The sequence below is a fragment of the Zootermopsis nevadensis genome, unplaced genomic scaffold, assembly GCF_977971745.1.
Source record: "Zootermopsis nevadensis isolate Lab colony 2312 unplaced genomic scaffold, Znev_1.0 Znev_ptg000005l, whole genome shotgun sequence".
NCBI lineage: Eukaryota > Metazoa > Arthropoda > Insecta > Blattodea > Termopsidae > Zootermopsis > Zootermopsis nevadensis.
Window position 1 is genome coordinate 5,050,495 of NW_028259137.1, and position 144,179 is coordinate 5,194,673.

The following is a 144,179-nucleotide window of genomic DNA, read 5'->3' on the forward strand; positions in this document are numbered from 1 at the left end:
AATTAGAGGACTGATTATTCATCTACTTATTATTTAGACACACAGCTAAATAGCTGGCGACATTCACCCAAAATTACGTTGGGTTCTGCAATTCGTAGACCTTAATCGGGATTAAAGCGCCGATAATTTTATGCGTTGTAATATAAAGCAGAATAGAAGAGTTATTTTTAAGTTGCCACATCAACATGAGTGCCCGTCATTTTACTTCATATCTCGTCCGAAACACTGGTGAATGGGTAAATGGGGGAGGGGAGGGGAAGCTAGCGAGGGGTGGTCACCCAGCGGACGGCACCGGACTGTATTTTCAGTACAGACTCATCTTTATTATGGCCCCAACTGCTTCTCGTCCAGTTTCCCCGAGCGAGGGGGGAGAGAGAGAGAGAGAGAGAGAGAGAGAGAGAATCGAAAAATCGTGATTGCATGACCACTGAAAAAGCAAGTTAGCACCCGCTCCTACCACACTGTGATCTCACCGTCGAAACACCCCCATCCCTCATAACCTTTCAACCCCTCTGATTTACCCTCTGATCCGTCACACAAAACTAGGGCTCGGCGCCAGGACACGATAACGGAACATCAATCCGTTGAGGCGAGCAGGTCAGCTGCACCGCGCGCCAGCCGGTGCGTTTCCCATAGGCCACGAACTGTGTGATCGGCGTAGATCGGCGAGCGCTCTGTGGGATATTCAGACATCGTTTAACACGACCTTAAATGCAGTCAGCACAACTCACTTCACAGGGCAGACGCTGACAGTCGCTGCGTTGCCGTTTATGGAACGTCCACTGGCGTCTGTCCTAAGCTACATTAATTGCAGGCTACTTAATCCCACCATTTTGCTTTCACAAGTGTCTTAACACCATACTCCCCTCAGCACCCCCGTTTCAAATACTGTCAATCTGAGAATGGCAGTCTTCTGCCTTGTTGTGCCAGGTAGTCTTATAGAAGTTAAAAGATGCTTGCTTTCTTTATCGTCAGGGTTATAAGAAATCGCCCTGATGATGGAGGCAGCGAGTACCTCCTAAACGCCTGCCCATTTATACCATGCTATATGGCGCGTTAACCCAGGAGACAGTTTTCATAACTACCGCAGTGAAAACCTCAAATCTCATCCTCAATCTGTGTTTTTCCCTAAATGTAAGAGGCCATGTTCTGAAAGCCCATACGAAACAAGAGATAAAATCAGAGTTGTGAAATTTTTGGGATAGCGAACGGGAATACAGAAATACAAGTCACGTCAGTGGGCTTAATCGAGCGTGAGACGGAATTCCCATTTGCAACCTGAAGTGTGATCGAAGCCTTGAATATGGCGGCGTCGCGAAACTTCTTGTTCCACAACTTTTAGGTCACTGCGATTTTGAATTACTATTTCCCGTCACGCCATCTGTCCTTTGAGATGAAAACAACTGACAACAGATTTATGAGATATTCGTAGATCCTTCCCAGTGCTAAGTCATGTTTGACAAAGCAGGATTTGAGGTTTTCACGGCAGCGAGTATGAAGATGGCTGTCTTCTGGGTTGTAGTATGGCAGAAGTTTACAAACGTTTCGGCGGTGTTTGCTGCCTCCATCATCAGGGCGACGACTCATCGCCCTGATCTTTTTTTCCCCCCGCTTTAAAACTGCGAGCTAACTATTAGTCCTTTGGTTTTATGATAAAATTCCACTAACCCAGGCGGAAATTTAGACAAAACCTTCCCTCCCTGTGAGGAATGAAGCCTACACGCATTCTCCCTGTAATGGTCCGGAAGTTACAATGTAACTGCACGAGAGAGGCCATAAAACACATCACAGTTTTAAAATTGTGTGCCCTGTGCCTCCAGATAAAATGTTATCTGTTACTTTTGCAGTACATCATTCTCCGATAATGATTCGTTTACACACACAACAAAACAATCCAGTCCATTTTTGCCACAAGAGGCACTTAATCGGCAGCTACCAGGATGATGATAATTCAAAGGCCAATAACAGCCAAGCACTAGGAACAATACAGAACACTAATAAAAGTAAACATTACAATACAAAAACAAACAAACAATGAACTAAAGATACAAATGTACAACATTAATAATCATAATAATTCAATTCATTAATTTATTGCAAAATAATTAACAAGTAAAGTAAAGTCTATCCCACTACACGCCAAGTAGGCGCTTGGGGGGAGAGGCGGTATAGCTCCTACTCATTCTTGATCTCTGCACTAGATGGGGTGAGTGGTCAGCGTCACGCCCCGGCCGCGCTGTACCCCCGGGAAAGGACCCCGGTACCCTTTGTAGAGGAGGCTGGGTGGGCCCCAGAGCCGGTCTGGACTAATTAACAAGTAAATTAGCTAAATAATATGCCTAAGTAATATAATAATAAATTCTCTCTCATCATGTATTTTAACACTGCATATTGTCACAATGTGATGCGTCCAGTTGAATTTTATATACGCAGGTGTGTGGAAATAATATAGTGTTCATCTGGTGTTGGGTTAATCATAACGAGTTGCAAAGAGCGAAATAGTGGTCACAGGCTGTCACGTGACGATGCATGAAACTGCCCGAGTGCATTTGTAATGAGCTGTTTTAATATTATTATTTCGTCTTTCATAAAAATTACATTCGTGGCGCAAAATTCATTCCTCTCTTTGTACGTCATTTTCTCCTTTATTCCGTCTCCACACGCTTTATTATTATTCCCTTCTCAACACTACCTTCGTAAACTCTCCCTGTTTCGTAAAGCATGAAGGGACCATTCTCAGAACCTAATTGAAGCAATTCGATCTATTTTCTTCCTTGGAGCACAGACTTGCAGAACCTCGCCTTTCTCTGCTACATTAAAATTGGAAAGATGTTTAGGGATATTTCCTTCACCATTCCAAACTTTTAAGTCAAGTTAACTCAACATAAACCCCAAAATTAACCCCCCCATTTTTTTAAAAATACAGTCAAAGAGGTTAAAAACCACAGCAATACAGAAAAAGTAATGTTAATAATGTTTTAGTGAACTTCGTTTTCCTCAGGCATGTCGAACAAAATTCAACGCCGATTCGTTCGTTATTAAGGAAAATTAAAACACGTCAAAGATGAAATTTTTTTTATGAGTGAAAAACATCTCAAGTCTACTTCGATGAAGCTGGAACTTACTAAGTAAGCTAGTAACCTCGTCATGAGCTGTGATTAATTTCGTTGAGACATCAGAAACGTATGCCAATTTTATAGTCAGTGCGTGGTCCGGTTTTTTTATCTCCCGGTACGGACTGAATTCTTAAATATTATTTAGAAGATGTTCGGCTCCAAAGAGCGAAGGAGAAGGATGTGAACCCTGTGTCGTCACTTAGCCCTTTCGATGCCACGGACAGCGAAACTACACGACTACAAGGCCCGCCCTATAATCTGATTATCGGATTAAAGTCTTTGCGTTGCAGGATTAAAAGGTAATCCGGGCTTGACCTAACTTCAGTTACTTTTATCGTCATAAATGAATATGAATCGATGCGCGATTCTTCTGAAACCAGAATCTGTTGTTGAAAGAAGGGTCTACACCAAGCGGATTTTGCGTCCTGTAGCTACAGAGGCAATGCCAATGTCTGTCACCTGATATTTAATAACAGATCACGGCAAATCAGAAACCATATAAGTAGCATTACGAGCAGGAAAAATACGTCTTTTTTCAACACAGAAGTTCGGAGGTAAAACTTCTGAATACAAAGACGGATAAAACAACAGCGGTTAATTGTATTTGTTAGCATATCTACATTAAATCAATTATTTTTTTAATATTGTAACAGTTCTCAGTTACGATGCATCCACCTCAGACAACGTGTTCACAGAACTTGTCGAAAGTCTGGGTCCGCATATAAAGGAGACGGACCTGGTGTGCCTAGAACTCCGATAATGATCAACTTGAAAATCAAGAGAGAAAGTTTTAATAATGAGAACGACAAAGCAAATATTAACGAGCTTAAGGGATGAACGTTACTCAAATTGTTGCCGAGAACAGAAGTCGCATCGTTATCTACGTCTTATAACTTACGTGACGTGGAGAATCTGCATCGCTGTATTGCTAATGCATAACAGATGGGTTTTTTAACAAGTGTTTTAAGAGACAGCAAACGAAGGCTTCAGATACCTGAGCCGCAGATGTACCGAGGAAATCACAGGTTAAGTGACGTTGAAATTATGAGGCACCGAACATTAGGTCCATTATCGAATACAGAGTTGTGAAGGATTTGGAAGGAAACTGTCGTGACCTAATTTAATTTACTATCTCGGAAGCTGATTGTAGGAGCCGAGTAACACGACGATAAGCCTCGTCCAGACAGCCGGTCTGCGGGCCAAGAACTGAACCTGAGACTTCTACAAACGAAACAGCTCTGATATTCAAAGTATCGCCCTGCGGTAAGCGCTTATGGACTCCGACATCTGTTGACTAAATTTTGTGCTTAATATTTTAAGGATGTTTCAGAATTTGGCGTCAAATTCATGTCACAAACACAAGGATTTTTCTTGCGTGAAGATGGAAGAAACACACAACGTAATCATTTTGGTTTCCATTTTTAAACTTAGTAAATGAAGAGCCTTTGGCCTATTATTTTTTTTAAAAAAATTATGAAAGATATTATCGTTTCATAAACTGCTGAAAAATAAACCTGAATTTAAAAAGTCAAATCGTTGGTGCTTTGAACATCGCCTCAGGAACACGTCTTTTAAAGCATAATAAAGGTTACAGACGATGCCCGTCATCCACAGTGCTTTGCTCTTTCCTGTAACTTGTAAACTCTCCTCCTACTGTCACGACACTCAATTGTCATTTTTTCGTAAATTTCCCCACGTGTCTCGCCCTCTGACCGCAAAAATAATATCACACATCGTTCTCCGACTTCGATCTATTTAACCAATCGAGCAGCAATGTCAGAAAAACTCATTACTCAAAATAAAATGCAAATTAAGTAGATGAAAGGAGAGAAGGATCATATGGTATATATATTTACTACAGCATCAGTTCTGCCAAAATTTATGTTAATATAAGTTGAATTTCCCTCTCTTTTCAAAAATTTCTCTTGTAAATTACAGCGTAGTAATCCTACACTCATATAAAATGAATCTGTTGTCTTTACGTTCAAGGGAAATTGAATTTTTATACTCGAGTGTTAAAATATGCCAAGGTCTCCACGTTCCGAATATTGAATGCAAAGAAAATATTGACAAATCCATTCAGCCTATCTAAAAATGCGGAAAGCCTTAATTTTGCACTGTTGACGAAGGCAGAAAATAATTTAGCGGGACACGACACACAATGAAATAATTTTTGAACGCGTTAAAACAAACCTCAGAACCACATACGCGAATTCATGTAACATCTGAGAAAATAAAATGTTAATTTAGGTACACGTTAAAACGTGAGGCACTGCCTTAAGGGTTAGGAGAGAAATAATCGTGGTAATACAAAATTCAATAAATATTAGCGCTTCAATGAGACTATAGGAGACCCCAAAACAAACCTTGAATACGCTTTGTATGAGTCAGACTCTTGGATGTAAACAAAGTAACAAAGGAGGAAAACGTTCCTCAGAGCTACAAATGGCGTACCACAAACGTAACGAAAATATTAAAGAATCAGGAATAGCACAGGTTCGTACTTCGTGGCTCTAAATTCCTTGACGGACCGCGTCCGCCTCACGTGTTGCAGGTTGCTTAAGCTACCTAGACATTTGGTAGGAGTGGTCAGCTCGTCGCAAGGCGTCTACGTATACAGAATGTTCTAATAATCTGACCGGAGGTCACTGTTATGAGCCTACGATGACCTCGATTCACATTATTGTAACTGTTTTTGTACAATGACCTCATTTCTCACGGTTTCGTAACAGTGACCCCAACGATGACCTTACGCCCTTAGTTCCTATGGACAGACAGACACAGACAGGAGCTTATCGCTCTCGCTAGAGCGTAAAGAACATCTAATAACAGATTTGTTTAACTTTCAAAAATTTGGTACAGGGGTGTCCAAATACTATCTTAAGCACGAATTTTCTATACGTGAAAGGCGGGTTGCTTCTTGATCGCTTAACTTCTCAATAAGGCAGTTCGCCATTTTAGTAATATTACTTGATAGTTCAATGAAGAAGATATGAAATACGGCACTACAAAAAGAATAATTAAACATTTTCGTTATATTCGCATTAAGAGATTAAGTATTCGTTCTAAAGTATATTCAAGCGAGTAACTTAATTTTCGGAGCTTGCAATCGGTTACAAGATGGAAGTAACAATGTTCCTTAAGCCCATCCTGCACGTAAAAAAATGTTTTTAATTTACGCACACAGCAGGAATTTAAACTAAAATGGTTCGTATTCTGTTATTGTCAACACAAACGTACATTAAACTAACATAATCCCAAATTAAAATCGATACTATTTCAGTTACTATTCGCTCGCTATCAGACATTTCCGTAAATAAGGCCTTTGGAAAATTTGTAGTTTATGCTGTGTGCAAATTGGTTTAGGGCAGATTCGAAATTTCTCTTTGCGACCATCTGTTCTTATATTTACCCAGTGACTGCTTATTTTCCGCCGTTGACCGTAATGTTAAAGTTTATAGAACCTGGTAAGCCTACGTCTCTTTGTTTACTTCTTAAAAATCAAATTTGAAGCTTTAAACATTGCCCAAGTTTCGCCCCTGTATGAGAATTAACATTTACAGAAGTTCAAAAGTATCCTCTGATTTCTTTGCATGTTTTTATGGTTATGTTTATTTTCCCACGTTATCTCGTGGTACCGGTGGCATTTATTACTTACAGTACAGTCAGCTTCATAAGAAATGCCACATTCCAAAAAGAACGTGTTATGTAATCGCAGTTAAAATAATTATTTCTCACGTGATTATATCTCCTTCTCTTTAAACGTAGCTCCTAGGGGAGGAAAATTGGAGTTTAAAGACGTCTTCAGGAGGTTAGAATTTGCGTGCAATAAAAATGATAGATCTGTTTCCCAGTTATTATTTTAAGTGCTGTACTTTCTGCTGTCAGAAGACACGGGCGACAACTACATATTAATGATATATAAAGCACAAATTTCAGCCAATTAGAACTAGACAAAGGTCTGCCACATTACGCATGTAAGCAGCAGCTTGTAGGCTGACAGGCGTTTTCATAAAACGAAGCCTTCTAAACGAAAATATTGTGAATTTGCATATGGTAACACAATGAAATATTCGGTCTGTATCCCCTTTGATATATGATCATCATGATACATGAAGGAAAGAGACCATCTGATAGAACACGAAGTGGAGCTGATGATAATATTAAAATGGATTTTTTGATAAATGTTGTATGTGTATTCAGTTGATCAATGAACCGTGTAGTTAAATAAACATCGAAACATATTTTGACATCCTGAGAGACTTTTAGGACCTCAAGAAATCTTTACTTTTTTGGAATTAGTTTTGTGAAATTACGCAGTTCCAGATGTAACAAACTGAGCGTAAGAATTTGGATAACACTTTCGAAAGTGGACATTTTGTTGATATACAATTTTGTTATTATATTATCGTCGTATTTTATGACATGTAATGAATGAAATAAAACATTATGGCACCGTCCATGCCTGTCCATTGCCGAAACACGTTGACAAAACAATGAGACCTGAGATCTCATAATTACAATTTTAATTTTCGTGACAGTGTTTGTTCCACGGACTATAAAATCCTATTGTGTACTTACACCGCTTTCCTTCCTGATCCTGGCGTGTTAACAAAATGCGTTGAAGCGAAGCATTGTCATATCGCACGGGGATCGCAATTTTAAAAGTAGGTTTATTTTGGAATTTTGTCGGGAATGTGAACGCGTTGAAATCCTGACTCAACGCTGTTTCAAACTTCTGACTGGAAACCATTATTTTCCCTCTGATTCAAAAACCTGATATAGTTACTAAACACAAGCCATGTGCGGTCTTCTCGTCGCCCTGATGATGGCAGCGGCTAGAACCTCTGTAACGTCGGTATATTTCTACCAGACTACACGGCGAAACAATCCAAAATACATCCATCTTCAGTTACAGGACACTTTTTTTTTTAAATTTGTGCTTTAAAGTTAGAGAAACAAACGCTGATTTAACAATGCAAGGATGTGACATGACGTATCTTTGCATTGTTATGCTCTGAAAAATTGCGTGATCATAAACCTCGTTCATACCAGTTGCATCTCTTTATGCATTAATTTATTTATGATTCCTTACTGGAGAACAGCGATTGACACAGATCGCTTTATGCATTATGAATTTTCTAATCTGATGTTATAATGTGAACCAATCACACGTCTTAACGTGCGAAGCATGTAAGATGAAAAGAGAATAGATTAATATTTTAGGTCAAATTTTGAATTTGACAGTAAATATAAATTTTTTCCTAAGCATAAAATAAGTGAGAACTGAGGATAAGAAAAGAAGAAATGCGTTTATTAAGCAGAGTAGGAACATGAAAGTTGAACGGGTCGCTGTACGCTGCCATATTTATTCAGACAACGAAGAATTCGCCTTGAGGTTACCTCCAGTTACAATTAAATGCTAGACTCGCAACCAGAAATTAAGACAATAAAAATATCCTACTCTAGCCGCTGCTGCTGCTGCTATCTGGTGACCAAATAACATACTGCTGTCGCAACATGGGAGCTCAACTTATCTCTGTTGCTGAGATAAACTTTAGTGAAATTAATTACGTTTGTGATTATCCCTTTATTGCCCGGTGGGAACTATGTGTACCGTCTACTCTAAAACCTGTGACTGTGTATTTTTTATATGTGAGCTTCGTATGACTTTAACTGCAAAAAAAGAGATCATTTCCTTAAACAGCATCCGGAAACCGGCCTTTCTGTACGAACTAAATTCTTAAATATCGTTTAGACGAGCTTCGACTTCAAACGTTCAACATAACTGAGGTCGCGTAGAAGAGGCACCAAATTGGGCTATGCATATGCCCCCCCCTCCCACCCAGTTTATCGGGTGTCCCAAAAAGTATGATCTTTAAAACGCCTGACAATGATTACATAAACTGAGATGACTGAGATTGAAGTGCCACGACGTGAAAATAAATATATTAATACACGCGGAGTCCTGAAACTTCGGATGATGCACAGATTATGTTTGGAAAGCCTCGTCTGAATTGCCTGAGCTGTGCAACAGTCAAGAAAATTAAGTTGCTTTAATTAATAGTAATGGTTCCTTATCTCCACATATTTCATGATCCGAGATAGTTCAGTCAGAATTGTTACAGGCTATTGGCTCGATGACCAGGGTTCGACTCTTGTCAGGGGCAGGAATTCCTCTGTTTTCGAGTTGTAAATTGGCCGGTTGAATTCTATTTTATCTTCACGGTGCTGAATAGGCGTATATAGTAATTATCTATTAATTTCGAAAGGTTCTTATCACAGCAATTACTTTAAATATTTAACTCAAGCTGGGGACATTCATAATGCCGAGATGCCGTGGAGAATGTGCGTTCCGGACCGGACCACCCCTTTTCAGCCTTCTTAGTTTCTGGCGTCACCAGTCACTTCCCACTGTAAGTGACGTAATGCGCAATTTCGCACAAATGACTGGGTAATTTGAGAAGGAATATCTCCGGACAGATTCCTCGCATGGCAACGTTCAACGCACACAACACGTACTTACCCACATATGACATTTGCCTGCACACGCGCGTAATTATAAAAAGGGTACGCGATCCACAAGTTGTCGCACGTTTCATAAGAGACTAGACACATTTTGTCGCTCCTTCTGTTTTCAAAATGTTGTGTTGCTATGGTCCAGAGAACTGATTCATATCTCCATATTCTAAGATCTGCGCTCGCCAATTCTGTAAAATTATCAGGGGTGTGTGCCAACTGTTGCGAGGAAAATATGATCCCAAATTCTAAATAGAACAACGTAGGAAGAAATATCCACAAAGGAACGAGGGACAAAGGTAATGAAGGAATAAATCACGAGAGAATGCAGGGCACAAGGACCCCCCCCCCCCCCCCCCCCGTGTCTACGCTGTGGGAAGCTCATTACGGATTCCCGCTTCCAGGCGTTAAAAATAATGAGAACTGAGTTAATTCTCGGATAGGAAGTGGATCTCAGACCTCACGTGGTTTCATAATTTTCCAACCAATAATCACAATGACAAAGTCTTTACCCTTTGAAGCCGAGGCTCGCCTAAATAATATCTGACAATTCAGTCCGCGCCGCAAAGAAACTTCTCAAGCTTCGTTTCGACAGGATCAACTCGTTAATGTCGCCGTATATCCTCGATTTTGAGATGCAATCGACTGGAAGACGCAACCCTCATTTAGGGATATGTTTTCAGGAAGAGGAACGCTTAGACGCCTCCAAATAAAAGACGCACAACAATTTCTGAAAATTTAAAAGTAAAAAAAAAAACAGAAATTTTGTAAATTATTCCTGTTAATTCCATAAATACAAAACACAGAAATAATGACTTCTGAAATAGGTTGACCTTCAAAGGGCTAATGAATAAACAATAATTAATATTTTGAGGGAACTAACGACAAAGACAACAAAACATTCCCTCATTACATAAAGTACAAATATTTAAAATAATAACAAAATGTTCTTTTAATACTTAATCCAGCATTTATTGTTGTCACCTCTAACCTCTACCGCTAATGTGCAACAGGCTGTATGTACCTAGCCACAAAAGATGGCTGAATGAAACCGAAATCACAACGTTGTAATCAGTTCCCTTAATTTTATTTTAATATAAGGACGCTACAACATGTCCGAAGCTGCCTCTACACATTTACAATGGAACTAATTTTAGCAAACCGAAACACAATGCTGTACGTTTGTTCAAATTCATAAATTAATTAATTAGTCATGTAAAGTCAGCCTGAAATACAGAAAAAAGGGACTGAAATCTGCACTGTTCTTGTACAGGAACGTGGCAGACATTTGTTCTGAAAACAAAACAGGACAATCTATGGCGCATGAAACTGCAATATTGCAGAGTTAAATTGTGGTTTAAATCATGGGCGAGATGATATAAGAAAGGTTAATTGTTTCAGGAGAGTTTATTGGCATAATCAGTCACATCATCTTTGTTCCCACACCGAGGAAATAATATTACTGTTTGGACCGCAGTCATTTAAAAAAAATCGATTTCTTCCCTGCTGTTAATTGACTTTTTCCTTCTTCGCAGATTATCCTTACAGTAAATACCACTTATTATTCATACCTAAAGCTTGACAAAAATATATAGCCGAAAATTTCATAAAAATTACGAATTTTTATATAAATTAATTTTTTTTAGAAAATGTTGAATATTCCATTTAATTGCTTAGAGAATTTTAAAAATTTCAAACAACGTTTTAAGTATTTATAAATTTTAAAAATTTCAAACATTAAATATTATATAAATCTTGAGATTCAAATTTTTTTTGAATTATTGAAATTTCAATTTTTTTTACTTTTTTTTTAAATTTTTAAACCATTTGGAACTCTTTAAGATGTTTGATAATTTTTAAACTTTTCAAAACCGAAAAAAACCTGCAATCCTAATTCAGGTCAGGTTAGAAGAGGTTAGATGTCAACTCTCAGAGGAATGACATGTGACCTCCATTAGAATATAAAAAAAAACCTGTGACTGAATGATTAATTGGTAATTTTTATGTCAATCAAAACCGTATTATAAACTTTGCCACCTGAATAAATACTTGGCCTTCGGGATGGAAGTGGTCAGAGGTCAGAACAGGACTGGAACCAGTCAGGACGGAATCTGTGCATGTTCAGTGCCAGAACGATTTATTAACAGCCTGCACTAACACATAACACAACCGAAGTCTCTCCACTAACAGCCCCACACTAGAAATCCCCTCCCTAATCCACACTCCCCCCCCCCCAGGGCCCTTGTCGGAATAGCATGTCGTTACAACACGGATTTCTAAACACGATTGATTCGGGACTAATCAAATGTAATGGCTGGGACGATTCGGGAGTCTAACAGCTGACGGGGATAAACTGCAGTGCATCCGACAATAGTGAAGGAGGATGAAACGGAAAGCAAGGGAATGCTTCATAGTCCGGGTACTGGAGGTGGACAAAGTGAGCGTCCGATAACAATTCAAACAGTTTCTCGAATATTTGCGATTGGCATTAACAGAAAGTTGAATCTTCACTCTCGTAAACAAACAATCCGTTCCAATAAAATCTTCTCGGGCAATCAGCTGGTTACCGTAGTAAACCGACGTTTCGGGAACAAACTCCGTCCCCCATCTTCAGGGTTCTGGCGTGACTGGATCCGAGGAGTTTGTTCCAGAAACGTCGGTTTATTACGGTAACCAGCTGATTGCCCGAGAAGATTTTATTGTTTGTACTCGCCGCGAAAGTCTCAAATCCCAAAACAATCCGTTCGTCCCGAAACCTGCCGCCCCCTCTCGTAGACTAGGCTTATTCGCAAACCAATTCACTTGTTCCCTGTAATATCCTTAGACAACCAGTCGTCAGACAAGAGACACGTCGGAATAAATAAGAAAAATTACCTTGGGCCGATGGCCAAGACAAGCGTGTGTCTGAAATTCATGGAACAGACAACCCCACTCCTTCTCCCCCCATACACCAGATATCGATTGGAAATTAAAGACAATAGAAGATGGATACTGATACGCCAATTCTAGCACTTACTACTTTCATCGGCCATCACGCAGTCCGAGGTCGCCACCAATCACACACCGCGGCTGAGTGGAATCACCACCGAGGTTCAAACTGAAAATACACGAGACAATAACAAGTCTTAGATATCTTTTTCACACTGTTCAAAAATAATATCTGTGCATAACTTTTGAAATACATTTTAAATGCTCAAAGCCTTCAAATTTCAGTGCCCACATCGAAATAATTATGTGACACTTGGCAATGCTTACAGTTAAACCAACTCATTCCTTAATTTAGGAATTTGGAAAAAATACGTTTTAGGGCTAGAAACTAAGTCACTGTCTTTTGGTAATGGGGACTCAGCAAATATGAGAGTCAAAGTGATAGTTAAGGTAAGTGACCTTTAAGGTATCTTATTTTCTGGGTGTATGCGGACTGGGGGGGTCATCTCGAACAGAACAGACCCCAGTTTTTGTTCATCAGTAACGTGGAAAAAGCCTTTCAGTTCCATAAAAGACCAAGATATTAAAATTAAAATTAAAATATTTACGAGGTTTGTTCGTTGTGTTAACGGGTGAAGTAAAGAGACTGAGGTGTAGCCCTGTTTCTAACTGCTGTTTCTGTCCACAGCCGGAACCCGGGAGAGCGGGGGCCTGAGCCGATACCCCGTCTTGGTTTTCGTGCATGGCGAATCCTACGAGTGGAATTCCGGAAACCCGTACGACGGCAGTGTCTTGGCGAGCTACGGAGGAGTCGTTGTGGTCACCATCAACTACAGGCTGGGCGTTCTAGGTGAGTAGCGAGCCTCTGCGGTCTGCATCAAACTCAGATCCTTTGCAAGGAATCCGCTTACTCGAAGTGTCGGCCGCGTTTCATATTGTTTACCGCTAATTCCGTCGTTAAAACATCTAGACTTCTTAGTTTTCTCTTTTCCAGCATTCAAGAATAAGCATCTTTCAATTCGGAATTGTTCTGACATCGCTAATCTTTTAAGCATTTGGTAGGATTCATCTGAAATAGATGAGGCTTGTATCTGCACAGGATAATTCGACCTGTCCTGAACTCTACGGTCCTATAACCAGACTGTGAAAACACTAACACACGAGAGGAAATTTACGAGAAGCTTCTAAAAGAATTTACTACACTTTCTTTATGTGCAAAGGTGTTTGGGATACTTAAAATTTGTAGCGTTTTTCCTCCAAAATTTAAGCATCTTTAATTCTCCTGCCAAAATTTCAAAATTACGAACAGAAGCCAATACACTACAGTCACACACTAAGTGCCATTAACGTAATAAAAATGTAAATTTAAACAATTTCCACGCGATTACAAAAGGGCGTCGACCAGTGTACCTATTCCCAAGAAAGGTCACGTTCTTCAACATATGAACGCTGCATTCCATGTATACACCTTTTAACGTAATCTACAAATGACATCTAAAGGTTAATGACGTCATCATTGGCCATGATGTCATTACGCATGCGCTGAAGGTTACAGGCTACGTCTTTATTATCGTCTCATCTCCCTATTATGCACATTCGTTACGTTGGTATTACCATCTGTACGAAATTAAAATATAAGATTTTGTAATATCATCAACACAGCATAATGTCCATAACAAATGTTATTAAAATCCTTCAGCCACTCTCGAATTTTCCATAAATGCAGACGGATATCTTAGGAGATGACGTCATAAAGAACGCCGATGATTATGGTCGTCACTGTCCCATCTGGTATTACCAACTTCAGGAAATTAAAAATTACCGCTTCACAAATCGATTTTGAGTGTTTCAGTTCATGTTACAGCCATTGTACATTTCCGAATCTCTGTAGGACTGTGAGGACGGCAGGAACCTGAGTTCGATTCATGGGAAAGCACAGACATTAAAACATTGTCGTAGAATCTAACTTTCGCCGTGAGGAGTTTGTTGAGGGGCCTTAAGTCGCCTGAACGACCATGTTGATAGATCAGTACGTGCGTCCAATCGACACGGATTCTGGAGTGAAATTCAGAGCAAATGCGAGTGACCCAGCTCTGGGATAGTAGGAGAGACTTCCAATGGGGCGAGGAGTGCGAAGAGAAGGGATGAAGGGTGTTTCAACTTCCAGCTACTTGTAGCTTGCCTTCTATAATACTTCACGTCAATATTGGCAAAACGATTTGGAGACTCATTATCAATTGTAGTTGAATTTCCTGGTGACGGCGCGCATGGGCCGGTAGTTGATCGCGGAGCTGGTCACTAGACAGTACAGTCGGAGGAATGATGGGTTTTAGAAAGAGAAGCAACTACAGCCTACACATAAACACATACGCGCGCAATCTCGCGCATTTCCTGCGAGTAAATGCAGGAATCCACAGCAAATAGCAGGATCGGGACACCCCCCCCCCCCCCTCATTCGGACCCTAGGGATTCCATTCAACATCGCTGCTCAGTGGTGCATCCGGTCCAGTACGTCCTCACAGTAAGACAAGTTGTCTCTCGTTGCTCCGACCTCAATTCACTGTACAAACTTAAAAAAAGGAAAATTACGTGGGAGAACCAAAGAAGCCTAATTTCCTCAGGCATTTCAGGTTTCATTTGTCAGACAAAATCTCAAAGTTTTAGACCGTACCCGCACTTCCGACGTTTTTCCCCGAAAGTCCGATATCTCGTACATCCGTACGCATTGTCTGTTGTGAGATATCAGGTTCTCACGGTGGCGAAAAGTATGAAGATGGTCTCATCCCGTCAAGATACAGTGTTGACGGGGATCGAACCCCGGTTGTACAGCCCTTAGCCTCGTCACTACAATTACTGACGTCGTGGCCTATTTGAATGTTGTATCTCTGACTCGACTAGACAGGCAAACAACGGCCTCGCCAAAATGACTCGACCAAGATTCGAACTGGTTCCCTTGAAAATATATCTCCAGCGGCGATTCCACAAGAATCTGCTCAGAACACAGTGAGATTTTAGGTTAACTCAGGGTGTACATTAGTAGGATATTATTAAAATGGGTTCCAATTGGTCTGTGAGTTGAGTGTAACAATTTAGTGACTGTAAGCCACCTTGTCATGAACGTGTGTGTAGTTACGCGAAAAGTGTTGTTACCACATTCCCATAGTTACTCCGCAGGTATGAGAATACGGACTGCAAGATCAGTATTCCGATTAGATTAACCGGATTGGACGAGCCATAACTCGGTTAACCTCAGATTTAACCTGTTGTGAAGTTTTCATCTCCAAAGAGATCGGGTCTGTTGATAATATTATGCAAGTTAAACAGAAGACAGCTTACACCTTCGGGTCATACCAAAGAACTTCGGATAGAAGCACCACCTACTTCACATTTTAGAAGTAACCTGACCTCACTGTAACCTTGGATACGCGGCTTCTGTGGAACAAGAGTGGTCCAAAGAATGTCCACTGACTAACTCAAGTCGTTGCAATTTGCTTTCGGATTACAGCATCGGCCTTATTAAGCAAAAGTTAGTAAATGTACGCACAGTGCGACAATTCTTTGGCCTACGCTAAGATTTGACTCTTGTCAGATAAAATACTAGAAGAAAACTGTTCTTAGCTCGGAAAACATTGAAAAGGGACACAAATTGCGCATTAATATTTCCGTTTTTATTTCTTAACTGCTCCGATAAGTTTGCATCACGAAAATGCTTTTACGCAAGATGCTTGTTAAAATTGACACAGCATCATTTTACCTCGAGTTGTTCGTCCAATAATCACATTCATAACAATTCATTATATCTTTCCTAATCCCTCGAAATTTGACATTTGTTAATAGCCGGACTGCGTTAGCCTCGTATTTCTAAGCCTTTTAAAAATCACGTCTAAATCCCACAAAATGTCACTGACATTTACTTTTGTGGTGAATGTCGTACTTGACTGGTTGGGTGCTGACGTCATCAATGAGGATCTTAATCCGTCACGTTGGTATTAGCAGTTGCGGGAAATTAAAAATTTTCAAGTTTCGAGAAGCTTTCAGTGGCATAAATTCCATCCCAAATTTAATGAAAATTCGTTCAGTCTTTTCCGAGTTTATATATATATATATATATATATATATATATATATATATGTGTGTGTGTGTGTGTGTGTGTGTAGACGGACGGATGGAAGGACAGACAAAAAGATTTCAATGGTCATACTGCAGTGGTGCAGACACGTCCAAAAAGGTGTTTGTTAAAATTATCCTCTATTTTACATGTAAATTCATATTGAATGCGGTGGAACATAAAAACAAAACAAGTTGTGAATTGAAAATGACAGCCTCGCTACCCCCACCCCCCCCCCCATCCCCATCGTTTGTAGCTCGGAAGACATCCGGAATGTAATTTAGCTGCTGCCATGTTCGAATGTTCGATTTAACTTACAATTTTTTTTTCTTTTTAAATAAAAATCAGCGTGCGATAAGATCTACGCAGACATGGTAAAAGTTTCGCTTTCGTGCAGCTCTAAGAACGTGCGAACATCGTCCGGCAAAAATGGAACATCAAATGCTCCGGATTTCATAACTTCTTTTTCGAAACGTAAAGAATACTGAAGTGTAACATTTTCCTGGTGACTGGATTCTTCCTTATTCACTGGCGTGTGAATGGGACGAGAGATAAAAGTGACCTGATCAAACGCTGCTTGTAGCCCGAGAAAACCTAGTCAAATTCAGCAACAACGCAAATGTGCGTGTCTTTCTCGAGTAGTAATCTTTGGCAAAGCAACTCTGCTCTCTCCGTATAACTTACCCAGTCCGTCCAGCACAATGCGGTCTCAAAATTCTGCCGGGGGGAGGGGGGTTGAGTTAGCTGGAGTATAATAATTATTTTGCCACCCCAAAATATCGAGATTAACTAAACACTTTAAGACGGTGCACCCTCGTAGTTGATTTCATAATTTCTATACGTCTTACGGAGGATGCGATGACAATTTTATACAAAACTAATCATAAAACCTGAAGGGAATGGACTAATTCGGAGAAAATACCGAAGATATAATATTAAAAGTGATCTTATAAAAATATGGCGTGAGGATATGTTGCCTCACAATAAGGTCCTTTTGATTCCATAAAAGATGTTAAATTTCTTGATTAGATTAGAGACAATTAGCTTTTCAAGAATCAGTCTGATCCATGAAATTAGGCAAGTTAAATCTAAGCAACTATCATCTTCTCACGGAGTCTACCCCGTGTAGTTATGTAGAAAACTGAGATCTTAATATATGATGTCAGAAACAATGAAATATTTTTAATTCTGAGCGATATTTTATTATTATAAAAACTTCTAATTACAAGACTGTAATGCGTACATTCTTTAAAGTAATATGAATGTCGCTCATATTAATTTAAATTCTTAATCCTTCACAATAAACTTCTGTGATTACTGTAACTTACGTTGTTTCTAAGTCATTCTAAAATCGTCATTTTTCTTAAATATTTAATTATGCCTCTGCTGTCGAACGTAAAAAAATAAATTTTGTATTTTATAGCAGTAGCCAATAGTGTTATCGGCTATAAACCCGTATCACACACGTAATTTATATTAGACGTACGTATATAGAGCGATTCAAAGTTCTAGTACTGTGAAGAGGTTTTTAGGGGGACATCATTTGGAACAGGAAATGTAAATGACTTTTTCATCTGATCCTCCGCCTTTTCCGGGTTGTGGCGTTTTTTACTTCGACGTCGCTCTTGAACGGCTGTGACCGCTCGGACAGAAATTCCAGTAACGATTCTGACAAGTCCTCGGCAGACGAGCGGAAGAGTACTCGAAGGACGACTGGAAAATGCTACGAAGTTCAAGATCTGCTTCTTTTCATTGCAAACGAGGAAATAAATTGGCTTGTTATGTTGAATTTTCTATTTCCCATTTCGTATATAAATTGACAATCACAATAATAGTCTAACGTGCCTGACACGCTACTCAAAAAAGTTTGCTCTCATTATAGACTTAATTTTGATCTCTGCATAATACGCACTCTTCTGAAAACATAAGATGTTGGCAAAATAGCTTATGATGCTGATTATTATTCCTTGCGTTGACATTGTGTATAACAGAATTAGTTCGAAAATGTTCTTAATTATTTACAATAGAAAACAGAAGGCGTAGTAAATAGCATAATTACCCTGTGGTTATGACATCTTTCTTGTACAGTGGTCTCACTAAGAAAGTCCTGGGAAATTCCTGTCTGTAGTGACTGAAGACAAATGTGGGCTGATGAGAGACCAATTAGAGCTGAACAAGCTTTCGAAATTTTATATTTCCAGTAGACAAAGCTGACTGTGACAGTGGGCCATGTCAAAACAGTGATGACGTATTAATTTGACGCCCACAATTTGTTTGCGATCCTGGTAAGAGCTGGCTTATGGAACTCCCTTCCACTTAGTTAGCACGGCTGTAACTTTAATTGCCAGTTTAGTCCAGTCTTACTCTGTGCCATACGATGGAGTTTGCCAAGATAGATCCAAAGGTATATTTTACCTTGATCATTCCATCGAAACCCTAGGGGTTCCATCGGCCTACAAAGAAGCCTGTTGACTTCCAGGCACCCAGAATGGCTCCAAATTCCGCTCCGTAAAAATCATCAAGGCATACAGCAGGTACTGGAAACCTTCGCCTTTTGTAAGTAAATGAATCCGTGTTCTTGTAGATAAATATCACACCTCCAGGAAGTGTTCAACATTGAGCGCAAAAAGGAGCTACCTTCATGCACTACTCTCTCGTAAGTGAAGGAATCTGTAGGTTTTTCTTGAACCTTAATAAGGCCTCGTGCTTTGTGGTACAGAGTCTGAATGTGTCGTATGAAATTGGGGCCAACACCATTCCTATTGATGACGTGACGGGTGTTAGGGTGCTCAACACTGTCACAGTCTGAAGCCTGATCAAGAAACATGAATGTCCTTTTGGTTTACAGAATCTATGAGACGCAAGTTCGAACGCAATAACTTTTATCAGTGCTAATGGGAGACTGCAGATATTCTGCTGGACAAAACGCGCTTTATAAGCTTGTAATCTGTATTTAATAATGTTATAGGTCGCCAGTTTGCCACACAAACAGCTGGCGTCTTTGTGACTTGCCCACCGCCATGGTACATGAGGTTACAGAGAATTTAATGAGTATGTTCTTACTATGAATCTGTAAATGTGTATGAAACACCAATTAGCGTACAAAGAATTTCCAGATTACGAATCTCGAAATGTGATGACAGCCATGTTTCGGTCACTTCAGACTTAACTTAGAAATTAAAAAGTGTGCAGAAGACGGCAAAAGATTTTGTCACAACTTGGAACAATCGCTAGACGATTAATCGAGTACTTAAGTCGACAGAGTTTTAAAAAAAACTTGGCGTATACGAATAAAGTGAAGTACACTTCATTTTATAACGATGATTCTTGTTAATTAAGACACAACGAATCGTATGAAACGTTATAAGCTTTCAGTTTTCCGGAATACGATTACTTTGTGGACGATTAAATTCAATTATTTATTTTTTATAATATTAATACTTCATGATATTCAATTACACGTATCGAATAATCAGTCTTATGATAAGGTTTCGGGAAATACATACTGATAAGGATCGCAAGCATTTGTCGAATTTCCCTGCAAACACTTTGCTACTCATACATTGAATTCAAATTTAAAGTTTTTGTTTTAACTGGCAAAGGTTTTAAAAGAGCAGCTTCCCTAGTCGAAGACGCATGAGTTGATTCTTATGCCCTTGTTGACGGCACAGATTGGAGTCCAGGGATGGCTGGGCAATATGGCTGCACGGAGCGAACCTTGTCGTCGTGAGGAAACTTGGCTCGAGCTGGAAGAGGCTGTGCCAATTATGGATCGAAGTTGGGGAGGAAAAACAAAATTAAGAAAAAACACAAAGCTCTCTACAAGAAAACTAGAGAATACAAACAAGAAATAATGAAGATCAGAATGGGAAAAGTTTACACATAAAAAGTCGCAGCTGGTCGGAACTTAAAGACATTATAAGGCTATTTTTTGCAGTTCTACACTTCATTCACGATGAATATCGGGAGCTTATGCGCACGCGCCAGGAGCATGACGCAATCCTGGTTTCTTATTGGCTACGAACTGCTCGAATTATCCACAGGACAGCGTCAATAAATAAACGTTGATCAGAGCTAAATTTCTAGACGACAGATCGTAATCTGCATTCAGAATTCCGTGAAGACGCATTTATCCAAGCGAAGAAGTTTTTAATATCGTAAATTTATATAAGAATTCAGTGACGTACAACCCCGACGTTAAGATATCACTGACAGAGAATACATCCTAAGTGAGGAGTCTTAGCAAGTAGCTAGGACAGTTTGTTTGTAGCTCAACAGAGACCCACAGCCAGAGAGGAGCCGGGGACAATGATATTTCTTCGTTTTCTGGTAGAGAAAGGTTCCCAACCTTCCATCTGGGCGTCGGTGGAATCGAGACGTCCACCGTCCTCCCACATGTCCAGAAACAAAGGAGCTCCACGGAGCACAGCTCTCGTCCAGAAACTAGGTACAGTGAGTTCAAACATCTTCAACCACAAAATGACAGTCTATATTTCAAAGAACAAATAAATCAACAAAAGAAAGATGGCCGACTTCCTCGAAAGTAATTTTTGGTAGCACTGAAATATTTTTAACAGAGAGAGACACAGTCCAAACACTTCAGTGTGGAACAGAATATTTACGCGAAACGCTGTGACGTCATACAACGTTTTCGTTGTTCGCCACCGTGGCGCTGCGTTATGGCTTAAGTTTTGTACCAAATAGATTACTTTGTACATTAATCCGCAAATGGTTGCTTAGTAACGATACGGCGTTGGCATAGATCGATTTATGCGTTGGATAAGGTGTAGTAGTAGCGGAGGCCTCTCGTGAACACGAGATGCAAACGGATTATCATCCTCAAATTGCAATCTTTTAAAACAAATTTATATTATTCTAAACTACGCTTGCGTAGACAATTTGATATCGTAGCGATGGGGGACACAATGCCTCTGTGACCGCTAACGGCCCCTTTGTCTAAACCCATATACTGACAGGCGAAAATCGAAGGAATCGGAGAGGAACCTGTCTCAGTGCTGATCCGTCCATCAAAATTCCAAAATGGACTTTCATAGGAGCGAACCCGGGTTTCCGAAAGTGAATACAAGCGACCGCCAGGGTGATCATTTCGCCCTGATGATGGAAGCAGGGAGAAGGGTCTCGAGATGTTCTTATGCAGCCCGCACGCTTGTCTGACTTCTGCGCGTGTCCGTGCAAAGGGTACTGCGACCTCAAGGACTGTCTTGTCTTCAGGGATCGGCGTGCGTCCAGCTTAAGAACGCGAGGTCGCCGTACGTATTTGTTTATTTGAAGTCTATTTATTAACTCCGTAATTATCTCAGACGACGAATGAAGGGACGATTAATTAATAATTAACTGGAAAGGATATTGAATATGGTACCAATCATGAATTTTCCTTGACGAACTGAGGAAACACGCGAATAATCTCAGTTGGGACTTCCGGTGTCCGGGTCGAGATTTAAACCTGGATCCTCCCGAATACTAAGCAGGAGAGAAAGCTCATTGTACAGGGTAATTCAAAAGTCTCCATACATAGGGAAATCACCTAAAGGAACGCATTCTAAACGCAATTACGCGCATAACAAGAGATGTGTTAACGCGAGTTCACAGTGAGTGGGAGAGACGCATCGGTATGTTTTTTCAAAGGACTGGCAACCATGTAGAGCATGTTTTGTGAATAAAGTGGCAATTTGTTCAAAAAACTCAACATTTTCCCTGTGTATGGAGACTTTTGAATCATCCTGTAGAATAGGCCTTGGTCTAGGGCCGAGGTGGATTCATAACAGAGACTTGCCAAGTAAGTTAAAACGGACGGAACAGAGAAAAATGCATCGGCTTCGCAGTTCTGGAAATGTTTTAATGCGCGAAATGTACGTGGTTTCTTGAAAAATCACAGAAAAAAACAGAAGATTTTACTCCAGCTTAAAGACAAATGCCGGATTTTATTTTCCCAGGGATTAATATATTGTACGTGTCACGCATATAGCATTTCACATTTTTTTATTCGGAGTCTGACAGATCATGCAAATGAATGTTACAGATGGATTAGAGCTTCAACCGAGCCGGGAATCCGGATCATGCAATCAGTGGCGGCTGGTTTCTGTTCTTACCACACGTTCATTGTTCTGATAAATACAGTCTGTATATTCATATATTTATATTTTTAGTGAATTTAACCGAGATTTAAACTTGTAAGCAGTAAATAAGTAATTGCTATTTTAAACACAGAGACAGGGTTCAGTACCTTTTCTTATCTTAACAATAATACAGTTATAATTCGACAAAAATTGTCAGGCAGTAGTTTTCGTGCGTCCGCCATATTATTACTGAAGAATACAAATTATGAAGCTTCTCAATGTGTATTTTTCTCCAGTATGTTTTCTTTTTCTTTTAAGAAATATTTCAGTTTAGAGCAATTATATTTTTCTCAAGCACAGAGAAACTGGAAACTTCCAAATGCACTGCATAAAATCAAATGAAGAAAATCCATTTTATTTTACGTGTTAGAACAGAAATTTTCATTTGCCGATTAATATACGTGAATAATTTTGCAATTTTATACGATTATACTGTAATTCCATAATGGAATAATAATAATAATAATAACGTGAGCTGAGTTAGGATCAATTTTAAAAAAGCTAACAGATTTCCGTGGAAACCATTTTAAAATTAAACTCATTCCGCGTATGTACAAGCCCACAATTAGTCTATTAACAGCTGTTAACATATAATTAATGTCTGCGAGCGTGCAGGCGCGTCGGCGGTCAACCATGTAAGGGCCCACTGTCTAATAAAATCGAAACTGCAGACAGGCGAGCTTAATATACAGTGGATGGCAGATTAATGGTATGACAGAAATACCTGCAGACAGGATCGTAGAGCACAGTTCTTCCTGAGAAGCTGACTGGTGCTCCACTGGCCAACAAATGTCGTGACATTTATATTTTCACAAGTGTTTATTACCTTGTTCACACAATCCAACCATTGGACCCAACATTATACCACTTGTATTCAATCCATATTCTCATACTCAAAATATTTAAGATCATTTTAATATTATTCCAACTTTTCCAGTGGTCTACTCCCCACAAGTGTTTTTTCAGCCCCTGCTCCGTGCTACATGTCCCACGGATACCAAAAGCATTTGGTAAGGAGTCCTCGTGCTCTCAGATGCTGCCTTTTAGGTCCAAGTAATCTCCTCAGCATCTGACTCTCAGAAACTCTCAGACTGTTTTCTGTCCTTGATGTAAAAGACCAAGATTTATATTCAAATCTGATTGGGCTCAACAGATTAGGTTTTACTTGAAGACGGAAATAGACTCAAATCTCCGAAACGTCGTGTTTTATTGGTTGTATTTAGTCTTGACGATGGATAATATATAGAAGATAGTTCTCTTAAATATTTATATTAATGGAGAAACAAAGTACAAAATACTTTTTAGTATTTTAATCTTTAATGCTTAGACAGGGTTTGAGGAGACAAAAATTCTGAGCTGAATGCTATTCACCAAGCTCAGAATTTAATTTTCTCCGCACTTCTTTGCAAATGTAATTTTGATTTATTATCATCGTTACAGAATATTCGAACTTCACTGCATTCTACAACGGTTTAATATCCACCTTCATTTTACAATATTCTCCTGTATTCTGGTGACGAGACATGAATATGTAAGCGATAGAAAAGGAAACCATTTATTAATGATGCGCTGGTACTGGGTATTCCCTAATTTTATAACTCTGCATCAACTGCAGATTATATTTACTGCGGAGTCAGAAATTCCAAGCTGATAAAGATTAATGATATGGCACGGACGTGTTCCAAAATTCCTTTATGGATTCAGCAGAAAGAACATAACACAGACACCTGTCCGAAATATAAAAAAAAGTACCACCAAACAAAATAGAACGTTCTAGGCCTGCATTTGTGTCTCAGCGTTTCTGAATAGTCTTCAGATCGACAGTGGTCTCTCCTTAGCCGTCACGGTGGCCGCGTGGTCTGAGGCGTGGGCCTTGTGCCACTTGGGTTCGAATCCCACTCAAGCCATGGATGTTGTACTGTCCTGTGTACAGGTAGAGGCCTTGTGACGGGCCGATCCCTCGTCCAAGGAGTCCTACCAAAATGTCTAAATAGATCAAAGCCAAAGAGAGTTGGGACCAGCAGATGCTCAAGGCCTAAGTATCCAAGTAAGTACCTATCTCCTTAATGAAAGTTGAATCTGGGTCTCCCATTTTATGGCCTGGCACTCCACAGAGTCATAACGACTCCTGAACACATAGAATAGTTGGTATACCTTGGTAGTGCATTTTCGCTACTTAAAGCTTCAAATTGGCATTGCTATATTCATAAGAGATATAGAAACAATTGGGGCCTGCAAATTATTTTCTAAAATAATAATACACAGTGCAATCACTAATAAAGATGAAAGCAACTGTCACTCCCAGGCTCCAAGTAGGAGCAGCATGACTGACGGCCAAGCATCGCTCTATAAAACAATAAAATTATTTTATCTTTCCTTGTAATTGATGCTGAAAATGATGCATCTCTGTACACGTTACAAATTGAGCCCGTTAAGTCTTTAGGGTCCGCTGTGAACCACAAGCCAACTGTTACGTCATGGGGAGGAAGTTCTTGGATTAAACGTGGATTAACAGATCTCCGGCGCCAATTATTTTGCGAGAAACACGTCCGCGCAAATTTTAACACCGCTTTATCAGAAAGAGAAATTCAACTTCGCCGTCATTGAACTGAGTACAAAAACAGTCGCAGAAATTAAGCCTGATATCCGGGTCACGTGGTTGCAAAGTACGCCTTGTTCTGCCTAAGTTCGAAGAGGCTTCGTGGCTTCTGTCCTCTGGCGGTTTGCAGACGCAAGTCTCTTGTTTCGTCAAGTACTTCTTCAGGAAGCACACGGCGTCTTAACACGTTTAGTGTCCGTAAGTGACCCAGCGGACATGCCTTTAAATAAGCGAATGTCTGCGATGTCGGAAAATAGGACGACATTTGTCTCTCACTTCCATCGGCCACATTTCAGGAAAACACGCCTTTGAACAGAAGACAGAGCTATACCCGCCTCCACAACACCAACCAGCACTTAACACGATGATGGGCACAGTTGCGTTTACGTGTGAATAATTTTAGCATCAGTTAGCTCGTGGTGGTGAGTCATGCTGTTCCTTCCGGGAGCCGGAGAGCGACAGTTGCTTTCGCCTTTATCGGTGAACGCTACTGTAGAAACGCAATCAGAATTAATTCGAATACAGTTTGGCTGACAGGTACACGGGCCGACAATTTGCAGCGCAGTTCAGCTCGGGTGAATTTGTAGTTAATTAATAGCGGAGAACGGTTTCGGCTTTGAAGACCGCCTGTCGGCTGAGACTGTACTCAGAATGGGTTAAAGAGGAGGGGGAGATGATGATTGGCAAGGCGACGAGGGAAGGAAGAGGGGAAATAATGTTATGAGAGAGACAGAGAACGAACAAGGAGAAAAAAGGGACAACGCACGGAATTCTTTAAAAATCTGATAGTTACTCAGCTAGTCAAGAAATGTCCCGTGTTCATCAAAGTTCGCCATTGCACCCTATCCTAAGACAGTTTTATCAGGTCAGTCTCATCTGCATGCTATATTTATGTAAGATCAGCTTTAATATTATCCTCTGGTGCGCGCCTAAAGATCGAAATACGACCTCTCTTGATTTCGTGTTTTCTCCGTCAGCACTAAACGCATTGTACATCCATTCCTCATTCATTTGACGACTTCCTCGCCCGGAATCTCAATCTGTTTTGTCCCCTCAGACAATCAGAGACGAAGTTGAGCAGTCACGTAAACAACGAGGTGGATTATTAGCTTATACAAACTTTAAATTATAGGTATTTAGACAGAGAATGAGAACAGTAAAGATTCTGATCTGAGTGCTCGCAAATATTTCCCTTATTTAATCAGCAAACATCGTAATTCCTACTGTCAGTCCAAAGCAAACCTGCTTTAACAGCGACACATTTCGAAAGATTAATCTGTCTTATGTCAAGATTCCGTCTTGCAAGTTAATGACGAGATATGAAATATAACTCTTTTTGAGTTTGTGAGTTTATTTATACACGGAATCCAAATTCAAGCCCTCGTAATTTTATTCGACCTCGTATAATAAAACCCATTTTAAAATCAGTGACAACAGCTTCTCGTTATTTGAGTGCACTTTATAGAAAATTTATTGACAAATTTACGTATTTTTATACCAACTTTAGTATAAGATCCGTTTAAATGGGAGAGGAACTGAGGAGGAATAAGGCAAATGTGGGAAGGAATAAAACTTGATTACGTTTTTACATTCGGCTAGACAAAGTGTTCTTGTGCCGGGCATTCTGACTTGCTCGTGTTCCGGAACATCGCGGTCACCAAGAGACAAGAAACAGGGCGAGGTACCGCCTGGTCGCTTCGCTAGACCCAAGTAAATTACGAGCAAATTCTGTTTGAGTAGTGTTTGCAGTGGCCGCGCGGTCTGAGGCGTGGGCCTTGTGCCACTAGGTTCGAATCCCACTCAAACCATGGATGTTTCTGTGTTTTGCTGTCCTGTGTACAGGTAGAGGCCTTGCGACGGGCCGATCCCTCGTCCAAGGAGTCCTACCAAAATGTCTATAGATCAAAGCCAACGAAAATTTGGGACCCGCAGTTCTCAGGAACTTGAAGAACGGGTCGTTCCCGGTATCCCAGTATAGTGTTTGCTGCAACTCACTTCGTAACGACTTGTATTCCCATCTGATATCCAAAAACTTCAACATTAATATTAGCGCAACTTTAATTTTATTTCCGTTTAATATGAGCGTGAAACTTCCCTTCTCCCCTAAGGGAAGAAGAATAAGAATAAAAATAAAGTATGAAGGTGTGTGAGAACAAAGCGAAGATGAGAGGAATGGATCCTGAGAGAGGCGAGAAACAGGTTCATACAAGACGGTGAAAAGTGAGGTGCATATCGCACGTATGGAGTTGTGAAAACCGTGTAAGGACCTCAAGAAAGTAGAGCGACCGAGAAATCGAGATTTCGGTGGAACAGCGACATTAAAGTGGATCTTACATAAACAGGATGCGACTCCATCATCACGTCCAATAGCGCGTTCTTGTTAACAAGAAAATTATATTTCTTTACGAGCTGACGAATACGCGCTTCTAATGAAGGATTCTGCTCATTTTACTTACGCACCAGATGGTGTTATGAGACAGCGTCTGTCTGGTCCACCCAAGGATCAGCGCAATTACCAACAAAATTTGCTGTTGTAACAGAAAACAGGTCTTCATGGCGAATGCTTTAATTATCTGTAGTTCATTTAACGACGCTTTTGCAGTAGCTCAGACCATAACACGTCGAATGAAATGATGATTATGAATTATAAATTGGAAAGGATGTGGAAGGAATCGGTCGTGGCCTAGTTTAAGGTACTATACTGGTACTTGCTTGTAGGGACTGAGTAAAACCACAAGAACGTCAGTCAGGACAGTTAACCTCCGGGACAGGATTTGATTCCGGGACTCCCAGAATATGAAGTAACAGTGCATACTACAACAGAAAAACGTCGTTCAGAGCGTGATTTGGTGATTGCATACGATAAAACGAAACACATCTGAAATTCACGAACAAAAAGCTTATCGCAGTTTTATGTATACAAATTTGCATACATCTAAATCCTGAACGGTGCAGAGAAGAACGGAAATTTGCTGATATACGAGGTGCGATCGGAAAGTTTCAAGACTGCGCGTATAAAAACCCGTACACTTATCTCAGGTATTAAATTCATCCATCACCCTCGAAGTAGTTCCCCTGCGAGTGAACACAACGATCCCAGCGCCGCTGCCAAGCCTGGAAGCATCCCTGGAAATATTTCTTTGTCAGCCTGTCAATCACCATCTGCGATTCTGCCTGACTAATTTTAATTCTACGTGAATATGTCCTTCTGTGATACATTCAGGCGCTGTTAAATGTCGTTCAACGACTTATGTTAATTCCTGGAACCAACTTATGTTCAAATTCAATTTTAACCTATCAAAAACGCAGTCAGAAATCAGGAATATCGTAACAATTTGTTTCTATAAATTTAACACGCCGGGTTTCCATTCGCGGTGCAGCGAGAACCTTGGCTGAGGCCAAGGTCAGCGACAGAGGAGGGAGGCGCCCGAACTGTCCTGTGTGAGTCACTGACCACGGCCAACAAATTATTCTCTTTGAGGTCGAAGCCTTCTGGAGGAGAGCAAAGCGGCTTACAGAGGGACAGCGAACTTAGTGTTAAATGTGGCAGTTAAGGAACAGATAACATTACTCTCTCGTAAAGTTTCAGTAATTAAATTACACTCGTAAAGACATTAAGAGCGGATTAAATTCAGGGCAGGCTTATTGGCACTCTGTTCAGAACGCTTTTCGTTTCCATCTGCTGCGTAAAACGTGAAAACTAAACTATGCAGAGCTATACGTTTACGTATATATTTAAAAGTACGGGTGTGAAACTTGGTGACCACAACCCCTTCAAGACTGGCGCGAATAATTTGTTACTTCTGGATATAATTTGCTGATATGCAGAGCATTTAAGACTTTCATTAATTATATTTAATTCAATCAGGGTGCCCTGACCTCTGACAAGTGTCCTCGCGGATTAAACAGATGTCCAATAAGGCACACAAAGTCTTCGGTGCTGTAATTAACTTTAGATTACTAAATACGAATATTGGGACTGTAATCACCAAACACGTTATGAGAAAGTAAACATTAAAAAGGGCCGCGTTACGGATAACTTCGCGGGCCAGACCGAATATTTCGCGGACCGCGGTTCGCATATCCTCGTCCAATGCATTCATCAGCAGAATTCTACACATGTAACCGTCATTAGTGTTGGTTCTATGGTGTAACGCGATTACATTCGTTCCACACAACAGACCGTCTCATTTCATATGGCACGAACCAAATTAGCCTTCGTTACGACACACTTCGTTTACTTAAATTATTTAACATATTCGAAACAAAAATTGGAACATTAAGCTTCAAATTGGTTTTATTTCTTGTCATTTTGCAGTTGATTTAAATAATTGGCGAAAATAACAAGTTGGGATATGAATGCATGGAGATAATATTTAAGGCCCGTTCACAAGACTTCGAACTTTTGCAAACGACGTACATGACGTCAGATTTGCCTGGGGCAAAGACCTTCGCATGCAGGGGAGTATCTGGCGCCTGTCCGGATGGATGATGACTTATAAGACACACTCTTGCCGTGTCAGTAGCGGTTTGAACCTGGAGCCCCTCCCACAAAGACCTCAAGTAAGAAGGTACGAGACGTTTACTTTGTGAGAATGAGGAAAATCGCGAAATTTGGCCGTCTCTGAACTCGGTACCTTCAGACCGAAGTCGTATAATGAGAATGGTAACAGTTTCGTCGCACGAAGGAACAAATTAACCCTTTGAAGCCGAAGATCGTCTGAATATTATTTATGAATTCAGTCCGTACCGCGAAGAAAACACTACACCTCACCATTACGAAAATCAGCTGGTTAACCCTTTGAAGCCGAAGCTCGTCTTCATAATATTTACGAATCCAGACCGTACCGCGAAGAAAACACTTCACTTAACCATTAGAAGTCGAATCAGGCGGTACCACATAAGATTTAACAAGAGAACATCCCGGTCAAAGCCTTAAAGCTGGCGGCTGGCTGAACGCGTGTTTCAGTCCGTGTTATCTGCGCGGCGCTGGGCTTACACGGGTCTTTTCGCCTTTCGGCACGCAGACCCGCCGTGCAGTAGTCGGGGCGAATCCGTGCGCTGAGATTCGTTAGACGTAATTGGCAAAGGTGCACGAGGGACGGGAGGGGCAGTATATAAGAAATCATATACTGTCCGTACTGAAAACATTACTACTTTGTAGCTCGCTGTCTGAGTTCCTGTGTCGGTAACATATTTTGATTCACGCAGTACGCGCGTCTGTTTTCCTTCTACCAGCACGCTAGTGACGTAGGCAGAGCGCGCGCTTTGGTCCCGGTTAATGTACCTTGAAGCTTCCGCCCCGAAAAGCTACTCGCCTTACTCAGCCCATCCCCGCACTCTCAAGAACATTACAGAGCTGAAGGGATGAGACAGGAAAAGTTCCAAAGTAAAGAAAGAGTTCAAGTCATTTCGTGGTCTTCGGGTGGCTGGAGGGGGAGGGCAGATAAGACGAAGAGCCACTGCGATGACAGACAGCGACGAGAATAAGAAGTGGCTTGCTTTCCTTCCTGATCCCTTCAAAATATTCTTATTTACTGGCAAAAAAGACGAAAATCGCATACCCCCCCCCCCCCGATAAACCACATTTCTCTCTCATTCTGTACGCGAAATTGCGCTAGTTAGGTTTTTGTTTGTTTCACTGTTAGCGGATATTTGTGAAATTTCTGACCTGTTCCAAGAACGTAGCAATTCTCGAATGAGACAACGCAGATGTCGACGGGTGAAGTAGTTTCCCCTTAAGAACTTGCATGCTGCAACCCGGAGATCATCATTTTCTAGCACGCGGGATACCAGGAGAGCCGTTGATCCTATTCTGTCCTGTCCTGAACTGAGCACGGAGATTTTATGTTCTAAATGACATTAGTTAAATTCGAAATTATGCGTAGTTTTGCTTCTCAGATTCCACGCGGTTCGGACCTTACCTTTGTACTGCGTTTTGCAGTTCAGAACATCAGATCGGATTGCTTTCATCCCAGGTTGGTTACGCGCTTTGTCGGGTTATATAATAAGCCGTGGGATGGGGCGTCTCGTAATCTGCCGCGTTTGGGACAAACAAGTCTGAAGTTAGCAACTCTTGGCATCGATCGGTCGTTTCACTTGCAGTGACAAAGTGCCTGGCCCCGGGTCATTGGCCCCAATCTGACCTCCGTCTTCTGAATAATTTCAAATGTTTTCCCTCATCCGCATGATACGAATTAATGTGGAATTTCGCACACTTTTAACCTCGTTTTTCTGTCTTTGTTAATTATGACGAAACATTCACAAGTGAGACAGCCAACCGGGCGGGACAGTACATCCTTCGGCGCAATCTCGTCTTTGCAAAAGACCCACAAAGTTCGCTCTTTTCCTCCGGTACGTACATTGCAATTCTAGAACATCTGATAGAGTAGTTCTCTACAATCGGTATAACCGAAGACACTGCTTAGAAAGTCCTGAGGTCGAATGAAGATTCTCCGCCATTACCCATGCTCCTCTGTGATTATTAATAACGTAATCGTCCGTCATGACGTCATCACACATAAGCGGATAATAATTCGAGAATGGCTTCACAGATTTTCATGGTATTTGATACTGACAAAATGTCATTGCACGCTGCTTTAAACCTGTGCATTTTAATAGTCTTCAATCAGTAATATCAAAGTTAAGGATGTTCAAACTTGTGAGGATTAAGGATAAGCCTTCACGAAGATTTCATCACATTCTCAGGATGCTTACTTCAGATTCCCTTGTTACCATGGTTAGCGTTTTCATGTTGTAAACTATTTGTATCTTGATGAGCTTCGTCAGTTGGCTGAACGGTGAATAAACCACATATTGTGCCAACGTTTCGACAACAATCTCTGCTGTCATCCTCAGGGCTGCTGGGTAACTAATCTGATCCTTTGTTGCTCGCTCACCGTTCAGCCACCTGACGAGGCTTACAACCCGAGAATCTTTCATCAACCTCAGTCCCCGCGAAAGGTTCGCCTTGTATTTGTATCTTGTTAAAATGATGTAAGAATTCAGTTGGGATAGGATACATGTTTCATGCCACGTTTCGTAAAAATCGGTCATACCGTTCAAAAATCTAACAGGAAGACACAAAGATAAGATAAGAGTACTTTCTGTCCTCAAGATCTGGACCAATCCTCGTCTTCAATAGTAGTGACTCCAATCTATGGGGTCCTTTAGAATGAGCTAATTCCAGGCACTGGACCTGTCTCCGCCGGGAATAGAAGCCGGGTTGTCTAGACCTTTTCCTGTTCTTGAGCTATCCCCGTTCAAACATTCATTTATCTTGGTCCTCATTTCCTAGGAGGGAAATTCTTTTGTCAGCAGCAATGACGTCAAAATGGCGTGCAGGTTGTAGATTCTTACAGTTGGATTAACCATTCTATCTAAATCACTACTGAAGGAAGACTCAGCGATCCTCCTTTGTTTCGTTTCCGTGGCAACCTAAATCCGGGACAAAATTCGACGTTCTCAAGCGAATTCCCTTTCGCCATAACGCCCGTACGGAATTGTACACCGCCACAAAGACAGAAGACCAGAAAATTGGATGTTGCAGCCAAAATGAGAATCCAACTTCAAACTGTACATTCCGATATTCGGAGAATCTGTGATAAGAAAATCGAGAAAATTGCTCTCGTAAATCCGGCACAGAAAAAACATTCTCAAATTTAATTTTTATGATCCGTCACTATCATTTAAATCTTAGAAGTTCCGAGGCCACAAAATGTACTCCCCAAATCTTCACTTCCCTTCTTTTAAGTTCACTGCCGAAGAGACTTCGCTGCGAGACAGAAAATCAGACCGAACTGAAGATTCCACGTGACCGCATTGGCCATTCGTATTCTTACTCAGCGAAGTGGAAGTCGCCTTCAGTTCCAGGAGGAAGCTCGCACCCTCATTAGCGACAATTTCCTTACATGTTCAGGCCGAAATCTGTAACGCAGGACCACCCAACGTTCGATGTACCAGGGCCAATGTCAGAGACGTAACATCGCGGTTATATTCAGGCATTTGACTAATACGACTCTTCAAAAAATTTTAACCTCTTCACGCCGTGTTAAGTCAGCACTGCGCCATGAAGACATGTCGGGGGCGTCAGACGCAAGAGAACAGATCGTGACGGAAATGTGTGGAACTGATTATGTGTGAACTGTTGAAGTTTCCATTTAATAATTCGCAGGAGTGTTTTGTATGTTTTATGTTACTGTGGAAATTCTTTGGGATGTCCCCAGTCGACCACTGATTATTAAATAGTTTACATTGTTTCAATGGTACCCATCTGTCAAAGAACGAATCGTAATACTGTTACAAGTAAACTGCGTGCTTTAGTTACACGACATTATTTGGAAACTTTTGAGTATTCTTTCGAAAGCACACCCTTACTACAGGACACAGAATCAAAATACGCAACTTTCAAATTATTAGCGGTATTGGACCGAGTCTACCGCCTTTCTCAGGGTCGAAGTCGATATAACACTTCCGAAACTTCTGCAAAGACAGCAATTTTGATACTCAGACAATCGATTTTCAATACGAACCTATTCTGACCTCATGCCATGATGGCAGATGAATATGAAGCTGTCTTCAAAGCTTCCGTGACGACACGTGATATCACTATTTGCAGAATCAGGAAGGTTCTTGTGACCGTAGAAAGGATTCTGCAAGCGACGAACAAACTCAGGACGACAGAAATGTGTTCTAATATATTTGGCTTCAAAACATCCGCAGAAAGGGAGATTTTAGTTTGCGAAACTTTGAAATAAAGGAATAAATACGCAAAGTCTAAATATATTCATGTTAGTTCTTGGTATAAAAACTAACAGGTTATTTCACGAGTACGTATCAACCGATGATGTCATGTACCGTCAGATAAGAAGTGATTTATTTCATTGTTTATAGATTACTTAAAGACACTTTCAGTGTCTGAGACAGAGGCGGTTACTGTGAGCTGGACATTATTATCGAGTGGGAAAAACAAGAAATGTTATCGAACCTGCGGAAATATGTCGTTAGATGTTCAATCTGCTTTATTCCAGCATTCCGGGCGTGAAGCTAACTACTCACTTATCCCCATCTAGTGCCGAGCTTAATAATGAGTAGGAGCTATGCGTCTCTCCCCTCAAGCGCGAACATGGCGTATAAGGGGATAGCGTTACTTAACTTTACTTTTTCCAGCAGTGTAGCTGATAGCCAAGACATGGCATAACTGATGACAGGATGGCAAGATGTCAGGAACCAGTCGTCTCTTAGTCAATGTTGACAGCCCGAGTGATGAAACTTCACGAGGAACAATCCCCGGGGGCCTTTTATTCGAATCGACTAGGCCGAGCTGAAGTCAGAAGTTTTGCGTCGCGTCTAACCTAACCTGATTTTTCGGCGAGAGTACAACACACCTTGGCGTCTTCGTTATATCTCGCCGACTACGACAAACACTTGAGAAACGTGCAGAGGTTCTTTGTGTAGGCGAATGGTGGCGACGACACTGCGTCCTTAAACATAACGATATTGCTGTTCCATCGATTCTTCTCATACGTAAGAACAATCACTTCTGTTGGCTACGACGCTGGAGGATCCCCTCATGAATATCGAATCAAATCGTACTTCATCAGATTCCCCTCTGCTTCCTACAGTTTACAGGGCGATCAGAATTTTAACATGCGCTGAGATTATTCAGGGGGTTTGAGTCACATGTTTCGTACATTAAGACGCTGACAGTGGTTTAGCTGGTATTTTTAACCAAGCCCCAAAATTCATTATGGCGTTTACAAGAATCCACCAATTTTTGTTCTTATTCAATGCGGTGTAATCCCTGGAGCCCTATGAGTTTATCTCATTTTAATATTATCCACGTCTCGTTCTCCCACGTGGTCTCTTACCTTCGTATTCCCCGACCAATATATTGTATACATGTCTTGTTTCCCGTCAGCAGTGAAAATGTCGTATAATAAAGGTTAATTTCCACCTTTGTCCCATGTAACATAATCTGTCCTATTAAATACGTGTTACACTTCACGATTCCCCTTGTAACTGATGGCGATGAATCGGTCCGGTGAATTTCTAAGCTTAATTCCTCGTGTACACTTGTAACGAAGACCTCGCCCAAAGGCTTTGGGACATTTTGCACTTTTACATGATGATGGGTTGTCAGCGTCAAGCTAGAAGACCACCCCTTGACGGCTGTCCATTCGTGCTTATATTCGCAACTACCCTCAATATTTGCAGACTGTTTTTCACCACGTGCAATCCGAGAACGCGCCACTTCGTGGTGACAAAGAATTGGCTCATTTATATTGTTCATTGAATTACATATTTCTTAATAGCAAAACGGCTAACCCGTTTACTTAAAATAACGTAAGACTAATTAAGTACGCGGAGAAGCGAAGAGGTCACGGAATGTGAACCTCCCTCCTTCCATCGATTCAATGTCATTTTCCACACGACTGGCCGTCTGAAGTCACGGTCCGTTGATTACTGAAAGGTCGAGAGAAATTTATCCAATAAAAATGACAAACACGAAACTTCGTGTAAAGAAGACGGACGTCTTGAGTGTCGTAATATGTGGAACGAAACCAGATCACACTTCACGGATGGCTCGTCTCTCTTGGTTTACAAACGCAGGGCACCCTCACGTACACGTCCTCCATCGGACCGGCTACTTTAATTGTTAGCTTGTCAGTGTTTCGACACAAATGTTCCAACATTCTCTCCAGCCTTACTGAAAGCTCTGTTTCTTTTATTTATTTTATTTGTAGTGTTCTCTCTGACGACAGGTCCATATATTATGAACAGGATCCTTCCAACCTCTTCAGGTTGTCAGGGACCTGCTCATACATATATACATTCTTGGCAGAGATGATCAGAAGTGGTTTGCCATTGCCTTCTTCTGTGTGTGAGTGGAGTAATTGTTGGGATGCCACGGAGAAACCGGGGAAGCCCCCGGAGGAAAACTCCGTGATGCTTAGACCACGGCCTTGCCCAACACATTTACGACGTCAACACCGTCCCCACGCCCTGACTGATATTTGCGATAAAATCTTTTATAGCCTATTTGTATTAATGACATTCGATGATTACAGTCTTTAAGAAAACTCCAATACACAATTTTTACCTAAATTCTTCAGCTTATCTTAAAAATTTTACGTTAACACAAACGGTGGACGTCCTTACACTTGCCTCCGTTAAAATAAAGTCTATTCGGGAAATAATCGCACGCTGTTTGACGATGTTCCATTGGTCCCACTCGTGTACCCACTCTCGCGGACCACGAATTATTTCTGCAATCTTAAAAAGTCGCTTTCCTCTGGACAAGCTCAGACACGAAGCGAACTTCTACTCGCAGGATGAGACTTACTTTGAAAGCAAACGCACAGTAGAGTGGGTACTGATGTTACTGTTGATTAGCCTTCCTGTCATACTGACGGCGTCGTTATATAAACAAGAAATGAAACCAATAAATGCACTGCCACATGCGAAATGCGCTTTCGACAGTGTTTTGTAAGGTAATTACATCCACAGAGTGAGAGCAGCGGAAATTTGTTTCGAAACTGCTGGCTTAATGAAGCTGTGGTTAAGGCAGTTGCTTGTCTTCTTAGTCCTATTAAGGACTTTCCTTCTATGTTGATTGTTCTGCAATTTTAATCGTGATACATCAGACTCACCGATCCGTCGTTTCGGTAATCCTTGCTGGGGATACGGAATCACTCGAATTGATGGTTAAAATTTACGTTTTATTTTCCCGGAGTGCATGACACGAACACGAGGTTGTCAAGTGATGTCAGTCAGTCCACTTCTTTTATTTTGAAGACTATGGAAAGCATTTTTTTTATTAAATTCGATAAACCAAGAGTTCAATCGAAGTACACTTGGAGGCTTATGTATTTTTTCCTGAAATATCTGACACCATTACAAAATATCCTATAGAAAGATGCTAACCAAAGTGTTAATTCGTAATTTTATTAATAACATTTCAATAAGCAGCAAGTATGCATATGCCAGCAACAAAATGTCTAATATTACAAAAATATAGTAAGCACTTTTATTAATCGCACGTGAAAATCGCTGAATCATACTTTCGGTGTCCGAGGACGGCAGAACTGGCGCTGTGAGGCTCTGGACTTGAGCTGACTGATACAATCTATACTTATTTTTATAAGAAAAATATTAGTCTCATGTATTTTCCACTCAAAACACATGAATCAAGATGCTTTAGCACTTTTTTTGAAAAACTTTACTTTATAATATGCCATTATGAAAGCTAAAAAAACAAATTAGGAATAAAACTGAAACCGGACATATCAGCTTATGGTCCGTCCTGACAATGTTCCGAGTGAGAATGTAAATAGCCTATGATACTAACACAGCTCGTGTTATATGCTAGTAAGAGAGTTATTCTAGTAGCAAAACCACGGAAAACCTAAGTACATGTTCACGACATTGAAAGAAACAAATTTTAGTCTGCAAAACGTTGCTATGGTAACTGGTACCTCGGGGAACGAACATAAGCACTGCGGGTCGGAGCGAGGCTGCTACGCAATTAACGAGGTTAAACCGCAGATAACGTAACCATCCTGAGACGCGTATGCAGACGAGAAGACTGACAATCAAAGTCTTTCGCCATGCCTTCACTTGGGCGACTTTATGAAACAGGTTTCTAACGAGACAGACCATGTACCGGTAACAGGATTACATAGCTAGAGAAGTGTCGTCCCCACACCCAGGAGGGTTTCTTCACCACGCCACCCCCTTGTCAACATAGACTTAACTCTCAACTAATTATTGTGTGCCCGTAAAGTTTCCTTACATCATTTCTCGAAAGCAAATTGGTATTATATAAAGCGGATGAGAAATTGTGTCTGGCCCGTAAGTTAAGGATGAGGCCGGCGTGGATTCAGGAGCGGTGGGAGGGCTTGGAACTTGTGGGTTCTCGATTGTCTGGGTAATGCTTAAGGTCCTGTCGCTTTCACAAGAATTCTCAGACCCGCTGACAGAATGCTGAGTCTCTTATATTATTCAGAAATATCAAACGTATATTATGATTTTCTTTAATATTCTTAAAATGTCTGGTCACAGATCAGTGCTACTGAGTTCCCATCTTTCACTCTATTCTACGAAGCCATTACTTTAATGCAGATTAGAGGACGGCCTTCTTCGGCTAAAAAAAGCCATAATACTACAGGCAGAACAAATCAGTTTTTTACGATTTGCATTGGACGGATAACTTTATTTTCCTTCCGAAGACGTTTCCATTTCATGTGGGTCGTCTGACAACCTGTGGCTTCCAACTTGATCTCAGTGTCCTTCTTCGGGGATTTTCGTTATTTCCTCCTTCAAAACCTTCTTTGGGATTATTTCTGCGTTCAAATCTCCATAAAACCTTGTACTATTATTTGTAAATTTGCCTTGCAAGGTTTCGTCTTCAAAATCCTCTTTATATTCCTTTTTCCCCCCTTTCTTAATACTCTCTTATACGAGTTTTTATCCTGTCCTTCTCAAAATTCTCATCTCTGCTGCAGTTAATCTACTGAAATCCGCCTTGATGTTTGTGTCCAAGTTTCTGCTCCATATTGAGATCGGGACCACACAAATACTTACGTAACGGTAATAATTTTTACACTTTTAACATAATCTCAGTGCAAGCTTCCTGGCAGTCAGGTTCTAGTACAACTGATTTCAACGCACGGGTTCTCCTTTGAAAAGCTGTAGGTAAAGAAGAGTCCTGCTTTATCAGACGCACAGTTCATAAAATCTCGTAACTTAATCCACCTTCACACTCTGCGTATCCCAGTTACATCATAAAATTATCTGTGCTTTGATGTGATCCATTATCTTTAAAGTAATTTACAAGCTTCAGGTTCAAAGCCTTTAAGCTACAGGGAGGGTAAAATTACGAAACTCTTCACATTGCATTCCTATCACAAAGACGCGCCCTTGAGCGAAGACGCTCGATTAGGACAGCGTTACCCTAACTTTCCACAGAGAGAAATTTATCTACAAAGGAGAAACTTGGTTTTATCTTACCACACGTTTAGAGTATTTCTTCGGGATTAACACGGGAGGTTTAAGTAAATTTAAGCTGCCTTCCTATACACCATGCAGGCGCTTGGGGGGTGAGAGGTGGTAAAGCTAGCCGGGAAGATGAAATATTCTGAACTAAATTTTATGACGTGGGTCTATTAATCGAATTTAAGCTCGTCTTAATTTCTTCCGGTGATAACCTGTCATTTTTTCGAAGGATTGATTAGCTTTGTCAGTACTATGATGCTGTTACTACTTCACTGGGTCCCAAATATAAATAAAGAGGGTTATTTAGAAAACGTTTTCGGAACAGTCCCTGAATAATCTTGATTGATCACTCTGGTTGCAGTGTTCCTGCCAACTGCTGCAGCACAATTACATGCGCGCATTATGTGTTCCAGCAAATGTTTCGATACGAAACATTAATTGTTAACAGCGCCACTACATGTGAAATGCAAGGTTCATCATATGTCAAGCGCTTCCATAAATATCATTATCGGAATACATAACGTTAATATGTTTCCGATTAGTCGTGCTGGAGTACAATTAACCTTTGTTGTCACTACAACATAATTTAAAGCAACACGCGTATGATAAACGTGGTCATAATTTAAGGCTACTTCAGCATGCAATCAGATCAATGCATTTTACTACAGAAGGGATATCGTACATTAACTGTTCTGCAATGAACAATAAAATTGAATTCAGAATTAGAATTCTGTCAGGGATAAAATTATTGTCGGCATTACACATGACTGAAATTATGCAAATAAAATTTATATAAATTTCTGCAGTAACAAAACTTCCCATCAAAATATCCTTGCCCTGAAATGTTTTAATATTAAATGATAATTGAACACAGATTCTCTTCACTAGCCGTCAGACGCTCGTTACTCTACACAACATCTCTTGATAAATATAACGTCTGACTACAATAAGCAACTTACCATGAAAATGGAAAACTACAAACAGAACTACGGATCATTATAATATATTGCATCAAATATCTAATAGTTTTTAAAATATTTTAAATTTATAAAAACCTGAAGACGACGGTATTACCCGTCGAAACATGTCGTTTTAATAAAAGCACTAAAAAATATAATGTAAAATCGTATTTACGATTAAGAGCGCTAATATAATATTTTACACAACAAAATGTTTTAATATTATATAATTTTTACAACACCAATAAACTTCAAACGTTTGTGTATAGACTGTACAAAATAAATATATTTAATCAAACACAAACATGACGCATATAAGATACAAAAAGATTTAAGTTGTCTTAAATAAGTAGAAATGTCACTTTGCAACGTGTGAGCGTGAGTATATGAGCGAAGAGGTTGAGTGAGAGTGAATGAATTCAAGAAATGTGGAGTGACAAAAATGAGTGAATGGTAAGTGGCTGACAGTGAGTGAAACTGAGTGTCAGAAAAAGAGTGGATTGTCAGCAAAAATGAGTGTGAGTGAGTGGACGTGAGTTACGACATTTAGTCAGAAATCGAGTGTCACTGGGTGTACACATAATGGATACCTGTCAGCCTATGCACACTACAACGCACGCTGAAAGCACAGTCATCGAGTTTCAGTGCACACATTTCACAGTTCAGTTACCAGCAATTTTACACACCAAGTCTATTTAAAGTCAAACGCTGTAAATTTTAAGCAGACCTGCGTTCAAACTTAACACTGATTACAAGTAAACACGTGCCATTCTTAGTAATTCGACTGCCAATCTGAATCGGACCTTCGTGGGTTCATTTGATTCTCAAAATAAACAGCAACACTCTCACCAAACATCATTAGAAGACCGTGTTTTTTACTGACGATAAGATGTGTTTTCTTTGAAGCAGAAACCGAATTATTAACTATTATTTACGTAATAGTTAATAAAGTCGTTTTGTCAGACACAGTACATTGTGCTTTATTTTCATTAAATTAAGATTTTAGTCCGTACCAAATTTAATTTAAATCTGTCATTAAAATGGGAGTTAAAACATGCTGACGGACAGACAGAGACAGTCACAGCGGACATCTGGTTCTAATAGTCGTTCGTATGGGCGCGCATTCAGAGCGAAAGTGCCCGATTATTATGCAACCCGCCTCACACCACCAGTGCCACCTATTATTATCCGTCCGTACTGACCGCTGTCCTGGGACTTATCGACAAACAGGCTAGACTGATCGAACAGCTTCGGTGCAAACTGTCACTAACAGACCATTAGTAGAGACACAAAATGACTGTGTCGAATGAAATTTTGTTATACTTCATTGTACGAATCATCTGTCTCAAAGTATGTACGAAGTACAACAATCTCGTATCAAAAATGAACGGAAAGAAATAAAAATAATATTTTTTATTTAGCTCAGTCAGTATAGTGACTGGCCACGGACTGGACCACCGGGGTTCGATCCCCGACGGGGGCAGAGTACTTGTCCTCTGTCCTCTGCGTCCATGCCGGTTCTGGATGGTGAGTGGTTAGCATCACGCCCCGGGAAAGGACCCCAGTACCCATCGGATAAGAGGCTGGGTGGGCCCCAGAGCCGGTCTAGACTCAGAAGCCAGAGAAAAAAAAAATCCTCTGCCCCCGTCGGGGATCGAACCCCGGTCGTCCAGTCCGTAGCCGATGACTAAACTGAGAGGGTGAAATGGACGTGCCGCGTAGCACGCACTGAATAGATAAAAATACGTGCAACGTTTATTGTGAAGAAAGAATTGAAAAGAACGCGGACTCAGTCGTTCCTCTCGTCTTTTCAGGGTTCCTGAACGCCAACTCGAACGCGTACTTCCGGTCGCCGGCGAACTACGGGCTCATGGACCAGATAGCGGCACTCCACTGGCTGCAGGAGAACATCGCCGTTTTCGGGGGAGACCCCACCAACGTCACCATCGTTGGCCACGGCACTGGCGCGGCCTGCGTCAATTTTCTAATGACGTCCAGCGCCGTGCCTGACGGTGAGTCATTTCGGTTCTACCACATAAACTATTTCGTGATACAATGAGACCCTTGGCTGCAGCGGCCGTCACCAAATTCCATGCTTCAAGGCCACCACCACCCCCTCACAGCGCGGGTCTAATTAAACAGTACAGCTACGCTGCAAGTTCTGAGCTGTCTTCACTCGCCAGAGCTCCTCTGTTCGTGTTGCAACGTTGCGTAATTTGATGTAACCCTGAAGCACGTAATTTGGTGACGGAACGTTCAAAAGTGGTAAGTTCAATTTAACTCTTTGTCTCAGTACTCCCAAAATAACCTGTAAATTACCTGACTCTAGACTTAATATTATATTGAGGTATTCAAATTATTATTTTATTATTATTGAGCGTTCTGTCTGACGACAGGTCCATTGCTCTGCCCAAAAAGAGCTCGCCAGTTTTCCAGTCATTAAACAGTCCAGCCATAATTAATTTGAAACTTCACTACACATTTAGACACAATGATATGTTACATCATACGTCTGCGGAGACTTACGTAATACGACCATGTTTTGCACTGTAATGCCAACATGTCTGCAGGCCTACACACTTCAGGAACATGAAAGTCCCTACGGCTACCTACTGCAGAACCAGCAGATCAGGAACAATTGCCTAGTTATAGGAGAAGTTATCTTGGCCCACATAAATTACACACAATTTAATCTTCCGAGAAGTAAAATTCACGCTAACAGCCAAGAACTGTTTCACTCCTTAATGTTGGCATTCTTATAATGTGATCGGGGTCCAGAATTAAAAATAAACGTTCCAGAACTTCAGGAAAATAAACCACCCTGATAACTAGCTTGGAATTTACTACAAGCATCAGTATGAAACGTCTAAACAATATCCCGCGGAAATGTGAGGAAATGTTACTATATTAAATAAATAATAATAAATTAGGAAATAATTTTCCTTGGAGTTAATTAGTCATATAGTTGGTACGACTGATAATTGTCCGTGATTACTGCAGTCAATATTATCGTCGTTTATACAAAATACGTCTACAATAATTTATTCATTCCTTCCTGCGAAGAGCTGATGCTTTACAAAATGTAATATTTTGTTTCTGCCTGCATAAATTCTACCGCTATTTTATCAGTAGGTTTTATCTGGCGATTTAACACTTTTCCAACTTTACAATATGAATCTCAGCTTTAAAACAACTACGTTCAAGGACTAAAGACTCAAGCTTTCTTCCAATATTTCAGTCTGTCCAACGCTGGTAACTCACCAACCTGAGAGAAGTAACTTCCATCTATGCAAAGTATTGTGGAATCTGCAAGCAGATCGTAATTCTCATTTTTAATATTTTTGCTTCTAATTGCCTAGGTCAAAACTGAACCACGAGCCACCGGTTGCCAACCCATGGTGCGCTATATTACAAGCTGAAAAACTTCACTCCTGTGTTAAAAAGATCCGAACTATGTTTCTAAATGGTTTCAACGATGGCGCATTACGTTCAACATTGCTATTTATCTCACTTCATCCATCGTCTCAGTAGGGATTAGCCCCCTCCATTGGACCCACCAGTATAGGTATTTTCTCCTGAAGACGGCAGAAAAACCAGCTACCGAAACGTAGTATAATATTGATCGACGGATCAACATCAACGTTGAAAGATTTGTACTTTTGTCTCATTTTAAAGAGGTTAATTGTCCTGACTTTATTTTGTGGAGATCCAGATTTTAGTTCTAAGGTAGAAAATCTTATCCGACGTTTCGACTGGCGTTCCTCCACGCTGCAGGCATCAACCGGTGTCCTTGTGCATTCTCCACATCTGGTGTAGACACGTCTGTGCGACAAAGAAACGTCATTTCCGACTGAACGTAGACCGAGCCTGGGGACAGAAAACGCTGGTCTCTGACACCGTAAACAGTTTGTTAGCAAAGAAAACATAAAACGTGCCGAACTGTTTCGGAGCTGATTTGATCTGACGCGGATCCATTTTATTGCACTAATTTATTCGTCGCTTTAAATTCGCGACATTAAAAGCGTTTCAGTATTCTATGCCATTAAATCCAAGTGCTCTGTAAACGCAAAGATCGAGTAAAGTAAGAAGCAGTGCCTGTGATCAAGTTCAGTGGCGTATGTGTAAAACGCTTGGCTGATTTCGCTGATCAGTGGCGATATTTGACATTTGCGAGTGATAGTTTTACATAACAAGTCATTAAACCATAAATTGATATTAATTTGAAAATATTACATATTTCAGTCTTCGAAGGTTATAATTATTTTGCATATTTTTCTTCAATTATTTGTACAATTATTTCAACCAGACGTTTTAACACCAAAGACATCAATCCTTGGACAGGTCAGTCAAATTAAAATTCTCACAACCTGTCTCTCTAATCTTCCAAGAAGTCTTCCATCCACATTTCTCAGTGCCCATCTGACACATAAATCCTGGCGACATGACCTTCTAAGATAATTGTATAAATTATTATGCTTGTTGGCATGAAAACCCAACCTCGCTGCTGGCGCCATCGAGTATTGCAAGCACATCAGTCATCAGCATGACAACGCGCCACACGCGTATGGAAACGTCGTGTTTTGAGGCTAAAGTATTGTCCAGGGAGCAGCCAAAACTTCGTACAGCAAAACAAATGCTCGGGCTTCAATATTATGACACAAAACAGAGAATATAAACGTACTTCAATTACCGAGCATTTTATTTGTTTATAATACTGAATTGTTATTGTTTAGTCTTGAACTAAGCACAAAGGGTATAAGAAAACATTAAACCTAAACGAAAATAGTATCATCAAACTAATAAGTGACGTTCATGAAACTTTATGGAAATTATAAATTCCAGAAATGTCTTTCATTAAACTGTACAAAAATTGGCTTCAACGCACAAAATAATAGCCCCACTGCCCTTAGTCCTGTAAGGTCTCGGTACTTCACAGAGAACGCGCGCCGAACATTGTTTGGAAAACCTCCACTTGAATGACATAGAATTAGATGGAATGATAACATTAAGATGTACCTTAGACAGGCAGGTTGCGAGTGTCGGAATGCTGCACAGTGGCGAGCTATGAGACTATCAGCGGTGCTACAACTTGAGGATTATTAATTATTATTAACTTGTTAATGTCGTAATTCTCTGTCGATTAACTGAAGAAGTACTCGACATGGCAACTAGAATTGATCCATTATGGTTTTACGTGTGGCAAGTATCACTTGAAGCAGCTTTACGAATCAAAATCCATTAGTCCATCAGCTGCAAATGCCTTCATTTGTTTCAAGTGTCTCTGTACAATGCCACTTGTAGAATTTATTGGAATGTTTTGTGTGGTCCTCGATTCATGGATTTTCGGACTTCGCCCATCGTCCGACGTTATAAAACCATACAAAGTTTCGAGGAATCGATCTGTGAGGGGCAAGGACACTTACTCTGTTGGGCCCCATCGAATGAGTTGATCTCAATCAATGGACAACCTACGTCAAAATAACTGCAAATGTCAGCGGAATACAAAAATATAAGATTAAAAAAAATAAAAATAAGAAGGCATATTAATGTCAAGACTAAGGCAAACTTGGAAATGGAATTTAAAATGCATCAAACGAAATCTAAAACCACCCAATCACAATTATTGGTACGACAGTTTGGCTCTGTTTGAATGTGAAATACAAGACTCCTCACTTCACGTAACAGCAACCCTGCGGGAACCTTTTTGCCACTGACAGGCGTATTCCTTGGTAAGCCACGTTTTCCTGTTTTCAGCAACATTAAGAATCCAGCGCCTGCTTTGTTCCTTGCACGAGGATTAAAACTTTTCCACTGCCATCTTCTGTTTCTCGATTTATACTGACAGAGCAGCTACGAGGTCCAGTTTCAGTCATTCTTCGGTAATGTTCTGACAATTTCGATTGATATTTTTTATTATAATACTGCTGTTATTCTCGCCAATGTTGGCAGCCCTGTATTTTCTATACCATCCGCTGTGTTAGATGCCCCATCAGATGTCAATACTTTTTACTCAGTCTACACAGCGCTGTACTCCATAAACCCAGTTGTCACGTGATGTTTCGACTGAGTGCTTTAGTTTATAACTATCGGCCTGTTTCGATTTTAAATAATTTTTTCAAATTTTTTTAAAGTATTGTTCATGATCATCTTTCATTTTATTTTAAATTTAAGTTACACCCCAGTCAGCATGGTTTTTGTAAATCAAAATCTACGGTAACCAATTTAGTTACCTACCTAAACGTTCAGCCGTCTGTTTGTTCACAGGGACAGATCGACTCTGTGTATTTTGATCTTAGGCAGGCCTTTGATTCAGTCCCGCATTCTATTCTTTTAAAAAAGCTTAATAATTTTGGACTATCTTCTCCTTACGTTAAGTGGGTCCAAAGTTATTTATCATCCAGATCTTCCCTTGTTCTCATCTTAGGACGGTCTCCTTCTGCTTACTCGGTGTTATCTGGAGTGCCGCAAGGCTCTACCTTGGGACCTCTCTTATTTAATATTTTTATTAACGACCTTTGCGACAAAATTAAGTATTCAAAATTTCTCTTATTTGCTGACGACTTGAAACTTTATTGTGATATAAAATCGGTGAATGACTGCAAATTTCTTCAAGCAGATATCCATTCCGTACATGAGTGGTGTGATAATAACAATATGGAACTTAACATTGATAAAACCAAAATTGTATCGTTCACACGTAAAACCAACAGCATCCATTTTAATTATATTGTCAGTTATATTTTAATTTCCCGTACTGACTGTATAATAGATCTTGGTGTCTTCTTAGACACTAAGCTATATTTTCACTGTCATGTAAATTTTGTTCATTCCCAGGCACTAAGGACCTTAGGGCTTATTCGTTTTATTACATATAATTTTTCCTCTTTAGACAGCCTTGTTGTTTTATATAATGCTTTAATTAGCTCAAAGCTTGAGTATGCCTCGGTCGTATGGAATAATCTTACACAGACAGATTCTAATAAATTAGAAAATATTCAAAGAAAATTTGCCAGTTTATGCAATTACCGATTTTTCCAGTTTAATATCCCCGCAAATATGAGCTGATCCCATCTACTATAAATTTTAGAACACTTTATTCCAGACGACGACATCTCGATGCGTTATTTCTTGTTAATGTTTTTAAGGGCATTATGGACGCTGTTGGTTTACGTGTGCCGGCGAGGCAAATAAGAGAATTTTCCACGTTTAGTGTGAGCAGTGCACTAAGACATAGTCCTTCAGTCATGCAAATGACGAATGTAAATTTTTGGACGTGTTTGGCATAAACATTGTTTCTTTAGAGGACACTTTCTCATTAAGAACAATGATTTAGAGAGTGGTCTAGATTGGATCCAGCTTGGTTATTTGTTTTAATTTGATTATTGCTTTTATTTTGTTTCCTTGTATTATTTTAGTATTTTTTGTTGTACTTTGCTATTAGTGTTTGCCTGTCATAGGCTCTTTGCTGTTGGCAAACACTCTAATAAAGGAATTGAATTGAATTATTACCATTAATCCGTTTATTCGTCATTCTGCAGAGTATTTACTTCTAAGTACCTGAGAAAAACCTTGTCCCTAAGGTACACAGTGCAGAAGCTATTTATAAAATACATTTTGTTTTTTAATACGTGTTACATGTATTATTATTATCATTTGTCTTATCTCTCAGTGCGATAAATATTCATAATTTCGAAGTAATTTGTAGCTACCTTAGGTTAAAATAATGATGTAATTTGTAAAATTATCTGTGTTCCATTATCCCAAACATTGCACCTGAGAACTGCCCCTCCCAAAGACTCTCGTTTTGCTCCAGAATAATACAAAGTTTTGTAAATCTTTTGGTGTAAGCCCTGGGCTTAGTTACTCAGACAATTGCATTATCACTGCCCAACCACTGATATCATAAAATAAGCACACGCGTACACAGGATAAATCCGATAAAATGTAACCTAGCATACGTATGTCCCCCAAAATTCCACAGAATTCAGGATCGCTATTCAGCACATAATAAGAATGGATTAGGTGTGGTATCTTCATGAGTCATAGGCCAATAATGCATTCACCAGCTCCATCCTCTGTTAACACTATCAGACTGCCTAATCTCATTTCACAGGCGGTTAAGGATTATGGGCCTACAATTATACAATGGATTAAAATGACGAAAAACGAAAAAATTTAGTCAGATTTCTGAATAATAGCCGTGGCAAAGTGAGTCAGATACAGCTATTGTATTATCATCGTCTTAAAACGAGCGTCTTTTCACCGCAGAGGCAGTAGACAGGAAGAGAGTTCAATGCCGGCCATTACGTAAGAAACCGTAGTGTACAGAAGAGTATATAAATTAACTACAATGAATTTTAATGACACGTCTGTGCGTTAAATAAATAATACACATGCAATTATCGAAATTAAAGAGCGAAACAAACATTTCATTTCATCGTGTAAATATCACAGATTGCTGTCATCCAAAATGCTAATCCTCTGATTCCGCGTCATAACCACACTCTGTTTGAGACACAACGCGCATGCGCAGTGTTCATATGCCATTTTAAAAATATATTCTCATATGTGAAATCGGAACGAGTCGCGGGCACAATAATCAAAACAATTTGAGTAGCAATTACGGGCATTTTTTTTTGCTAAATCGCCGCCTACTGTTCCTACAATGGAAATTCAGCGCAGAAAATATTCCCAACTATAGCAACACAAAGGAAGAACGAATTATGATACTTTTTTACGATTCTTTTTAATATTATTCTCCCTTCCACGTCTACAATTCCCAATTGATCTCGTTTATACTTCTAGACTAAAATGTTGCAGGCATTTCTGACTTCGTCTCTTGCAATTTCTTGTACTACCATCTTATACCCCTTGATTTGACTACACTAATTACAAGGCACCTGAACCAACTCACATCTATCTATACAAAATATAAGCATTGGTTAGATGGGGCATATTTTATTATTACTATTAAACAGCAGGCAACGTAAAACATAAGAATATCTTGTCAAAATAAGATTTATTCATTTGCGTTCCGAGAGAAAAGGTATTTTTTTTAATTTTTATAGAACAGGTAATCCGCGGTCGAAATGTTTGCACTCCTGCTTCGTATTCATTAAATTACGAATTCGAATCCAGACCACACGGCCGACTATCACAAGATACGTGTTTTGTTGTCTTCCTCAGTCACTACAAACAATCATTTTAATATCAAATCTAAAACTTCTTGACGATGGTGAAGAGTCAATTGAATAAAACTTTTCTTGGATATTATCCATCGTCTAGTAAAATATAAAACGTAAAACGACGTTTCGGAGATGGGATTCTATCTCCGTCTTCAGGTTCCTACACAGTTGGGCCCACTAGATAGAGCTAATCCCTATCTCCGGACCGGAGATAGGGATTAGTCGTTTTACGTTTTATATTTACTAGACGATGGATAATATCCAAGAAATTTTTTATTCGATTAAACATTTTAATATTATCTAAACCAGGCGACGTCAAATACTTTGCACATCAATTCAGACTCAAAGATCATATCATTCGATTATGTGCATTTTATGTAGTTAATAACAAACCAAGGATCATTCAGAGTCGATAAAGGAAAAGAAAATCCACAAGACGTCCCATTAATGTGGATAGTGTGTGGGAAGATGGGTCAAGGCGCGGAGAGCCTGCCAGCCTTCGTAATGTCACAACGCACCTACAGCGTATCGAAATGTCCGATCCAATAAAACAGAACTATGAAGCGACGTCGATAAACCAAAAACTGTTCCTCGGACAGACGCCGCTGTTTCAAAGGAAATCGACGAGCTTCAGGCCACTCGTTGACTCCAGTAAATTGTGTGTTGCCATGGCAGGAGGTTCCTGCTACCTTAGAAAGTAGCACTTTCTGAACTGTGATTCTTCCTTTGAGGCATCGCCATGTAAAGAGAGAACGGGTTATCTTTCTCCGCACCAAAAACTTTTAATTGGCAGCAAAACAAATGGCTTTAGGAAACACTTTTATATTCTCAAGACATAAATCTCAGTCTTCGTACAAAATCCAATCACAAGGACCGTTAAAGTGGAAATTAGATGGAAAATATCTAATTGCTTAAAAACTTCTTTAGCTCAGTCAGTACAGTGACTGGCTATGGACTGGACTTCCGAGGTTCGATCCCCGACGGGGGCAGAGGATATTTCCTCTAGCCTCTGAGTCCAGACCGGCTCTGGGGCCCACCTAGCCTCCTATCCAATTGGTACCGGGTCCATTCCCGTGGGGGGTAAAGCCGGCCGGGGCGTGGAGCTGACCACTCACCCCCATCTAGTGCAGAGGTCGAGAATGAGTGAGAGCTATACCTCCACTCCCCCCAAGCGCCTACATCGCGTATAGTGGGACAGCTTTACTTTTTACTTTAATATAATTATATTAAAAATATATAATAAGTTATTGCATACTGACTGAAAGTATCAGACACCAAACTCAGTATTTAAATGCAGACAGTGTTTTGTTCTGTGCCCTTCCTTATGATTCTTTCTTCCTGAAGATGGCAGCCTTATCGGATATTGCGCCGTGTAGTCTCCTAATATCCCATAAAACTGTCATGTTCATACTCGCCACTGTGAGCAACTGAAATGCCATTTTATCTTCCTCAGTTTTTCTCTTTATCAGATGCAAAATTGTGTAACAGGGGTGAGTAAACACCGTCTTTTAATGTTGGAGAGAAGATCAAAATACATACAGATGAACGCTCCAACCAAAATCTTTAACCCATCATGGTACTGAGGAGTCAGCATTCATTTCATGTCTGATGTCTCTCAGTCCCAGTCCCTGAGTCGTTCCAGACCTCCACCTCGGCTCTACTCTGCTAAATTCCCTGCGTCTTTTCAGGTCTCCTGTTCCACCGAGCAGTCTTGATGAGCGGCTCAGGGCTGAGTCCTTGGGCCCTGGTAGAGAATCCGGCTCGATATGCCCAGCAAGTCGCTCGCCATGCCAACTGTTCGCCAGATCTACCCCAGCCACATCTGCTCAAATGCCTTCGCGAACGTCCGCTGGACGCTCTTTTGGCCACACCCATAGAAGCCCCAGAGTTTTCCTCTGCTTTCGGGCCCTCGATCGACGGCGTCGTTATTGACAACGGAGAGCCCCCCAGCGGTGGGGGTGGTGGGGCCAGCAGCAATGCAGACAGTTCCTCGAGATACAGTGACTATATTAGTGCCAGTGGTAGTAGTTCGGCTTCCGGTGGTATAAACTCGCTGAACAGCGTTCTCTTGAGAAAGTCTGTCGTCTCGAAGCTATCGAGGTACGACATGCTTCTTGGTGTCGTAAAGGCCGAGGCGTACTTCGCGTTTTCTGGCGAGGACGTTCAATATGGCATCGAAGCGGACAGACGCTCCAGGATATTAAGGACATTTGTGAGAAACACATACCGGTTTCACCTCTCGGAGATTCTAGCAACAATTGTGAACGAGTACACAGACTGGGAGAGGCCAGTGCAGCATCCGATAAACATCAGAGATGAAACTCTGGAGGCCCTAAGCGACGCACAAGTCGTGGCCCCTGTTGTCCACACAGCAGACCTTCATTCCGCTGCGAGAAGAAACTCCTACCTCTACGTCTTCGACTACCAGACGAAGTTCGGAGACTATCCGCAGGTAAGACGCCTCATCACATGCCAAATGCCTGAAATACTCCCTCTTATTAAAAATTTGGATGACAACTTCGTAGATGCATCTATTCTCTTAGATGTGCTTTATTTACACATGGAGCAGACATGCTGGAACAGTAGCAGGAGGTCAGGTAAAACTTTCGAAGGGGAACACGTGTTGTTATATTGGCGACATTTTCGAAATCAGTTTTAGGCAAATATATGTAAAATACAGAGTGGTCCTCTCCATGGCGACCCCTGACTTCAGAAGAAGGAAAAAAACATTATTTTCCATCGACGTAAAATGTACGTCCCTCAGTCTCAGCTAAACTGCGACCCGTTGCTCCAAACATTCTGGAGATCGGGTTACCTCCAGCCGACAAACACTCAAAGATTTTACCATTTCACCACAACTTTTTACCCTGATGATACTAAAGGTGAACATCGGCGCATGAACAATGCGTCTCGCCATTTATACCTCAAATAAAACATTCGCCAGGATGTCACAGCCATTCCTAAGAGAATGTGAAAACGTGTACTCGCTAATTTTGAGCGTCGCGTCCAGATGTGTGCGCCGAGGCCGACAAATCACGATGACGATGACTGTGGCGTGTGCCTACAACGTTTCATCGTCGTCCGGGGGAGGGTTAATGCCGACGTCTGTGGCTCTAAGGAGAAAATCATTCTGTATATAATTTACGTATATTTTGTAGTTTTATTTTTATCATAAATTAACGATTCCTGAAATGAATCCAAAATTTCATTTAAATCGATAAGAACTGTAAGCTTTGGAATGAATTAACGCAATCTGCGTGGTAACTCTCGTTTAACAGAAGTACCATAAATGCTGTTCAATCGAAATCTGCCTAAGGATTCAAAAGACATACATCAAACTTCAAATCTTAAAATTAAGCATATCGGTTGTGTTCTTCACGTATTATTCAACTAAACAATAATTATTCCAGTCGTCACTTCAATTTCTTTTAAAACATCAAGTGTTTAGCACTTCCACCTTCCAATCAGACGAAAGTTCCTGGACCTAAAGATAAGCTACCCTGTCGTAAACTTTATTCTGTCCATTAGGATACTTCTACAGCAAATGACAGGTTATAACTCCTTCCGCCTCGTTATTTTCAGTGAATCGTACACGATATGACGGTAAATAAATTTCGCACTTGAAAAAGTATCTCCCAATTTCCTAGCAAGTACCAGTTTAATTTCAATGAGTCTGTAATCACGAGACTTTCAGTTTCAGGCGTCAGAATCATTAAGCAGCCTATTCATTGCGTGTCATTGTCTTCAACGAAGGGCCTATGCCTTGCAAGGTTTCTGTAGTGTCTTTAGTCCTATTATTATTATCGTTACTCCACTTAAGTGGGTCGCTTGTAAGCACGTCATGGTAGGGGCTTGGGGCAGGCATGAAGATAAGACCTGAAGATGTGGAGTGAAGTTATGAATGTATTGAATAAGGAGAGGATGTACGCCATGTGGTTAATAGCAGTCCGTAACAAACACTCGAAGATATTGTGCTGTCACATATCAGTGGCTATATGAAGTATTCGTGGAATTAATAATGATCAATGATAATGATAAAGATTATTGTTAAAGGATGATGATTTGTTTTAATTTAATTATACTTATGATTTTTCATTTTGGCTGTTTCCATGAGGACGAAATGATTAATAGGGTTTTTTTAATTACGCTAATCTGATGACAAAAAATTTTAAGATGATAATTATTAGATGTGATTACCTGATTACGTATGTCTCTCTGTTACCTCCTTCATCTAAACCGCCCAAGTCCAGGCCACAAGAACTACAGACCACCCCCACAAGGGTAAACGTTATATCCGTCTGAGTGATACTCTTTTTATGTCTGCAGTATTCCGTACTTCTGAGTGAATCCTCGCGAAATGGTCATCATGCGATTTCCTTCAGATCTCTCTCTCCCTCTCTCTAACACTGATGATTAATCATGCATCGTCGCATCCTCAATAACTATAAGCCTTGAACATAGCCGTCTTCTGGGTTGTTGCGACTTGTAGTCTGGTAGATGTTTACCGACGTCTCTCAGTTCCTTGCCGCTCCTAACATCCGGACGACAAGTAAGCAGCGCGCGAGCTAACGATTCCTCAAGCATCTCTGAAACGTCGGTAAAGTCTACCAAACTATACGGCACAACATCCCTGAAGCCAGTTATCTTCAGACTCGCTGCCGAACCTCAAATTCTAATTCTAAACCCTGCATCCAAAGTCTCGAAACGAAATAAACTGGCCCTAGGCAGAAATTAGATTATACTAGTAGAGTTGGACACTCCTGCTTGTTAGAAACTCTAAGCAAAAGTAGAGGCACCTGCTCTGCGGATTCCGTGACGTCAGAACCACTCAGACATGGTCAAAACAGAGCCATCACTACCAGTCAGTGCTGCCAAACTCCCGCAACTTGATTTCCCATCACCGTCTTCCGAAACTTTCCGTGCCTGTTTCCCCGAAGAATAGTGACCTAAGAATCGAAGTTGTAATCTCGAGCTCACAGAATAACCTGTAGACAATTTTTCCCCGTTTGGGACAATAATAGACTTAAAATATGTTTATCTGGGGCCTAGCGAAACCCTCCGCAAAAAAAAAACAAAAAAAAACAGAATGTTACGGAAATGAGACCCGGAACTTGGAATGTCTGAAGTCTCCATGGGCCACTCGCCTCGAAAACAGACCGACGGAATTACTAGATAGGGTAACTCAGAGTGTTTCAATTAAACCCATAGTACGCTCTGTGCAGGTAAACATTTGTCTTCCGTATTTCGTATTCACAAATTTCTGAAACAATGAGATACTTAATCACCGTTCCTTTTCAACGCCACTTCGGACTAAACTATCATAAAGTCAAAGGAAAATAGAAGATAGGCTACACTTAAATGGGACACATATCGTACCTTCTGGTCTATGTTGATGACGTAAGTTTTGGGGTGAAAACTCAGAAGCTCTATTACGTGCTGATAATGACGTTGGTCTAGGAATAAACACGCAGAAAACGAAATGCATGTTCATGTCACGTCACCGGAGTAAAGGACAAATTCGCTAATAAAACCTTTGAAACTGTGAGGAACTTAAAATATTTTGGAATGACACGAAGAAACCAAATTCGGGGAAAGGTTGCTACTATCTAAAAACGTAAATCTATAATTTTACCTTCTGATTTGTATGGGTAAGAAACTTGGTTTCTAATTTTAAAGTAAGAGCAGAGAACAAGAAAGGTGTTTGTGATCAGGGTGCTTCGGAGAATAATTGGACCCCAAGGGGGATGAAATTACAGGAATGTAAAACTTATGCGTGGATGTGAGAATAATATTAAAAAGTATCCTCGGGGGGAAAAATGGTTGGGAGTTGTGATCGGGGTTCGTCAGGCTCAGGACAGGGGCCGGTGGCGGGCTGTTGTGTACACGGTAATGAACTTTCAATTTCTGTGAAAGGTCAGCTGGGCGTAAAGAAGAGGGGGCTCTGCCCCGTGGATTTAGTTATTTGGGGCGTCTCAAGTGACGTATAATGAGCGACACACAGCAGATTTTTAACTTCTGCACGTAAAGTAACCTATTGAAGGGAGGTGACCGTGAACTGATGAATTTTCACGTTCATCAGGATTACGGCTTTACAGATCTAGAAACCACTTGTTCTGCAGTACTTACTTTGCTTCAATTATTTGGTTCATTAGCTGCGCCTTCAATTGCTCAGAATGCACAGGGTCGAATTAAAGGGTGATTATTATTATTATTTAGTGTTCTGTGTGACGACAGGTCCATATGAACAGGATCCTTCCATCCTTTTCTCGGACTGGGACCTGTTCATACACGTTCTTGGCAGATGATCCAGAAGTGGTTTGCCATTGCCTTCTTCTGTGTGTGAATGGAGTAATTGTTGGGATGCCACGAAGCGGTAGGTGCTAATTGCATCCGCCTAAAGGACTAAGTAAATTCACATAATATCTTAGTCTAAATATCCGAGCTTTAAGGACGAGATTTGAACCTGTATCCTCCCGAATACGAAGCAGGAGTGCCAACCACTAAACGGCTATATTCGGTGCGTTATACTGGTAGATGTTAATCGCATGATCCAAAGTCATTCATGCGTTATTTCTGACGGTAGGCGAGCTATTTTCCATGAAGATTAAATTATTTAAACTTCTCCAAGAATAGCCGACATTTCAGAACGCTACATTATCTGCAGCTGCTACCACCCCACAAGTCTATACGCCCGCCATGTTGGTACTTTTTGTACCTACGCTTGTTACATCGGTCGGAATATTGGTTTAACATTGTGTGCCACACCTACAAATGACGTGACTCCATCGCCTGCTGGTTCGAGGGGGGAGGGGACTCAAGACACAAAATAGATCAAACTTCATCTGTGTAAAATTTATCCCCAAAACAGAAACTAGCCTATTTACTAATCTTAAGTGCAATGGTACAGTTGTCTTTGTGCATAAGCACCATTCCATGAAGACGTAGGGGGAAGTGGAGGTAAAGGAATGAATTATCGTGGAAATGTTTCAAACATTTGACTACATATGCCTAAATAGCGAAGTGACGTCGTGAAATGAAGTTTTATGAGAAATTACTGGGCCTAATTAGCGACTTAAAATTTTTAACATCGAAAACAAAATCTGTCTGTAATGAAGTCACATCATCGGTGGTTTTAGCCAGTGCGATGCTTGGATTCAGACGGCTCCCCACCGGGATACGAACCACAGTCCTTTTGAACTTATTTGGTGTGTCTTATTCTACTCTTAACAACGTCCCTGCGGCTCTGTGTTAACTCCTACTCCGAAATTTGCGTCTTAAATAGGAATGGAACAGGGTAATCCAGCAGGAGTGCAGTAAACAATTTTTCAAACGCATTCTTCCCAGTTTTCCATACTACAGTCGCCTTCGTGATCATTTTAAGCAAGCTAACTTCTGGATTACTGTACCGACGTTTCAGAGGTGCTCGCTGCCTCCATCATCTTCACCCATCAGGACAGCAAAGTACCTCCGAAACGTCGGTAAACTTATACCACACTACACGGCGCAACAACCCAGAAGACAAACGGCATTATCCTCGCCGCCTTGAGAACCTGAAATCTCACATTAACGTTCATTTATTGTAGTATGTTGAGGTAGCTGCTAGCGGAATGCCTTAAACAGGCCACGACCACTTCCTCCTGCATCTCTTTCAATTCCCACAATCATACTGCCATTCTTAATTAAATATCTGCTATGAGCCTCTACTGGTGCGCACAATCCTTTGCTCCGAAGATGAGAATTTCAATATAATATCGTATCCTGAATTTACTGTTGAGGACCTGAGAAAAACCACGAAAACTTTTGTACGGACATCTAGTTTCCGAATGGAAATCGAATCGATTATTTGCAGAATTCAGGTTAGACGCCTTAAAGCTTAAGACGTCACGCCCTGACCCCCCACAATTACAAGAATTTATATAAATGCTCCATATTCCACTTTCGCCCTACAAGGGCTAACCTAACTCCATCTATCTGCACGTTACGAAATGTTAACTCAAAGTCGTCACCAACAGGGACAGAGTTGGGAAACATTCAAACGTCTGTCAGAAACAACTATGTTAACTGGAGTTTAAGACACCTTACGCTAAGCGACGTCGTCTCTTCCGAAAATCTGAGCATCCTGACAAATAGATTACTTGCAGCTAGCGAGAATGCCTTACCACGTTCGCTTTGTGATCGTAAAATATAACTGCAGAAGGGCACAGATAGATCGAAATATAAACTTACGAAATGAAGAGTCATTAATCACAGCAGGCGAGAAGGAATATTTACGTAACACCTGACACGTTTAACTTAAATATATAGCATAAGGACTGCAGTGTGTATGTATTAGTCTCAGCTTTCCTGACTCCAGCGAACGTTCACACATCTCTGCACAAGGCAATCAGAAACACATCACGCCATGTTTATATACACTGCCCCACGTCGTGTTGTCAGTAATGGACGTTTACATTCATAAATGAAAGCCACGGTAATTTAAGTAATGTTTGTCTGCGAGTGAATGTTATCAGATATTTATATTAGTTACACAAAGCAAAATTCGTCTGCTTAAAAACAGCGACAATTGTGAGGCCGGTCTGCAGAGGTTAGGTCGAACGAAGACCTCGTACGGGCGCGTTGCCTACTGGCTGTGTCGAGCCGAGTATCTTCTGCAGAAACACAAATCTAATCGACTCGGGAGATCGTTCAGTGGGCTGTCTCGAATATAGATGTAACCAGTCCGAACTGACTTCTGACATAACAAAATGATTTGAATACAGTGACCTATTAAAAAGCCAATTTAAAATTTAGTCTTTAAAGTTTATTTACTTCTCAGCTTCTAGATCTGTTATTAATTTTTTTAAAAAATATTGGTAAAATGTCCGTAACACTTACTTCACACGCTAAGCTAAGATCCAGTCATCGTGCTGTGTTGGTCGCCCACATCACACACAGGGGAGACAACCCATTCCATGGACTTGAATTCCTACTCTGAAGTGACAGTCACTAACCTACCCTTTCATGGAACCTGATTTTCATTTCCGTTTTCAAAATAATCGCATTCGGATTTAAACGAAATCTGGGAATTTATATATTAGACGCAAGCTTTCATTAGACTTTGCACTTTAAAGTAAGTTTTATGCTTAAATTGCACCTTCCAACACATTACACAACCCAAAAGACTTTATATAACAATCTACCCCTGGGAGTACTGTCGCATAACATGCCAGTATTATTTTAACATTTGGTGGTCCCTTTCTTACCCCATTAGACTAAAACTGACACCAACGTCCTTTTAATAGTAACTTAAAAAAGTCAGCAGTTTTAACGCCGAAGTCCTCCACGGCCTTATTTCTGTCTCTCTGTCACGAGACCTGATTCCACCCCTCACTCCACCGAGAACTTTAAATTCAGGTGTGATTTGAAGTGCGAAGTTTGCCTAGGGTGCGAATGCTGTCCGTGCAGGGTGTGTAAGGGTTGGGACTCTGAAGGGGTTGCTGATCTTAAGATCGGCTTCAAGACTGACATGAGGGTTGGGATGAGAAATTAAGGGTGTGGGCGAGGAAGAGGGGAAGGAAACTGAAGGGGAGGGGATGGCAATATCTTCATCAGACGTTTTGCTTGGAGATCATATTTCCCGGTCGCTAAGTTCAAGTCATGTTTCCAGTGTTCTGTTAGAGGCGGGAGCATTTTAAAAATTCTGAAGCCCTCGCTTTCAAAGAATAAGAATTTGTGGAAACGTGCTCCAATGGGTGACACGTTTAAACTCCGTTAGTTTTCACTTGTTTAGACAAAGATATTTAATTACTTTTCGTTTCTTTTAGTGGATTTACCTCGGGCATTACATTCGTAAAAGAAATAATTAGTAAACACGTTCCGAGCCAGATGTTTCTCGTTACACGTGTACACTCAGTTGGGTCCAGACTTTATACAGACGCCTTTTTGCGAGTTCGAATGTGTCTAATGTTCATGTTGTGCAGACACAAATGCGGTGCTTCAGAAGCAAACAGACTTAACCATATTTCTGCTCCACTGTTGATGGTGAAGTCAGTTCCACTTGCTAGAAAGTCCACTTATAACCAAGAGAGGAGATGAATAAAATTATCAAAGATTTCTTGTACAGGTGTGAAACGTGACCTCACTCTAAGAGGAAAAACACAGAATGACGATGTCCCGGAACAATGTGCTGAGAGATTAAGATAGGACGTGACAAGGATAATGGAGAAAATTACATGCTATGATATTCCTCAAATGTTATTAGGATCATAAAACTCAAGGAGGTGCAGACAGACGGAGGAGACAGCAGGTAATACAGAATTGACAAATATGTACAAAATGCGAACCCCAAACCTGCAAGAAAGAGACCACCTGATAGACGTAAAGTAGATGACCCTAAAACCCAGAAGATAGCCATCTTAGTAATTTAGTTACTTACTTGGTTAGTTAAATACATCTCAAAATACGTTAAAGAAAATTATAGATCTTAAAAAAATATATTTTATGTCGTACCATTTTGTCTTCGAGAAGATTTATAATATTCGTTTCATCCTCATGAAAATTATACCAAGGGTTAGACTTGATCGGTAGTGTCCAAAACGATATTTCATCGATACCTTTTGGTGTAGGACCTTAGTAGTTTTTTTGTAGATGAAACATGAGGACAATAAGGCACTGATTTTATGCCAATGATTTTGGTGAAAAATATTTTTTGTTATTGCGTATAAGCAGGTAACCGCCTCACTGACGCGGCGAGTGTATATTACTCCTTTCTTGTTCCGTGGACACGCGCTGCATTTCCACAGATACAAATGCGACCTACTCGAAATGTATTTCGGAATGAAGCGTGCTTCGTATTTACTTCGAAACTATTTTGTTGGCGTTGTCATGACACATCCTGTTCAGTCCATCGGCTACTGTTGTAATTGCGCTGAAAATATTTGTACGGGAGACGAACAGAGATTAATTTATGGAACAGAGTCCTTAATGAGAAACTGACCGACTCTCAGCTGTCCGAAAAATTTACAGCCTTCTATCAACGACTTTGTGAAATAATTTAGATTTTTATTGCAGTTCTCCAATACGTAAGCCCTGTCAAAATTTTTAAAAATAAATTAATTGGTTGTCTTTATGCAAATATTTCACCTTTCCTTCATTGAACTTTCAGGCCTTCTAATTTTTGTCTGCGTTTGTTCTTAGAACAACTGTCTGACTTGTATCTGAATACGATGAATTATATTTAAAAAAAATAAATAAATCCCATTTCATCCAACACCAATATGAAAAAATGTACTAATCGGCGAATGCTGAGGTCGCTGGTTCTCGTCCCGATGCGTCCGCCCTGATCAATCCAGTCCACTGCATCTGCAGTGAGTCAGCAGATAAGAAACTGCTGGTTAAAAATCCTGGAACGTGGTTAAGGAGACTGAGCGAACTCGGAAACTTCAGATTAAAAACATCCTCCAAAAAATTCACTCTGAAAGCCGACCATTTGTTATCCGCCGTACGCTTTTTCATTATAAAGTTTTCCAGCGTGTCCCCCGGAATCACTTGCCTAGGCTGACCCGACCTAAATGATTATCCGTGCTGGGGCGCCAGCCGGTGGCAGAATCTCTAAACTAGAGGCACACAGAGAGCGAAACCTCTGCCCGGTTTATCAGCTGAAAGGTTTGCTATTGTCCGTGGCTACAATTGATCAATTTCATACGGAACTATCGAACACCAAGGACAAGAGTCGTTTAGGATAAGCTGATAATCGCTCTGATCGTCGACAGATTCCTCCCTTCATTCATGCAACCCCAAGGTCATCACTGCGTTCACAAGAGCCAGAGCCCACCCACTTTCGCCTATTTCTGCGTGCTGCATCTTGGGCCCATCTGATATTCCTCCATGCGCATGTCCTTTTATCCTCCCTCACAAGTCCAAATTTCTCCCCAAACAAAAACAAATTTTGGTCTTGTCGCCTCTCTTTCACCGCATTTGATTTACGTGCTACAGAAACCGCCCTCGCCAGGAATCGAACTTAGGGCAATTTATCCCAGTTTTACTCTCTTGTGCTTTCATCCTGGTCTCAAGGAATACGCATGCCAAGAATGGTCTAAAACAGTACGTCCTCGCTGCCTCATCATCAGGGCACCCTGATGATGGAAGCAGGAAGGACCACTGAAACGTCGGTAAACGTCTACCAGACTAAACGGCCCTGATGATGAAAGCAGGAAGGACCTCTGAAACGTCGGTAAACTTGTACCAGACTATACGGCCCTGATGATGGAAGCAGGAAGGACCTCCGAAACGTTGGTAAACATCTGCCTGACTACACAGCGCAACAACCCAGAAGACGGAAATCTTCATACTCATCGCCCTGATGATGGAGGCAGTATGACCTCTGAAACGTCGGTAAACTTCTACCAGACTACACGGCCCTGAAGATGGAGGCAGTATAACCTCTGAAACGTTGGTAAACATCTGCCTGACTACACAGCGCAACAACCCAGAAGACAGAAATCTTCATACTCTGATGACGGAGGCAGTATGACCTCCGAAACGTTGGCTAACATCTGCCTGACTACACAGCGCAACAACCCAGAAGACAGAAATCTTCATACTCATCGCCCTGATGATGGAGGCAGTATGACCTCTGAAACGTTGGTTAACATCTACCAGACTACACAGCGCAACAACCCAGAAGACGGAAATCTTCATACTCTGATGACGGAGGCAGTATGACCTCCGAAACGTTGGCTAACATCTGCCTGACTACACAGCGCAACAACCCAGAAGACAGAAATCTTCATACTCTGATGATGGAGGCAGTATGACCTCTGAAACGTTGGTTAACATCGACCAGACTACACAGCGCAACAACCCAGAAGACGGAAATCTTCATACTCACCGCTGTGAAAACCTCAAATCTTACAGGAGCTACGTAATTTTCACTTCTCATTAAACATTATTAGAGTGATCAAATTAAGGTTCATGAGATTGTCGGGGCACGTAGCACGCAAAATTTTGTACAAAAAAAATCCTGAAGAAATGTGACAATTCGGAAAACATAGGAGTTGCCGGGAGGTAAATGTTAAAAATGGATTCTTCTGATTCAGGGCAGGCCCAGGGACCAATTACGGACTCTTCTGAACACAGTCAAGAACCTCCCATAAGAGGACGATTTATTTGGCTTCTCAAGGCAGACTCTGCTCCACTGAGTTAGTAAATGAGTAGACTAAGAGTCCGGAGTCACGGACCCGGAAAAAAGAAACCACTGTACTTAGTACAGTTTTCCACTCAACGCTGCTCTTATATAAAACGAAGATGTGGGAAAATAGAAGGAAAAAGCTTCTTGAACTAGGGTGATGCCTGTAGAGAGGGTAGGTTCGTAGGGGGGGGGGGCAATAAAACCCGAGTCACATATTGTTATACCCCATGCTGTGCCCCACTCCCCAATGCGGATGCCCCTGAATGCCATATTGACCCTCGAGACACCAAACTCCTTACGAATAGATATGACGTAATGGCAGAACTTCACGGCATGACATTAGTTGGGAAACAGCAAAGGTTAATAACGTGGCGTAAAAACTCACTCCGCCATTATAAAGGAAACCTAAGGGTGAGAAAATTTTACAGGGCCTAATGACACAGCAAGTTCGTGTTATCCATCTTATAGGCTTAATAAAGAACAAAAGTTGCGACAGCTCGATCGATGAAGTTGCTGGCTACGAACTCGACGTCCTGGGCGGACACCGCGATAGCTCTGGACCGCACGTTGGGGGGGGGGGGGGGGGGTGGTTCGATTCTCGACCCTGAGGATGGAAGTACGTAGAGTTATTATTACAGGCCTGCTGAAAGACAATCACGTGGCATTTTCATACTCCTACGCACTTAACTTGTTGGCCTAACTGGACCCGCCTCTTCAACGCCCAACCTAGTATTACCAACTTCCTTTCAGGTTTACCAACCAAAACTTTCTATGGATTTCTCATCTTCCCATGCATGCTACTTGCACTGTACACGACATTTTTTTTTTATTTAAAGATACTAGTAACATGTGGTGCGGAACATAAAACATAGATTTTATCCTAACAACCGCTCTTAAAATGTATGGGTAAATTCATCATAGTTATACAATGTAACTTAATAAAAATACAGGGTGTTCATAAGAATTACGTCGAGAAAAGTAATCACCGAATGCAGGACAGTGATATTGCGAAGTAATGAGACAGAATATTGGTCTAGCTGTTAGAACGCTGGGCTTGTAATCCTGGGGTCTCGGGTTCGATTCCCGGCGGTGCCCGAATTTATAACTTGTGTTGGGCAAGGCCGTGGAGTTTCCTCCGGGGGCTTCCCCGGTTTCTCCGTGGCATCCCAACAATTACTCCATTCACACACAGAAGAAGGCAATGGCAAACCACTTCTGGATCATCTGCCAAGAACGTATATGAACAGGTCCCAGTCCGAGAAAAGGATGGAAGGATCCTGTTCATATGGACCTGTCGTCACACAGAACACTAAATAAAATAAAATAAAATTCTCTGAAATATCATACTGATATTAAAGTGTTCCTGTGATGTATGTTTTAAAAAAACAGTATGACTTGAAAATTGTTATCTTATAACCGTCAGCGATGTATCATTGTGGCATGAAGAGCTATATTTTTATAGGACCATTTCTAACTCGTCGACTGTGGTATTTTGCTTGTGACATCCTGTAATGTTCCAACTGGTTACCAAGTACCTATCAATCTAACTCCGTGGAGTACAGTACCTTTCAGAAGTTATACATCGCTAGTTTTATAAAATCTTTCGCCTTTCACGGTTCACTAACGGTTTCACAAATGTCCGACACTTGATGCTGACCAAACCCTCACAATCTCATTCATTATCATCTACTTTAATATTATCCTTCCATCTTCACCTATGTATTCGAATTAATCGTTTCCATTTAGGTTTCCGGCCAAAACTTTGTTCGCAAATATTGTTTCCCCCTTATTATCCCTAATTATCCAGATCATTAAGTTGCTCATTCCACAGTTGTCTTCATCCTCCTGCCCTCTTCCGTCTTGCTTTGGGAAGTATTTCCCATCAGATGCCCCAAGTCAACGAGGTTTGTTGAGTCAGAAACCAAGTTTCACCCCCATATAACGTAACACCCAAATTACAATGTTCTTTATTTTAACCCTTAGGTTTGGGTGCGGCAGAGAAAACGCATGTTTTTCTAATGGCTAGTACACAAGATATATCATGGCCTGAGTAGTTCCTCCCAAGTGCCATTAATGCATTCTGAAATTGTATTATCGTTTCCAAATATTCGATCACTGGAAACTGACACGAATAAACAATCATTAATTACTACCATAAAACAAACGACTCTAAGTGATTTCTTAATGATCTTTGCAACACGTGACCAAGCCAAGTTGGACACTGAGGAACATATTTTGACAAAAACCACGGAAGAATCACATTTCCCGACGGCTCGCCACACAGCACTCGCCAGTCGCCATGACAGTGACTTTTTTTGGTCGAGAACAAAAGACAGTGGCAAACCGCCTTCTGAATTAGGAGGTGGCTCCTACCACGTGTTCCGATTATGGAGATCTCATAATTACGCGGTCTTCCCAAGAATCGAACGCGCGCAGGTCTGGCCGTGTCTGTCCACACGACAACTGCTGGACTGATTTTGATGACATATAGTGTGGACGTTGTACTATTGATGACTGCATTAAAATCATAGGCTACTACAGAAATAAATCGCATTACGTTGCTTAAAGAGAACATTATGAACACATGACATGTAAAGGATGATATTAAAATTGTTTAGAAAATTTTTGAGACTTTCTCGAGCAGAAATATTTTTTGTCTTTAGGTCAAGAGTTATTTCAACACATTTCGTAGTCTATACATTGCATTTATTCGTCAGTTTCTGACGTACAGAAACAATGTCAAAGCAGTCTGAAATTATGCTGTCATGGACACCGTTCTTTTCTAATAAACAAATGAATCAGCTGAGAAGATAAATCAATATTTAATATGTAGGCTCGTGTCCATGAATTTTAATGATAATAGCAATGATAATGGATAAAAGTACATAACTGTAATCGCATTTCACTCCAGTCTACCGTTCTGAATACGAAGATAAGTAGATAAACCTGTATGAATAAATCATGTTGGAAAAACACTTATAATTTTAACATCGCCTGCGATCTGTTGCAATGGTAATGCAATTTGTCAAAAAATGCATGAGGAAATTCTGTGTTTTCCGGCGGACTACGGACTGTACCTTCCCAGCTCTGTTTCTGACACCGTATCTCAACGAGTAATAAATTCACCTGCTGACCACACCGAAGATGGAGAAATTCGTGAACAAATGCCTCAAACTTTAATAAGAGAATAAAGAGAAATGAAAAATGAAAATAATGAAGGATTTCGCCTCCGATGGTGTCACCGCTCATGCGGATAAAAAGAAGGTGAGGGCAGGAAACCGGCGGATGACGTCTGGAAGGAAGAAAGTCAGATAATGCGGTTGGCAGCAGATGCGAACAAGAGAAGAGCGAAATCCGTTCTTTCATTTAATTTTTTTCCTGGCCCCTTATTTTTATGAAATATCAGCAGGGATGATGAGACAGAAGCGAGGGTGTCCGTATGGATTCATGGCGGAAGGGTTTCAAACGTAACAGATACTTAAGAAAAGTGGGGTTCTTCAGAAAGTGTTTTATCTTCAGCGAAATTGTTTTAAACCACCACAAGATCGCTGTCATCTTACGTCACGACTGTGTCCACCAATGGCGGCAATCTGTGTGCCTCAAAACAAAAAACAAAGACGTGGTGACATCATTCGATTACTTAACGACGCTGTTTCATATACAGACGTTATACACCACAGAATTCGGAAGTGCATAACAACTCGAGACGAGGCGAAGACAGAAGATTTACCATTTTAAAACTGATCACTGTGTATCAAAACATAAGTTGGGTTAGGTTAGGAAGCCGGAAGTCTTCTAGGTTGTTAAGCGAGGGCTTATCGCCCTGATGACGTAAGCACCAAGTACATCCGAAACGTCGGTAAACTATCAGACTATACGGCGCAACAAACCAAAAGGCATCCATCTTGATATTCGTCGCCTTCAGAACCTGAAATCTCACTCGGTAAGTTATGTTAAACGGATAATTACCTTCTGGTGCGCATGCGTGTGATTATCGTTTCGAAAGCAGAAATACACACACCTGATACATTAAACTCCAACAGAACTGACCGAAGCGTTAGATACGACATTACGTTCTGAGTTCTATAAACTTATTGATTCTACGAAGTCGTCTGTCTTCTGGGTTGTAGCGCCGTGTAGTGTAGTAAAAGTTTAAGAACGTTTCAGAGGTCTTTGCTGCCTCCATCATCAGGCCGATAAGTGACTCCAGTTGGAATAAGAAAAAATTGTAATAGCAGTAGAAGGAATCAAATTATTGACCGCATTTATACGAGAGACACAAGTAACATTACCAAGGAACGCCACTGAAATCAACAAACAGATGCTTTGTAACCTCTCGTATTCAACTTTGCTTCAGAATACGCCATCCAAGAGCTCTGTCCTTTCATGGACAGTAAAAGGACTTTTCAATGAGGAAACTACCTTTCACGTCACTTGACAGAGCATCTAGACTCGAGGTTCTCACGTCAAGGATTCCACGCTGAATATTTCCAACAGCTGATCAAAACCTAAAATCGATCGATGAAGAAGGTATTTTCAAAACCTGAAGAAGCGGGTATCTTATGCCGCCAATCGCAATAGCACAGAAGGGGAGGAGGGGGTGCGCCCCGAAGCGGTCTCGTGAGAAATGGATGGGCTTGAGGAGAGGGTGGTTTATAGAAGGGGAAGGATTGGAATTTCCATGGGAAATGGATAGGAAATTAAGATAGGGTGGAAGGATAGAATGCAGCAAGAGTTCCGAGACGTGTCCTCTCATCCCGGAAGACAGAAAGAAAACTTTGTAGAGCAGGGAGCGAAGAAACCAAAACATGTAGCACGCATGACGGAGATTCAAGACATGGAAAATCTAAAGGGGAGAGGAAAATCATGGAATGGACTTTGAGACGCATAAGGTGAGGGGGAGAACTTGATTCAGCTGGTTCAGGGTAAGGTCAGCTTCAGTAAAAGTATGTAATCTATCGACAGTTTCTCAATGAGGAATATTTTATTAACTTCATCTGAGGTTTTAGTGTTTTGTTTTCCTACATCTGGAATTTGTGTTATCCCTTCAGGGCAAAAGGACGAAATATTTTCTTAAAACTTCCGCGACGTAACGTAACGTGAATCTGTCTGTTGATTACTTATAAATTTATGTAGTTTGCATCAGAATAGACAAGATTTTCGTTATTAGATTAGGTCACACAGGTTTATTTTAAATCATTTAATTTGACAGTACTCCGTGATCAGTTCGTTTAGGTAATGTTCATGTTTGTTACCAAAAGGGATATTAAGGATGTACGATATTTAAGCCTCGGTCAGTGAAGTAGTTGAGCTCTATAAACCATCTGGACTCTGGTATAGTGTTTTATCACTTACATAGAAAAAGACGTCCTCTGAGAGGGAAGCTGCCGTTTGCCACCGCGGCACGACGTCTGGAGACGAAGCCACTGGGTGACAAATGACGAGAATATGAATGAGGAGAGAGAGAGAGACAGAAAGAGGGAAGAGAAGGGCACGCGAACAAGACTTCGCCAGAAGGCTAGAAGCAGATGTGAGGGAAACCAATTCTCCATCACTTGCAAGCATGGACAGACATCCAGGAAATTTAAAATGTCTGAAATGAACTCAGCCAGCTTCACTCCTCCTCTCTCTTTTTCTGTCTTTCTCTTTCTAGCTTAAAAAAAAAGTAGATAGAACAGACGGGGAAAAAAAAAAGTTTTGCGGTAAAGTTAATCTCCGTTCTCCGTAGTTAACACAAATGCGGCAGATAAATCCGCTGTCCCACTACAGTCTGACCTGTCCTGCCCTGAGGCCTCACCGGTCTGTGTGATGCAAATTCCAACCACCAGAGCATATTCTTGTAGTGGCATGCAAAATGAAAACCTTCGTCACTATTTCAACCGCGATGCAATGAATTTGCAATAATACGGATGTACCAGTCACATTTACGCGGTCATACGCACGTACGCAACCACCACGCAGGCTCACGTCTCAGGGCGAACGCCTCCATTCAATATGCATGTATCAAATCGATAGGAACTTCTCAGTACATACCTGTCTCAAGGCTACGTTCCAATGTGTGTCTTCGCACAAAAACTGTATCTTTCACAAGGATGGGATTATAAATACAGCACGCGGTCCCATTTAGCATCAGCGCATTTCATCTTGTGATATTTAGAGAAATTCGTTCATTGAAACTTGGCCCTATACTAGATGCTTTATCACGTGCGTCTATGTTCCTTTTCCGGTTACATTATTTCTTACACAAACTACCAAAGTGACGTAAGAGAATATTTTCAAATAATGAATTTTAATTACACATAAAATAATGAACGGAAAAAAGTAAGGTTTCCTTAGTTTGTGATCCATCAAATGAAATCCTGAATTTATGCGTTCGACGTTTTAAATACCATCACGTCACTGCTTGGCCAGAACGTTTTAAAAATTCAGTATCTTTTCTACGCAGCACTGCGCGCTCTTCGACATAATTGGTTTCCGAGACAGTTGCTGATACTACAAATCACATCTCAGAAGATCTCCTCTGAACTCCATGTTACTGTTAGCCAGAACTTATTTATCAAATTACCGACAGCTTCGTCGGTCGATTCGCCATTAAGGATCATCCTCGCAACTTCCGTCCAAAACTTAGTAACATCGGCATTTAGCACAATTTCGTTAAATAACACTCAAACACGCATTCCCTATAATCTGAGGTTTTCACGGCTGTGAGTCCGAAGATGGATGTCTTCTGTGTTGGTAGGACGATCGGCCTGATCACCGAGGCAGTACGCAGCTCCGAAACGTCGGTAAACTTCTGCGGCGCTACAACCCAGGAGACAGACAACTTCATTCCGTATTTCGTTCCTTAAATCTGCATTACACGCGTAAGTTTCGTCTCAGGTATTCTGAAATGAGGCACACAGCCGCGGGGCTAAAGCAGTGGTCGCATTTCTTTTGTTTCAAGAGACAAAACCAATCCGATCCGTTCATCGGGCTCTGTACCTTGCAGACAGAGCAAAGAAGCAGACTTTAGATTCTAAACACAAAATTTTAGAATTCGGATAAACTTCGCAAGGGTCTCTGTGGGATTCCTTTGAAGACATCTCCTTCACTACTTGGATGTTCCCAATTCCCTCCACTTCCGCGATTCTGACTTGATTTTTTCCCAATCTCAAAGTCTCCGACAGACAATCAGTCTACCCCCCAGTCGTTGGTTGCCTCTCTGTGGCCTCCAGAAACCAGAGGCAATTAATTCCTGCCAAAAAAAAACAGCCTCAAAAATCATCTGGGCTGCGGACTCCACCCACCAGTTTCTCGTCCCAGAACGACGCTGTCCTCTCATACCAAAATCAGTACTCCTTCTAACTGTGTCTTACTTTAGAAATGCTAAACGCACTGGCAAACTAATTTTTTTGCAAACCAGTGTAAATACACATGTACTGAACTGTACCCAGCGCAACTTAACAATGCCACAGGGGATAAAAAAATTTAAAAAGACTGCAAAATACGGCGTATACAACCTGAGGTTAGAAATGCTTCTCGTTTGGGAAATGCTGAGTAAAACCTATCGTGGTCTTCTTCAGTGCCACTACAGTAATGCTGTTTTATCTCACATCCTACTGTTTCACAGGACAAAATATATATTCAAGTGGGAAAAAAGGTTTAGTAATAATAATAATAATAATAATAATAATAATAATTAACTTAAGTGATTTAAGTGAGATCACGTGGTGGCGAGGATAAAGATGGCTGTCTTGAGTCGCCTGACAAAAATTTACCAACGGTTCAGCAATATTTGCTCCTATTTCGTAATCGTACAGCTCTAAACACGTAAAACGATCCGATATCGACATGAACTTTTCTATTATCGATATCGAACCGATTTACATATATAAAACATTCATTGTGACATTTTTTTTCAACCCAGATATAATCCAATCCAGGGGTTCTCACCCTTCTTCGCCGGCGTACCACTAATTCCAATTTAACACATTAAATGTACCACAAACCAAATGCGTTGAGGGTAAACTTATTTATGTTAATATTATCTTTTGATGTTCTTACTTAGTTCGCTTACCACTCAACACTGGCTCGCGTACCATAGGTTGAGAAACGCTGATCTAGTCAATTCGTTTCGCTGCTTAAGGGACTGCACTATAGCCTATCTGGATGTATTAAACAAAAATAAAATAATAAATAAATAATAATAATAGTTCTTTTAGGAACTGAAACAGGTCGTGAAAAATGATGGTCTAATGTAAATCGAATATTTCGATAAAGAACATCATTTAATATTTTAAATATTTTAAATGTTAATTATTGTAATATTTTAATATTTAATAAGAATTTATTGTGATTAGACGGACAAGATTTAAACAATATATATATAAAATAATTTTAGTTAAAAATGTTTCGGGCTTTGTTCGAGATCATCCTGAAGAAGGAAGCAACACGTTAATAACCAACGTTGGTATGTTTTGTTTTTCACAATTCTTCCATTGCAAAAGTCCCAGAAGACTGAAGGGCTTCAGCTAACACATTGAAATCACAAAACTTCAAACCTCAAAGAAATATTACGTTCCAAATATCCCCACTTCACGACTCAATTACCCCATTAAAACATCAAAGTAAAAATGTCTGTGCGTCTCCATCCATTTATCCAGATGTAAAAGATCAGTGTAATAAACACGAACACATAATTCAGGAACTTCAACTATGCCCGATCGGGTTAAGTCCTCCACGAAACTAAAATAATTTGAACAGAAAATCACACATAAACTTTCAAGTCGAGCAAAATGCCTCTCAGTTGAAAATTAATAACTCCGTGTCCTTCAGACCACCGTAGACGGTAATTACTGTCAAGTTTCTTGTTTAAGGACAAACAGAGGTAAAGTTCAAGTTTAAAAGGACTGCAGCTTCCCGTTTACAGGTCGGTAATCAGCCACGCAGAATATCCATCTGAGTAAAAGAACGCGTGCTTTGTACCTGGGTACAAAGGTAATTACTTCCACACAAATGTGTACCTGGAACTTATATAATTACGTCATCACGCGGTTAATTCCAGCGACGATCACACAGAATGCGGTATGTGTTCCGGATACATATTATGACTGAGCCTGAAGTTCCTGATTGTAACAAGATACTTCCCTACAGAAATTATTCACACTGTGAGCTCTGAGGTTCTCAAGGCGCGAAGATAAAAATGGCTGTCCTCTGATCTGTTGCTCCGTGTAGACTTGTAGATGTTTGTTGACGTTCCAGAGGGATCATCGCCCTGATGATGGAGGACTCAAACTCCTCTGAAACGTCGGTAAACTTCTCCCAGTCTACATATAGGAGGAGCACAGATAATAATCAACAGGGTCCATATTGCATTCACGTGACATAGGCCTACTTAAAGCTTTAGCACATAATTATAATGAACTTTAAATTACCTTTGGAAACGCTTAGCTACGCTTTAACGCAATATTTTAGCCAGTAGAACTGCGCTTAGTTTCATAAAAACAAGTATTTACAGACTTTCGCCTTTTCTGTGATACCGGAAGAGAAACTTTGGAACCAAATAAGAGTGTATCGTGATGTTTGATTTCATGGAAGTTATCCTTTTCATTGATAACGTAATTAACTAAAATCCTGACAAGACAAGAGAATTATGTTGGGATTCGCTTTGGCGTCTCGCTGTCCCAATTAATTTAACTAAATTAGTAAAGCAGAAAGCTTGTTAGGAAGCTCCTACTTGCTTATCTGGCGAGAACATTTCGCTATTTAATCTACCTGAACCACTTCCTCACACCATACATTTTATTTTTTTTAATATTATCCTGTCTCATATCCATGTTTCTGCCAAGTGACGTCTTGCCTTCAGGTTTTCCGACTAAAATTTCTTGCGTATTTCTCACGTAAACAGTGCATGTACTAACCATATCATCATTTATACCTTCATCTTAATAACACCAAGTGACTGAGGTACCTGGGCCAAATATGGGAACTTTAAACTTTGGAAAAATTCATAATCTTTTCTACTTAAGATGCAGTTCTGTAACGTAAACGAATGTGTTCTTAAAACAAACGGGTGTCATTGTTTTAGTCAAAATAAGTCCAGAAGACAACAGAAACTTTAAAGTTTAAAGGTAGAAATTCCAGTATTAGGAATCTTCGTATTTTGGTTCTGGTAAAAATTTACCAACGTTTCGGATGTACTTAATGTCTCCAACATCAGGGAGACGGGAGTAAGTCAGAGCTTCTCACCCCCCCCCCCCCCCCCCCCCGTCCCTCTCATGCGCTCTTCGACTTACGTGATGAAACGTCGTGTCTAATTACGTGTGCAAATGTTGCGGTCCTCCTCTTCGTACGCAACTTTCAGTGAACTAATTCGTGGAACAGTAGAAAAGGTTGTGCCACAGTCTGATGGTCACTGATCTCGCGGTTCCATGACACCCGAACTTCAAGACCAAGTGAAACTGCTACAACTCCTATGGAGGAGATAAATCATGTTTCAGATACGACAACCGGAGAATCCAGTGTCTGTTCCAAGTGCTGGAATCATCTTCGGTTGCGTCTTATATGCTTCTAATTCAACAAAGTTTATAGTTACGTCGACGTTACCACAAAGAATTTTATAAGCATGATCTACTGAGAGCGTCGTTAAATATACCACAGCTAATTAAATCGTCTTAACAATACGAAAATTCCAACACTTCCATTTTTACACGCTTATCCAACTATTATTTATAAATAGTCTGTTAATTTGGGTCTTTGGGGGTCACAGCGGCCGCGCGGTCTGAGACGTGGGCCTTGTGCCACTTGGGTTCGAATCCCACTCAAGCCATGGATGTTTGTCCGCGTTTTTCTGTCCTGTGTACAGGTAGAGGCCTTGCGACGGGCCGATCCCTCGTCCAAGGAGTCCTACCAAAATGTCTATAGATCAAAGCCAACGAAAAGTTGGGACCCCCAGTGCTCAGGCACTTGAAGAACGGTTCGTCAAAGTATCAAAGTAAGTATATGGGTCTTTATGAAAGGCGAAGGCTATAATTCTTCCCGTCTCTAAACGTTGTCCTCTTAAGAAAGAGATGCAGTGAACTTGTGAAGTGTGTGCCCCGTCTCACAAGATGCCTCTCCAGGGCCCCTCTTCCCCGACCTCCTTTCCACAACCACTTTCCGTGTCAACACAGCGACCTCCTCAGCACGGGCACTCAATTCGCTGACGGGACGGCTGCAGCTGAAAGCATCTCGTGGTAATACGTCATGTCATCTGAACACTACATTCACTCATATGTATGGGTGTACGTATGTAAAACTACGACAATATTTGGGCCAGTGTGGTCTCACTTGAGATCCACCAATAGTCACGAAATTAAACATTAAAATGTTTTGATGAATTATGAAGATGAGTATCCTATGAGTTCACTGAGACCAACCAATCTCATCGTACATTATACAGTTGAAATTGTGAGATTCTGTGTTTAATTATTCGTTAGCTTATATCTCGAGAAAGGTTGAACCGATTTCCATCAAACTCGGCATGTCGTTAGTTTTTTCGTAATTCCGAATGTTGATCAGAGTCAAAATGATATGAGATAGTGTACAGTGAACTGGGTATGAGGAATCGGTCGTAGCCTACTTTAATTGGCAAATATTACAGAATAAAGTACAGTGAACATCTGCCCAGCAGTAAAATTTTACATTGTGTTAATTTAGTTATCACACCTTGAGACTTGTTTCCTTCATTGGATTGAAGATAATTACACTATAATAAGAAATGCTCGTAGTATACCCCTCAAAATCTCAGAATGTCTTTACCGACTGATTTTTCTTTGTTCCATAACTCACTTGTGTCCGATTAGTGGCATCGTAAAGTCTTTAGATCGAACCCAGATTTTAATTACCCATCGAATATGAAGTCGGGATGCTGTTGCTTAATTACGAAGTTCATTAGCACCCGCACATACGCAGGCGAGGTTCGCCAGGTGAGGTTAAACTCAGGCTTCGGCCATCTCAATTAAGACATCTTATCTGTCACTGTCATCCGATGGTCATCGGAGAACCTGCACACCCAACAAGTTCAAAACTTCTTGCAAACTCGATACTTCGACAGACCACGTCAGTATTTCACCCTGAGGACGTCGGTCCAGCGTTAATTGAGTTTATGCAAGAAGGGGCCTAAGTGACAGGGGGAATGACGAGACAAACCGACAGAAGTGACGAACTTCGCGCGTCGATTCCAGCCGGAGAGAGGAAGGGTTGTTTCGGCGTAAATTTGAATTGGCCCACCAATCCCGAAACAGAACGGGTAACCAGCAAAGTCAAAAAAATTCATGTTTCAGGATCAGATGGAAGAAACTGTATACTTTGACAAGGGTTTCTGAACTTTGTTCTTGATAACACACTTGGCGTTCGACATGTAGCGGAGACGCACGTGTATCCAGTGGATTGTTATATTATAGAGCAAATTACCTAAGTACATATTAAGTTTACAATTAACACTTCAACCAATCTCAGGAGAGATTCACAGTCAACTGGCACCAACCAAAGCTTCGATCCAGTCATCATAATTAGGTTTAAACTGTTGTGTAACGACTGTGAATTTAATTTAAATGTTGTGTTTTCTTTGAGGTACGCGCTGAATTCTTAGATGTTATGTAGAAGAGCTTCGTACGTTCGGAAGACACTCGCTCATCCCAAATTGCAAACATTTATTCAGCCGACTCGTTGAAATTTATTTTGTGACAACAGAATGTAAACAATAAACATGACCATAAACTGTGTTGCAGAGACAAGGGTGTATCCATGGGGAGGAGCTGCCGTATGCTTTCGGGGCGCCCCTCGTGGGAGGGCTGGCTCACTTCCCCCGCAATTATACCAAGTCGGAGATGCTCCTCTCTGAGGCGACAATGATATATTGGAGCAACTTCGCCCGGACCGGGTAAGTGAGCGAGAAACTGCTGCCTCAGGGATAAATTATGAAACCGAAGCCTTTCAGTTCTCGGCTCTGTAAAAGGCGTTTCCGCCTCAGAAACACGATTCCATGCTGTATCCAGCAGTGAGCAACTTCATCGGCTTCAAACCTATGAACTTCTGCCTCACAATATAAGTTAAATCTGTGTTTATTGAGCTAATAGCAAAGACGTACGTCGGCCACCCTACGCCGCGCTATGAACATCAACAACAGAAGGTATGTATGTACAGGGTGAGTCAGAAGTATGTTTATAAACTTCGTGTGCGTGTTCCTGGATCAAAAATAATAAGAAACGTTCCTATGAACATGGGGTCGCAAATGTTTAATTTTCGAAATAATAGCCAAAAATAAGTTTTTTTTCATACTTTTGATCCAGGAACACGCACACAAAGTTTGTAAACATACTTCTGACTCACCCTGTATATATATATATATATATATATATATATATATATATATATATATATATTGGTGAACATACTCGCCTTTCGTTGAGGTCGCGTACAAATCTCGGTCATGTCACAGATACGACCAGGTCTGTGGAGTCGGAGTCTGTAAAAATGTACCGACTCCGACCTCGATATAAAATCTTAGGGACAGTTTCTATGCCGTGTGAGTCGCCGTCCGCCTCACGCTTAGGGAGATTCAACGACGCGTTGAGCCACGTGGTGTGGGAATAATGCTTTGTAACTTTGGCTCCGGGACCTTAAGAATACAGATCAAACGATTTCTGCAATAACCATTAGGCGTATATTTAAATATAGGTTATAATTCTAAAAAGTATCCTGATGATTCACGTGGTGATGATGAAATCTCTCATGGTGTCATTTACTTTTTTATTAATACATATTGAGCTTTTATGAAGGAGTCGGAGTCGAAGCCGGAGTCGGAGATTTCAGTACCGACTCCACAGCCCTGATTAAAACTTAAAAGCATGCAGCATTTGTACGCCACTCAAAAGATGTGTGTTGAAATTTCAGAATCTGAGAGGGGATTATTGGCTGTCGAGTGTCTCAGGCGCTATTAACCCCCCCCCCCCCCCACTCACTCAGTCATAAGAACCGAACAGTCGGCACTTCGCATGACGCAATGACAGTTTCTTCCTCTGCAGGAACCCGAATGAACCACAGGAGCCGGACCTGGTACACGGTGTGCGGCAGGAGAGGAACCGCTTCAAGAACATAGAGTGGACAGCTTACGAGGCCGTTCACAAGAAGTACCTGAACCTAGGTCAGTGTGACAGCCATGTCTCGGGCGTGCCTTAACACGTTACTCGCAACGTCTCCTGACTTTCTGTTTCAACGAGCGCTGCACCGAAATCTGCGTCTCAGTTGTCCGTCCGCTTATTATGACTTCTTACGTCAGTCTGCCTCCCTTCACCGGCGCTGTTAATAGCAGAACGTGTTTCACATTGACGCAAGACATAAATTGCAATGAATATTACGAACTTGAGAAAAAAGAATAACGTTAAAGTTCACAGCACACCCATTTCACGCCGTCGCCATAAAAAATGTAACACCGAGGTAAAGAAATGGGATTAACTTCTTCCTCAGCCTTCAATAATTTCACTTCGTGACTGCAGCTGTGACTAACCGCAAGCAGCAGATCTCTTCTTGAGAAGCTGACAGTCGTTCATGTGGCAAAAATATCCCCTTTACATAACCCGATAATTTATTAATCTGTTCATAAGTACACGCCACTGCAACCTATCCTGAATCATATCACTTAAATCCAGACTTCCGAATCCTCTTTCTACAAGATTTATTTTAATATTATCCTACAATCTACGCGTAGGTCTCTCAGGCGGTACTTTCATTCGGGTAATTCAACCAAAATTTTGTATGCATTTCTAATCCTTCTACGTACCCCGTCCATTTAATATTATTCAACTTGATAACCGTAATAATATGTTATTAATAGTATAAATTATGAAACACCTCGATCTATACGTTCTTCAATTTCCTGCATTTCTCCCTCTTTCCTGTCTCTCTCTCTCTCTCTCTCTCTCTCTTTCTCTTAGTTCGAAATACTTTTCTCAGCATCGAATTCTCAAACATCTTCAATCCAAGTTCCGCCCTCACATAAAGCAAGAATGATAACAAGTATCACCATAATTAAATGATTCGTACAATAATAATGATTTCAGTGGCGTTCACAAACATTTTAACTTTCTAAAACTATATCAATTATCTTCATATCATGGCTTCGCCTTGCGTTCGTGTGACCGAATACGAACAGAGAACACTGCGTCTCCTTGTAGACTAACCTAATTACCAGCGCCTGGCTCCTGTATCGCCGAACATCGTGATTTATAATTTCGCTTTCAAGTCTCCCTGGACAGCACAGAACAAGGGCGTTCCGTCCTGAGTAAGTGGATCGTGGTTCGCGTTGACTAAGCACATCGAAGTTAGCATCCTGGAGCGCCGTGCTGCACGGCAACAACTCCGACAGTAGTATTGTGCGTGTAACATAAATGACTTTCCACAGACGTTTATTTGCAGCAACAAAACGGATCAGAAATCTGCTATAATAACCGGTTGAAAAACAGTGTACAGTCAAAGGAATGATTTGTAGACTCCAGGACAGCAGAAGACATTGTACGTGAAGCTATGATTAAGCTAAAATAATCTTACTTTACCTCAATGGAAACGTCGCTTAGGTAGACAAGAAATCCCACACTCTTTTAAGTCTTCAATATATTGGCTCTTAAGTGATTTTTGCCGGGGATGAATTTTTGTAACGTGACCCGGGAGTGACCATTACCTTACGCTCGCATAAACAATTCAGAACTCTTAATATGTGAACTGCGTGACACTCCGGTTGCTGGTAGAAGCTTACCGACATTTCAGAGATACCTCCCGGCTCCATCACAGGTGAGATCCTGATGATGGAGGCAGAAAGTACCCCTGAAATTTACGTAAACTTGCACCAGGTTACATGAAATTTCATAAGACACATAATTACGTAATATATATTCATGTTTTATCCCGTGTTCTCCTTCCACAAGCCGCGGATAATATTTGAGTCCATTACATCTTTAATTTCGACCTCCCAGTTACCCCCTCCCCCCAATCTTAAGCGGGTCCCTTGTCACTACGGGTTGCGGACAGCCGACAATTGGTGGTCCCCTAGCTTGCGGTTAGTCATGAGACTAACAACTCGCACCATAAAGAACCATCACATAACGAAATGTCACACGAGGCCTGGAACTTGGATCCCTTAAAACTACGTACAAAACGGAAAACGATTAGACCAATGGCGGGCCAGTGCGAATGCGATAATGAACCTTCTGATTGTAAGACTTGAGGTTCTCACAGCGGTGAATATGAAGATTTCTGTCTTCAACCTTCTGATTCCTGGATTAACTTCGTGACTACGTGAGCGACTAGCAAATAATGCGGTTCTGACAAAAATACAGCCGCTAGTCGATAGGAATGCATCACCTCTCATCTTCAAGTACAATAAGCGTGTACAGAGTTCTTGACGCCAGGAAAAACGTCCCCCCAATTTCAAAGCGAGAGTCATTACGTTCTTTTTATTCCACGAAGAAATGTTCACTTCTAATGAGAGTACACAGACTATTCCCTTGTCTTCTTTCAGACCTCAAGCCATTCAACATTTTAGGGACTACGCGGAAGACGAGCCTCCGCGTTCCCCCCACTTTCGTACTTGTTTCCAGGGCAACCGAAACTTTATATTGGCGCTCCGGTTCTGCCTTTGTCCAACCATAACGACCTCGCACAGTTTAGCCTGCTCGTAAAACAATCTACTTTTATTTCCCTTTTCATCTGCAACCATTCCTTCCCGGCAGAGCATTAAAACCGCAAGACATGGCTGAAGTTCCCTTGTTATTCCTTCTGTAATTTCTAGTCCGTGCAAAGAAACGGCTCTTAGAGCAAGGCGATGTATCTACTAAGTGGATGCGGTGAAGACCTCCTCTCTCTCTTCTCGCTTTGTAGAGGCCACGAAGGAAATGGAGCACGGACTTAACCGCTCATCCGAATTCAAACGCTGGAAGCGAGTAATATTAAGATGCCAGGAAACTAGTACAAGATCAGGGGAAAAGAGGGTTTATGATTTTTGTAACCTGGGTTAAATAAATGTTATTTGGCCCATAAGTAATAAAATTATATTTATCTAGGGAGAGGAAATAAAACCTTTTTAACTTTAAGAATGTTAGATTATCTTTTATTGCATTCGATCACATCCCGTGTTGAGAATCTGGTAGTCGCTCTGCTAGACGAGAATTTCAGTTCATTCCTCAGGTCACAAGAGACCATCAAACGGGTCTTAGCCTCAGACAAGCGAAACCGAGCTTCAGAGGTGTTACTTATGTAACATCCACTCTGTTCTTTCACTAGCTCTTATAGTAAGTCTCTGGGGGTGGTTTCTCCCCCCCCACCCCCCCCCAGATATTCCGATCAAAATTTTGTATGCATTTCTCATCTTTTCCTCGCATGCTACTCCTTTACTTAATTACTTTAATTATTTACTTAAAAGTACAAAGTATGAAGCTCCTCGTTGCACACTTTTCATCAACTCCTCGTTACTTCCTGTCCTCTTTGTACTAATCGCCATATTTTGTCTCGCGTCAGACCACTGCAGCCATGGAGCGTCTCCTCTCTGACGAGGTAAGAGACAAACAGCCGAGCTGGGATCTTTGTCGATTATTTGAGAGGGGGGGATTCACAATAGGAAAAGGAAGTTACGAGGAAGTTCAGACCGTTGTGGTTCACACAAGGATTTTCCTTAAAGTTTGGGCCAGCTTCCCTTTTCAGAGCCCTCTCTCCACACCCTTTACCTCCATTCCCAATGGCCATAACCCCCCCCCCCCAAATTTAACGGACTCACATCCAATATTACCGCAATTCATCCTGAAGATGGACGCGATATATTCCTCCGAAACATCAGTTACCACGGCGTCGTAACCGGGAAGTAACAAGAGTAATGTAGTTGTTAATGGGCCGAAATCTGTGCCAGTTCGTCACTGAACAATCCTTGCCAACATGCTGACTGAGGCGGACCGAAGTTTATTTAATCCCTGTAAATTGTTAGTCAAACAATGGGGCAGGCCAGCTATGCACTGAGTGTTACAAGCTTCACATCAGTACAGCGACTACCGTTCATGAAATAAAGACCTAACTGATTACATCAGACAGTGGATGTTGGATTAGTTCACACACAATAACCGCGAAATATGACGGTAAAACGGATGTGATACTCCACAAGCAAGCTCGTAGCTACGCAACCGAAACATTCACATTCAGAACGACTAACAATTATTAACAACCAGAAAAAGATGTTAATCCAAGTTAACAGAAAAGTAATTACACATTTCAACTTTCAAACAACTTATGATATATTAGTATTTAATTGTACGTGACATACGCGGCTTCGTGGCTCAATATAGCGGAAATACATTCATCGACTCTAATAAGTAACAAACTCATAAACAAAAGAATATTTTTGATGACAGTTTAACGTTTATAAATTTAAATATTTTAAAGAACTCAATCGAAAACTATAGTACCAGAGTGCGCAAAAATTCATTGCACATATTTTTAATTTTCCTCATTTGACACATGTTTTTATATCGGTGGGGCCCGTTCAGTAACAATTAATTACCAAACTTCTTCCAGATTACTTGAGCTAATGAAACTGACCACAGTCTGTTTCAGATCTTTATGCAAATCATCTTATTTTTAAATTATTACTTTTATTATTATTATAATGTTTCTTGGGTTACTGTAGGCGTTTTAAATTGTTAATAAGAGGAAAATGCACTAAGTCGTCCATTGGCTGTGGGAGCAGAGACACAGTCGAAGTAGTCCAACAACCGATACGACGCTTTCTTAGGGCAAAATCCACCGTCAGGCCTTTAAAGTTTTTTTTTTTAAAAAAATAAAGTCTAGCATTCACTACGTATCTGAGAGTGGACTTTACCCCCCCCCCCCCCCCCACTTCATGTATCTATTGTGTGGGGCCGTCAGGTACAGCTGCACTTCATCGATTGATCAACTGAAGTAGACAGGTCATCTCCGGAAAGAGTTGGATTTTAAAATTTGAATTCTTTTAACTTTAGTAATCGTTAGAAAACAGGCAATGGACAATGAAAGATCAAAATATCGTAATAATACCTTCCATTTACCGCGTAAAGAGTAGAAAAGAGAACAAATAATTAGATTAATCTCCAAAATCAAATTTAAATTGCCGGTCTCCACGTGTATTCACTGCCAGCTAGAGAACGGATAAACCGATTAAATTAAAATGCACTTTAAAGATCCGATTTGACTCAGCAGAGATCAGCTGTAAGGACCTGGGGCAGATGAATATTTGAGCTACATTTCTTAATCCTGTTGCGTTTCTCTGCCGCAATTATGGGAACAGAAAAGAGAAGGTGTGGGTAAGGCTAAATGTACCTTTTTACCCCCCGAGTGTCGGCAAACTTACACCGCGGTGTTTCGTAGGAATCCAAATAAAACGCAATCTCATTCCAAGTATGAAATCGCTGACAAGATTGGATATTTAATTCCCTTACGTTTCATCTCGAGATGGAAAGACGTCAATTTAACACGGATCGAAATTCTGTCTACTGAACGTTACGTTAGAAATTGCCTGGATTAAGCCAGTAATTTCGCGTTCGTTTTAATTTCCTGAACACGTGTAACGGAAACTCCTGATACAATTATCCGAGTTGCGGCCTGCGATTTTTTCATTACGATTAATCTGACATAACGCAACCTCTAACTAACTAGATGGCTTACGGAGCCCGAAGGTTCATCACCGAATTAACCAAAGCCCTCCACCAGACCAACAAAATCCAGTCTCCTTCGACTCCTGTCTCCCATAGATCCCGCCTGAGATTATCCTCCCATCTACGTCTAGGTCTCCCCAGAGGTCTCTTCCCCTCAGGCCTCCCAAATAGTGGACCCAACCAACCAGATGCCTTACCGAACCCGAAGGTTCATCACCGAATTAACCAAAGCCCTCCACCGGACCCTGTCCTGGGCCAACAAAATCCAGTCTCCTTCAACTCCTATCTCCCATAGATCCCGCCTGAGATTATCCTCCCATCTACGTCTAGGTCTACCCAGCGGTCTCTTCCCCTCAGGCTTCCCAACCAACACCCGGTGCACACCTCTTGTCCCATCCATGCGCGCTACATGCCCAGCCCATCTCATTCTTCTCGACTTAATCACCCTGACAATATTGGGGGAGGAGTACAGATTTTTAAGTTTTCTCCACGCCCCATCGTCTTCTCTCCTAGGCCCAAATATCCTCCTCAACACCCGATTCTCAAACACCTGCAATCTGTGTTCCTCCCTCTGAGTGAGAGACCAAGTTTCGCACCCATACAAAATAACAGGCAGAATTATTATTTTGTACATGTAATGCAATCTCTAACGTATAAATTTATTACATTTGTTGTGGAAAGTTCACTACAAGACAATTGTTGCCAACTTCATAAATCTGTCATTGGAGAGGAGAACATGGCGAGTAGATTTTTGTGAATTAAAACTGTTTTGGAAATAAAATTAATAACATTTAGTACAAAAGACACGAATAATACAAATAAATTATTCCACTCTCTGCTACACTTTCCGTTTATACGCCATATTTACACCTTTTTTTCATGCACACGAACAAAACTGCAAATTTTATATTGATAAATCAGTGTGAAGATGTCGATTGTGGTTAGGTTAGGTTTGGTTACGTCGCCGCGTTGTCTTGTATGTGATTATTGATATTCTGGAGAGACGTACCGTCTCCATCTTCAACCTGAATCCTCTAATAGTGTTAAGATTGTATTGGACAGTGAATCGGGGTTTAAACTCTTACATTAATAAATAACAGACAACTTGCATCAGACTGAACAAAATTACTTTAACGCGACGTTATAACCGAATGTATTGGTGTGTGGAGCCTGGGTCGTCACGTGACAGGATTCACTTTGTATCAAAACAGACCAAAGTCCTCTATCTAAGACAGATCTGTGGGACTTCTTTTCTCAGTAAAATAATTGAAATAATCACGGGATTTGCTGTAGGGTACTAACTTAATCTCCTCGTTACTTCGTGAATATAATTCTGATTCTTGACCAAATTCAGCTTCTTCGTATTTTCAAAGGATTTTGAACACCTCTTTTAACTAAGAGGCGCCCAAGGTTTGGTCATTCGACGATGACGTATATCACGGCATGGAACATACTCTGTATAATATTTTCGACTTGTGTTTTAATAAGGAATCACACTATGAAGAGCTTTAGGGCGAATTTTGTTTCAGTCTTACAGGCTAAAAGAATTTCAATTGAAGATTATTTCGAGGACAAATATTAATAATACTAACAACGCAATATCTTACAACCACTTTAGTGCAAATATACATATTTTTTTCTCATTCTACACATGAAACGCAGAACTAATGAGGTAAGGCAAGCAACTCAATTTGGCCGGCAAGACAGAAATGGAGAAAGTTCAACAGAATTCACGGGGCAAATCCCTCGAAACCGATCCTCGTGCAAAGAAATGCGACCATGCCCACTCACTTACGTAACAGCAGTCAGATTTTTATGCAATGCCTCAGAAAAGCTGTGTATACAGAACTCCTAACCCATGGCAATAAATGTTATACGCTGTTTAGCGCGAGTATACACAACATATTTTCCTTCTGCACTCCAACTGACTGACGCAACCTGGAACAATAGTTAAGCAAAGAAAATGTGGAACTTAAAACTCCGGAACACCGCGTCTGGGAGAAGTGAGTGGTTACGTTTCCATAGCAACTTAATGATGCACATAACACAGTCCGTTACTCTCAAATACGTCCATGTACTTGTAACATAATTTATTTCTCGATATTCACAATAATTAATCTTCCATTAACCACTTTCCATCTGTCTGTTAAACACGTGTGATAAATGGTAATATTCTCTTTTGAAGGATAATTCAAATTGCTTGGAAAAGGAGGAAATTAGAACTTGTAACAACACGGCCGAAGACACAGCCCCCCCCCCTCCCAAACACATACACGTCTCTTGTCCTGTCCCCTGTGGCAATACAATTCATGATGAGAGGACATCACAATTTGTAGTGAATGTCAAAATTGTGAGCTACCCCGCTCATATAGCAACATGACACCTGACGCAAAACGACTCAAAATTAAGAACAAATTTCCGCAAAGTATTCCACCTCTGATACTAAATTTTCCTAAGTGTTAACGCTTTCTTAGTTCTTTGCCAATTTTTATGCGTAATTTTAAAGAACTATATCAAACGAACAGTTAATTTTATAGTTACTCTGGTCCGCTAATCTGTCCATCTGTTTCATTTTCTAAATGACTGAACGGATGTAAGTTGAACTGCCACTGGATACGATCTACACAAGAACGCGAGATACTTGTTGTATATCAAATGTAAGTTCTACTTTATTCAAGCTTTCTAAATTTCCTTAAGAACAGAAAATGACGAAGGACATCAAATTTAGATGAAATTCCACGTAGAACACAAGGAAAATGCGATTGTCTTTCCACTCGAAATAACAACTCGCATGAGCTATGCAATAAACGAATCAGTGAGCTATGCAAACCCGCAAAGAATTAACTGTTACGAGTCTACTCCCATTTTGAGGTACACTTTTCCACTGAGGTTTGAGGTTCTCAATGGCGGAGATTATACAGCGCGTGGAAAACCTCGCAGTTTTATGATCGAATAAGAGTCAATTTTGTGTAATTTGGACCATAAGATTTCATGAAATATTCCGAACGAAAAATTTAATCAGAATCTTTCAAGAAGAGTGTCACTTGGTGGACTAACAGATTGGAACAGGGTATCGATCGTGGTACGCAAAAGTATTTATTAGTTACTTAATTTACAGCTTCAAAGCTGAGGAGCACATTCTTCCCAATATCACACCAAGACAATGACAAGCCACTCTCCTGCAGACTTTCGGGTCTTAGGTTTCCAGACCGCCACCACACCGTGCCACAGACCTGCACAATGACACACTAATTACAGCGAAAATAAAACCTCTACTTAGGTCTCTAAAACTTCTCTTATTACTACCACACATTACTGTCAACCCCGATTTACCCCTACGCCCTGATTTCTTTTCTCCCTTTTTTAAACTGAAAGCCTGGAGCAAATCCTACCAATTTGTTTTCCCTCCCACGACGTCCTGTGCTTTAACTCACGTACATTACAATTTAATCGGTTTCGTCTGATATTACTCCCTTCCCATATTCGCGCCAATGGGTGTCTGTTCAAATGGCGTGTACTCCCTCCTCTGACACACCCATCCCATCACAGAAGATTTATGTCCGTTATTTTACGAATAAAACCTTCTTGCAGACGGACAAATGTGACTATCAGATGCCTGCGTGTTGTCTGCAAACAGGAAAATATTGTACCTTACAGTTTCGGGCTACGCCACTTCACACCATACGATTTTACTGGGTTCGTGTTTGGTGCTTCTTGGATGTTATTAAAATCGTGACGTACCACCACGGAGGAGAAACTGAGATGCAAAGAAAACTTATCCGTGCTCTCGTGACAAACTGAAGGTGTTCTGCGAAATGGAGGTAAACATCCACGCATTCCTAATCTCAGGTCAGATTTCTTCCTCCGGGCCTTCTTTTTCCTGTGGGGCAAAGTCCTTCAGCTGCCAGTTAATACTAGTTTGGCTGATCACAGAGCCCTTTAGAACGTGGTAAAGAAATATATCACGATTACTCACGTGGGACTCAAACCGCGGTCCACAAGACACCAACCTCTAAATATAAGAGGTTCTGTCTTGTGAGCAAATGGATGCACTGTTGTATACCACAAAATACTACATAATCCAAATCAGTTCAAGACAGACTTCAACAAGGTTGTAAAATCATCAAAATTTGATTACAGACTGACGTATGTTCGAACTTGAACTGCTCTGGTCTCATTCAAAGCTGGAACGTAAGTCCGCTTCTATACTGGGATACTGGGAACGACCCGTTCTTCAAGTGCCTGAGCACTGGGGGTCCCAACTTTACGTTGGCTTCATCTATAGACAGTTGGTAGGACTCCTTGGATGAGGGATCGGCCCGTCGCAAGGCCTCTACCCCGCTTCTATAAGTACAACTAAACGAGAGTTAGAGATATAATGCACAAGTTAATTAATGTTTTAGCATTCTTAGCGTTAATTCAGACTAAGCAGAAAATTTTGAATTTGTTAATTTAAATTAATTATTTGGTTTTCCGTCAAATCACAATGTATTTAAAATAAGATAATTAAAATAATTAAAATATCATTCTGTGTTCCGTATCGAATAATCGATTTACAATTGGAACATTATATTTTAATTATTTTAATTATCTTATTTTAAATACATTGTGATTTGACGGAAAACCAAATAATTAATTTTAATTTAATAAGTCGCAATATGACGCAACTACACTATCTTTTGTTAATTTAGTTTACAGTCACCCTATAAATTTAATTTCTAGCTTTCGTCTTGTTATCGGCTGTTTCACAGAGTCTGCAGCGAGTAGACTCAAGACGGCTGATTTCTGTCCGCAGATACGAAACCCAAGGTCAAGACTCACTACCGGGCGCATCGCCTGTCTTTCTGGCTGAATCTGGTTCCGGACTTGCACCGTCCCGGCGGGGACGACGTTCCACCCTCCCACCACATGCTTGAGGACGGCGACCAAGCGATCGGCCCCGGGGGTGGTGACGTCACCCTGGATGGACGAGCCCGCCCTCCAGGCCCCAGCAGCGAAGGCGTCGCCGTGTCCAAGAAGCCACCGTCCGAAACCACGAGCACGTCTTCAACAGCGGCTCAGGCCGGCGGCAAAGCGGATGCGGTCAACGCCAACACTTCCGGGACCGGCGTGACGAGTCGAAGCCTGTTGCCGTCGGACTCTGAGAGGAACGTCGATGACGCGTCCTCAGCTGCAGCTGCAGCTTCCGCGTCGCCACCTCAGCATCCGGAGGACGGTTTCGCCGCGTATTCCACGGCACTGAGCCTCACCATAGCGATCGGGTGCTCCTTGCTGATACTGAACGTCTTGATTTTCGCGGGCGTTTACTACCAGAGGGACAAGACGAGACTGCATCAGGAGGAAGGCGCCGGAAAGAAGCGAGCAGAGAACGGGCAAATGCCGAACAGCATATGCGGCGATCTTCATGTTGTCGACGGGGGCAGCACAACAAATATCAAAGGATCTGACCCCGGAGGCGGTGGGATATTAGGTCAACATCACCATCACCCACACCACCATCATCAACTACCACCGCCAGAATTTGCGGATTTGCCACCACCGACTCCGTCAAACAATTCCTCGTCTGGTACATCCACTCTGCCCAGACCGCCACCGCCCCCCAAAACACCGAAACCAGTCATACCAGCACTGCCTAATCCAAATCAGTTGCAGAGCTGTGGACCCGAGTCACAACCTCTGTTACCACCCCATAACATGCAAATACTAAACGCGGGACCTGGGGGTGGGGGGACACTAACTAAGAAAGGGGTTGCGCATAATAACAAAATGGAGGAACTGCGTGTGTGACAAAAACAGAAGTCCTCTCACCAGACGATCACCACTGACGTGTGAAATCCGCGAGCGACACACACACACAGAGTGAAGTTCGGTGCTGTATTTAATGTAAGTCTGAGCTGGAATTTGGCAGAAAAGTTGAACAACTGTACTTTTAAATTTTACAAATTAAATAAATTGTGGTTACCGTCGGTATTCCTCTGAGTAACAAGTGTCAGAAGACGTTGATTCTCAAAAAAATAAAATAAAATAAAAACATAGTATTCCATATTGCAATGAAAAGATAACCCTCTAGCAAGACACAAATAACATTTTGTATTCAGTGGATTAAGATCTGATATCGTTCTATACGTACAGAAGACCAAAGAATTATCAATAAATCGAGATATATATGGGTATAATATTAAAAATGTTTTGCTCAAGATGACTGACGGCAGAAAGGAATAAGTTTACTTAACACTACGATGATAACGTGGCCTACATCAAACATTTAACTTTCCCTCGAAGTTACAATGAAGAATGAAAACTGCACAACAGACGGATTCCATCACTCGCATTTCAAATTCGAAACTTTTCACACACACAGAAAAAAAATTATATTTAGCACCAAAGTCGTTTACCGCACTTACACGTCCTTAAGAACAAACATTTTCTTTCTGTTATGAGTAAACAGAAGAATAAGTTTCCTTCTGAGACAGAACTTTTTGTTTCGATTACCTAAACATAAGAAATCATGTACCTCAGTCCCTGAGGTTACTTAAGATAACTTATGAGGACGCACAATAAGAATATAGCAATCACGTGTTCGCGCGAACTGTGACGTCAGATCGTGGATAAAAGAAACATTATGCATTAACGAAGTTTTTGACATGTGTCACAGATGTTAGTTGGCTTTGCAGTCTTTACTTTTACCTGGTTCTACGGCTCTTTTAAAGTTAACAGCGATCCAAATTAATAAAGTTCCTACATACACACACGCGACCTTAACAACAGCATTATTAACATTGATTCATGTTTCAAGACGTCTGTCTTCTGAGTTAACTTTCTTTAATTTCGCTGAAATCACTCCAACGTTAAGAGCCAACTTCCTTTGTGATCAGATACAAGAAACTTCATCCGCTCACATCAGGTCCAGTTGCACGCAGATAATAACCGAGACTCGAAAAATCGGCCACGACATGCATAAACCAGATGAAGAGGTTAATTAAAGGTAAATATTAAGATAACTGAGTATTTTGATCAAGAAGCTATCCTTTCGAACATGACATTAGATTCACCGAGCAGTTATTAAAAATTAAACAACAAATTTTAAAAAAAATAATTAAAAATCACTTTGCTTCAATTTATGTTTAAGTTACATAAAAAGGCTACGTTGGATATTTATAAACTTCTGATTAGTACAGTTCATTCCAAAAATATATGTTCCTTTTAAGACGAAATTAACCAGGTGAAGCGAGCACAAATACAAAGATTTTTCGTGTTTTCTTCAGTTCCTTACAGAGTCAGAAAACTGTAATAGCAACGCAATTTACAAATAAACAACACGTGATGGCCTAGTTACGCAGTTTTGAAATTAACGATGCGAAACAAATGAATATGGAATCCGAGCAAAATAAAACCACGAAGAGAACTATATTTCTTCAGTAGCATTTATCCATGCAGATTTTTTTAAATGAAAGTCATCGCAGAAGCCACGAGGAATCTTTCATTTACGAAACGAAAATGCTGAGAAAGTAATTGTCATATAATAACGTCGTCCCCTGCGCAACACACGAGGACATTCTGTCGTGATTAAGAGGAAAAAAAGTGGTCAGACATTGCTCATATTTAAAATTAACAAAGGACTCATTCCAGTGTAAAATGGTTGCTAAGTAATATTTTTGTGAGCGCGAAGGTCGCAGATGTGGGGAATCCTGCGAGCGAAGAGAGAGGTGATCATGAGTGCGTGTGTGTGTATGTGTGCGTGAGGATAAAGGTATACAAAATGTTATGACAACTGCGGTTAAAATAAACATATGAATTGAATTTTAAACAGCGTGTGTTTATTTTTATGTAGTCCTCGAATTTCCTTCCAGAACCCTGCCGTGTCATTAGCAGCAGTGGGCAGTAAAATGTTACAGGTTAACCCCACCCCCATTCAGAGAAACACAGAAAAATGTCATCGTTTTATGGCTCGGAATACTTTCCAATATCCCACGATCTCCTGCCGTTGCTAATCTTCAGTTCATGTTGATCAATTTGCAAATGTCTTTACAATTAATCACTGACTTTTAAATATGTTTTAGGGAATAATCTCAAAACCGCTGTCTATCCTTACAATATTCCATCGAATTTCGAAACTGTCTCTTAGTTCTAAAGTACCATACGCCCACTTCTATAGCCCCTTAGCGCACATTTAGAACACGTGACTAACTCATTTTAGAGTATTATTTCTTCAAAGGTTGGTACCGGTGCTTACTAAACCTACAAAACTCACTTTGGAGAGAATAAGACAAAAACATGCTAGGAAACACGTTATTTTGCACTCCAGTTTATATTTCCCCAAGAAGATATCGTATACAGTTATAGTTCACAGTTTTAAGCTAAAGTTTTGTCTTCCTGTCTTCTTTTTATAAGTCCCACAAAATACTGAAGGAACATGTCTTTTGTCACTGTGTCTGAGATCATTATAGATGCAAAGTTAATTTCAACCAGCCTCAACCACAGGCTTCATAATATCACTCCATTGTACGTGCGTGATATTATCCTAAACCACTGGGAGTAACTCAAAGCTCTACGTCAGACTAACACATCTAACACGATCCCGAAGATGGCCAATAGAATGGAACACGTCACTCCATTAATAATCACCCCATTATCACTTTAACGACGTGATAAATAATCAAACATTTACGGAAATACGATCGCATCTCTCTCTCCCTGAGATGTAGTGAATCTCCTCTTGTGATCAAACACGTGACACACTGCTTACGTACGTGATTAAATTGGTCGCAATGCATTTACATGCCATTTCAGTTTAAAATAAAAGGAATGCTGCTCATGAATAATACCATCAAAAACTTTAAAAAAGCTACTTGGAGTTGAAATATGTCTACAATTAGTCACTCGAACGCTAATGTCTTTCCTGCAGATAGCTGAGCAACCAAGCACTTCCTTCCTAAGGGAGGGATAAGCTCGTTTTGATGAACTGAGATTAAACACGGAATGTGCCTTAACCCCTCGAAGCCCAGGTTCGTCTAAATATTTAAGGATTCAGACCGTACCGCAAAGAAAACGCCACACTTCACCATTAAAAAGATCAACTGGTTAACCTTTTGAAGTCAAAGCTCGTCTAAATATTACGTATTTAAGAATTCAGTCCGTACCGCGAAGAAAACACAACTCTTCACCATTAAAAAGATCAACTGGTTAACCTTTTGAAGTCAAAGCTCGTCTAAATATTACGTATTTAAGAATTCAGTCCGTACCGCGAAGAAAACACAACTCTTCACCATTAAAAAGATCAACTGGTTAACCTTTTGAAGTCAAAGCTCGTCTAAATATTACGTATTTAAGAATTCAGTCCGTACCGCGAAGAAAACACAACTCTTCACCATTAAAAAGATCAACTGGTTAACCTTTTGAAGTCAAAGCTCGTCTAAATATTACGTATTTAAGAATTCAGTCCGTACCGCGAAGAAAACACAAGTCTTCACCATTAAAAAGATCAACTGGTTAACGCTGTTTAAGGAAATAATCGCTGTTAACATCGAGGATCATAGTTCGTCTAAATATTACGTATTTAAGAATTCAGTCCGTACCGCGAAGAAAACACGACACTTCACCATTACAAAGATCAACTGGTTAACGCTGTTTAAGGAAATAATCGATGTTTACAGCGAGAATCATACGAAATTCATAAATAAGAAATGAAGGGTTATTAATAATTGAAGCAGATGGTACATATACTTACCACTAGGCTTTAAAATTAAGTATGACTTAAGAAAAATAAGAAACAGTAAACATAAATACACTCACACACACACATCGTATTAAATCAGGGTAATTAATAACATCTGGACGATAAAATATTCAAATCAAACGCCTTATTTCGTTTCCGGCTTAACTCTCTGGGCTTCTGAACGATGGTTTTTCTTTAACGAGGAGGGCTTCTTAACCCCCAACCTGGAGGACCAGGCCTCCGTATTTGAAATCCCCGGAGCCAGCGCGGCCCAGTTATATTCCAGGCACTGGGTACACAATTTCAGTCGCCTCTTACGACACGCGTGGCTAAGGTGGGACTATTCTTATTCTCCGGTCGCCACATGTCATCCAAATCCGTCCAGCGGTTCTCGAGTCGAATCCTGCGGACAGACGGACGGAGGGACACGACCAGTCAGTCCCATATGCCTTCTTTCCATTCACATCACGCGCAAACCGAAGCCCCGCCCCGTCCTCACGTCGTCATGAAATTTGTCCCACTATCGGAATAATTCAACCGACTTCATTGTCAGATTTTGTGGAACACCCGAATTATAACCTCGCGATAAAAGATCGATGTTGTCGGTATCGTCCAAACACGCGTGCCACCTCAGAAGTTACTTTGTCTGTTAATTATTTAACCACTTCGTTGGTAATTCTGATAATCGGTTATTCAGGCAGATAGATCGATCAGCTGGGTCCAACAACAGGCGATTAGTGAGTTACGTTTATCCCATTAAATGTAGATCAAATACAGAAATGTTCTACATACGATTTAGTTGGTAAGACACAAATGACTTATTATTATTATTTAGTGTTCTGTCTGACGACAGGTCCATATGAACAGGATCCTTCCATCCTTTTCTCGGACTGGGACCTGTTCATATACGTTCTTGGCAGATGATCCAGAAGTGGTTTGCCATTGCCTTCTTCTGTGTGTGAATGGAGTAATTGTTGGGATGCCACGGAGGAAAACTCCGTGATGCCTAGACCACGGCCTTGCCCAACACAAGTTATAAATTCGAACCCGAGACCCCAGGATTACAAGGCCAGCGTTCTAACCATGTAAACTACATATTTTCTTTTGTAAATGTTTGGAAATATTATTTATGACAAAAAGACGCCATGGATGTTTTATCCCGGCTGCTGACTTCCTTTCATGACGTCAATGCACGATCCTTCCAAGTAACGCAGGAGTAACCCAGCAACCAGCTCTACTAATGGTGATCCGATGCGTCGTTAAGAATTGTACATTACGACAGATTTGACGGGTGTACGAGTGTCAGGGGACGCCTGGGATTTCTGATGGACAGACAAATTAATGGATGGACTGACTGATGAATGGGCGTGCAGGTAGGGCACACACGCATGGAAGTATCTGGAAGGCTAGGCGCACGGATGAGCAGACATGGCGGCATCTGCCATCTTCAGACAGCGTTGGCCTTCGTATGTTTCTTTCTGAGTGAATTAAAACGATTGTAACAGCGAGGCAGCCATTGGTAAGCGACAATATTTGTAACCACTGATCAGAGTTGCTGTGTGCTGGGTCTGAATACCGCTCGAGGGACGGATATACTCCGCGTGTTTTATGTTGTATAAGTTGAGGCCTTGGAATGGGCCGACGGACACCCCCCCCCCCCCCCCCCCGGGCAAGGATTTATACTTTTAGAATCAACTCTTTAAAGCCGAGGCACGTCTAAACAATAGTTAACGATATTTAGCCCGTACCGAAAAGTAAACATGGTTTCTTCAACGAGATACGGCATTCATTTTTTTTTTTTAAAGACAGAATCTTGGGTATGAAAGTTAACTTAAATTTTAAAACATGTTGTTACAGACAGAAATACTAAGTGTGTGGGGTAAAAAAAAACACTTTTCATGATTCGCACACAAGAAAACCGAGCAGGAATAATCGTTGTCATATTATCACCGTTCACAACTTGTACTGACATGCAAATAATGCACTTGGGCTTATGAGATTTCCATTAAACTTCGTATGATTGTTATATCACACACGGATATCTTATGTATGTGTACGCTATCTTGTCATTAGAATATCTAAAACATGACGTCACGTATTCTAGAGAGTCCTCAATGATGGACGACTCTAACCAAACTTTATCATGCAGAAGATTGCCCTGAGTATCGACATGAGGGAACTTCATGTTATGTGCTCGGAATATGACGACCCTTTAACCTCTAGGCCACTGGTAATCAAACGGTGCACCGCGAGGATTCGGATAGAAATAATGATTATGGAAAACTAAACACACAAATTGAAAAATAATACAAGTCGTTAATATCTAATTATCATCCGCAACTGATCGAAATTTACTGACAGTTACATTTCATAATCGTTCTGTTTTACTGTAATTTTATATTTATATACAATAAATTACATTACTTAAAAGGAATTTAGTAATTTCGTCACAAAATAACATCCCCACACTAACTAATTTTCATGAAAATGGCCATCATATATGGTTATTAAAATGTATGAATCTGAAAGTCAAATACCCTCTTTCTTTGAAGATCTAAACATATTTTTGCACGAATATACGTTGAAACACATTTCACTTGAAGTACTGTTAATCACTATTATACGAACTACGATATATATGTAATGTATATCTCTCTGTGACTGAAGTACCGAGCTTTGCAAATTTATGAACCACTAAGCTTAAGCTCCATATACTCGTCCTCTTTCAATACATTTTGAAATTACGTTAATCTGTCCTTAAACCCCTGCTAACGTCAAATCAACGCAGCAAATCAGTAGAGGCCTAACTGTAATCGATCGATCAACTTCATTAACCATGTTTAAAGTGGCACGTTTATCACTGTGACACTGAGGAGAATGCTTTAAATATAACTTTTATTTGGACACCCCTCGCACATGTCTAGGGGACGAAACAGCCACTGGAAATTTGCTACGAGGATACCCTACAATTTACAAGTGTCCTGGTGTCGAGTTTTGCTCCCTTATTCAAACTGCCACGTTGTGGCGCTACTTACCGGAACACTGCATTCGATTCCACCATCTTGTAAAAACTCGACCTATCTCAGAAGACTGTAACATCTTCTTCTCCCACTGAAGTAATCCTCTCGTGTCAGAAATATACGTCACATTTATCTGAATAAAAACTTTTATCAAAATGGCATTCTAACCACAAACATGAAAACACTTAGCTACGCCACGTCACTTCACTAACACACGTGTCACTACCGAACACCAATACTTTCCGATTCTCTAACAACGTACACGCCCGCAAGCAATGAAAAATAACTTCTCAGTTTTCAAAACCACAGGTGTAATGAACATACAGATCCGTAACTCAATGCTGTTGTTGCTTGCTCTGCCATCTAATGTTCATTAGAAATATCAATGGTAATGACGTACTGATAGCAGGGTTCAGTTGATAAAAGAGTTAGGTGCTATTCAATCTCAACGTTGGCAATAAATTTTGTTGTTGTCACGAGAAAATTGATACAAATACATTATGGACATCTGACCAAAATACGAAAACATATGAAAATGTTACAGGTCCATTTATTTGTGTGAAATCAGTAGTTCAATTGTGCCGTTTCAGATCAAGTTATAGAAACACTTTACAGGCTTGTGCTCAATGTTTATTTGAAAGTTATAATATTGCTGAAAATAAAAAGATAATTCCCACTTACAAATCATAGCTGCTAGTTGATAAGGGAGACAGTGTAAGAATGATTGTAAGGAAAGAAAAGGGGCCCTTTTGACAAGAAAATTTTTTGTAGGTTATACAGCCATCCTTCTAGAGCACACTGACATTTTCATAGACCAGAACCTAGAAATACAATCACACAGCCATGTTACGTGATGTGGTGCCGTGTCTTAAAGTGTATGGTGGGCCAACTAGGGATACCAGTGCCTAAAATGACTTAAAAGACACTTTAGGCATTTAAAGGTTAAGTGCAGGTCGTCTGAATGACATTTCAAGCCAAGATGTTAGCCAAGCCTTGACTGTTAACACTGTAGTTGCTTGCATATTTGTAAATGACACAGAGCATTGTATCACATTTCTCGTAATTTTCGTTGTACACCCACACCACGCTTAACTTATAATTGGGCATCGTGGAAGATGAAGTTCAGGGAGGCAGCAAGGATCTCTGAAACGTCCATAAACTTCTAGCAGGCTATAAGTCTGCTCACGTTAGACATATGCAAATGTGGGAGGCAGGAAGACCACAAAAATCGAAGAGACATTAAAGTCTAAAATGGCAGAACATTCCTTAAATGAGGAGTACAGAATAGAATTTTACATTCCACAGATCCTTCACAGGCCAAAGCCAAGGATGTAGAACAGGTCATAGCGCAAATACAATATTTGTTTCTAGCACAAACATAATTACATAGTAATAACAGCTATTTACAGATTTTTCGAATTACAGTATTACAACAAAATAATTATGACGAGACACCATCACCATTATAACTTTCATGTATTTATAAATTCTTCTACTGAGCAGATCCTCTTTTAACGCTGGCTTAAACATTTTTATATCGTGACGTAAACTTTTGATTGTAGGTTGAAGATTATTGATTAACATAATTCCAGGTAGAAAACTCCTTTTTGATATTTACTGAGGTTAGAATTCGTCACACGAAGGTTGTATCTGTATCTTGTTCTTTTATTGTGAATATCTGAATTTTTTTTGCAATTTTTCCATGTCATCCACTACAAATGACAATAACGAGAGCGAGAATTCACTGGGTAGTGGAAGAATATTAAACTTCTTAAATAACTCCGTACAAGAGGCTCTCCTTTTAGCGCCTGCCATTATTCTAATGATCTTCTTTTGAATGTAAAAAAAATATTTTCCTGCCCATTGAATTTTCCCAGAAAATGATTCCATACGACATGATGGAATGGAAGTAAGCAAAATAAACTAATTTCAATGTTTCTGTTGTCACGACTGCTGCAACTGCCCTCATAGCGAAACATGCCGAGCTTAGTTGAGTGATGAAGTATTGAATATGATTTTTCAATTTTAATTCGCTGTCAATTTGGAGGCCAAGAAATTTTGCTGTTTCTACTTCTTCAATTGTTTTATCCTCATACTCTATGCTGTTTAGGTCAACTCTCAAACATCGCGGGTCAACAGAGATTTGAATACGACAATATTACAGCCACAAGGAATTCAAGCTGCCATGAGAAGTCTAAAGAAGCAAAGAAACATTACAGATTATTTAAGGCTTAATTTATATCATACAAACAGAATGAAAGTATTTCTAACAAAATTACATACACTGGGCTCATGCTCGTATGAAATATGAGATGCAAATAAAAACCACTGTTCATTCCAAAAGGTCGTAGTCCTCCTCATCTCGTTTCCGTTTCATTCCAGAAGGAAAATCATTCGCTTCAACCTTGATGGCTGCATTTGGAGCATTTCCTGTCGACATTGCCATTTGGAACTTGGGTTTGGTTATCGGTTTTGAAGTTGGAGTTGCTGCAACAACGCGCACATATTCATTTCTGTGTTCAAATCCGACTTCAGACAAGCAATTTTATTTGCAAAAACTCTCTCACTCTGAGGGAGGAACACAGATTGCAGGTGTTTGAAAATCGGGTGTTGAGGAGGATATTTGGGCCTAGGAGAGAAGACGATGGGGCGTGGAGAAAACTGCATAATGACGAGCTTAAAAATCTGTACTCCTCCCCCAGTATTGTCAGGGTGATTAAGTCGAGAAGAATGAGATGGGCTGGGCATGTAGCGCGCATGGATGGGACAAGAGGTGTGCACCGGGTAGCCTGAGGGGAAGAGACCCCTGGGGAGACCTAGAAGTAGATGGGAGGATAATCTCAGGCGGGATCTATCGGAGATAGGAGATGAAGGAGACTGGATTTTGTTGGCCCAGGACAGGGTCCGGTGGAGGGCTTTGGTTAATTCGGTGATGAACCTTCGGGTTCGGTAAGCCATCTAGGTAGTTATCACCACTTAATAATCACTGTCATTATCATCATAATTTTAATGATCATTATGATGTATGCCATATGGAATCTGGCAGAAGGCACCACAAATACTTCTTACAGTCACTGACACTGGGTGGAAGACGTGACAGATAAAAGTGGCACACAAGTTTCTCTCTGCTCATGCAAAAATGTAAAGAATGCCTAAAAAGTTGACAAGGCTTTGGTAGATACGTTAATCAATGATTATTATACCATCTAAAGGCAACACAAAGAAATTTGTTTCTGGTCTCACAAACACTTGCTGGAGTCCAAGTGATGATGCTGGTTATTAGCCACATCTTACCTGAAGAAAATTTGATCACAGGTTTAGGTATGGTGATGGCCTGAGTTCTTGCCACTGTTGCCAATGTTCCCGGTCGCTTTACGATAGACAGTGACTGCGGTTGCTTGTTCTGTATCTTGACTCCTGTCGCATTCACACCGCCATGCGTGAGATGCGATGTAACGCCTGCGTTCATATAGCCTGCGTTGCCCCCTGCCATCGTGTGATGGTGGACTTGCTTTGTCTGGGGCTGTGGGTAGAAGTTTATTAACCAAAACACCTACATATTATGAATAAACGTGCGGAAGATTACAAGCACAAAAATTCACGCTGTTGTGAGGAAAAGTACAAACAGTTCACAAAAACAAATGACTATTACACATTAACACCAGTTGTGTAAAAAGTTTGTGACTTCTGCGAAAGCGCCGAACAAAACGTTTTGGACTGGCCATATTTTTCAATTATTGGAGCTCGTTCTCCCCACTGTTAGCACGGAAAATCAAGAGTTTGCATTTTCGATCGATAGACAGATTTATTAAGAGCAATTATCTTGACATTAACAGAAACTCCAAAAGTACGTAAACACTAAATTATATAGAACCATTTCACCATACCTTCTTATTACTTCTCAATCTGTAATTGCACGAGGATAGACAGTAACGGTCTGGGGGTAATCGAAGACCACAGTGGGGTTTGATAAGTGGAAGTGGACTGTTGTTCTTTGTTCTTGCGACCTCCAGCAGAATCTGTTCGACATGAAGCAGGGAGAAACAGTTGATTTGAGATCATCAACCACAGCACAAAATCATTGTGCGCTCAAACGGCTGCCTTCTGGGTTGTTGCAACACATTGCCCCGTAGAAGTTTACCAACATTTCAGAGGCGCTTGCTGCCTCTGCCATCACGGCAATGTGTAAGCCACAGGTGAGGAATTGATCCAGCCAGTTCCTTATTTCCTCCCTCCCACCTCTTATGTTATCTCCCTTGTATCTTACCTATTTCTCCTACATTCTTCCTCTTTTCCTTTTATCCATATTTCATATAGCACCTCTTCTATCACTTCTTTTTATCCTCATTTCCTTGTGCTCATTAAATTCCCTGTCCTCTCTCCTTGTATGTACACATTACACCTGTCTTCCTCCTCCCTTCTGACCAGGTTGTATTTAGTCGCACTTATCCACTGGCTCTCTTACTCCCATCCAATCCACACCCCATTCATCTGGCCAAGGATCTACCATGTCCAACTTGTTCCCATACTTCACGCACCACACTTATTCATCCTGATGATGGAGGCAACATGCACCTCTGAAATGTCAGTAACTACACAGTGCAACAAACCCATAAGACAGCCATGAGAATCTGACCTCTAACATCAGGTACTTACATCACGAGGTGGAGGAGTTGTAAATGCACGATCTATAGTCATCTGAACTGCCAATTTCACATCTTCTAAGTCTATCACTTTCTTCTTTGCATGATTTGCAAACACTCTGGCATCATCCAATATACAGGTTATATAACCTTAATCAAAACCACAATAGTTTTAATAATTAATAAATCACAACACACTTCAGCATAATCCAAAACTAAGTTAGTGGTTAAATAACCTAAACTGTATGCACATACTTCTTCTCACAAAGCTCTGAAAGATGGATCTTCCTTTCTCTTCAGGTACCAAAGGGTGCAACGCCTATTCTGTTGAATACAAATGATCAAGCTACTCTTTATGTGTGAGTCACACAAAGAAATACTGTATTTTGATAATAATCAACTGGCAATGGATAAGTCCAATACAAAAAAATAGTATAAAGAATTCATATTACAGTACAATGATCAATTAAGTCATCAATGTTGGTCTTTTGAGTTGTAATACTGTGTGGACTTGTACCAACATTTCGGAGGAATATGCTGCCTTCATCTTCAGGACTGAGAGATTAGCACAAGACAAACATTATCTTCACTGTAATGAGAATCTCAAATCTCATACATGACCAGTTAGTTCCTACAGAGAACTTCATATAAGCTATTCGGCTTACTAGCAAGACCAAAATTCAGTAATAGTTGGTACATCAGAAACAGCTATTTTACAAACACGTAACAGACATCACTACATCATACAGTGTAAATGGATGATATCCTATAATACATGCACCTAAAACCAATGGTGGAGGTTGTTCTTGTATCTCATCAATTGTTATACAACCACCTCCTTCTTTTTCATACTTACGATATGTAAATTCCAAAAGCTGGTTTACGGCGCGTGGCTCATATTCATGAATACCCATATCCTTCATAATAGACATAATTACTTGAGCATCCTTCGGTATATGCTTAGCCTGCACAGCCATTCTGAAGTTTCTGTAAACGTACCAGGCATGGATTGTACCGAACACGAATACCAACATAGAGATCGGTACAGAAACTAATATTGTATTAGAAACATTATATTCATACTATAACAAGTTCTACATACTTGGCTTAGGCCTACGAAGGATATGGAATGTAAATAAAGAAAATTCTATTCTCATATCCTATCACGTCCTACGTACTGAATACGGGATATTATTAAAATTTAATGCTTATGGTAACAATGTTTTTACCATCTAGGACAGTCACAAAAGAACGGTGTTTACAACTTGAAGAACTAAAACAGCACGCATTCATTACTTCAGCCCTAAACACGTCTGACTTTTAGTTTGTTTTGCCCTGTTTACTAATAACCAGTTTGTAATAAAAGTTGTTAGTTCATGCCAACGTTGGCAACGCATGTAGGGTATTACGTCACGCGTATATTATGCTGCCGTCTATCACCATGAAATGGAACTGGTCAGAAAGTTGGTATGTTGCCGTTGGTTATGGTAGGATAAAAATTTTACTCTGTCGAACTCATTAATCATGATCTTTGCCTGAGCTGGCATGACCACGTTTTTTAAATGGCGTTACAACTATTAATTTAGCACCGCATAAAATTAACACACAAAAAGAAAATCTTGCATATCTCAGCATGTTTACAAGACTCTGAGAATTATATTTTGGTACTTAGCCCAAAGTTTTGCATCAATTTTGAACCTCAACGCCAGTTTCCTAATGGTAACCTGAAAGGCAGAGTGGAAGGTCACATTTTTTTGCTCTTGTAGGGTGTTTGGCATGTCCTGAAGGTGCCCACCCCCTTTTTCTGTGCACAATCCATAAACCTTTGCCCACTCCATAAATTTTTCCAAGCTCTGGAGCATGGCAAACTTCTCTTCCTGCCTTTATGCTTAGGCAATGTGTAAGTTCCAATCAGTTGATGCACTGAATTTTTCTGATTGGTCAGCTGCCTGTTGCCATGAACTGTACAAAACGGTCTACATATGTGATATAAGATGAAATGCAATATTAACCCCTTGGATTCAAAACTCTTCTAAATAATATTTTAAAAAATCAGTTCATAATACAAAGAAAACACAACCTGTCACCACTACAAAGATTAGATGGTTAATGCTGTTTAGGGAAATAATCATTGTTCATTCTGAAACACATGAAACCATAAATATGCTCTATGGGCAAAATGTAGAGTTCCTGAATATTAAAGCAGATGGCACATATAATTACCATCCAGACTTAAAAGGTTAACACAGTCAATGTTTACCCTGCTGATATCAAAGCCACCCATATGATCTCAGTAAGTCTACTGGAAATCCCAGGAGGTTCAATACAAGGATCTCAAGTGATTTTGCAACTCCTTCATCAATAATGTATTATGATTCCTCCCAAAATAAATTTTGTAATACAAAACTTTGTTAATCTGGCTCTTAACCTCAAAAATAAATGTGGGAAATATTTCAATATGACACTTACCCATATAAGATTTGAGGTTCTCATGGCAATGAAGATAAATGTTGGTCTTGTGGGCTGTAACATTACATGAAGTTGTAGGCAGATAAAAAACACTTTGGAGTATGCCACTTACCTGTTAGTATAATTCAGGTTTTTATTAAGCCCAGTTTCTTTTCTCAATACAAATGACCACAAAATTTCATATAATAAAATAACATTTCAATATTAATAATTATTCTGCAGTATATTAGTAATTTATGACTAGTTTTTTTTTTAATAAGCATATTTCTGAGACAGAAAAGAGGAAAATACACAGTATTGAATTACATTTCAAGAATACAGGAGAAACTTACTTAGTGGGGTTACTTAACATCCTTGCATAAATTTGTACTAAGCATCCACATGACTTCCACCTAAAATATGAAATTCCAGTACATAAAATAATATAAAATATGTCAGACTATAACATTTTAAATAAAATCATCAAATGAACACCACTGTACGCACATTTAAACTAAGTTTATTGACTGTCACCATGGTACCTTAAGAGTGCTGATGAAAGCACAAGGATTCAAATATTTGCAGACAATAAAACAAAGTATCCAATTCACAGACATTACCAGTCTTCCAATTTGGATACATGCAACATTGAAAATACCCACATTGGTAAATATGAAAATAAAAGCCGACAACTGCATCCTCTCCCAAGCCATTTCAAATTTCTTCAAGACAAGAACATAAGCATTCATGATCCATTTTAATATTAATCTACTGAAGCCAGTACACAGTATGACACAAGAAGAAACTTTAAAGAGTGAGAGCATAAAATTGAAAAGCTGTCAGAAGACACTACCACAGATTTTTATAAACTGATTAACTGTCTGAATGAGATGACTCTGAGTCATGAACCACCGGAAAATAGCAGTTAGAAAAGTGGCACTATCAAATTTTATACACAAAATATGAATTGACAACAAAATTAACGAACACCTGGCAAATCAGACTCGGTTATCAAAATACAGGCAATAGAACAAAGGAACTTAAAGATTCTAGCAGTCTTATCCCACAAACTGTTTTGGGCAGGGTTTGTTTAGAATCCCATTTATTACATACATCAAAGAATTTCTGGAAGCCATATTTCAACTTTGGTTATAATTTATAACAGCATATTACCCAAAAGGCCCACAGCTATGTTAACTTTCATAGCATCAGCAAAATATTTTATCTGATCAAATTATTTACCTCCTATAACTCGCAAAAATAATCTCAAAACCTAACATAACCTTGAAATGTATCTTCATTACTTTTACAGGATAGTTCTATGTTACAGTATACACATTTTTCATCTTATATTACAAAGGATATTTCTTTTGCTGTAGTTACTTGGCTATTGAACAATGAATATAATTAACACTGTTTATCAGAATCATCATTATCATCTAATAAATATAATTTTAAACCACTATAAATGTTCAAGCAGCAAAATGTTCCAAATATAACCTAAAAGCTGGTATGTACAAATGTTTACTCTAATATGTACGTTATTCTTAATCAATTCCAAGAAGCATGTAAGAAAATTATAGATGTTTTGTTTTCATTATAGGACTACTAGATTCAGAGCCTTTAATAACATGGCCCAACAACGATATAATTCCTTCCTCTGCCATTATTTTACTTCACTAGCAGTACGAGAGCTTTTGAATATAAAAACTGAGTTAGTTACCTTCTGGAGCTTATACAGTCAATGTCAAAAATACAACAGATCTCTGGTAAATACTACAGCATTTAAACTAAACTCAATATAAAAATAAAGTAATATACAAAATTCAAACAGAGTTTTTCTTTCGTGAGATTTCAAGTTCCGATGGTGGTGACAAAATGTTTCTAAATCATTGATCACTTTCTACAAGACTACAATGGTGCAACATTTAAGAAGACAATCATCTTCAGAGTATATTTTTTAACCAGAATTTAATTTCACATTCTGTATACAGCTACGTAATTAACAATACTGTTATATGTAAACTTCATACACTAATCCGTACATGAGTTTAGTTTATGGTGTTATGCTGGTACAACAATTCTGGCGAGCTACTGACACAACTTTCACACACGTTTACAGTGAATCAGATAAAAACCCTTCATTACAAAGTATATTTTTGGCTTTAATGTGGTTCATTTCTGAACAACCTATAATTGACTGTTTTTAGTAGCTGAGATGAGATGTAATTACCTTGGCAGTACGAGTTACATTGTTTCTCCTTATTTCTTTAGATACTCTTCACTTTATAAAGGGTTCAACCACGTTATTTGTATGAACTTCCGTGGCAAAAAATTAAAGTACTCAGTTCTTTTTTAGAGCCCTTTATAAATCAACAAATAGTATTTCTTTTAAATTGTAATTTCCGTATGCGAAAAAGGACACTTTCTGAAATTACAGTCTTGATATTATGGATCTGTACACACACATATGGAGGGTCATGTCCAACTCATTGCAACTGACAGTTAACAAAGATCTGCAATGGTTCATAATATACAGACGTCATCTGGAGCGACAGAACATCGTTCGTGGGTCTATACCTACAGGCTGACCACCTTTATATAAAGTGAAGGGCTATACTACATGAAAAAACAGGTTACTCATAATCTAAATGCAAAATTTTTTTTGCATCACTTCATGAAACCTTCAATTATTCTCGGTGTAGATGCACTACATAAACTACTAACCAAATCAGCTACTAGTATATGAACTCACAACATAAACACGATGTAATATTTCCTTTTCATAAAAAAAAAAAACTTAAAACTCTCACTCCTGTGGATTTGTTTTACACTTTTGTCCTTCACTTCTCAATCAATTAAAAAACATACACACACATGCTTCTGTCAACGGAGACTATGTTATTGTTTCACTTTTCATGGTTCAATGTGCACTCTGCACTGTTCCTGTAAGGCAATCGCTCTCAGCATTTTGAGTCACAGATCCATAAAGCTGCAGTGTATTTCAAGGACCAGTATCCCCCCCCCCCAATCTGTCTCATACTGTACAATCAAAAATTATGCTTTGCTTACATTTCCTAACTTGTTTTACTACAGTTAATTTCTCTACACAAAGTGTAGCTCTAAACAGCACTCAACTAACCTCACACCTCAAAAATGGCATTAGTAACTTCAGCTTTATAAGAAAATCATATTTATTCAATAGTTAGTAGTGGGTTACTCGATATACAGATAAAGTTCCAAGAACAACAGAATCAAATTCAAATGAAAATTTCAAAACATGCAAAAGAGAGCCTACCTGATTCATACACGTAAAAACGAAATGTGCATATACGCAATACAAATAAAGGTAGTGCAACACAAGAAATACAAATGATATAGATGTTTATAACAACACAAACAAGAGATTATTCTCCCTCTTGAGTACCTGTGAAGTCGTGGAAGAAGAAGTCAATCTGTTTTCATACCCATGTGACTAGGGACTCAATAATGAACAATATTTAGCGCCTTAATATCATGCACATCCTAAAATGTCCGCAAACCGACCACTGATATTAATATTATAACGAGAGTAAGTACTGGATTTTAAAACAGTTCACCTCAACCAAATCCATCTGATATGTTCTTTTTATATGAAAACCGTGCTCTGGCTGACAGATAACATTAATACGCACTGGTATTATCAACAGCACGGCTGTAAAGTGTTCAAATCTACCACCCCAGTCTGCGTTCAGTGTACTCTTTGATCCTAAATTAAATATGTACTCGTGAACAGTAAATTCCATTGATACAGAACGAGTGACTGTATTCTGCCGGCAAACCACGCGGACCATGAGGCAGTGTGCGTGACCTACTGACGGTAGAGAGTACTCTCACTCATTCTACAAGGTAAACCTACAAATTATAATTTACCAGATTAAAAGTTCATCAAACTGAATAAGTGAGGCATGCAGCAAAATGGAAGCACTCCCCCCCCCACAAAGATGTAACATGTTATATACTGTTTAACAAAGTCAGTGAGGTAACACAACAACCCTCAATGCTACATTCTCCAAGTCATGAACTATATTTTAAATTAGTTTTGAAAAACAAATCAGTACACAATGAAAATGCCATAAACCTGTGAGAACTGTTAGAGCTATTAGACACTGCATTTGTTTTAAGAAACAACGTAACAACATATTCATGATTCAATTTAATACCTAAAGATGTTCACACCAGTACAATAAGCAATTCAATTGCTGATACTAGTACAACAACATTTGCTACTGACCATTCATAGTTGCATCTCCTCCTGAATTCGAGCTTCCATCTGCTGGATGAAAACTGAGCGACGCACTGTTTATGCAGAATCTCCTCCGTGTAGGTTTCGGACCATCATTGAACACATGACCGAGATGAGCACCACAATTTGCGCAAGTCACTTCTGTCCGGATCATTCCTGGGTTTGCGATTAATAACAGAAGGTTGCCTCCAACTGACGTGTTGTTCGTTACGGTATTTTCAAGTTGTTGACACAGTTGAGTCATGGAGGGACGGGTAAAATGTGGGGATGGGAGAATGAATGGTTCGTAAGAGAGAAAAAGAACAAGAAGTATGAACCAATCACCAATCCGGCAAGCAAGACAAGCAATGTTGAACAAGGGGTGGAAATGTCGACAGTGGTCACTGATAATATGGTTAGGTTAGGTTATTTTGTTCTCAAAGCCAGAGCAATCGGCACAATACACATACATGTGCTTAATAAAACTGTACCCATATGAATCCTGAGACCGCGACAGGTACCGTTTTCAGAGCTCTTTGTGCACTTAATAACTCTGATTATGTAACTCTTCTCTAATAAAAGGATAAACTCACGGGTACAGCGACAATTAATGTCTATCTATCACGACAAAATATCAGATGTGAACATGACCAACCACACTGCTTGATTCTATATGTATATAGACTTTTCTATCTTTTTCAGAGAGATTGAAACCCCAAGAGAAAGTTATTTTACACGATCTGCTGCCAAGACAACTTGGAAACTGAAGCCCATTTGTAAAAAGGACACTGAACAAAAAGTTGGCGGATCAGAAGTTAACTCTCCGACACGTTGGCTTCTCGGGAAGGACACGGCTCCACAGAGCAAGTAAATTAGCTCTTCAAGCCTGGGCTCCTTACCTGAGAGTGAACCAATAGGGAACAGTAGGAAGAGTCAGGCAGGAAATCATCAAAGTTTATCACAATGTCCCCTATCACCAGAGTTCAGATGCCACATAAGTGGAAGTGGCCCCAGACTGGGTGAGGGCTGAAGCAACTGTCAAGATCTTGAAGTGGAAGGTCAATATTCAATTCTTCCTTCTTTTCTATCGACGTCCGGTGTTCAGGTACAGGAAAAAGACTGACAGGACTGGAGGGAGGAGTCTTGGGTCATCCATTTGCCTTTCAAGGTTGGGACATAAAATTACAGAGCCAAATGGACCAACCCACATTCTTGAAATGTCCCACTCAGGAATCCCACTATAATTCTTCCGTTAATGACCAAACAGACGGAGATCTTTCAGGATACCCTGAAAACACTGGCATCAGACTGGGCCCAAGACATGAAAGGTTGATGACACTGACTATGACAGTTTTTTCATACTGATAAAATAAAAGGTTAACATAGGAAAGTAAACTATTAATCTGCAAAACATCTTGATTCAGCATAATCAACATTACATCTGCACTGCACTACTTCTTAAATATCCTGCGTTTCATTTTTAAAATGCCAATAGAATTGACTAAAAAGGCACAAAGCTAAATTAAACTAGTGTTGGTTATAGTCATTTAAAAATATACTTTTTTTAATTTAGACAAATGACTTGATTCTACCTACTGAAATGTTAAATAGCAGATCTTTACATGCACGTAGTATATTCATAATACTAAAACGTATCGTACAGAAGCAAAGTACAACAGTACGAGAGTTGTAGATTTCCAGTTTGATACGGTAGGACGTATAAACCAAAGTATGTATGTACGCAGGAGAATGCTAACATTAATGTACAGCATGTTTGTATAAGATCTGCTGACAAATCAAAATACCGTATACCTGAAAGTTCTCATTCGCTACCATCCAGTTCTGTTCATCACAACACAGGCACAATCCACTTACTCCTCCTATCACCTTTTAGGTTTTATCAGCTTATATCAACATACAGCTTACGGCCTTAGAACAGCCGACAAGTATACTTTAAGCATTATCTTTTATAATTTAAAACTTTTCACTGCCAGAAATCATACGTTACCTATACACAGAACTTCAAATGATACGCTAAAATCTTGAAATACTAAATAATGGAGAGTTTTAATTTCACATTATCAGTGACCACCGTAAATTTTGCCACCCCTCTCCTAAAATAATAAAACTAATACAATGCAAATATTTTATATTTTAAACAAGAAAGGTTTGAAAGATTATTAGAAAACGTTACGGAATATGTAAGTTTCAACAAAAATCCAATTCAGAGAACAATAAAGCAATGTAGCAAACATTACCAGGACGTTAACATTAGATGTTATAGCGAAATGAACACTGATTTGTAACATCATCAACGCTTAGCTTGCACACACAGAGACTAGAAGCTGGAATGGTCCATGCAATGACAGGTATCGTGTGAATAAGAGATCACCTCTAATGAGAATGTGTAACAAACTTAATGAGTATTGTTTATAGAACATAAATTTCAAGTCCCACTGCCAATTCATTGTGAATGTTCTATTTTAATGTATCTCAACACATGATTACTAGCCTCAATGATGCAATTAAATGATATTAATGGACACTAATCACAATAAATTACACACACACAAAGCGAAAAACAAGAATAAATCTATACAGATGAGCTGTACGCAGTGTCAGCTGAAGGCTTGTTCCTTCTAATGTGTTTTACAGTACTAATTTACAATAATTTAACCCCTTCATTGCCTCTCATTACTCTCTACACACACCCACGTGTCTAGTGCGTAAATCAAAACAGCTCAATCAAACGCAATGGAGCCTTAAAGCCAGCAGCAAATGGTTTAAAGTTATAAAAATTTCATTTGCAATGCCAGCCGCGTACATGATGAAGGGTATCAGTTCCCTTGTTTCAGAATTAAAATGCAGTACAATCTGACAAAAACAAAACCTGAATTAAATGGCTTTACTGGAAAATTCCATCAATCCTATCAAAACGGAGTAAAAATCAACGTTAAATAAGCTCTAATAACCGCAGACCAATGTCAAAGCAAAAATTAAAAATATGATTTTAAAAGGAAATGGTCTACTTGAATATTTAATATTTTGAACTAATTTAATTCTGTTCCATACTTTGTTTCCCGGAGTTAATGTGGGAAGGAAGATTTCTATAAAAATGGAAAAGAATTTATATGAAAATGTAGCAAATGAGTGCAACAAGAAAAATAAATTTTGAAATAAGATTTAAGCAAATATGAAGATTTCCTATAGGCACAATATTATTTACAGCAAAAACGTCAGGCACGCTCAGTTGACATCAACTTAATACATTTACATTTTTCCCATACAATTTTTGGTTACTAACATAATGGCAGTGCATGAAAAAGTGACTTAAAATTATTACAATAAGTCTTTATCTCTTGCAAGAGAATTAACAACACATCGTTCACTTTGGACGGTCAACTTCATAAAGATATAATTCTGAAGAATCCCTTCCTGTTGGTCACTGCTTGGTACACACATCATTGAGGTTTCTCTAATGACTTAGGATGGTTGGGATAAATTTGTAGACACAACTGTATGAACTTTAAAACTAGTCACATCCAATTCCTGTCCAAAACCATTAAAAAAGAAAAAATGTCAACAAAAAAAACAGTAATGTTGTGGTTACAAATTCATGCTTTCAAAGGATGCAATCAAAATTATTTCTACAAAAAGTTCAATGTTTTCCAAAGAAAACTTTATTTACACACCTATATTTCTGATTATGAAAAAAGAGTACAGGATGTGACTAGTTTACTTACAATTAACAATGACAATAAACAATACGCAAACAGAAATGCAGTTAAGATGTAAAATGACTTTGGCATACATTCTTTTAAGAAATTCCATTGTACAAAAAAAATTTCAAGGACTATTACGTTACACAAGTACTGATCATATTGAAGAAACAAGAAACAAATGCAGAATATTGGTTATCAGATTACAGCGATAAGAAATCATTAAAAACAAAAATCTCGAGAGCCAACGACTGACACATATCTGTTCAGTTTCCATCAGTACTTACGTTAAAAAACGCTAGTTCACGACAGATCACCGAACCAAACGAGGGATTTCTATCAAATTTTTGTTTCACATTAAACTGTCAAGAATACATTCGCAATTACACCCGTTAAAATGCTGTCTTACCTTCCGATATTCAATTATATTACTCAACAAACTTTACTCTACAGCCACGTTTGAAAGCAGCACAGACAAAGTGTTTGCAAAACTGGACCATCAAAGGAATACTGATATAAGGGCAAGACTGAGTTCAAAACACAGTGGTAGACACACTTCATTTTCAAGAAATTTGGAATAAACACGCAGAGAAATAGATTAGCAAAGTTAGCACTGTGATATAAACGCAATGGCAAAAGACGCAGAGGCCATTCCACAAACAGACGTGTAAGCGATGGTAAGAAATCAATTTTCATATCCATACAAATTTATTACATTTTTATCTTTGTGAGACATTCTAGACTTAATAGTAGCAAGAATTCACAAAATTTAATCTGCTATTAACTTCATCATGAACACAATTCTGATCTGTCACTGAAATTACTACATACAGAGTGAATTTAATCCTGCCTGACCCTGAAGCAGAAATGTCTGTTCAAATCAGAAAGAAAAAACATTAAAAAAAAGAACGCAGATCATGAAGGCCCTTGTTCTGTTGTAATAATGAAAAACAAAAGAAAAATATAATTTAAACAATACTCGGTGACAAGGCCAAGCAAAGTTTGCTCAGCAAAAACATCATCAAACCAGAATCTGTCAGGGTATACAAAATAATGACCGAGACAAATAAAATTAGGGCTTTTTGAATGTGGTTTATTTACCAAAAAAGATAACTCAGTTTGCTCTAATGTCATAATACTGAAATGTAATGTTCTAACTCGCAGATGATAATAGCCTCCTAAGTATTTACAATCAAAGTAGAAATCGTGTACCATAAAAGCCACTATCCTACTGGAGCAGGGCAAGTTAGTGACCAACTACGGAACAATTAGTTGGAACTCGCCGTGCCAAACACTCACCATGAGATGTATCCTTTGTTAATTTCACCTTGCCTTGGTCCAGTACGTCATTGAAGGCTGGCCAACCACAGCCCGAGTCAAACTTTGTTTCTGATGAGAACAGTTCATCTCCACACACCACACATGTATATGTTCCCGCATCTGTCGTTTTGTAGTATTTTCCAGTAAATGCCCTACAAATTATGAGAATGTAATCGCACGTATGCATAGGTAACACAATGATTTTAATAATTTTATCAAAACACGCCCTGCATTTCTTTTAATTAACTTTACAATATATGTTTTGAAACAATGATTTATCAGTCTCACTCTACACATTACCAAAGATTCAGCATGGAATAAACGGCAAGTGAATAGCTTGCAAAAAAGTACATGAATAAATCATTAACTAAAGCCCTGTTACAAACAGCAAGTTACCATATAGTGGAGTTTAAATCTCTACATCAGAAATGACAAAGGTAAAAACAGAAAAGCGGGAAACAGGAAAGTGAGGTTAAGTGAAAGTCAGTGTGACAAAACATTACAAAGCTGCTCTACAGGAGTGAATGTAACTTCTGAGATTTGTGCATTGTGAAACAAGGGTCATTCTATGCAAAATCAATGAAAGCTGAAAAAGATGGCTGCATTTCATTTGAGAAAGGCATAGCAAATATTAAAATTTAAAAAATTACATACTACGAACATTCACATAATGACAAAAATAACAGTGTTCAGATGTTGGAAACATAAAAAAACCATGATAAACCCAAATCTCAGTAAAGTAGATGAAGATTATGTTCAATGCTGGGATCAGTATTAGCGGTTTCGAATCAATGGGTTACATTACAAGGAATTCATAAGTTTCCCTGTCATTCAACAAAACCATATCAGAGTATATAAGGAAATACATATATGGGCATTGCAAAACCTTTCATTCCCATAAAGACACTGATAACTACAGACAAAGACAGGAAGACATTTTAGCAATGTATTTCAAATCACAATTGTTTACATTGTAACCACTCCCAATAACAGTAACTACAATCTCTGACAAAATGGGATTGCACAAAGATAAAGTTCAATCACTTCAGTCTAATGGATGTTACCTCATCTCCTGTAAACAAAACACATTTATGAATACTTTTCCACATTTCTTATTAGAAAGCTACAAATGTTATAAATAATTTTCTGTCAGTTCAGAATGTACCTAAACTGGAATATTTTATTACTTTGAAGCAATCAACATGGGAGCTGTCAGTTGTGCAAGCACACATTCATGCCTCACCCAATTCCTCATATAAGGCCTGTCATAACACTCAAGGTTAAAAAATTCAACATTTATGTGACTACTGTGCTTGACAATGTCGTCCAAGTCTCCTAAACCTGGCCAACTGTTATCGTTTCCAAAGTCCTTCCACGAAAATTGCCTTATCTTCAGTAAGATTTTTACTTACTTAATTCCGAGATAAAGTATACCATTGCCAAATGCATTAATCATAGTGTAGTAATCCCACAATGTATGATTATATTAAAATATATGATTTCGTTATTTAATCTTTAACTGCGACCTTACCTCTCTGTGCCTTTTTCTTGAGTGACATGGTACTGCACTGGTGTTAACCTTTTCTTTAATTCTGCTTTAATATTTTGATCTTTGTCACTGTCTGACATTTCTGCCTGGAATCTTATTTTCTCCGAAGGTGCACTTTCTTCACGGTATACAGACTTTTCCTTATTTGGTATGGGTCAGATTTCTCCTCCACCCACATACAATTTAATCCCTTGAGAAATAAATTTTACTCACAGTGAGACTTCTCTTACGACGTTATGTTTACCGTATTAAATTGCCTCCAGACCTAGTTTCTGCTACTGTATTCATAGACAGTATTAAAAAACCTTCCTTTACTCTTCCAACCGCTCCATAACTATGTCAACCACAGAATGATAACCACAACACCACAACATTTTAATGCAGATATAAAAAATAATAGATATGTATTGTGCTTCCATCTATGTATCATTTATATATACAACGAGGTAACCCAGTCGGTATGAAGGACAGCTGCTCTGCAACCAAAATATTCATCTCTTTATTTTTTTGCTCACAGCGATATTTCGCTCATGACGTTATGTTTACCGTATTAGTTTCTGTTATTTTATTTACAGACACTAATACATACCTTCTCTTTGATCTACAAACTACTCCATAACTATATTAATAATTCAGTCTTACGCAGATGCAAAAATTATAGTTATGTATTGTGCTGCCACCTGAATATCGTTTATATGTACAACAATGACGTTTGTGACGTAACCATTAAACCAGTCGGTATGAAGGACAACTGCTGTTCAACCAACAAAGTTCGATAGTCGAGGGGACTATCACAGACGAAACTTGTTGAAAGCGGAAAGTAATTATTTTTCTGTGATCAAGTGAGCAACGTTGTACTCTGCCACGCTGGTTTTCGGTGTGTTTGTCGAGGCCGGTTGTGAGATGTAAGTTTAATTATTTTGTGTGTGTAGCAGATGTACAGATAAATCAAGATGCAACTATAACAACAGCCTTACTAGTCAGGAATTGTTTACCATAGTAGAATGTTAATATTGATTCATATGTGGCATTAAGTTAGATGGAATTGAAGGACACTTCTTGGTACTGGGCCATTCAAATTTATCTTTGATGAAGTGTCTCTCTTGGAATTGAAAAGGAAATATGTTACCAAAAATTATTTTTACCGTATACTTTAATTCTTGAGAAGTGGAAGACTGAAATTTTTCCAATTTATCTTGATAATGGTATCTTATTTGTTGCAGTTAATGTATTTAATATATACCTTCTAGCAGCACAGAAAATATGGTGGGAACATTGATAAAGTCCCATAAGTTTCGGATGTCCCCGGAAAAGCAAGAGACACTCCTGAAACTAAGTATACTGTCACTTGCTGCCATTCTTTGTAAGTATATTTGCTACAAAATATGCATTGATTGTTATGGTTATTTTACATTAGTTCACTGCAGATTTCAATGGTCAGTTCTCAAATATGTTTAATTTCTATATGCAGATAGCTGGTACTATATTTGGATGTTTGAAGTTCTTTTAGTGTTTGTCATCAAATGTGGAATACTTTAAAAAGAAGTGCAAGATTTTTTTTTTCAAAACAGAAACCTATAAAATGTTGTAAACCAGTTCAGTAATATCATATCCAAGTGTTTAATTTGACATGATTCTATTTAGGCCTGTTATACATTTCTGAAACTTTGGAATCAATTTATGCAGAGTCAAAGCATCTGCAGATTTCTTCCAGTCCACAGTGCACAAAACTACAATGAATAGTGACGTGCAGACACACAAATAACCTTGAAATTGGCCATTCCATTAATTAATTAAATCCGTGGCGAAACAGCTCCAGAGAGCCAAAGCCGACTAGCTTGACTGCTGGCCTCACGTCTTAAATGTAATGTAATGTAAATGTATCTTAAATGTAAATTTTTAACATAATTATGCTTTTGTGTGTAATTTTCATTTTATTATTTCAGCATTTGCAACACGCTTGTTCTCTGTTCTGAGGTTTGAAAGTGTGATTCATGAGTTTGATCCATACTTTAATTATCGCACAACCAAGTTCTTGGCAGAGGAAGGATTTTATAATTTTCATAACTGGTTTGATGACAGAGCATGGTATCCTCTTGGAAGAATTATTGGAGGTAAGGATTTTTTATTTCCGTTTGCTAATGTTTGTATGTTTGTACGTTCATAGTTATCTCTGCACCTGTTTGAATAGTAGCTTGCGAGTCACTGACAGAACAGTGAATGGTAAAGTTGTACACAAAGATATGCGCTCTCTGTTTTCGTGTATGACGTCTGATTAAAAAACGTCTATTATCTGGTCATAAAATCCAGATACATGGACCAGATCATAACGGAAGTGATGAGCTTCAGTTCACCAATATGAACGTGGTAGATGACTTTACCAGAGCATGTCGTTGAAGCCTCGTGCCCTGAAGGAGTGTAACCAGGCTGTACCAAAGTTACGACGAACCCTTCTCTTGATCGCTCCTCTGTCCATGATCCTTGTGGGGGTCTTCCTTGATGGTTGCCCCTTGAGGCTTCCAAGTCATCTGTTGCCGTCTTGGACGGGGAGGGAGCCAACAACAGATGCCTGCGAGCCTTCCGCCAAGCATTGGCCTCATATTTTTGTTATTGCCCCATTCATCCACCCTTCTATGTCCCTGCCAACCATCCTTCTTCAATCCCGTGACTTATGCCACTCTTGGTCTTGCCTTGGCTGGTATCGAGCTCTTGAAATGCCCATTGTTTCTCTTCAGGTGATCGGCTATCATTACGCAGGTGTTGTTGCCAGTTTTATGGTTTTTACTAGTGGGTAATTTTGTAGCGTAGTAATAAGGTTCCCTGGCTCAACCCCTGATTTTTAAATCGTGAAGAATAAATAAAATTATGATTGTCTGTGATTATATTGACAGTCAGTTATCTTAAGACAGTAGTAGTGCCAACACGGTAAATATGAATGTTAAATATACTTTGGATGCCGGACAATGGACAATTCTGACCAAAATATTACCTCTGTTGTGAAGAGTTGCTTCACAGAGGACCCCATTTTAATTATGAAGAGAACATTTCATATTCATGCCCTTTTTTTACCTTTTTCATGTTTGTGTTTTGTAACCGACTAATAAATTATTTAATTCCTTGAAATGTTTTTAGAGTTTCGCTTTCAAATTTTCTTTGTATGTCAGACAGTTATTATCTTCCAACATTTTTTCCCCGCAAATTAAATTTTGCTGTTTACTGAAAAATTCAGGGTCATATTTTTAATTTAGCGAGAATTACAGTACATTACCCAGATTTCATTAAAATCAGAGTACGTGAGGTTAACTCTTTAGTATTTTTAATGGTTTAGTGTATTTATGTTTGGAGAAATTTACATCATACTTGTGCCCTGCATTACTATGTTTAATTAACAGCTCCGTGCTTGTGTAAATACTGTATTTTCTACGTAAGTTTACGTCGCCACTCTATGACGTTAGGTACAATTTACCCTGGACTTATGGTGACGTCAGCCGTGCTGTACCACTTAGCTTGGCTTGTGAATGTGACAATAGACATCAGAGATGTGTGTGTGTTCCTGGCTCCTCTATTCTCAAGTCTCACCACCATCGTTACGTACCTTCTCACGAAAGAATTGCGGGTAAGGAGAAAGACTCGCTACACTAATTTTAAATGTGTTTGTGATTTTATTGTATGTTCATTTGCAGGTGCCTATTAAAATTCCATCTGTCCACGTATGTGAGTGAACTTACAAATGAATATAAAAAAAACACTTTAGATTAAATTTGATTTTGGTGTGTATATGCTATAAAATGTTTATTAACGTCTGTTGGTCCTGTTTCAGGACTCTGCATCAGGTCTGGTTGCTGCGTCAATGATCGCAATTGTACCTGGTTACATATCTCGGTCAGTTGCGGGTTCCTATGACAATGAAGGTGTGCGTCAAACTGTATATTCAAGATTTATTTTATGATTTTTATAAAATGTTTAATTTACCTACATGCAAGCGCAGATGGAGGACGTTTGAAACGAGGGTACTGAGGAGAATATTTGGACCTAAGAGGTTAAAATGACGGGAGATTAGGGGTAAATGCTCTGTACACTTCACCAGCTGTTTTTACGGCAATTAACTCGAGGAAGATAAACTGGGCATTGGCCGTAGTATGTAAGGAAGATATGAAAACCGCATACGAGCGTTTGTCGGAAAAGGCCGTCGGGGAAGATCTAGGCATAGATGGAAAGAAAGCATCGAGTGCGAAGGTATGGATTGGATCCATCTGGTGCAGGATAGGGACCAAAGGCAGGCTTTTGTGAACGCTGTGGTGAATGTAGATGTTGCGATTTTAATTGCTAAAATTCTCGTAAGCGTGTTCAGTTAAGGCTGAGTGCTCTAGAAGAAATGCTTGTTGCAGGAATTGCTATATTCTGCATGCTGCTAACGTACTACATGTGGATCAAGGCTGTGAAGACGGGCACTATCTTCTGGTCGACTCTGGCTGCTCTTGCGTACTTTTATATGGTGGGTATTCCCTGTTCATTCGCTCTTGTCTGTTTCAGCTCCATTTGAACATTTGTAATGGTGAGCTGACATCTCAGAATTGATTGTCGAGCTATGTCAGTGAAAGTAAAAAATCCTTTTATTGGGATTTGTTTTTACTTAACTATCTTTGTGTGCCACTAAAAGAACGCTCTCCCCTTTCTTATTCGCTGCTGTTTAGCTACAAAACATTTAATGGTAATTCGATTGAATGTATAAGGACTAGAACTATAATTTAAGACTTCATATGAAATACTAGTTTGCTGTTTCCATTTGGATCTAGACGGAGGATCTTTGATGAAGGAAAATGAACATAACCTAACTTTCAGAGTGTAAACATTTTGTGCAAGTGCTCATGGGTCTATTGCTTGTGGAAGGGAGCATTTTTTCCCCCATCAAAGATTCTCTCAGTGTAATGAGGCGTTCTGCCACTCATATATTATTAAACGTTGTGAGAATGCCAGAGTAGTGTTGTATTTTGTTTGATTTCAACGAAGAACACTTTTCTGGAAAGAATAGATAAAACTGTCATTGGTGTTACAGAATTTTGTTATGACATAATCAGCCTCACAGGACTGGTTTCTTTTCCAGTAAAAGTTCCCCCCCCCCCCCCCCCCCCCCCCCCCAGTATATACAAAGTCAGGCCATCAGCATCGCAGTGGACAGTGTTGTCCCATTCAGCCATTGAATTCGCGTATGACTTGGAGCCCCACTTAGTCCAGTGGTCAACTAGTTTGTTTGTTCACGGATAATCTATAACATTTTGATCTGATGTTCTTGTAGGTTTCGTCATGGGGAGGATATGTGTTCCTGATAAACTTGATTCCGCTCCACGTGCTGACTCTCATGGCCACGGGACGATTCTCACATCGCATCTATGTAGCTTACAGTACACTTTACTGTGTGGGTACTATTTTGTCGATGCAGATCAGTTTTGTAGGATTCCAGCCTGTCCAGAGCTCTGAGCATATGCTGGTAAGTGTCGTAGAACGTGGACGCAGTGAAGGCTTCCCACAACATTATAATTCTTATTGAGTTTTCCTAACCACCTCTCCAGTTTCTTGTCTCCGATAAATTTTCCTTTTTGGAAGAATACTTATGGGTTATCGTATACATAATAAATCTGGTGCTGATGTACAGGTGAAGAAGATCTGGCTATTTCGTGGACGTCAATTTGAAATGTGCAGATCACAGTGAATTGTATCTGGATATTCTGTTTTTTGACTCTGTAAGCGTAAGTTCATTTGGCTCCAATCACGATAAAATTCTCTCAGGCGATCGGCCATATCAGATTGTTACGCAGAGAGACCAGTGTTTCGGGAACCATCTCCGTCATCATCATGGTTCAGCTCTGTTCATTTGTCTGTTCTGCAGGCAGATTAAGCTTAAGTTGAATGTACTGAACGCCTTGCACTAACGAGATTTAGTGCAGCGATGTCTTCTCGTGTGATCGGCTGTGTCAGTATAAGTTGAATCGCTTATGTTTCTGAGACATTTTCCTAAAATGGCCTGTAGCGGAACGTGGCACACTCTCTGCATCTGCAGTTTCACTTGTTTTTTGAAACTTCGGTAATTTAGTTAATAGTAATATCTGTGACGAATCTGTTGATCTTTAACGAGGTCTGTCTGCAAAACAATGGAAATTCATCTTGTACTTACGATCGTCTGAGAATGTTTGATTGCTGTTACGCTAACCTTTATACTGTGGCCAAGTCTGGTCATAGGTCAACGTATTCGTCATATATAGTTTATCTTTCAGAAAACAAACCATTTTGAAAATTTACTATTTATTTTGGAACTTGGATCTGGCTGCTCCGCAAAGTTAAACTTCAGCGAGGCGTGTTTGGAGATTATTGAACACTTTGGATAAAAGATCGGGCTAGAGGTAGTGAAGATGGAATTCTGACGTGAAGACAGATTTTCGTAGCGACGTGGAAATGCCTAGAGCGAAGAGAGAATTGGTCTTATTGCGTACTGTCTCATGAGTGCCTAATAATAATTGTTAAAATAATTATTTGAAACGATAGGTACACGACATCTTCTTGTTTTCTTGTATGATTTGGTGATTGTTGCCAGGCACTTGGTGTGTTTGGACTCTGTCAGCTGCACAGTTTCGTGGATTATCTTCGTAGTCACATGTCCAAGAAGGATTTTGAAGTTCTGTTCAGCGCTGTGTTGATTGCCACAGCAAGTATTTCAGCAATTGTAGGAGGGGCCCTTACCCTGACAGGTATGTCGTGCGTTTGGTTAATGGAGTCTTTTTCAGAGATAGTTTAAACTGTATTCATATTTTGGTGACACTGTATTCCAGAATTACCACATTTATGCAAATTAGAAGTCACTTCTGTATATAATCGACGCCTGTATTTTAAGATGAATGTAAAAAATAAAATATTATTTGTAAGCTTAGTTTTCCCTCAAGTACCAATCAAATTTAAAAACTTTCCAAATTCATAAGTTACTGTTGTATCAATTTTATGAAAACTGTCACACAGGTCTTGCAAAAATTCAATTCTAATGTTTCGGTTGAGTGCAGACCGCTCTGTCTTTGTATGTAGGCCCTTAGTTGAAATCCCAGTGTCGAGAACATATATTGAAACAGGATTTTGTTCTTTCCTTAGTCCTCCTGACAAATAACTGCTCTTTTTTTAGGCGTTCTTTGAAAAGCAGAATATTGTGATCTTTATGCCCTGCCTGCTCGCTATACAATGTCAGTTCATCTGTGCAGATTTTGTCTGCCCACTGCCAATGATTTTGCCGAGCACAGTAGTGAAGTTCTTATTATAAGCTCACTTGTAGCACTGCATAGGGCGTAATAGCTGACGTCATTATATTGATTATGTTGTTGGCACTGAATTCTATGATTGGATGTGTTTCTCGTGCCTGGTGCATAAATGTATGATGGTGGACTTTCATTCATATGAAGGAAAGGGTATAAGAAGATATGATTGTTCCTACAGGGAAGATCTCCCCATGGACTGGTCGTTTCTACTCCCTCTTGGATCCGAGCTATGCCAAGAACCACATTCCGATCATCGCGTCTGTTTCCGAGCATCAGCCCACATCTTGGTCGTCTTTCTACTTTGACCTCCAGATTCTAGTGTTCTTGTTTCCAGCCGGACTGTACTTCTGTTTCTCCAAGCTGTCCGACGCAAACATATTCCTCATACTGTACGGTGTCACCAGCATCTACTTTGCTGTGAGTATGTAATTTACGACAAAATATGTTCGCTAAGGGGCTGTTGTCCAAAGTCTACTCTCACAGACATTCTCTATATATTTCTTGTTTATACCCAAATCATCGTGATGATGTCGCTATCATTCCGCTAATGGAAAAGGACAGATTGTAGAAACCACAAAGTTCATCATGTCCACCATTTTTCTCCTCATTTGCCTCGCTTATTTCTTAGCCCTGTGTTTTAAAATATTATTAGTTTGTGTTCTGCTCTCAGCAAAAATGGCCATTTCGCAACAACTTGAAGACGAGATGGAAAGTGATTTCATTATAATTTACTGTTTTTAAAGTAAATGGGGCATTAACAGTTTCTGGACTGCAGAATAATTTCTTTAACTTATTCTTCTCCTGATTTAATAAGGAATGTCACCGTCATTTGTTATCGTCTTCTTCAAAGGCGTATTATCTGTTGTTATAATGTGCCTTTGTGTGATTTGAGGTCTTTGCAGCTGAGAAGATGTCAGATTCATGTAATAAGATGTAACTTTATTTTGCTTTGGACTTCTGGTATGTGACGTATTTGCACGCGTGTTCATGTTTATTTCTGTGACAAGTCTGATATGAATATATGCGAATAACTTGTTGAAGTTCTTGAACCCTTCATCAGGAAACTAATTACGGGCGACTCTCGGTTTACGGACAAGTTCCGTTCCAAGACTTTCATTATACTTTTTTGTTCGTTATTTGTATATTGCATTCCTGAGCTTTTACAACGTGTATCGTATACGTTAGCGGCCATTTTAAAGTATTAAAACCATGTACTAAATTCCGCCGTATTTGTAATTCACATACAGTCGCTCCTGCCATAATTTGACACTTCATAATTACGTTTTGTAATTTTTTCTTGTAAGATCGATCTACTGGCAGAATTAGGTTCTACCTCCTTACATTTCGTATTGCCGTAATCTCATTTAGTATGATTATGTGTTTATAGTACAGAAAAATGCCCGAAGAACATCGCAAACAAGAATGATGTAGAGAACCTTCAGTGTGTATAGGATATATAACCTTGAAGGAATTTGCATAAACTTCCTCCAAAAATCTGAACCGCCTTTTAATACAAAAATCACGGTGGTATCTCGTGAGAATAGTAACGACCCTTTGGGTTCCAAAGAAACAGGAAATTCTGGATTAGGTTCTGAAGGACTGCGCTGTTAGCAGTTAGAAGTTTAATGAACTGAGGTTGTGGTTTAAGACCTGAAAATGTAGAGCGCACGTTTCTCGCATCACTGTTACAGGGTGTGATGGTGCGTCTTATGCTCGTACTCGCTCCTGTCATGTGCATCCTGTCTGGCATAGCTGTGTCGGCCATGTTGGTGACGTACATGAAGCAGGTCGATTCGACGAAGAATGTGGACAAGAAAACCAGGAAGTTTGAGAGTAATTTTATTATGAAGAGTGAGGTTAGTAAATGGGATCATTTCATGATGCCAGATGACTATGGACAGATAATTGTGCATTTATATTATACTAATTATATTTATGGCTTGAACACCCAAACTTCAGAAAGCCTGTGCTATAAATATCATCATGTTAAACGTAGGTGTAATAAGAGACCATTCGGGAAGGCGTGAGATGAAGGATGTGCTTTTATTTCTGTATCTTCAGATTGAGTTTTAATTTGCCAGTTTGGAAATGTTTGTTTTAGATTGCAACAATGTTTGTTGGAGTGATGTGTTTCATGCTGCTGTCCTATACGTTTCATTGTACGTGGGTTACGTCAGAAGCTTACAGCAGCCCTAGCATCGTGCTGTCGGCACGATCGCAAGATGGTTCTCGCATCATCTTTGATGACTTCAGAGAGGCATATTACTGGCTGCGGATGAATACTCCAGAGGTATAGGATCCAAAATGAAAACCTCTAAAGAATTTAACTCGGCTATCTCTCGTTTTATGCGCTGAATATCCATCCAAAGAGGATGGTGTGGTGCACATTTACGGCCGTGCATTTATTATTGTGGCATTGCACATTAAATTCACTGAGGGCAAGCTCTATAAGTGATTTAGATAAACAGTGCGAGTAATTGCGAAATTAAAACTTAATGATTTTGCTTTTGCTGTTACATGCATGAATTGTAACTGACCATAAGGATGTTTTTATTTTCATAAGCTTCACATTGATCTATAAAATAGCCTTATCCATTGGTGCATTAGTTTCATCTGTGGTGAAATTTTAGGCTGAGGCCGTCAGCCTTTGGTACAGATCACCACGTATTTGTAGATAATTATCAGCCTATTTTTTTCTACATTAATTCCTGTAGCGTTAATTGTGTGGTTTTATCGCATTGTCTCATTACATGCATGTCTTATGTTTCAGGATTCTAAGGTTATGTCTTGGTGGGATTATGGTTACCAGATAACGGCGATGGCGAATCGAACGATCCTCGTAGACAACAACACCTGGAACAACACGCACATATCGAGGGTTGGCCAGGCCATGGCATCGACTGAGGATCGTGCATATGAAATCATGAGGGAATTGGATGTTGATTACGTTCTTGTTATCTTTGGCGGACTTACTGGTTACTCCTCTGACGGTACGGAAACTTGCGGCTGTACATTAAACTAACTCAGTTTTCAATATTTTGCACGAATGTGAGGTTGAATTTAAATTCTTTCGTAGCATATTTATTTGGTAGAGTTTGTTGGAACTTGGGCGCTTTGTGTTCGGGTAAATATTTAATCTAAAGTGGCTTGAGATTAAATTTCTGGCATTGGGAAATTTTTTTTTTTAAATATTTCTCAACACGTGGCACTTGATCCTGATACTTCTGGTATCAGGTGCTATTTTATATTATTTTGTAGTGTTTTGTGTATGTGCAAGGAGAATCATTGATCAGCTCCAAGGTCAATCGGTAGATTGTCTAATTCATGACAGTCAAATTTTAGCGAGTGACTGTTCGTTGCCCACAAAGTAAAACTTTTTTCTGCCTTGGAAACATCTTTTTGTAATTTGTAAGATTTTATGATCGTTGGTCAACATTAATGTGGAACCTAGGCCTGTGACGCTATGGGTCCGTATACACGACAACTGTTCCTGTTATGTTGGTTAGGTTAGGTTAATAAATGCCATTGTTTTCAGATATCAATAAGTTCCTGTGGATGGTTCGCATCGGTGGCAGCACAGAACGAGGAAGCCATATCAAGGAGTATGATTATTATTCTTCCTCCGCGGAGTTCCGAGTGGACAAGGAGGGTTCGCCAGCACTCCTCAATTGCCTTATGTATAAGATGTGCTATTATCGTTTTGGGCAGGTCTATACCGAAGGAGGTGGGTTGCACTCCTGTGTTGTGACGCATATTTTGTAATGACCCCGCAGGCCATTAAGTTCGTCGATTGTGTTGATACAAATTTGAGAATTCTGAAGGATAATATGTTAAGAGTAATTTACAGTTATGTGCCGTTGGACTGGTCAGAGGTGAAGCCCCAACTGAGCTCTGAGATGTACTTAATATTCTGGCTGGTGAGCTTTTCTGCACACCTCAGAGGTGGTGATGTATAAAAGTGGAGCATTGGTAGAATGATGATGAGCAGGACATAATCTTTCTCATAACCTACGGACTTTTGAGTTGATTGAACCGAAAGCTTTATTGTGGGAAGCCAGCGTCTGATTCACCGAGTAAAAGTATGTAAATAAATACAGCGAAACCACTGTCTTACACTTTTGAATGGACCGCATCAAAATAAACATAAAATTACGAAGAGCGTGAAATCAAAAAAATTAAAATTATGAAATTTAAAGAAAAGTGGGTGTTGCCTTATGAGAAAACTTAAGCTAGCCACTTAGAGTACGGTAAACTCCCAATTATCCATGTGTATGTTATCTGCGCATGACTCTCAGTCAAAAACAGACATGTCTGAACTAGGCTTTCGACCTCTTTCCGCTTTAGAATCGGGTTTGGTTTAGGGAGGGTCTACAGAAGATTTTGTTGAACGATGCCGGTTTCATTCCCATTTCTTTATTGGTAGTAGGGTGAGGAAGTTTGTCCCAGTTGCCACAGTGGTGGGGAGAGGGGATACCACAGCTGCTTTGAACGAGAAAGGCTTGCAAACAAGAGCCCTTGCACTTGAAAGACAAAAGAGTGCTCCCAGGTGTAAATTATCTTAAGAACACCTTCCATTCATTTATTGTGAAATCACATACTGACAGTGATTTGAATAGCCAAAAAATGACGATAGTTCAAGGGTACTAAAGCAAACTGCATTCCCAGCCTTTATTGTGGCTAAGTCGACCCTGGAACTTGGTTTACGTGGTGATACAACCTTGTCACACCTGCTTTTGCATAAATTCAGTTAATGCTGGTTCAGTCTCCTGGGGATGAAATATTGCATTCGTCTGTCAAAGAAGTTACGTTATTAACGTGTGTGCTGCCCAGCGACCAGCTGACTTATTTTCAGCATCCAGAATCAGAAAATGCGTGCCTGTTCGCCATAACTAAAAGCTTCTTGCTACACGTGTGGATGTTTATGAAGTTGGTACTGAAGCAATAGAATCCCAAATTTATCCTTGATGGGTGGTCAGAGTCTGATTTTGACCTCAGGACCTGATGATTACACATGAATACGTATGTATGTTAATTGTCAGTATCAGTGCCAGAGAGACATTTTCAGAATGGTTTCAGGATGTTCATTTGTGTGAAATGCGGGAATTTCTTAAATTTGGTATAGATTGTTGAATATGTTTTGACTTCTGTAGTTATTGGAGTAATTTCTGAAGGGAGAAAGTTGTGTCAGTAAGTGTCTACCAGTGTTACTGTTGTACCACTTACAGCAGAATAAGTGTCATCTCTGAGAGAGAGTAATTCATTCTAAACAAGTTGTAAAAATTGTGCTGAGCCCTGGAGATGGAGGCATCATTTTCCCTCAGAACATTTGTCTCTGTCTGCAAATCCACACAGCATCTTGACCCATAAGACCAGTGAAACCTCAAATTTTATTTCAAGAAATCAGATCTTTCAAAGTTAAACTTCCCCAAAAAGAAGTTAATCGTATTGATATCACTAAGAAAGAAATATCCACCATGTTGTAGTTAAGTCTCTCACGTCTTCTGTAAGCGATCGATTGTTCTGAATGTTGTAGGAAAACCTCCAGGTTTTGACCGAGTTCGGAATGCTGAGATCGGCAATAAGGATTTTGAACTAGACGTCTTAGAAGAGGCTTTCACCTCAGAACATTGGCTGGTTCGCATATACAAGGTAAAATCTCGACTGCTCCCAGCATTCTTTAAAGCAGGGGTCGTCAACCTGGTCCCTACCGCCCACTAGTGGGCGATTCAAGCGGTGGGCGGTGGGGGTTTTTGTCCGTTACAAATTTTGTTCTTCCCCCATATATTGAATACGTTGCTAACAACTTCGCGAGTTTGACTTTTTAAAATATGCTTTTGCAATTTACTTTTGAATTCCATCTCTAAACTTTGAATATAGATAATAATTCAGCAGACACTTCTTGAGGTATACTCGTGGACGAGGGAGCAACGAATGAGCTCCGAAGCCAAAGGCACGAGTTTAGTGCGCATAACGAGGGCGGGGCTTACCACCGGCCATCACTCGGTCTTCGAGCTGTACCTCTTTCATGGTGGGGAGGAAATTTTACCATCAACAAAGATACAAAAGTGGGCGGTAGGTATAAAAAGGTTGACGACCCCTGCTTTAAAGGGATGCAGATACACAGCTGTCGCTTATCTACATTCAGTCCGGAGTCCCTTGCTGTTCTACCTCTCGACTATTTTCTTCTGTCTTACTCTGCCACTCCCTTCTCTTCCAGGCAGTCGGCTTGCATCTCTTGGTGGTTCTTTAAGCTGAACTACCCATCACATTTTTGATTGTCTGATAACCGTAAAATTGTTTTTTAAGTTCAAGTGTATTTTGCCGTAGAATTGTTAAAACTTGCCTTTCGCACTACGCTGTACGTGTTACTCTGTTCTAGGTAAAAGATTTGCGAAACAGAGGGGTGTGATTGAAGTTTCTGCCAGCAGCGACACAGTTGATGAACTCGATATTCAGGTGGGCTTAATACATTGCAGGTACGTACTGTGCATTTTGCTGTTCTCAAGTTTGCAGGATGTGTTTTTCGGTGACATTCAGAATGACTGGTAACATCGCCACAGAAGCGCGGTTGACGAAAATGAAGAAGTGCGCAAGAGTTGTCGGACATGGCTGTTAAGTATTGTAATATAGTATGCATGTGCCAATATTAAAATATTAAATAGCATAGCATACAAGTGAATTTTAATGCATTTTTTTTTAAGAAAAAAGATTGTAATTTTACAAAATATTGTGTTTGGTGGGGCTTGGTGAGTGTTGGGTAAGGCAAGACTGTCATTCACGGAGCCCCGAATTCATTCTCGTATCATTTTGACAATCTATAAGAGGCACCGAGGTATTCTGTAGTGTCGTAAAACTATTTTTCCTTTAAAGAGAAAGGCGCATAACCTCCTTCAAGTTCACTGCAACGCTACATCACTTGTTACCACTGAACATGTATCCACTCTCAGGTTATTCAGAATATGTTTATATCGCGTACAAGTGTGGAATAATTTCCGATGTAAAGCCGTCTTAAATATGGTTTTCCTCTATTCTAAGCTGCTTCAAGATGCAGCTTCGGCGTGTTGTGTCATAAAAGATGCTTAGTGCCGTTCTGATAAATAGCTACGTCATTTCTTTGTGGGTAAATTTTTGAGCCAGTTAAGGTTAATGTGCAAGCGCCATAATTAATATAATGGAACAAGGTGAAATTGTGTTATGAAAAAAATCAAAACTTTGTCCAAATGAGTGTTTTTTATACTGTGTGTACAGTAATTGAAATAATGACATTAATTCATGACACTTGTGCAGTATGATGAAAAACAATTGCAGTTCATAAAAGTGTGTTTTAAAGAGAAAATGAGTGTAATTATAGGAAGACGTATTTCACATGACATTAGAATGTACCTAATTGCATGCAGGCATTTTGTTGTTTCCTTGCGCATTTATAATTAGTCCATTTACATTTTGTTTATATTCGTGCTTCAGATTACTTTTGCACGCTGTAAAATCCTTTTGTGTAAGGAACGTTTCTTTGGGGCCGAGTCTTGATGCGTTTGGAGTTTGCCAGGTTCTGGAAAGTCTTCTTAGTTCACATATAAAAGATATTGGACTTTTGCTAGTTGTGCAAGGGTATATCATATTATATCAAACATATTGTCATTTGTATGGGAAAGGGGACTGCTTATGTTTTTGTTCATTTTTTGCTAGTTTTCATATAAAGGAATCAACTGTTTTGTTTATTATTGGTGTGTATGAAACTGTGAGTATGTCACAAGGTTTGATTGTCATATAAAAAAGTACGTATTTGCACCTTCTCTTGTCTACTTCTGCGAGCCTTTCCATTTGTGTCTCCTGTTTATTTGCATTGACTTTTGTCCCTCTGTGTGACATCTTAACCTGCCATTCCACCTTGATCTCGGTCTTGCTCTTGGTCATTTTCAGAACCTTTGGAATTTCCCCTTTCTCCAGTCTAGAACACATCCATATCATCTTATTTTATTATTTGTTAGATTAGTCTTCCAAGTTTAACTTGAGTCTCCATATTTTTTCTCTTCCATATTCCATGTCTTGCATTATTCTGTACTTCTTAAAAATCTCGCCTCTGCTGCCGGATCACACGTAAAATGACTGAAAAATATTAGAAAATTGTGTTTGCAGTGAAACAAAGTTAACTGAAAAATCTGGAAATGGGAATTGGTGATGAAATTATCCGAAAGCTATATTTTTCAGTATACAGGTAAACCTCGATTTACGCCGGGGATGCGTTCCTGGACGAACCGGCGTAAATTGAAACTCTTTTTATAATGTAAATCAATGGGAAGTCAATGACGTGCTTTCCCGGCACCCAAACATTGACGACTTAAGTTCCTCAAAAACTGACTTCGCCTTATCCGTGATAGCAGTTTCAGTCAAGGGAATGTTTTTTTTTCGATTCATGTCATCCACCCATAGCGACAGCAATTTCTCTATTCTTTCTAAAAGTTTACTTCTGCTATAACTCACTTGCGTTGCACTCACTCTCGTAGCCTGTTGCATTGACTGTTTTATTTTATATGAATTTTTCATTATGGTAGGAGGCAACTTCATACTTCTGCACACATTACGGCGGGTATCACCACCTTCTATTCTACGAATTACGTCCATCTTATCTTCTAACGCAATAGACCTGCTCAACTTTTTAGCAACACATTCACTTCTCTTACCAGACATGGTGGCTCTTCTATAATTTATAAATATAAAACAGTTGCTACTGCAGAATAGTGGTCGAACAACACAAACAGCACATTCAATGTGTCAACAAGAAGCGAACTGAGCGCATTTTTCCTTACTCCTTTATCAGGCTGAACGCAAATGACTCACCGTGAAGAGTGACCAGTGCTCACGTGACTATTGCGCGATGTTGGCGGATTTTTAGGAGATTATCTCGCAACTTCTTAGCAGTGAGTGCAGAGGTGACTGTATTTATAATTTTTATTCAAAATCAGCGATGTAAGAATTACGATTTAGTATAAGAATCAGTACGAGAAACATTGTAAAACGTTATAAATAATAGTAAAATATATTTTTCTCACTTTTTGACTTGCTGGTTTCAAAAGCGGCGTTATTCTGAATCGGCGCAAATCGAGGTTTACCTGTACTTTATTTAAAGAAAAACCTTGGCAACGAATGAGCGCTTTTGCAGTGTTCCATGTGGCCATATGAAAATATAAGTGAGTAGTATTTACATTCCAAACAAATTCTTTGCGCGTACAGACATACATCTGTATTACATTCCATGGATCCATGCATTAGTGAGATGGCGGTGGGATGTAGAATAAGTCATGATAATGCAATTTATATTGTATATATTTCAAGTACAATTCGTAGTGTTATAATATTTCAAATATTGTAAACAGAAGGTTCGTATAATTAGTGATATGTTCCATATAAATCGCCCATTACATTCTGTATATAAATTATACCACACATTTATATTACATGAAGACAAAATTGTAATGACATTATATCCTATTTGTTAACATTAGAAATTCGTCGACGGAGTGTGTGATTAAGTATCTTTTTAATACTTTAAATTGTACCTTTTTATTTGGAAAACTCGTGAGACTTGATAGTACGCTTTTGAAAACTTTGATGCCTGCATAATATGCACTCTTCTGAAAAGTTGGTACGTGAAGCTGATTCTTAATCTTTGTGTACAGCACGATTAGTTTCAAAGTGTTATGGAGCGAAAATAAGCAAAATAAGGTGATTTGAGTTTGTCAGTGTTGCTGACATGCTCCGCTTAACTTGCGTGTCAGTTTATCAATATGATGTGTCCAATTTAGGTGGTTATCAATTTTCAAATCCAGGAATTCCATATTTACCGACTCGTCTTTTATAACCACTACTTTATTGTGATGAGTTATTTCTTACAATTGTTATTAGTTTCATTTATCGAGATTCAGGATGAGCTTGTTGGCAGTAAACCATTTATTCATATGTGAGAGAAATCATCAAAATTTTTGCTAGAAATTATGACACTTGCGTCATCAGCAAATGTGGGTTCTTTGAAGGTATTTATTTATATCATGAAAAGCAAGGGCTGTAGAATATAACGGCACCACCAGTTGAGTACGCTTTATGGGGGCTAAAAAGTTACAGAACATCTTGTACGCAAATGTTTTCCTCATGCCCTCTCCTGAATCTGAAGATGAAGGCGCCAAACTAAAATAATGTCATCTTTAAATGTGTTGCGGCCCAGCAATGAATATGACTAATTTGCAACAAAAGGCTCCACATCTTTGGCGCGACTTCAAAAAATTATGAAATGTATTTTATAGTAATTAAGGTCTCCTACACATTTAGTTCTTAAAATTAAATTTGTTTTTGTAACATGATTTGGTATTAAATTACCATATTCTGGCCAATATCATGTAGTGTGTCAACTAAGTGTTAAGATTGAATTAAAATTAAAAGACACGTGAGTTTAAATTGGAATAAGATTACAGTTAATAGGCCCTTTCATTACACAACCTTTTTCATTTACTCTCATATTATCTGCATCCTGTTCTGCGTTGGTATGTTCATTATATCTTTGAATGTGCATTCTGTTTGACCTAAATATTTCTAATTGCAATTGCCACATGTGGTTGGTATATCAAACAGTTTTGATACGGATATTCTTGGTGTGGATTTTTTTTAAACTCCCCCTGTGTTGGTGGTTTCAGATCCTGTTTTGAGATCGATGGTCTTGGTTACGATTCTTGTCTCTTTCCCCACATACGTGAAAGCAGAAATTCTCTTGATGTTGTTTTTGTCATTAATTTGGTTCCTAATCCTCTAGCATCTGTTACTGATTATATGGAATACTTCTCCAGAGTACTAATTTGTAATCAAGATGTGTTTTATTATATTTATTTAATTCGTCTTGTTCTTTATAAGGTATTTATTTAAAGTAGCTCATAATATACTCAGTGGCTTGATTTCATCAGTGTTCAGGTTCCTTCCGGCTACGACGCATTACTTAAAACTGAGTGTCGGCTTCATATTTCAACACATTTGGTGCAGCGTCAAATGCCATCTGTTTCATCCAATCCATAAATGGACTTGAGTTGTGAGAGCAGCTCCTTTTTTTCTGCTTGTGGTAGGAAACAGGAACGGGCAGCGTTCAGATTCTGTCATCAACAAAGCGAGTTGCACAACCATTAAGACTAGCAATAACATGGCTTAGAAATTAATCAGGTTTCCTAAAAAAAATTTTGTGCATAGCTACTAGTTTATTTAAGAGCCTGTTAAAGAACAGGTGAAAATATCCTTTTCTGAAGGATTAATTCCATGGAGCCACTGAAGAGGCTGTGAGCAAGTGACCGCAAAATGTAAATGAGAAAGGCGTAACTGAAAGAAGTGTTCACAAATATTACTCACGGCCCTAAGTAGGTCGGCTTCGGTTAATCCCCAGTAGTTATTTACAAGCTCATAGTCTCCCTGAAGCTGCTGTCCTGTAACCATCGGATCATCTGTACTGATAGAAAAGTTGGCTCTGTCTTCTGCAAACCTGTAGCCAAACACAAAACAAGACTGGTACTCTTCAGAGTACACTGACTTTTTTTTTCATCATCTATGGTCAGGTTGACCGTCGTGACCCCTTTATGGGGTTTTCTTGAGAAAGTGCAACGGTGGTTTTGCCTTGCCTTCCGTGACACTGACATTACAAGGGTGGCACATCACATAGCCCATTATTGCACTGATGTGTTCCAGCAGTAATTCTCAGTAATGCAGGTTGCCAAGCCCATAGGAAAAACATAGGCTGGACAGACAGACATGGATGGGCTCGTAAGGCATTCTTTATTCATGGTGGAGCATGAAGAACACCTAATTATGAAAGAAATACAAAATTGACTAAAATACTGGCGTACGCAGACACTGCATCTTTGTGAATCCTGAGCTGATAGAAACTGTAACAGAGAAACCATCTTTGCTTGACGACAAATGCAGACTTTGATTCTTATAATAGAATGATAAGCTTCATTCTGGAAGACGTGACGTGATTAGGAAACAGGATGCCATCAGCTTCAAGCCACATGCCCTGGGTTCAATCCAAGGGTGTCTGTGCTGAGTCTGGAGTGTCTCAGCACACAATTCAACGTTGATTTGCTTGCAGTATGAGCAAGCCATGATAACATCTTTTTTAGTGTTCCATAGCCACACAAATGTAAAATTTGAGTTCAGTACCAAAATATATACACCAAACACCATTATCAGTGCATACTTACTGGACGACGGGGTGTTTCGGAGTAGAAAGCGGAACACTTCCAGTCAGGTAACTGGACCATGGGCAATTTTCAAGATGGATGCCTCGCTGAAGAGCCATTTGGTATACTGCATTATCTTCCAGAATGTGATAACCATGACCTATTCTCTCTGCATCATAGATTTCGATTGCCTCTTAAAGAAATGTCACACTAATGAACAACAGATAATGCTGCATAATGATGAAATATTTAAATACTTACTAAAATTATATAAAGCAGATAAGCTGAGAGAAGGAAGGACACACTACTATTGCTTAACCCTTCGACTTACTCTGCCATCACAGAGATGGAATTCAGAACGTGCTAGAATGGCACAGCTGTTTGTGAGATGTAAACACACGTAGAATGTCATCTTTAGACTTCAGGTTTTAATTTACGTGGACACAAAGAATTTGGTTGGAGGCAAGGCCAACACCTCATAAATAATAATGATAATGCTTATATTAAAAGAGCTCATAATAAGTTATAATTCGCAAAACCAACTATAGAACTAGAAGTGGGCCAACAACATTGGTCACTGCTGTGGCTACACTGCATCGGATGAAAGATGAGGTGAAGAAATGGGAGGGGAATTTAAGGGAAAAGGAAATTGTTACACATCATGGCAGATGGTCGCTGGCCTTTCATTTTATAATTCTAAAGCTGGAGTGGCAGGCAATAGGAAATAAACATGATTTAGTTTATATGTGGGATTTGAAGTTTTCATAGCAGAACAAGTTAAGAGTTTGGTATCCTTGGTTCTGACACCAAGTAGTGCCAATGTTTCAAAGGAATGTGCTGCCCCCATCTCCACAGTAGAAGTAAGTTGTGACAACAGTTGGAAGGACATGCATTAAATTTCAGTTTGTACCAACTGAGATAATTCCACACATGTGAAGGTACCTTCAAGTAAGATTTTGCTCTTTAGCTGGTTAAAAATATGTGTATGGATGAATACAGTATGCCGTAAATAACTGTTTCGTCCATCCTTCATGCCCCCACTTAACCTTCAGCTCCTTCAGTTTGATGGCATTAAAAATGATAACAGATTAACATATTTACTTATCAGGCTTAACATTAGGAAGCACAAAGTCAAGCACTTACTTAAGTGGTTAACCTCTTACATAATTTACCTGTAAACATATAAATCATTCATGCAACGAATGGTAGAAAATGTTACAGTGGAAACATGAATGACACAACCAAGAAATTGGTGGAATGTGCTGGGGCTGCGTTCCCGGAAAATGTGACGTTCGCTGATCAGAGGTTTCCATAAGAATTAATTAAAGAATTCTGCACGTAAACTCTTCGCAGAAGAAGCGTGTAATAAAATTAAAACAGGGAAATAATAATTCAATTCTTTATTTTAACCTTCTGAATCAACAGCTTCAGGACCAATTTACAGATTCAGCCCAAAAAGAAAACAGCAGAACATTCCTTGAGAAGCTGACAGTCACTCAGCCAGTAAATAAATATGCTGTCCTTTACGGAAGCTGCTGCATTGGTCCTCTGTCCAGAGCCAGTTGAATCCAATGTATTTCCCTAAGATCTGTTTTAATATCATTCTCCAATCTATGCTCACTTGTGCCAGTTCATTACTAGGTAATTGAGTAAAATAAATATAGATATAATTTTTAATAATACAATTTAATTTTGTAATGTTCTGAGTATATGTCGAGTATCGTGGAAGACGCTGATCTTGGTGCATACGCAAAAGGCCCCAACAAGCCTATAATACACACACTACTCTTTGCCATTGAAGAGAGTACGATTCAAACACAGTTTTGGAGACTTTCAAACATCTTCTTCTTCTTCAAAGCTTAGGCCAACTCGCCTGTTCCAGTCCAATTTGTATGTGAATTGAACTTTCTGTCTCTTCGTAGATCATCCGAATGTCTTCTTTCTCGATTTGGGAAACTTAAATGTGGTCTTATGAATTTATGTCTATAGCATGATCAGGTGACATAAAAATTATAATAGTCCATCCGTCACTGGCGTTAATGATGTGATGGAACAGCAATTAATTCTGTAATGGTTGTAAACGATAAACTGAAAGCACTCACCCGCTTTACCATCTCGGCTGAACCTGTTTCTCCGGCATGTACAGTCCGGTGGATTCCCAACTTGGCTGCCTTTTGGAATGCATCAACTTCTATTCCCTTGTCTGGCACCTCAACTGTAAATTAGGAAGCTGTCTGTATCGTCAGCAGAAACAAATATCGTTGGGGGTGTGGACTGGCTTCAAGTGGCATAAGATGGTGGCCTTTTATGAATGAGCCACTAGTTTTCATAAAAGGTGGAAAATTTCTATTAGTTGATTGTACTATTGGCTTCTGAAGAACAGGTCTGTCCCATGAGTAAGTCGGCTAGTTACGATCATGAATACAATTACTGGAATGTACTTTAATGAAATTGGTGCTAATATTTTCTCAAACAATATTGTTGCGAATTAGAAGACGTGGAATCTCACTTTACGTGATGACCTAAATGTAATTTTAAATGTGCTTTTTATAAACACAGACTACATAATAAGAGGTTTCATATAAAATCCACAGTTTCCAAAAGCATTTTATATCACGCATATTTTCTTCATTTAATTGTTGCTTTTAAGACTGATTGGCACAAGTGACTAGAAATTCATAAAATTAACATTAATTTTATCTATTTATGTTACATTGTTTATTTTTCCAACCTTGTTCAGGTTATCCACGATTTTCACCTGCCTGCAGCTTCTCTGTCTGCCATGCTACAGACAGCTCGGAGCTGACTATACATTAAAACGTTTCCATGAAATGAAAAAACCATTATTACAGTTAATCTATGTTTTAAGGTATGAGCCATGATAGCTCAGTCAGTATTCTGACTAGTTACGGACTGGACGACGGGTTCGATTCCCAACAGGGGCAGAGGATTTTTCCTCTAGCCTCTGCGTCCAGACTGGTTCTGGGTCCCACCCAGCCTCCTATCCTATTGGTATCAGGGTCCTTTCCTGGGGGTAATGCACAGCCAGGGTGGGATGCTGACCACTCACCCCCATCTAGTGCCGAGGTCAAGAATGAGTAGGAGCTATACCTCCCCTCCCCTCAAGGACCTCCGTGGCATATAGTGACATAGCTTTACTTTACTTATTATGTTGTAAGGAAGCTTCCAAAATTTTATCTTGGAATAAACAGTTTTAAGTTTGATAGCAGAATCAAACTCCAAATTTCATGGGTTAAAATCACAAGTAAGCCAAGGCCTTTTAGGAGTAAACACGGTTCCAAACTGTTAGATAACACGTGAATGAGATTGACAGCCTTTTGATAAAGAATAGATAATGCATCACTTGTAATTACATAAACAGTGACTACTACAGGGTGGTCTGTCCTTCGGTTTCAACAGACATCCCTAGAGCACAGCTTCCTCTCCTCTCATCTGAAAACCTTTCGTCACAGGCATCTCCGCACTTCATCAGTGGTTGCTGATGTAAAATAAATCTTATTATTGCCTACGTGTGATACATGCCCATAACTTCATCAACTTTTATTGAAGCCAAATACAAATTATAGAGAATGTAGTTTTGGGTGTGTTACTTTGTATCGCTAACACAGAACCAAGCAGAGCAACAGGAACATGTCAGTTTGTGTTTGGTTGGCAATAAGCTACTTTGACTAACAGTACAAAGCTTCGTAATGTTTCTTTGTTCTAAACAAATAGCTACGTAAATCAGACAGAAAAGGGAGAGCCCTTATTTGCCATGTAAGCACCCACAAAGACAGTCCAGATTTCTAAATGACACTGTAATAATTAGCGAGTGTATAAAGTGTTTAATTATGGATGTTGGAATACTTATTAATGTTATAAGGATAGTCTTTCTTAAGGGACTGTTCTGGTGAGGGTGTGAGGAAAACCTCAGCCACAGTAGGTGCCCCCATGAGTCAATCAATAACTTCTGAGTGTAAGAGACAATACCACTCAGATAGAGGAGAAGATAAAACATTTCCCTCATATTAAACCTTGTAGTCACATTCTTGATCCTGATACTTCAGTGCAAATTTAATGCTTATCATCACATCGTGTTGTCCGTGCGTTATCAATTTTTCTTTTTTGTGGAATTAAGAAATAAATCAGCCTTAGTATATTTCACACCTTTTATTCTTGAGTATAAAAGATAACATCAGAGATAAATTTTGTCATGAAGTCTGATAAGAATAACAGTAGGCATAAAGTACAAAGCAAGTGGGAAGACGCTGTATCTGACGCAGTTAAAAGAGAATTATTATTCTCCGCTGCTGCCATTGCGTGGTTTGTGGCAGTCACACTGAACAGCAGACAAGACCATATTGTGCTATGCAGATGAACGTAACAGATATAACAAAGTCTGATATAATAAAAAATGTGTTTTTAAATTAAAAATCTTATTCAGGGCTTTATCGGTTTTTCTTAGAAAGTGACCAACTTTTATAAATATGTCAAGTAGACAGAGGTAGTTTTCATGATGGAACATTTTCATTTTCCTTGCACGAATCAAGAAACCACATTTTTATCACAGAATTTTGAAACCAAAAAAAAAGTGAATTATGTGGCAAAATACAGGGATATATAATGTCAATTCTCATCACTGCCTGTGCAGTTCATGTTATGGTTAATACATAAACCAATGAAACTTACCAAATTCTTTGGGAACAGACTTAGGAGGAGATGCCATGTCAATGCCAAGTACTCCTTCATTCTTAAAGTTCTCACAGAGTTGTACTACTTCTAGGCCTGTATTTGTTCCAACAAGCGTGCACAAAATACTTTTAACTTTCACGTGGAATGCTGCTTCACCTCGAGCGTGGCCACGATTTACCGCTCTTACGACCTCGCTTAAAGCTGAAAACAAATATGAAGGTCACTGTACTTTGCAGATTCTTTACGATGCTTTAATTTACAGAAAGAGAGGCTCTTGTAATCCAAAGTTCTCCGTGAATGCCGAGAGCTACAGCGCCGCTTTAATTTATTCTGTCTTATGATTTTTAAGTCCTGATACTGATATATATTTTTACATTATGTGCACAGTACTTAATTCATATGCAATCTACATTCAACTGGAAATAAAGTCTCATATTTAATATTTTTTTAAAGAAAAAAAAGCATTTACTTTTAGTAACGTGTTACTTTCACATAAATCATCATTTAAGTCGTGTTTCTAAGAATTTTCAAATTGCTTATTCAAAACAAGTGCTTACTGGTGAAGTAATGTAAATAATTGACGAATCCAGAGGGAAATCCAAAATTATTAAGTTTCTTAATGTCAAAAGCATTGCTTTAATGAAAATAAGCAGAGGTTTGTCCGTGAGTACTCGAAAGCACTAAGTACATTAAGTAACCAAAGTGTACAAGACAGAACTTTGTCTTCAGAAGCCATGCTGGAAAGGATTATGTTAGAGATGCATATAATCATAATAAATTCAGATATTTTGGAAAAATTGTTACAAGTCAAACCAAAGTACCGTTCCTTCTACTTCCATAAGTATGAGAAGATCTCATTTGTTAACCTGCATTTAAAAATTTAAGTTAACAAAGGAATGAAAATGTGAAAACTTCTCCACCAAGACAAGACCAATTGGATACTTTGAAATAACAAACAAGTAAAAACACGTACCTTCAATGTCAGAAGGACAATCTTTAGCCAGAAGCGAGTGTGGGCTATAACGAGCTTCCACGTACAGGACACCGGTTTTTGCCTTATCCTCGCAGAACTCGTACGCTATGCATTCAATTGCAGACAGATCACCGCTAGAAACGGTGCAAAACTACATTCATTATCTGTGACAATGGTCATTAGAACGAAAACTCTTGAGGCAATGCAGCGACCTTCCTGGCTTCCAACTGCATGACATAATGAAGCAATCTCGGGTGTAACTGATTTCTGTCATATATTTTTGCCAGCTGCTGCTGCTTTATGGAGAAAAATATATTTCGTACAAAATGAAGGAAATTAAGTTGTATTGCTAATTTTGGCTTTTCACATCCTGAACTTACAAATATATCTTTCCGATTCTTGTCTATCCATAAATGTTTACTCGACAGATGTGCAGTTATCTTCCATGTCTGGCATATTTTTTTTTGTTTGAATTTTTATAATTTCCGTTTGCCATATGAGTTTTGCTGTTTTCAGTCATGCAAATCTGTCAGAGAGATAAGAATATATTCATGTGATATTTTCTGGAAAAGAAAGTAATACCTGGATTTATAATTTTATGAAAGATAATGTTAATATCTTTCTGTGCTTTATAAATCACAATGAAAAAAATTAAGAATGTCCTTCCATGAATTTAGACAAAATCTGAAGTTTCACACTTCATTCAAGGCCAGGTTTTGCAATTGCTTCCACTTATGTAACAAACAGTTTAACCTACTGTGTGCTAATTACCAGCGAGGAATAATGACTCCGACATGTCAGCCCCACGATTACCAAGCAATGAAAGTTAAACTGAAGGACACACAGCCTTAATTATGTAAATGTAATGTGGTCCAGTTACGTACGCTATGCACGGTGTTGAAATGAGGAATGGTTCAAGAAAATGTCCTAGATCTTTGGGACGTCTGATGACCATGGCCTCCTGAAGGTCTTGAAATGTGCCATTTCCTGGCAGATGAAGTCCCTTTTCCCTGTGTCAAAATTGTGTTGGAAAATACATTTCTTATCGAGACAAAAAGAAAAACTGGTAACTTCCAACAAACCTTTACCAGCGCATTATTAAGTAAAATAATATTTGGGATGCCTCGGTCCTGGCAGTGATTGAACGCGGCTCTCGGGCCTTCCCATTTACTAAGAGGGAATTCGTTGTGTCTGGGCGAGAAGTGATAACTTAATTCCAGCTGGTGCTAAGTCCTGCAATGCCCTGAGCTATTATCCATCTTCAGGGCATGGTACTTAGGGATTGCGGTCCTCTATGCCGCGATGCAACTCTCATTTCTTGACGTCATCCCCCGACTATTTGAACTGTGCAAATTTTTCAAAGGATTTATTAGGAATCTTTATAAAATGATTTTGTCCTGTAGTCTGTTGACGAGACATCAACGTGTACTTAAGTCTCCTCTGCGTTTACTTCTAAAGCGTCGTTCCTACAGCTTTTTTTATTTATGTTTTCACACAGTGAGTTAACCTCGGAAGCTGATGGGTCCCTCCTAATTTCTTGGACCTTCCCCATGGCATATTATAAAGCAAAGTTGAAAACCAAAGATGATAAATCATCTCCAAGTTTGAAACCATTCTGAATATGAAGTGCATCAGAGGTCTTTGCTGCCTCCATCATCAGGGCAATTGACTCAGAGTTTTACTATACTTGGACTGGAAAAGGATTTCCGAATTTCAGCCAAAATCCAACAGATGAATTTAAATGTTGGTCACAATGACACGCGTTCTAATTATTACTGGTTCCGCTTGCTTTGTGCTGTAAAACACTGATTAATTAAGGCAGCAAATACGAAAGTTGGAAGCTGCACTTAACAATTAAGCAAATGAACTCAAAAGATATGGCGAGTGCGATGTTTGTGAAAGTGTGACTTATGCTAATATCAGTTGCTTTCGATTTCTTACAAATGCCATGGTACTAGCTGTGGTCATGTTACTGTTAACATGAATTAATATTTCTTACTTAGAGAGTTCCCATATTGTTTCATGGCGCAGTGAGCCATCCAGGTGCACATGTAGTTCAACCTACAAACAAAGAAATCACTCCTTATAATTTAACGTACAATTTTTATTTTTGACGTAAATACGTCTATATGGAAGGGTCAGTGTCATTCCCCAAAAAAGTGTAAGATGGTTACCTAGGAAATATCAACAATTTGTAAATATGGACTGACAACAATGGTCAGCTTGCATGCATTGTTATGTTACCTAAGAACGTCATTTGTTTAATCGGCATTGTTGTGTTACATTATTGTAGCCAACAATCCGCTTTCGTTATTGTGGAAAGAGCTGAGCTGTGAATCGCTTGTAGAAGATAATTTTGTGCTGGTAAAAACCTTTTACAATATCACAATTACTTATCTTATATAAGAATTATTACATTACATTACAGAGACGTATTTACGTCGGATTCTCCGGAACCGTGGTTCCACTGTAACTTTTTTTTCAGTTTAGTATGGCATTTATGTTGATCACAGGCTGGCATAGATCATAATTTTAACTTTAGATAAAAGTAAAAAGCAGGCAACATGCATGACTGGAGGTTATTGTTGTGCAACAATGATAACCATTATGCTGGACGATCATTGTTAGAACACGGTTTAAAAATAGAAATAGAGGCTGCTGAAACACATCGTTGCAAAACTTCAGACTGAATTAGTGTAATAATGACTGAAGGAGCAACAATGGCCGACTGCATCAGCACAAGAATTTCCTGAATCAAAACATTTACCCTGGATAATTCGTGCATCAGTGACCTACGCGATGTGTATTCCAAACAGCCCACCTTTCCAAAGTTTCTTTCCCTTTGAACAATTTTCATTGTTAGTCTCCTTCAGACTTCGATTACTTAAAAAATGCCTGTGGTGAACATTTTAGGTGTTTCACGTTCAGAAATCTTTGGGTCACATTTGATACAAAAGTTAAAAAAAAAAAGTTGAGAAGGAAAATCATTAAGATTATATTTCCTAAAATTGTTTGATCATAATACATATTTGCTGTGGTTAAAGGCCTTGGGACTTTCTCCAAGATATAATTAGTGTCCCTGATTTTTTAAACATTTCCTTGTAATACATTAATGTGCAAACTGAATATTAAGTTACGTAAGATTTAAAACTTTCACAGCGCAAGAATGTTATAAAATAAAAAGGATTTTAAAAATACGAAGTTACTTCGGTTGAAAATATGAGTTTAAAACGGTATCATATGGATACTGCCTATATAGGTTTCGAGGAAAATTAAATTCTCTGTAAATACCATTTTCCAAACTAATTTGCTTTTAACTCGTGTATATTCAAATGTAATATAATATTAAAAACATACCCGAGACTGTAGAATTTTATTTGTAACACGGTTGCTGGAAAGAAACATAATTTCCTTTTTCTGACCAATTGGAATACAATTACAACAATACTGTTATTTGAAATCGCCTCTCGTTTTGGCGTCTCAAATTGTTCCAGCCACTCAGTAAGAAGACAAAATACAAGCAACGCACTTCACTCATCAGCAGAAAAAGTCAGACTGAGCGCTTAATCACCTATCTAAGTTTTTTTTCTCTCATTAGTCTCCTACCACGGATATGTTAACTGTAGTTTAATGTCAGTATCTATTACTGATAATTACGTATTATTTAAGAACACAGACAAACAAGTTAAAACACAGGATAAGACCAACGATAATAAATTTCGTTAATGCTTTGTAAATGCGGATATGGGAAAACCACTTATTCATTGGCACCCACAAATTATGACGCATACTGGTAAGGTAATCGATGTTCAGCATAAGTATTTTTAGTTTTTCGAATATTGTGATCTTACTTGATCTGAAAACTATGATAGTAGATACATTTGGAATAATCTGTGATGCAGCTTAGTATAGATTCGTGGTATCATCGGTGAAATGTAATCTTTCGTCTCCCCACCTCAAATAGTGTATTTTAAAAGGAAATGACGAGTAGAGACATCTTTCAATCGTAATTAAGACCTTAACAAACTACTTACAAGCACGGATTATTTATCAACTGCGAGATGCGGCGGCGAATATGAAAATGGCTAGCTGTGTTCTGGGTTGATGTGCCATAGTCTTAGTTTACCGACGTTTTAGGTGGCTTGGTGCCAGAATCTTTTGGGCAATGGGTGACTGTCTAAACTATAATGCTCATTCATAGATGGCAGTGAAGTCACACACGTTTCCAACGGAATATTATTGATAACCATCATCTAGACTGACTGTATGATGGGGCGGGGGCAGTGGGGGCCACAGATCGCCGTGGTTGTTGTAGTGCATAGATAATACCATCATATCTAATTTGTGTCGAAGGAAGATGTCGTTCCGTTTTTGCAATGCAATCACGTGAAGGGCAATTTAGTTCGTGAGGTGTGACGTTTCCCTTTATGAAAAAGAACTGAATATTTAGGTTTTAACACATAGTTGCTGAGGAACGAACGCATAATATAAGTAAGTTGTATTTTTGGCGTAGTTTAGTAGAAACGTATTACGTAACATGGAGTGAAGTTTTGTACTTTGTGAACATAATATTCCTTTGATCTGTTCGCATTTTGGCTGTCCGTTCTTCCGTAAGCTAACTGGAAATGGGATTGCCGTGCACATTGCGTGCTTTTCATTTACGTTATGAATGGATTGAGTAGTTGGTATCTTGTCAAAGGCATGAAACAATGTTTAAAGAGATGTAGTCAAAATCACCTTAAATAAGCCAAGTGTAAACTTTGAATTTAGTAAGAAACCATAACATCATAAAAGTCTATCAAAGAAATAATTACTTTTAAAATTTATACTCACTATGCAATCTCTGTTTAACTGAGCACGATGACGGTACTTGAAACGTTATAATTAAGTGTCAGTAGTTATACTTTGTCAAAATTATCTGATGAAAGGAGAGAGTACTTAAGAAATAGTCAAAAGTCTATTCACATATGATGCATGTTTGTGTGGTACAAGATATGGAGTACTGTGCTATATGTCTGGAATGTAAATTTTCCAACATACGTATTTTAGCCATATACACATACATAACATATACTCTTAACTTCCCAACAAGAATTCAAAGAAGGCTTAAGCACTGCCATTGATATGGCTTCTATAGGTTGTACTACGAAGGGCCACTAGTCAGTGAAACCAGTGATAAATGGACTAATTGGCCATGATGCCCAACCAACAGTGGTAAATAAAATTAAATAATTACAATTGTAGAAACAGTTGATGGTAATAAGTAGGATTTGCTGTTTTCATGGTGGTGGGCACAGAGATAGCTGTCTTCTGGTTTGTAGCACGGTGTAGTCTGGTAGAAGTTTATCTTTGTTTCTACAAGATTGCATATCAAAACATTCCAGAAGACTTTCATATTCATAGGACAGTGAGGATGTAAGTCTTACTTGAATTCGATATATAAAAAAAAGAACTGAAAGATTTCATGATTGACAATACTGTGACATTCTAAAAATATCTTAGTTTTTTAACTTTAGTGACCGAAATACTGGTAACAGAATTAATTTATACATATTCCAACCTCTGTCAGAAACTTAATAGTATTGTGCATCTAAGAGAGGAGGTAGGTTCATACAAGATTTTAGCAGTTCTGTTACCATAAATAAATAATGATAGCAATATGCACCTGCTTGAAGTTCTCTCAGAGAATATAATCACTTCTAGCTGGAGAAACTTCAGTGAAAACTTCCTAAGACTAACTTACTTACTTACTTACTTAGGATACTTAGACAACCCGTTCTTCAGTCCCTTGAGCATCTGCGGGTCCCAACTTTTGTTGGCTTTGATCTATCAGACAGTTGGTAGGACTCCTTGGACGAATGATCGGCCCGTCGCGAGGCCTCTACCTGTACACAGGACAGCAAAACACAGAAAAACGTGGACAGACATCC

The 144,179-nt window shown here is 39.6% G+C and overlaps 6 protein-coding genes across 9 annotated transcripts in view; 3 read left to right on the forward strand and 3 right to left on the reverse strand.

Annotated features, from left to right (window-relative positions):
- The first annotated feature begins 12,038 nt into the window (after positions 1 to 12,038).
- Positions 12,039 to 88,189, forward strand: Nlg3 (Neuroligin 3). Its single transcript, XM_022083442.2, has 7 exons — positions 12,039 to 12,072; positions 13,252 to 13,413; positions 42,176 to 42,373; positions 51,235 to 51,998; positions 75,464 to 75,615; positions 76,760 to 76,878; positions 87,198 to 88,189. The coding sequence occupies exons 1-7, from the start codon at positions 12,039 to 12,041 to the stop codon at positions 88,187 to 88,189; spliced, it is 2,421 nt and encodes an 806-aa protein (XP_021939134.2).
- Positions 88,190 to 95,669: 7,480 nt separating this feature from the next.
- Taf9 (TBP-associated factor 9) lies at positions 95,670 to 101,033 on the reverse strand. Its single transcript, XM_022083443.2, has 6 exons — positions 101,010 to 101,033; positions 100,637 to 100,767; positions 99,794 to 99,930; positions 99,025 to 99,156; positions 98,432 to 98,660; positions 95,670 to 97,624 (listed from the first exon to the last, which is right to left on the reverse strand). The coding sequence occupies exons 2-6, from the start codon at positions 100,755 to 100,757 to the stop codon at positions 97,470 to 97,472; spliced, it is 774 nt and encodes a 257-aa protein (XP_021939135.2). The 5' UTR covers positions 100,758 to 100,767; positions 101,010 to 101,033; the 3' UTR covers positions 95,670 to 97,469.
- Positions 101,034 to 102,349: 1,316 nt separating this feature from the next.
- SelR (methionine sulfoxide reductase SelR) lies at positions 102,350 to 113,451 on the reverse strand. 2 transcript variants are annotated; one of them, XM_022066520.2, is made up of 3 exons: positions 113,063 to 113,451; positions 111,511 to 111,683; positions 102,350 to 106,705 (listed from the first exon to the last, which is right to left on the reverse strand). In XM_022066520.2, the coding sequence occupies exons 1-3, from the start codon at positions 113,158 to 113,160 to the stop codon at positions 106,494 to 106,496; spliced, it is 483 nt and encodes a 160-aa protein (XP_021922212.1). In that variant the 5' UTR covers positions 113,161 to 113,451; the 3' UTR covers positions 102,350 to 106,493. The 2 variants fall into 2 exon arrangements, with proteins under 2 accessions (XP_021922212.1, XP_021922213.1); XM_022066521.2 differs by having other exon boundaries at positions 102,350 to 106,669; positions 113,063 to 113,449.
- A 395-nt stretch (positions 113,452 to 113,846) lies between these two features.
- Stt3A (catalytic subunit 3A of the oligosaccharyltransferase complex) lies at positions 113,847 to 128,163 on the forward strand. Its single transcript, XM_022066518.2, has 15 exons — positions 113,847 to 113,985; positions 114,304 to 114,443; positions 115,027 to 115,194; positions 116,536 to 116,696; positions 116,901 to 116,991; positions 117,469 to 117,575; positions 118,377 to 118,568; positions 119,670 to 119,823; positions 120,554 to 120,792; positions 122,067 to 122,231; positions 122,477 to 122,665; positions 123,146 to 123,365; positions 123,911 to 124,099; positions 125,909 to 126,024; positions 126,755 to 128,163. Exons 2-15 carry the CDS (start codon positions 114,344 to 114,346, stop codon positions 126,782 to 126,784), a joined length of 2,121 nt encoding a protein of 706 aa, XP_021922210.1. The 5' UTR covers positions 113,847 to 113,985; positions 114,304 to 114,343; the 3' UTR covers positions 126,785 to 128,163.
- Positions 128,164 to 129,681: 1,518 nt separating this feature from the next.
- LOC110831007 (adenosine deaminase) lies at positions 129,682 to 141,854 on the reverse strand. Its single transcript, XM_022066513.2, has 9 exons — positions 141,607 to 141,854; positions 140,249 to 140,310; positions 139,134 to 139,259; positions 138,250 to 138,383; positions 137,274 to 137,477; positions 134,687 to 134,799; positions 132,606 to 132,775; positions 131,758 to 131,887; positions 129,682 to 131,507 (listed from the first exon to the last, which is right to left on the reverse strand). Exons 1-9 carry the CDS (start codon positions 141,652 to 141,654, stop codon positions 131,403 to 131,405), a joined length of 1,092 nt encoding a protein of 363 aa, XP_021922205.2. The 5' UTR covers positions 141,655 to 141,854; the 3' UTR covers positions 129,682 to 131,402.
- gzl (godzilla E3 ubiquitin protein ligase) overlaps positions 140,552 to 144,179 on the forward strand; it is a 20,177-nt gene continuing 16,549 nt past the window's right edge. For 2 of the 3 annotated variants that reach the window (XM_087343415.1, XM_087343416.1), the window contains exon 1: positions 142,519 to 142,740. The gene's annotated coding sequence lies outside the window, so the exon portion shown is untranslated. Of the gene's footprint in view, positions 140,614 to 142,518; positions 142,741 to 144,179 lie in introns of those variants that run through there. The other variant, XM_087343417.1, reaches the window with a different exon arrangement.

Coding starts and splice junctions, on each gene's coding strand:
- Nlg3 (XM_022083442.2), top strand. CDS start 12,039: ATGCTTCATAGTCCGGGTACTGGAGGTGGACAAA. Junction 42,374..51,234: donor GTCCAGCGCCGTGCCTGACG/GTGAGTCATTTC, acceptor GCGTCTTTTCAG/GTCTCCTGTTCCACCGAGCA. Junction 51,999..75,463: donor AGTTCGGAGACTATCCGCAG/GTAAGACGCCTC, acceptor ACTGTGTTGCAG/AGACAAGGGTGTATCCATGG.
- SelR (XM_022066520.2), bottom strand. CDS start 113,160: ATGTCAGACAGTGACAAAGATCAAAATATTAAAGCAGAATTAAAGAAA. Junction 111,684..113,062: donor CAAGAAAAAGGCACAGAGAG/GTAAGGTCGCAG, acceptor CATAATTTGTAG/GGCATTTACTGGAAAATACT. Junction 106,706..111,510: donor AACAAAGGATACATCTCATG/GTGAGTGTTTGG, acceptor ACAACACGTCAG/TTGGAGGCAACCTTCTGTTA.
- Taf9 (XM_022083443.2), bottom strand. CDS start 100,757: ATGGCTGTGCAGGCTAAGCATATACCGAAGGATGCTCAAGTAATTATG. Junction 99,157..99,793: donor CAACTCCTCCACCTCGTGAT/GTAAGTACCTGA, acceptor CATGTCGAACAG/ATTCTGCTGGAGGTCGCAAG. Junction 97,625..98,431: donor TGTGATCAAATTTTCTTCAG/GTAAGATGTGGC, acceptor GCGTTGTTGCAG/CAACTCCAACTTCAAAACCG.
- LOC110831007 (XM_022066513.2), bottom strand. CDS start 141,654: ATGTTTCTTTCCAGCAACCGTGTTACAAATAAAATTCTACAGTCTCGG. Junction 134,800..137,273: donor GTCTGTTCCCAAAGAATTTG/GTAAGTTTCATT, acceptor CCTAATTTACAG/TTGAGGTGCCAGACAAGGGA. Junction 132,776..134,686: donor CAGCCGAGATGGTAAAGCGG/GTGAGTGCTTTC, acceptor TTTCTTTAAGAG/GCAATCGAAATCTATGATGC.
- Stt3A (XM_022066518.2), top strand. CDS start 114,344: ATGGTGGGAACATTGATAAAGTCCCATAAGTTTCGGATGTCCCCGGAA. Junction 115,195..116,535: donor TCTTGGAAGAATTATTGGAG/GTAAGGATTTTT, acceptor CTATGACGTTAG/GTACAATTTACCCTGGACTT. Junction 126,025..126,754: donor GGCTGGTTCGCATATACAAG/GTAAAATCTCGA, acceptor ACTCTGTTCTAG/GTAAAAGATTTGCGAAACAG.